Raw genomic sequence first — 118,272 nt, 5'->3', positions numbered from 1 at the left:
TTGTCAGGAGGAGTATCAGTGATATCATGAGAAGGACATGTGGGATGCAATAAAATACATAGGAGAAGCCATCAATGGGAAATGCAATTTTTTACAACCTTACATCTAGTAAAGACCTTAGAGTCAACCCCCAAAAACATAGCTCATGGCAGGACTCCATAGGTGGTCAGAGAAGGAAAAGATCAGAGATGGTTTCTGACTAAGGATAAAGGCAGGCTTCATAGAGGAAGGAGTGCTTGTGTTTTATCCTGATTGGGCAGGACTTCAATTCATTTATTCATTGAGTGCCTACTTGGTGTATGGATGGTAGCATACTAAGTGGAGAACATAATAGAAAAATCTACTTCCAAAACCCAAAGCTGAAGGTGATCTCTAGAGAGGGGATCAGGACTTCCTCAGTAGTCAACTGCTCGTTAACACTCTTGCCTCCCTCCATTCACTGTAATAGTCATTCTAGTTTTGCTGGAAGCTTACAATGCTGCAGAGATCATGAATCATACTGTCCTGGCTTTCTTTAGTCTCTGCTCCAACAGATAGCAGGACCATGGGAGACATATGATTAGGGAGTTTTCAGGCCATGCCAGAAACAGTTTTGTATCACTAAGGAAAAAAATTATGTAAAATATACTGAATTGAATGAAATAGTCTATTTGCAGATCATTGAGTTGCCATTTTTTTAAATCTTCAAAGAAATCAAATTCCTTCTGATGTGTAAATTCAAATATTTAAAATATATAGAAGCAAATCCCCCTCCTTACAGCAATCCCCCCGCTTAGTCCATGTCTGTGAGTCATTCATAAAGCTCTTCTCAAAATCCCCCTGTCCATTCTGTACCCTCCTACTATGCTTCTTAATTTCTGCACCATTTCCTTCCCTCCCCTCCCCCCCTCCCATGTGACCTCCCCCAACATGTTCCCCATACCTATGATTCAATTTCCACTCTAGTTGTCTGCTTAGTTTGCCTTTTTTTCCATTCCCTTGCTACTGTTGTTGATAGCTGTGATACTGTTTTCATTTTCATGTTCATAGTTTTGATCTTTTTCTTAAGTAAGTCCCTTTAACATTTCATATAATAATGGTTTGGTGTTGATGAACTCCTTCAGCTTTACCTTGTCTGGGAAGCGCTTTCCCTGCCTTCCCGTTCTGAATGATTGCTTTGTTGGATAGAGTAATCTTGGTGTAGGTCCTTGCTTTTCATCACTTAGAATATTTCCTGCCAGTCCCTTCTTGCAAAGTTTCTTCTGAGAAATCAGCTGACAGTCTTTTTTTTTTAATTCTTTACTTTTTTAAAGTATATTTTATTGATTATGTTGTTACAGTAGTTCCAATTTTTTCCCCTTTGTTCCCCTCTGTCCAGTAACCCCCTTCCCTTCAGCAATCCCTCTCCCCTTAGTTCATGTCCATGGGTCATACATATAAGTTCTTTGGCTTCACCCCTTCCTGTATTATTCTTACCACCTCCCTATTTTGTACCAACCAATTATGCTTCTTAGTCCCTGCACCATTTCCCCATTATGCCTCCTCCCCACTCCCAGCTGATAACCTTCCAAATGATCCTCATACCTATGATTCTGTTCCTATTCTGGTTTGCTTAGTTGGATTTTGTTTTTATTTTTTAGATTCAGTTGTTGGTAGTTGTGAGTTTGTTATCATTTAGTGTTAATAGTTTTGATCTTCTTTTTCTGAAGTGAGTCCCTTTGACATTTCGTATAATAATGGCTTGGTGTTAATGAACTCCTTTAGCTTCACCTTGTCTGGGAAGCACTTTATCTGCCCTTCCATTCCAAATAATAGCTTTGCTGGATATAGTAATCCTGGTTGCAGGTTGCCTTTCATCACATTGAATACTGCTTGCCACTCCCTTCCTGCCTAGAAAGTGTCCTCTGAGAAATCAGCTGATAGTCCTATAGGCACTCTCCTGTAGGCAATTCTCTGCCTCTCTCTTGCTGCCCCCAGGACTCTGTCTTTATCTTTCACCTTTGGCATCTCAGTCATGATGCATCCTGGTGTGGTCCCCTCTGGGTCCAGCTTGCCTGAAACCCTCCGTGCTTCTTGAACTGTATGTCCATCTCCTTCACAAAATTTGGGAAGTTTTCCTCATTTTTTTCAATTCTTGCTTCCTCATTCTGCACTGGTTGACTGTTTCTTTCGTCTTTATATTCCAAATAATTTATTTGAACCCTGGTTTCTTACCCTTCACCATTGGTTTTGTGTGGATTTTCCTTTGTTTTACTTAGCATAGCTTTCACTTCTTCTCTTATGCATTTGCCATACTCAAGCATATCTGTCAAGCCTGTGAGCACCTTTATCACCAGTGTTTTAAATTCTTTATCTGTTAGGTTGTCTATCTCCACATCTGTGAGGTTGGCTATTTCCTTGTCTCCCACTGGAACCTTGATCTGTTTTCCCTTTGGGGCCATACTTCTCTGTCTTCTCATTCTGACAGGCTCCTGTGTTTGTTTGCCTCCATGTTCCAGGTAGAGCTGTCGCTCCCATTACGTTGTAAAGGGCAGAGCCTTAGGGATTTGTCAGTACAGGGTGACCTGTTTCACCACGTTGTGGTGCTGTATCATGGGGGAGGGTTCCAAGAGGGAGCAATGCCACCAGCCCAGCACTCGCCCCTTTTCCAGGCACTTCTCCCACTTCTGCACCGGACTGGCGCCCTTCTAGCTGCTGCTCTGGCTGTCGTTCCCAGAGTGGGTGGGTCTGCGGACGTTTTACGACCATGGGGGCCCTTTAAACAAGCGGACTCTGCTGAGACCAGCAGTTTCTGCCTCTACCCCAACTGCCACTAGTCTGCACAGTCAGAAGCAATGAGGCTTGATTTTCCCTAGGCTGGGACTGTGAGCTGCTCCAGTGGGGAATGGTCCCCAGATGTCCCTCCTGACTTTTTAAAATGTGAGACTGCGCTTTCTGCTGGCCCGCCACTGCTGCCACCACACTGCGTCCTCTCCGCCCTAGCACTGCTCCTCCTACTTGTCTGGATGAATATTTTTTCTTTATATCTTTAAAAGTTTGCTGGACTTCCATGTAGTTTGATTTTCTGGAACTTCTGGTTGTTTCTAGTTTTGAGGCAGTTATATTCCTTCTTAGCTGTGGAGGGAGATGCAGCGTGTCTGTCTACACCTCCATCTTGGCCGGAAGTCAACTGACAGTCTTGTAGGGACCCCTTTGTAGGTAATTCTCCTCTTCTTTCTTGATACTATTAAGATCCTCTCTTTATCATTAACCTTTGGCATTTTGATTATGATGTGTCTTAGTGTAGTCCTCCCTGGGTCCATTTTGTTTGGGACTCTCTGTGCTTCATGGACCCATATCTCCATTTTCTCCCCCAAATTAAGGAAGTTTTCCTTCATTATTTTTTCACATAAGTTTTCAATTTCTTGCTCTCCCTCTTCACCTTCTGGAACCCCTATGATTTGGATGTTGGCACATTTATAGCTGTCCCAGAGGTTTGTAAGCCTCTCCTCATTTTTTAAAATTCTCATTTCCTTCTTCTGTACTGGTTGACTGTTTATTTCTTCCTTAGTCCAATTTGTGGATTTGAACCCTGGTTTTCTTTCCTTCACCTCTTGTTTCATATGGATTTTCCTTCATTTCAGCCAGGACAGCCTTCATTCTTTCCCTGTCCTGTTTAATCTTTGCTGTCAAGTCTGTGAGCATCTTTATCACCAATGTCTTAAACTGTGCATCTGTTAAGCTCTCTATCTCCTCATCCATTAAGCATGTTATCTGCTCGTTTCTCAGTTGTGTCACTGGGAACTTGATCTGCCCCTGTTCTCTGTCTCCTCATCATGACAGCTTTCTATGTTTGCATCTGTGATCTAGGTGGGGCTGTCACACCTCTTACCTTATAGGGAGTGGAGCCTTAGGTAATTGTTAGTGCTGGCGACCAACTGTTTCACTGCATTTTGGCAATGTATGTGGCAGAGGGGGTCGGAGAGGTAAAAGTGCTGGTTGCCACCGCTTTTCCAAGCACTTCTCCCCCTTCCTGTACTAAGCAAGCTGCCTTCTCTTCTAAACTGGCAGCTTCTTCTTCTGCCCCAACCCCCACTTGCTTTCACAGTCAGAAGCAATGCGGATCTATTTTCCCTGGCTCTGAAACTACAAGCTACATGGTCTGGTTTGGGGCTGGGATCACTTCTCAGGCTTAAACTCTATGACTGTGTTTTTTGCCATGGCCACTGCTAGCCCAGCCTGCCTGCCACTCTCCCACAAGCTCTGCCACCTCTAGCCACGCACCTGCCAAACACCACCCCTGCAGCTGCTGCTCTGCTCCTTTTTTTCTCAGTCCCAGCTCTGCCCCTCCTACCTTTCTGGCTGATTATTTCTTCTTTATTTCTTTGCTGAACTTCCCTGTATTTTCAATTTTCTGGGTTTTTTTTAGTTTTGAACTGGTTGTAAATTTCTTCTTAGTTGTGAGGAGACACAGCGTGTGTATTTAAGCTTCCATCTTGGCCAGAAGTCCTCCTTTTTCTGTTTTAATTCACTCTTTCTTATTCTTTTTCTCTTCTTCTCCATGTGATTCCATATGGATAGAGAGCCAAAGATTTTACCTGGTGACCAGGGAGTGCAAAGAAAAATCTAAGTGAAATTTATAGCAATTAATAATTGGACCAAAGAAACTAAAAATCTTACAGTCATGACTGTGAATTTTAAAATCCTATCAGTTATTCTGTCTCTGAGCTAATGAAACCCTCAGTGATACTAGAGCATTGTTTTGTTGTTGTTGTTGTTGTTGTTTTTAACAGCTCCAAGTCTTATATTTTATTGCAGAACACCAATAGGATATGCCCCAGATTTACGCATCAGCAGTTCAGCAAAAAAGTGTTTACTGTTTTTAAACCCCTACACATATAGAATAACTGGCTTTGAGAATTTAGTGTAAATTCTAAGTCTCTTCTCTGATAATGAAAAATTGATCATAATTCATCTGTGATTACTTTTCTCACATATATGATTAGCTTATAACTTTAGGCTTATCTTCAAAGTAGATCATCAAATACTTTCACATTTAAAAACTCTGTAATTTTAATTCTGATAGAGGATCAAGGCCTGGTTATTTGAAAACATAGAGATGAGGAGACTTCCAGCCAAGATGGAGGCCTAAACTGACACCCTCCATCTCCCTCCACAACTAAGAAGGAATACAACTACCACAAAACTAAAAACAACCAGGAGTTCCAGATAACAAATGGAAGTCCAATGTAAGAAGTTATAAAGAAGTGGTGCTTGTCTGCACAGGTAGGAGGGGTGAAGCTGGGGGCACAGAGGTCAAGCGGTGCTGGTGGTGGCAGCAGCGGTGATGGCAGCAGGACAGCGGTAGGCACAGACACCTGTATTTGAGGGGAGGTGAGAAGTGCCTGGGGAGCACCCCCAGCTGCAGACCAGACCCGTCAGTTTGCAATTTCAACACCGGGGAAGGCAGACCCCCATTGCTTTGGACTGTGAGGCCTGGAGGGGGTGGGGATGGAGGAGGGGGCTCCCGGTCTCACAGTGGAGAGTGAATGGCAGGAATCCATCTTGTACCCTCACCCCCACAGAAAATGCCACAGTGTGGTGAGAAGTGTCACCCAGTTGTGATGAGAGCACACGGCTCTGCCCCCTATAGCGTAGGAGGTGTGACAGCCCCACCCAAGAAACAAAAGTAAACACAAAACTGTCAGGATGGCACAGATCATGATAGAGATCCCTGTGACACAGCTGACCAGACACCAAGTTTCTAATCTAATGAAGCAGCAGATAGGAAATCTTTCTGAGGCACAGTTCAGAGCTTTGCTTATAAAAATGCTTACAAACCTAACAGCAGATCTTAAACAAGTCAGGGAAGAAATGAAGGCTAGTCCTGCTGAAATGAACAAAAACATATACGAAACTAGTGGTGAGGTCAAAAACACCAGGGATCAAATCAACAAATCGGAACATAGGGAAGGAACAAACAGTCAACCAGTGCAGAAAGAGGAAACAAGAAGTGAGGAATATGAGGAGAGGCTCAGAAACTTATTGGACAGCTATAAGCTGGCCAACATCTGAATCATAGGGCTGCCAGAAGATGAAGAAGAAGAATTAGAAATTGAAAAATTATGTAAAAAAATGACGAAGCAGAACTTCCCTAACTTGGGGAAAGAAATAGACTTACAGGTCCAGGAAGCACACAGAGTTCCAGATAAACTGGACCCAGGGAGAACCACTCCAAGACCCATTATCATCAAATTGTCAAAAATTAAAGATAAAGAGAGAACCTTAAAAGCAGCAAGAGAGAAGAAGAGAATTATGTACAAAGGGGTCCCAATTCGACTATCAGCTGATTTCTCAAAGGAGACTCTGCAGGCAAGAAGGAACTGGCAAGAAATACTCAAAATAATGAAAAGCAAAAACCTACAACCACCATTACTCTATCCAGCGAAGCTGTCATTCAGAAAAGAAGGAAAGAAAAGGTGCTTCCAGGACAAAGTAAACTGAAGGAGTTCATTAGAACCAAACCACTATTATATAGATATTAAAGGGACTTGTTTAGAAGAAGGAGGATCAAAACTATGAACGTTAAAATGAAAACTGTATCAAAACAACCAACAACAGAAGCTAGGAAATCGAAACAAAGGCAAACTAAGTAGGCAGCGAGAGGGGAAAAAGAATTATAGGTATGGGGAACATATTGGGGAGAGGTCAGTGGGGAGAGGGAAGAGGGGAAAGGGAGGGAGATGGTACAGGAATTAAGAAGCATAGTAGGAGGGAGTGGAGTAGATAGGAAGATGTTGAGAAGAACTATATGCACATCCAATGGACTAAGGGGTGGGGAACAAATAGAGAGTAGGGGGTCACTGGGTGGAGGGGAACAAAGGGAAAAGAAATTGGGGCAACTGTAATAGCATAAACAATAAAACATATTTAAATAAATAAATCGTCGTCGGCAGCCGTCCGTCTCGAGAGACGATGGTGTAGCTTCTTAAGAGTCTATCTGCACCGCAGAGAATGGCTGTGCAGTCCGACTCGGGAGTGACACGGTATCTGTCTCCTCCCGTGTTGAATCAACATAAATAAATAAATATAATATGCACTGTAGATTTGATTTTGCAATGGTATCAAGTAGTCTCCAGAGACTACTTTTCAAAATTTTAATTTTTAAATACACTGTTGACCAAGAACCTTATATCCAGCAAAAATAAGTTTCAAAAATGAAGACAATATGAAGACATTTCCAAATAAAGAAAATCTGGAGGAACTGTTGTTAGTGGACTTACCTCATAAAAAATACCAAATTAAGTTCTTCTGGCCAAAACCAATTAACCCCAAGTAACTCAAATAAAGATAACTATACATTTATAAAATATGATATAAATACTTATTTCTACTCCTGGAATATACTCAAGAGAAGTGAAAACATATGCTCACACAAAAATTTGTATATAAATATTCATAGCAGTATCAGTAATAGCCAAAAAGTGCTCACAACCCCAAAATGTCCATCAACTAATTAATGGATATATATAATAAAATTTATTTGGAAATTAAAAGAAACAAAGCACTAATACATGCTACTTCTGAGCTCAAAACACACCAGTACAGGGGCACCCCCGTCCTCAGAGTTTTGGTTCACTATCCATGGGCTGGAAAACAGAAGTACAAGGGTTTCCTGTCCCCAGGTCTGAGCTTCAGCTGCTCAGAGTTCCTCCTTAGTTTTCTAAGTGTTAATACATCTACCCTATTCCTTCTTTTATCTAAGTAATAGTAGTGTTTCTTCTTCTTGCAGTCATTACTCTGTGATACCTGAAAGTTGTCTGTTTACCTTTCCAGTTATATGAAATTCTCTGTGTTCAGTGGTTTCTGCCTCCTGACTAGACTTAACTCACTTGCCTCCTATGAAGTTGTCTCATCTTGCCAAAAATATCAAACCAAAACCTAGTGGAGGTATACAACATTCCTGGTTGAAGTTCTCTTAAAATACTGAATATGAATCTAATCAAGCTTCTAGATACCAATTTATGGGAAATAAAAGAAGGAGAAGAATATGTAATTCATACCACTCATACCACAGGAATGTAAACAGCAAAAACCAGACTATAAAGAAAATTACAGAAGTGACTCCATTTCCTAATGTCAAAAACAACAAATTGCCAAGGAAAACAAAAACTTTACAAGTATACTTCTATAGGACAATCCAGGAAATGTTCATGTTCACCGACTAGATAACTGATGTTATTAAAGAATTATTGTGTTTCTTTAGATATATGACAGTAAAAGTACAAACTAGCCATCGAAGAGAATAACCCTCTGGGAGACAGATATTGATCCCCCAAGCTATGACCTCGTCTACAGAAATTGTTAGTGTGTTATGTTATGTTACATAATAAGGGGGATTAAAGTTGCACATGGAATTATGGTTGCTAATCAGCTGACCTTAACAGAGGAAAATTACCCTGGATTATACAGATGGGACTAATATAATCACAAGGATCTTATTAGTGAAAGTGGAAAGCATCAAAGGAGAATTAGAAAAAGGAAAGAAAGCAAAGGTTGGATGATGCAATTTCTGGCTTTAGTGATGGAAAGGGGCCACCAGGCAAGAAAAGGGGACAATATCTGCAAACTGGACAAGTCAAGAAACTACATTCTCCACTAGAGCCTCTAGGAGGAATGAAGACATGCTGACATTTTGATGTTAACCCCATGAGACTTATTTTAGACTTATGACCTTTTCAAAAGATGTGGAATAACATTTGAGTTGTTTTAAACCACTAAATTTGTGGTAATTTGTTATAGCTGCAATAGGAAACTATTGTACTTACTAAACATCCGAAGGGGCAAAAAGGGATTGGGAGAGGAGTTGGGATAATAAAAGAAAAAATCAATCTTAGAATCAAATTACATTATTGTGCAGCACTCTCCATTATATAACTAACTTTGTTTCCACAACGTTCTCCCATCTAACTAGAATATCCTTGAGGTCAGGAACTGAGGGTCACTACTGTTATATCCTCAAAGCCTTACCATAGTACTTTGTACTTCAATAAATGTTTATTGAAAGAGGGCAGGAGGGATGGAATTAAAAAGACAGAGAACACAAAATTTAGTCAGACTCAAAAGAATATAGTTCTAAAAAACAGGGCATAGTACTTTTTTGTGGTATCTAATGCAATAAATTCACTTTTACTATGTACTAGCATTCTATGCACACACAAACACATACATACTCACACTAGAAAATGCATGGTATGTAAGGTGTCAAAACATTTTTAAACTTGACTCGCTATATCTGAACTAGATCTTGAGCTGGCAAGATATACCAAAATGCTGAATGATAACATTTAAGGCTAATACAGATAATATCTTTAACACAACTTGATACAAAGCAGATGGGATTCTGGAGACAATGTATAACCAATCTAATGTTAACAAAATGCATTATTTTTCAAATAATGTCCCAATAAGCCAAATGATGTATTTTAAGATAAATACAGTTAATATCATTTTAAAATATTTTTTATTTTTTTAATTATAATTGATATCAATATTACATTAGTTCAGGTATACACCCCAGTGGTTACACATTATATAACTTACTAAGTGATCTTCCATTAAATTTTGTACCCATCTGTCACTATACATAGTTATCAAAATATTATTGACTGTATTCCCTATGCTGTGCTTTACATCTTTGTGACTATTCTGTAACTATCAATTTGTACTTCTTAAGCCCTTCACCTTTTTTACCATATCCCCAACCTTCCTCCCCTCTGGTAACTATCAAAATAGTCTCTGCATCTATGAGTCTGTTTCTCTTCTGTTTATTCATTTATTTTGTTTTTCAGATTTAATTGTTCATAAGTATGTATTTATTGCCATTTATTGTTCTTTTTTATTATAATGCTTGCTGTTTCCTAGATCTCATTTTATACTTTTTACTTTTTTTAAGATTCTCTTTATTTATTATTAAAGAGCAGAAAAAGAAGGAAAGAAGAAAGAGGAAGAGAAACACCAATGTGCAAGAGAAACATCAATCGGTTGCCTCTTGCATGCCCCTAACTGGGAACCCGGCCCACAACCCAGGCATGTGCCTCAACCAGAAATCAAACTGGTGACCTTTTGGTTCACAGGTTGGCACTCAATCCACTGAGCCACACCTGCCAGGGCTATTGTTCTTATTTCTTATCTTTTTCCTTCTTCTTAAAGAAGGCTTTATAAGATTTATTGCAAGACTGGTTTGATAGTGATGAACTCCTCTAGCTTTTCCTTGTCTGAGAAGCTCTTTATATGTCCTTCAATTCCAAATGATAGCTTTACTGGGTAAAGTAACATTAGTTGTAGGTCCTTGCTTTTCATCACTTTGAATATTTCTTGACAATCACTTCTGGCCTGCAAAACTTCTGTTGAGAAATCGCCTGACAGTCCTATGGGAGCTCTCTTCTAAGTAACTAATTGCTTTTCTCTTGCTGCTTTTAAGATTCTCTCTTTGTCTTTAACCTTTTGACTTTAATTATGATGTGTTTTAGTGTTGGCCTCTTTGGGTTCATCTTGTTTGGGACTCTGTGCTTCTTGGACTTGTATGTCTATTTCCTTCACCAAGATAGGGAAATTTTTGGTCATAATTTTTTTAAGTAGGGTTACAATTTATTGCTCTCTCTTTTCTCCTTCTGTCATCTCCATGATGCAAATATTGGCATGCTTGAAGTTGTCCGAGAAACTCCTTATACTATCCTCATTATTTTTTCTGCCATGATTGTTTTTTGCTTCCTTATATTCCAAATTGCTGTTTTGACTCTTGACTTCATCTACTCTACTGTTGATTCCCTGTAGTATATTCTTTATTTCTTTCTCTTTTTTGTGTCCTTTTTTATACTGTTTATCTAATCTCCCCCTAAGTTCATTGAGCATCCTTATAACTAGTGTTTTTGTAACAGAACCCCTGGGCTGCTCCGATTGAAACAGAACCCATGGGCTGTTTAGTTAGGGGCCCGATTGCCCGCCGCCAGAATCATAACTCTGAATACCAGAGTTTGGTGAAAAGGAAAAGAATTGTTTATTTACACAAAGTCCTGCCTCCCCCTCCCAGACCTGGCCAGTCTTAGGAAAGTCAGAAACACCGTTTCCCTACTTCCTAGGCACAGTTCAGCTTTACCAGTAGCTGCCAATCACTCAGTTCTGATTGGGGAGGTCCTTTCTGTGCTGTGGTGCCCTCCAGCTCTCAATGCAGGGCCACCTGGATTCTCAGCCTCCTTGCAAACTGCCTTCTTCCTGCAAACCGCATGGATCTCCTCTCCTTCTCCAAGCAGCCTGGCAAGAGCCTCTTCTTAAAGCCGCCTGGAGACCCCTGCTCCAAGCCAGATGGAGGGAGCCCACAAGAGCCAGAGAGTGAGGGCGTGAGGGCCAGAGAGAGCCTGAGAGAGAGCCTCCTAGAGCCAGAGTCAGCCCAAAATGTCCGCAGCTGCTTCTCTCTTCCTCCCTGCCTCCTCTCTCCCCCTGCATCCTCTCGCGCAGTGGGTGTTGCAAACAGTTCTGACCATTCACAGAACCCTACGTAGCTCTGTCTGCTTCTTCCCTACCAGCCCACAGTCCAAGATCCCTCCCATCTTCCTGAGTCTTGGAAGTAAAGCGGATCTTTGCAACAATGTATCCAGCCACTAGCTCCAAGCATGCAAGGGCATCCTGAAAGCTGCTTCCTGCTGCCTATCTCCCAGCCAAAAACTCTGGGGTTTGTTTTTGGACTCCCCTGTTTCTGTAACATTTTGGCCTCTGTATCTAGTAGATTGCTTGTCTCCATTATGTTTTGTTTTTTCTGGAGTTTTGTCCTGTTCTTTCATTTGGGACATGTTTCTTTGTCTCCTCATTTTGGCACCCTTCCAGTATTTGTTTCTATGTGTTATGTAGAGCTGCTACATCTCCCAGGCTTGGTAGAGTGGCCTTATTTAGTAAATGTCCTGTAGGATTCAGTGGCACAGCCTCCTGATTCACCTGAGCTGGATACTCCAAGTGTGCCCCTCCATGTGAACTGTCTACACCTTCATTTTGCAGTTGAGCAGTGATTACAGTTGGTACATCAATGGGAAGAATTTACCCTCAGGCTTATCAGCTGCAAGGACTGGCTGTGACCACCATGGAGGATCAGCTATGCAGAGACCTACTCCATGGAGCAGGATTTACTTCAGTGACTCACTGGTGCCCACTGAGTCCACCTCTTAAGTGTGTCCATTGTGGAAGAGGTTTGGTGGTGCTTCTACATGGTCTAAAGCTGTCCACCAGGTGCACTGGTTCTTGGGCCTCCCAGGACATGCAGGCTAAAGTCAGCTGCTGTCTGTGCTCTGCCAGAAACTACCCAACATGAGCTACAAGGCTATCTGCAGATGGCAGCTACCTGTACTGCACTTGGAGGGGCCCAGGAGAGACCAAGCTGTGAACCAAGGTCAGCTACCACTAATACCAGTTCTGGGGCCACTTAGTGAGAAGTATGGGACACCAGCACACCAAGGCCAGATGTTGCTGTTTGAGAGATTTTAGGAAAGCCTGAGGCATTAGCCAAGATAGGGCATTCATATGGAAAAACCATTGCACCATGGCCAGGTAGCTCACTTGGTTAAAGTGTCATCCCAACACACCAAGGTTTCAGGTTTGATCCCCATTCAGGGAACATACAAGAATCAATCAATAAATGTATAAATAAGGGGAACAACAAATTGATATTTCTCTCTCTCTAAAAATCAACAAAAATAAGCTTTTTAAAAGCCACTGTAAACAGCATGGGTAGGACTGCATTTTGGATGGAGTGGGATCTCAGGTATTCACCAGGATGAGGAAAACAATGATAGCCAGGTTGATGAAGACTGAAATATGGAGCTGACTGTCAGCTCTGTAGACAGAGGGCTTAGCAAAGGAGCAATGGCCTTTGCCAGCACTTCTGTCTGAGAGAATGCTGACCCCCCACCCCAGCTTTCACCCTATGCCAGACAATTCAGTTCCTCCCTGTGTGTCCCTGGTGCTTTTCAAGCTACTGCCCTAGTGCTGAAACTCAAAGGGAGTGAGTCCCCATAAGTATAGGAAGTCTATTCATTGACCTTTTAAGAGGAACTGCCTAGAACTCCAGAAACCCTCTCTTTCAATCAGCCACAATCCCTGCTGGGTTTTACAGCCAGAAGTTATGGGAACTTACCTTCCTGGCACTCGAACCCTGGGTTGTAGGGCCTGGTGTGGAACTAGGACCACTCATTCCTCAGGGAGACCTCTAATGCTGAGATATCCTTCCCTATTTTTACCTGCCATACATGGGTGTGGGACCAGCCAGCTCCACATCTCCACCCCTCCTACCAGTATCAATGTGGCTTCTTCTTTAAATCTATAGTTTTACAACTTCCATTCAGCTAGATTTCAGGTGGTTCTGAATGATGGCTGTTCTGTAGTTTAGTTGTAATGTTGATGTGGTTGTGCTGCCATTTACCTATGCTGCCATCTTGACTGGACAGATAATATTTTTAAGAAAACATAGAGCGTGTTGAGATTATAGAAGTGACAGTTGAATACCAGAGAACTGATCAAGTTAAAACAGACTTAGAAATTTGCCTGCCACACAGACATAATTGATGACAAATAATTACCCAACATAATTAAGTGAAATATGCTTCAACATGTTGAACTATAATTGAAAATATATCTTGTAAGATTTGACAACTGGAAAAAACCACAACACAAACTTACTGCCAGAATACCAGAGTAACAGTCTCTATTTTTTGTTACTGTCTTAGGGTTAGGTTTGGTTCAAGGTCCATGAGAAAATATTTTAAATACAGAAAACAGGTACAGTCAACAAAACAAACAAGAAAATGACTTGAAGCCTTGCAGTGTGTTCAGGAAAACTTAGTGTAGGTGATCCTTTGGCTAAAGAAACTAAGTCAGAGCCAGAATCACTAAGTACACTAATTACAATAACAGCAAGTCAAACCATAGCCTATAAATAAGCTTCTTAGACAGTTGCTTTGTAATGACATTCATTTCTACTACACAGTATGACCTTTGAGGGATTGGAAGTAGAAATTCTTAAATATCTGAATATACAAATACAATTCTGAAGACTTTAACTGAAGAAGTATCTTCACACAAAGAAATACTAACCAACAACAAGTGGCTGACATTGGACATGCAGAAATGTGAGGCTTGGCTGGCGGAAGCCAAGAGCCAGCCAGGTTCTAGGCAACCAGGGGTCAGCCTGGGCCAGCACACTTCCAAGACAGGGAAGCAGCAACAATGGATCACAGATCCACAGGAGATCTTGGAAGAGCCTTCCTTGAGGAAGGTGAGGACATACCCATCTACATGGAGCTCAGTGACGACTTTGAGGAGGAGCCTGTCTCCCCCATAAGTCACTGTGTGGCCGTCTTCCACTTGGAAGAGTCCAGGGAGGGCATATGTCCAGAGCCCAGGGCAAGACCTGGTTTCATTGAAGAGAAGTCAGATGAAGAGGGAACAGGGAGTTAAGGGCTAAGTACCCACCTCCTACCTCTTTGAGTGAAGAGGGAGTATATTGGCTGCTGCTCCTGGACCTGCACACTTTATTTCTGCCTCCATGGCTTCTACTGAGACCTGTGTAACCTGCTGTCCGTCTGTCCCCACCCGACTTCTCAGCCAAATGGACCCACTGTGCCTTCCACCATCAATGTACATAGTCATGTTTCAACCTCTTCTGACTCTTAGCTAGGGCTGTTTTGTTTTATAGTTTTAAAAATTATATTTAAAAAACCATACAGTATTCCCAGAGCCCAGAAATTTTACAAGATGTTGAGGCATGCGGGAGGCAGGAAGACAGGCCAGGGAGAAAGTGCAGTTGAAGAGGCAGGGCTCAGGGCTGTGGGTACCGCCAACACCACTTCGGTCAGAAGACTCCACTGTTATCTGTTTCATGAATTAGGATTCCATGTAAGAGTCTGTTTGAAGAAGGCATTTCCTTACTTTAAAAAGACAGAAAGACCAAAGATCACTGATCTAAAGAAAGGATGCTTTTGTTACAGAAGTAGAGGCAATAAGAAATTTGCAATTAGTGATGTTAAGGAAGAAAACTAACTCCAGAGCTTTGCCTGCACTTCCCCATTGATTGAATTCCAGTCCCTCTCAGGCATCTGGTACCTGCTGCTTACTAGAATATCCTCTCCCCATTTTACACCATCCAATAACACACAGATCACACAAACTTAACTACTGTATATTTCAGAAACACCTAGTATGCTATCTCAGTGTGTGCATGGTTGCTAGATTTACATGGTCTCTTTTAGCTTCCTATGCTCAGTAATAATAAAAAGTGGGGGTTGAGCCCTGGCTGGTGTGGCTCAGTGCCTTGAGTGCTGGCCTGCAAATTGAAAGGTCATTGGTTCAATTCCCAGTTAGGGCACCTGCCTGGTTTGCAAGCCAGGTCCCCAGTTGGGGGCATGTGAGAGGCAACCAACTCATGTATCTCTCACACACTGACCTTTCTCTCTTTCTCTTTCTCCCTCCCTTCCCCTCTCTCTAAAAGTAAATAAATAAAATCATGAAAAAAGGGTGCATGTTGACAAGCTAAGACCTCCTGTATTATTGTAACTTGTAGAAACTAGCTCAGCTTCTCCTGGTCACTAACAGACCAAACTACAGTAACTCCAACTTCCTATCAATTGTCTGGCTTTCTCTATGGACTATGCCCCCTAAACATTTATTTCAATCTAACAACTGTGTCTCCTAATTCTGGCCTTGAATGCATCCCAGAATATGTGTTAAACTTTGCCCATCATTCCATGGTCATGCGCTCGGTCTTTCCTTCTTTCCTTGAATGTTTCTTTTCTAATCCCCTTTCATACCATAAGCATAATGCAACTTTTCTAATGTCTGCACCAGGTTCCATCTCCTGCGGATGAGACATGTCCAATCATCAGCTTTACCCCCTGCATCATCTATTTTGCTTTGTGCCAACATCATTTCTCAACTCAGCAGTCTTCACAAGTCCAAGAAAAATTGTATTCACACTGAAAACATTAGTTAGCAATAGAAATTTTTCTGAAGATTTCACAGGAGTAATGGAGGAAAAAGATCAAGCCCATACTGAAAAATAAACGACTTTAAAATTCTTCATTAAACAGTTCTATTTCCAAACTTCAATCCTCCCACCAGGCCACCCGAGGGTACTTTTTCTCCACCCTCCCCTTCCCAGGGCCTAACGTAACATCAGTGATTCATGTTTTATCTTCCTGAATTCCTGCCCCCAACCTCAAATTCCTCCCCACTTTATCATCTGGAGAAAGTTATCCTTGCTTCATCTCCATTTTCTACCTTCAGACATAATCTTCACAATATTTAACAAACAAAGAACTTTCTGGAGCCCAGAAAAAACCTTCCCTGTCCTCTATAAACAGTGGGGATTATAAATTACTTTTTACCTGGCCGGGTGGCTCAGTTGGATTGAGCATTGTCTGGATACACTAAGGTTGCAGGTTCGATCCCCAGTCAGGGCACATACAAGAAAACAACCAATGAGTGCATAAATAAGTGGAACAATAAATCTCTCTCTCTCTCTCTCTCTCTCTCTCTCTCTCTCTCTCTCTCTCTCTCTCTCTAAAAAAAAAGAAAATCAATAAATTACTTTTTAAAAGTCAGCCTTTGGGATAGGATATAGCTTTGAATTCCAATATGATATTTTTAGGGACATGATATGAATACTGAGACATCTAAATCCCATGTAACATTAAGTTACAATTAATGGATTTGTACTATATCAAATATATAAATGTTTTCTTATTGAAGATAAACTTATTACAACTACCTGCAGGGAATTCCTGACAAATTCCCACTATCAAAAAAAATTGTTAACTGCACAGTTAGATAGAATTTTAGAGACAATATATTACCAACTAATACCCCACTATTATGTCTTTTTCTTCAAAAAACACTCAATGATTTCCATTATATAAGTAATAATGACACATCAGAACTGTTTCATTGTCACAGAGCATTGAAAAAAGCCCAAGACATTACAGAATGACTGTATTGCTGTACTTTCAGGCAAGTTGTCACTTGAATGGCCCAAACAGATATCAATTGCTTTTCCAGACATCCCAAGGATGAGGTTCCATAGTATCCCTCAGTGTCCCCAACAGTCACTGCTTTAGCTCTATTGTCATTAGAGTAAATAGTCTTGTGCCCTCTCTTAGAGAAAGTCTGGCTTCTGGGAGTGCCCAGTGATGTTGACAAGCCATGTTTAGCTACAGATATAGAAGCATCCCCAGGCTTTGAATGTGTTAGACTTTGTGTTGGAGTAATGAGTAACTAGACAGGGCCATCATCACCAGAGATTGATATTGAAAGTGTAAAAATAAAATAATATGAAAAGATGCTCAATGTCACTAATCATCAAAGAAATGCAAATTAAAACCACAATGAGATATCACCTCGCACCTGTCAGAAAGGCTATCAGCAATAAGTCAACAAACAAGTGCTGGTGAGGATGTGGAAAAGGGGGAACTCTTCTGCACTGTTGGTGGGAATGCAGACTGGTGCAGACACTGTGGAAAGCAGTATGGAGATACCTCAAAAAACTAAAAATGGAACTGCCTTATGACCCAGCAATTTCACTTGTGGGAGTTTATCCAAAGGAACCCACAACACTAATTCAAAAATATATATATGCACCCCTATGTTCATTGCAGCATTATTTAAAGTTGCCAACATTTGGAAGTAGCCCAAGTGTCCATCCATAGATGAGCGGATAAAACAACTATGGGACATTTACACAATGAAGTACTACTTGGCCATAAAAAAGGATAAAATTTTACCTTTTGTGATAGCATGGGTGGACCTGGAAAATATTATGCTACATGCAATAAGCCAGTCAGAGAAAGACAAATACCTTATGATTTCACTCATATATGGAATATAATGAACAAACTGGACTAATAAACAAAATAGAGACAGACTCATAGATACAGAGCAGACTGACAGACCTGGAGGTGATGGGTGGAGGGATCAAGCAAAAATTTTAAGAACTCATGGACACTGACAACAGTGAGGTGATTGCAGGGGCAAGGGGGGAGAGGTGTGGGGAAAGGTGGAAGAGAGTATAAGGGAATAAATTGTAATGAAAAAATACATTTTAAAAATCATAAGCATCAAATGCTAGTAACAACTTAATTACTTTCTCAAAGGAGAATCAATCAGGACCATCGGAAAGTAAGTGATATATTATAATAATTCAGCAAGAACTTTAATATATCAGATGCTAAAAATATTTAGTAGACATTCTCAACCTCTGCCCATTGCCCTCTGAAGTTAAAATTAAAATATGTGCCCAAGTCCTTTATATGGCATCAGGGACTCATTTGCAAATGATTACCAATAAACAGATTCCTTTTCTGAAAAGCTGAACTTCAGGCACAACTTATAGAAAATATACATGACATATACATCAGGTTGCTAGAATTGTAAGCATTCTTAACAGCTTAACTATCACACAGGACAATACACTGGCAAATTAAATTACAAATAATGAAAGCCAGGATTGGACTGACCTCATACTATGGAACATTATGGTCAGTGTATTAATGTCAGTCCTCAAATACAAGGTCAGAAGTGCATCCTTCTTGGTGTTTCAAAAGATGGATCTGCATGTGGCTTTGATTTTTGGCTCAAACAGGTCCCAGGCATGGGTTTATATGCCTGTGTTTAAAGCTTTAACATGAGATGCAGTTTTTCTATCAGAGAGAACTGATTGGGGGGCTCAATAAACTAATAAACAAAATAGAACCAGAGGCATGGAAACATGGAACAGAGTGAAAGTGACCAAAGGGGAGTAGGGGGTGGGGGATAATGGTGGAAAGAAGGGGAAGGGACTAGACAAAGAACATGTATGAATGACCCATGGACATGAAAAACAGTGTGGAAACCAACTGTGGGAGCTGGAAGTGGGATGGGTGGAAGAGGGCAAATGGTTAAAAATTGGGACAACTGTAATAGAATAACAATTTTTTTTAATGGGGAAAAAAAGAAAAAAGATCTGTGTTCTGATGTGAGTATTCATCATAGTTCATGAAGTAGTGCCTGAGTCCCAGGGACAAGGGCTGAGAGAGAGAAAGCAAAGAGCAGCATGACCCTCAAGTCCCCATTGGCCAGAGAGCCCTTGTAGAACTGTCCTGCCAAGTGTAAGAACTAGGTATGCGGGCCAGCGTGGGACTCAATCATGGGGGCACTGGTGGAGGATGACTTTGGAGGCTACCCAGGGTGGGGACCAAGGCCACGGCGGCACAAGTAGGGGGGGCCTCCCTCCACTTCACAGGCAGGGAGGCCTGGGTCCTGAGAGTGGCAAATTACTGGGACAAGTCTGGGAAATACTGTTCCCACCACCAAGACAGCTAAGGGAAACACTCAGGCATGCGAGTCCAGTCCCTCTCGAGAAGAACTGGAGCTCAGACTGCCAGGTGATCCTCAGCACCGAGGGAGGAGAGACGTCTTTATGCTTTGGCTACTGTCAGTATTTGTGTGGGATCCTGAAGTGTTGTGCAGAAGGGGGAAAAAATGAGGTCACAGAAAAAGAATAAAGAATAAAGAAAAGGCAGAGAAGAGTAAAGGAAGGAGGGAAGAAGGTAGAGTGAAGCTGAGTGAGCGTTGCCATCAATGAAAGTGAGGTCGAGGCCCTGGTTGCTGTGGCTCAGTGGATTGAGTGTTGGCCTGCGAGCCCAGTGTCGCTGGTTCAATTCCCAGCTAGGGCACATTACTAGGTTGCATGTCAGGTCCCCAGTTGGGGTCGCGAGTGAGAAGCAACCATACAGAGATATTTCTCTCCTTCTCTTTCTCCTTTCCCCTCTCTCTAATAGTAAAAAATAAGTAAACAAACAAACAAATAAATAAATAAATTATTAAAAAAATAAGAAAAAGAAAGTGAGGTCGAGGCTTGTGAGAAAAAATGGGAAGTCAAAATTTAGGACTACATTCCTTAGCACAGGACTCCTAGCCTCATTTCAAAAATGGTTTTAAAACATAAGAATTGAATCTCTTAAGTTCTATTCTTGTGGTATTTCTTTTCTTTCTCAGACCCAGACTGCCTCCCATCTCCTCTGCTTATGCCTTATGGCACAAACCAGGAAAAATACTCACTTTCCTCTATTGTAGTCACTGCTTATCCATAGTGGATATGTTCCAAGACCCCTAGAGGTTGCCTGAAACCACAATAATACTGAACCATTTTTATACTACGTTTTTTCCTATACATACACACCTTTTCGCTTAGAGAAAGTACCTTCTGGCCTCTCTTTGGCACATCTGAATTGCCAGCATCACTACTCTTGTGTTTTGAGTCATTACTAAGTAAAATAAGGGTGACTTGAACAGAAGCACTGTGATACCATGGCAGTCGATCTCATAACTGAGAAGTCTGCCTGCCAAGCTGTTGAATGCCCCACCCACTTCTATGAATGCTGGAGTCACTTTAATTAGTTCTAAAACACCTCAAAATGTAATTAGTTCTGTGCTATTTCTTTATGTGTACTGTATCTAGTTCCAAAGGATTTAAAGTCCAAAAATATATACAATGAAACAAGATAATATATAGGAACTGAGTTTATAGAAACATAATGGTAGAAAGATAAAAATAAAGCCATAGCCCTGGCTGATGTGGCTCAGTGGGTTTGATTCCTATTCAGGGCACATGCGTAGGTGCGGGCCAGATCCCCAGTTCAGGGTGTGTAAGATGCAGCCATTTCTCTCGCACATTGATATTTCTCTCCTTCTCTTTCTCTTTCCTTTCCCTTCTCTCTAAAAATAAATAAATAAAATCTTTAAAAATAATAAAGCTATAGATGAAATTATTATGTAAAACTCATGCCAAAAAAAATATGTACACTTGCTTGTGGTGGCCTGAATAATTGGCTCTTAGCTTTCTATCAGCCAGTGTAAAATAATACACAAAATTGACTGAATTCTCAGTATCTAAAATCTGAGAGAAATGTCTCCTATGGATAGGCCTTTATTTAGTACCCTATATTTTCACCAATATTTTTATAGTATACACAAGAGTATTCACAAGGTAATTTTTAATATTCCTATGGCATTTTGTATAAACTGTTGTTCAGTAAAGGAACTTTTATGTAGGAGAGCAAAGACAACATGGTTTAGGTTTGATGCAGAAAAAAATGAGTGGTTCTCGAAAATGAGCTGCATAGATCTCAAGCACACCTCCATGAAGACTGCTTCAGAGTGCCCTGGGATCAGAGGAACCCTTCTTGACAAGTAGTTAGAAGTGGCAGGATTCTGTGTTGCCATTTAAAGGCTGCCACACATGCTTCTGGAGTCAGCTGAGAGAGGTGTAAGGTTAACGGGTTCTTATATGAGCTGAGACACCGAGAAAAGGTCCCCTGTAGAAAAGAAGGCCACTGTTGCACTGAGGCGAGCTGGGAGTACAGGAAGCACAAACAAGACTTTCTCCTCCAATACATAGAAAAATGAGCAGGTGAGTCCCAAAGCTCTGTTACTTGAAATATGGATATCAGGGTGCTAAATGGTGATGAAAAAATAAATAAACAAACAGACATGGAAACAATCATTGTTGTATGAAAAATTACCAAAATCTCAGCCTCCCCCTGCCAAAAAACATGCTCCTTGAGGCACCTACTGAACACCCAACTTTAAGTAGTGTTATAACTTACTGAATGCCCCCAAGATAATTGATTCAATTGGCCCTAATGATTGGCTGAATTTATCTGCTTTTCAGATCTATTAGCTATCTGCCAACTATAGGTTGGGGGAGGGGTCTATTAAAAATTAAATTTTTGGTTTCTGAAGTCCTTCTTTCTGGACATACTTGCAAAGAAAGGTCAGTTGTCAGTTAAGGCCACTCCTTCATTGAACTTAAAACATGTGATTGGCTTATAATAAAAATGCTTCTATTAATCTTCAGGGACTAAGAATGGGAGTTTTATTGAGTCCTTTTCAATTTAGGTATATTCAACTGAAAAGTAAGCATTTTGCTTCTATCCAAACTTTGAAAAACTATAGGCCCTTTTCAAACCCAATAAAAAGTACATAGTTTTATTAAAGGAGCATATTAACAACTCAAATGTAAAAATTTCACAGTAATATAATAGATCCCATTAGAAGGTGATGATCAGATAATGTGTTTTGACCCTGAAAGAAAACAAAAGACTAGACTAGTTCCACAGGCACAAGGGGCTGTCTATTTATTTGAAACAGCTTTGGCTGACAGGAATATTTCTTCCTCAGCAAAGAGCTCAGGGCTATGCCAATCTGATTAGACCACCCTCTCCTCAATTTCATCAAGTCAGTTGCTCAGAGTCAGAGACTTGAGGACCCTTATGTGGGGTTTAATATTTAAACTATAAACCCACTAAACTGTCTGGGGATAATTTATGTCAGCTTTCCAGTATTTGGCCCATTTCACCCACTGTCTGTCTTTATCTATGCAAAACAAGAGAGATTCCTATTTATTTTAAATGTCTTAAATACAAGGTCCTGGGAAGATGTAAAATAGAAAAGACAGGAACTGGCCGTCTAACTGGGTTTTGTATCTAAAACAGTTTCATTCTGGTATCAATCCTGGAGCCAAATTTCTATTCAATCCCTACAGCCCTACCATCACCTCAGTATCATTTATTATAGGACTATTAGAGCCAGATATTTTGGATGATGAAACTGTTTCCATAATAAATAATTTCAACATCATTTCTGGTTTATGGCTTAGGAGAAGGAAATCATATCATTTAGTTCCACTCCTGAATGTCCAAGTATTGTAAATATAATCCTACTCTTGCCAGTAAAGGCATTAAGGAGAGAAAAATGCAGGCCCTTTTCCAGGCTCCCAAATAGGAAAATTATTTCTCAAAAAAAAAAAAAAAAATCAAGAACAAAGCCACCAAAATGGTCCAAAAATACTGGAGACATGGTGACAAAATAGAAAACAGTATTATTCCTTAGAAAAAGTGAATCACAGAACTATAAACATTGAGTAATACTTTAAAACTGCTACTGTAAAATGTGTCTTACAAGGTGAAACAATAATATAAGCTGAAAATATGAATTAAATCTGGACATGTAATCAACACTTGATTTTTTTTATAAAGTCATTTTAGATGAAGACTTTTAAAAATTATAACTTCCAACTCATACTGCAGTTAAGAATTCATGACAGTGAAAGAGAGGCCAACGTCAACCATCACTGCCAGAGTCCAGATTGATGTTTAAAACCCAAGACTCTAATACTCCTTCTCTGATACATCCCATGTTGAAGAAATAAGTGTCGAGAGAGCAGAAGACCTTTCAACTAGATAGAACACTGTGTTAGAATGAGAATTAAGGGAGTTTGATTCTGACATGACCCCATCAAATCCCAAACCTCATTTTGCTGATAGAGATCAGAAGAAAAAGCAAAAAGGTTGAATCTACACTTGTGTGCCAGTAAAAATTCCATTGCAAGTTGTACAGAGAGAACAACTGACATTTGGGAATGTATAGGGAACGTGTCTGAAATACCAAATAGAAGTCTGCAAGATTAAATTTATACTTCTTGCAGGTATGTAAGCAACAACAAAAAAAAGAGTGAAAACTCACTGTTAGGAAATCCTTTGTTCCTATGAGCTGCATATCCCATCCTGAGCTACCATGGTTGTTAAAGGGGAATATACAGCATAAATACCCAGAGGAGGCAAGGTCCTGACAGCCGAGGTCTATTGTTTTCATGAAGACCTTAGTCTTGTGGGTGATTGTTCAAAGGACAATCTCCAAACAGGAGGAACATGAAGTACAAAAGGATCCTGAACTTTATGAATCATTTTGTAAACTAAATCACATTCCTTTTAGTGGGTTCTTAGGTCTTGTTTATTAAATGTTTGAAGACTATTCTAAAAACTTTCCATTTTGCAAAACTGGTAACTCAAGAGGAATAGAAAATTGACTTCTATACAGATTTCTCTTGTGGTTTTATTGGGTCCTGAAATCTGTGTCAAAGTTGAATAAATAATTTTACAGGTGAAACCTGTTAGGATATCTGGTAGTTAGCATGAGCTAAGTAATTAGCCAAAAGAAATAAATAGTTGCCAAGGTTTATTGTGGAAATATTTCATTTAACATCCAGCAAAGACTTTGCTGCACATTTATTATTCACTGGACACTGGAGAGCTCCTGCCCTCAGAAGCCTGGGAGCTACTGGGTTTCTGAGGACAGGAGCTAGTTTGAAGACAAATAATAATCATATTCAGTGGCATCTACAGGCAATGTTGTCTGCCTCTTGTAATCAACTCGGTCTTGTCTCCTGTGAACAAAGGTTAGGGAACAAATGCAGTTAAATAGGGATGTCCTAGAAATGACAACCAGAAATAGACTTATCATGGTTTCCATAAATAAAACTGAGGACACTGAGAGCAAGGTGCTGAATCTGTAGTTTCCCAGGAAAAGGGTGAAAATATGTACTTCGGTCCTTTGCACAGCCCAATTACCAATCAATATCGTGCCAGATCGGGGGATTATAATAAGGGCTTAGATCTGCTCTGTCCACTGTGGCTGATGTCCAATGTGCACTTGAAATGTGACTATTGAGCAAATTGAGGTATAATTTAAATGTAAAATATGTATCAGATTTCAAAGGCAATATGAAAAAAATATATAAATCATCTCAATAATTTCTTTATGTTAATTATATGTTGAAATAATATTTTAGATATATTGGTTAAATAAAATATGTTATTCAATGGGGAGAGGTAGAAGAAGGTAAAGGGGAGATAAGTGGTGATGTAAGGAGAGTTGTCTTGGGGTGGTAAACACACAACACAATATACAAATGAAGTATTGTAAAAGTGTATATACCTGAAACTTATAATTTTATTAACCCATGTCACCCCAATAATCAGTTAAAAATAATAAAGATATAAAATTTATCATTTAAATTAATTTTACTTGTTTCTTCATACTTTTAATGTGGCCACTAACAATTTACTAATTACACATAAATTTCATTATATTTTTATCAAACCTGGGAAAACTGGGTTCAAATCCACATATTAGTTGTGTGACCTAGAGCAAGTTATTTAACCTTCCTAACCACTTGCCATCTACAATGGTGGGGAAACCTCAAAGGGTTGTTTTGGGGATGAAGTTGCATGAAGGAATATTTCAGAAAATATTTTCAAAACCATCTCAGCTATGCAATGACCATATTTTTTTTCACCTCACTGTTAGCCATCACTTTAAAGAACCACGTGACCTAAATCAACCCAACATCTTTGCACAGGAAATGGAATTTACCATTCCCATTTGGATCATTATTTCCAACCTTCCCTATTTGTTCAAAACCTGCTCAGTCTTCAAGACCTAGTGCAAATATATTTCCTCTAACAACTTCCCTGACTTTCCTATCCAATTAATTACTCTCAATACTGTCTATCTAACATTTATTTAACAAGGTTTTTTTTGAGCACCTACTACATGCCAGCTCTGTTGTAGACTAAGCAGATAGAGCAGTGAGCAAAATAATATTTCTGCCCCAATGGTGCATGCATTCTTGTGGAAAAGACAGACAAGAAACAAAAACATACATAGCATCATGTCTGCTAAGAGAAGTTTAGGGAAAAAACAAAGTGGTTAAGGGAATAGAAAAGAACAACATCAGGGAACACTATTTTAGATAGTGTGACCCAAGACAGCCTTTCTGGGAAGTTGGCACTTGAGCCAAAGCATAGGATGTCCCATGTAACACACTTGATATAAGGACAGACACTGGGAAGGAGCTCCTTGTGCCCTGACACTCTCATTCTGAGAGTTATGCAGGTAGCAATCTCCTTGGACACTGGCTGGAAACGCCCTGGAAAGCAACTGAGCAAATGTCTGTAGTTGTCCTACTCTGCAATCTTCTGGAGGAAATAACAGAGGAAGCTATAAAAATATCTCAGCTTCAAAGAACTGCTTTGTGGCTTAACATGACATTATCCTGGCTTTACCAAAAGTAAAGGACTGACTAGAGTTTTTGGGGTCCCTTGTCCCTTGACATACCTATGTCAGTATATTTTTTAAGTGTTAGAAGTGATAGATGAGTTTTTATAACTTAGTTCCATTGTTGCCTGAAAGTTACAATCTTGCCTGAAAAATAGATTTCAGTGAGAAGGACTTGGATTTCCCTTCATTAACCACAGCAGGGACATGTTAGAAATCATAAACTTCAGAGTTGGACACAGAGCATCTGAGCATCCCATAACCACCCAGCCACGTTCCAAAGTCTGGGTCAGTCTGTAAAAAAACTGAATTCAGTAGGTTCATTACACTGTCTTTTATATATTCTTTATGTTTCTGACCAAAAAAGATAAAGAGTATTTAATTTAATATTTAAATTAAACTAAATATATAGCATATATCATATGTAAAAGATACTATATAGAGTATATAATATTTTTACTTAATATAGTTTTTAAGTCTGATCTACAGTTCTATTCCCATCTCAATTATTAAGTCCAAGAAGAAGGCAGAGAAGGAGAAGAAGAAAAGATAAAGCTGTGGATATCTCAGATGGTAAAGGGTGAGACATAATTTGCTTCATTCCCAAGTAGAAAGAACTCTGGAGTGTTTAACTATAGTTGTATGGTGTACAGAGGTCAGCAGTGTCCATTTTTACCAATTTCTTATTGTACCGATTTCTTAAGTCCAGCCTCGTTTATAACTTTCCACAGTGGAATATTACTGATGGCTTCTGTTTGTTTTCTTTCCATTAGTTGCAGCTGTTTTCTACTGTTATTTATCTTATTACTGTAAATATTCAAGTAATTAACACACTGATTTATTTTGTCTTGATGTCATGGAATAATGTTACTAAGGGTACAAATTTTTAAGTCAAACAAATACGTGGACCTTTTGAAAATGAATCACACTAGATAGCCTTGTTTTCAGATTCTCCTGAAGTCAGCTAACAGGGATTCTGGGGACCATACACTCTTGGCCGAAAAAAAAAAAAAAAATGTGATAGCCAACAATGACCTACATCAACTATTCACCCTTTGAAACCATTTGCCTCAGTCAGCTCATTTTTCTCAGGACACCTCCAATGAGATGAATGTGTTCATACTCATATTTCAGCCAGTTAGAAAGGCTAAAAAGGTATGACCCTGAAAAATACATTGACCAGAGTTCTCTACTATCAGATCACAAGAGGAAGATGTTTTATTATTGTTCATAAAATGCTTTTGATCTTAGCTGAGACTAGGTTGCTAAGCCAGCCAGACTTCAGCATTCAAAAAACCTACTCTGCACAACAAATCTAAACTCACAATGGTCCTTATTAAGGACCAGTAAGTTAAATTGAGTATTTGGAGACCAATTTTTTAAAAATAAGGACCATCTGTTCAGAGCAATGAGTATTTTACCCATTGTGCAGCTCTCCCTGTCACAACTCTGCCCAAGTAAACTGGCCAAATCCCTACAGTCCATTCCAGAACTTCACTGGTAACATTGGTATAAAGGAAGAGTAAATCTGAATGACATGATGATTTGTAAATAACACTTCCTTAACTGCCATCAAGAATTTTTTTTTAAAGCACTATTGGCTAACCAGGTATAGTCTGGAAAAAAGCACTGATCACTTTTAATGCCAAGTTGATGTCTAGTATATTCAAACACTCTCAGGAGTCAGAAGGCTGAATCCTCATCACAGTTTTGTCATTTATTCTGTGTGGACTTGTATAAGTCAGCTGACCTTTTCATTCCTCTATCTTTTCATCTTAAACACAAGGGGCGTATGCTAATGGTTTCCATATCCTTTCTAGCTCCAAAATTCTAATTTTACATTTCTAAAGCATTCAAAATAACATGGTTTCACAACATAAATGAATCTTGCTAAACTGATTCCAACATGATTTTAAGTGACTTGTGTAAGTAGGTTAAACAGCCCCGCATTAGGAGCTCTGAATCATGTTCTCCCTATTAACTTTCTCATAAATAGCACAGAAGTCCGTTGCAACCCAGTTTTGCCTACAATGTCACAAAACCTAAATTTGTTGAATTTAAACTGGTGAGGTGTGAGTGTGTGTTAGATTAAAACCTAATGTCAATTAATCGTGCATGTTCTGTCCTGAATCATTGTCTCTTTCTCCACACAGGCTGCCCAGGAAATTGTAAATTGCCCACAGCTTCCACAGATATTCACAACTCCTAGAAGTCTAACTCCAAACAATTTCTCCCCAGAGCTCAAAACTTAAATTTATTCATCATAGTCACCACTCACTGCATGCTTCTAAGTTTGGTGCTGAGCTGTCTCTACCTTGACAACACCCCTGCAGGGTGGATATTGTTATTTCCATTGTGTAGAGGAGGAAATTGAGTCTCAGAGAGGTCACCTCGCTGATCAAAGTCACATAGCTGATCATTTTCAGAGCCATAATTCTAATCCAGGTCTTGCTATCTTAGAAATCCAGGCCCTTTGACTATTCCACAAGAGTGAACAATATACATAAAAATGTGGATAGTAAATCATGATCGTTGCTCTGGATGAAAGTTTTCTTCTTGGCACAGAGACAGGAAGATTGGGAGGAAAGCCACCAGCGTAGTGAGGACAAGGTCTGGAATCTGAGGTTGAGAGCAGGGGTGGGTGAAGTTGAAAAACTGAATGTGGGCCAGAGCAGGAATAGCTTCATGGGCCAGGACAGAGAACACAGGCTTCTGTAAGACCACGTGCATCATTGAAGGGTTTCAAGAGGGAGTGGGAAATGATGTCTATTGTCAGTTTCATATTTTATGGGGAATGTTCTGGAAATAAATTTATGAATAGTTTAGAAGGAAATGAAAAGAGATCAGAAGTAGGAAGATCATTGAGGAAACCATTGGAATAGCCTAGGTAAGAAGAGATTCAGACCTGAACTAGGACAGTTACAGAGGGAAGAAGAAAAAAGGATGCAGAACTTGGCACACAATTAAATTGGAGAAGTGGATGCGGATGAGGTTATGTCAAACCCAGAGCCACTCTGATTTGTCTTTACCTTGCGACCTAGCAGAGCATGCCCCCATCACATACATATTGCAAAGCCTGCCACCTCAATGAAGAAAGTCGCTGCTCTAGATTTTACCAGACCCAAAACAGCAAGAACAGAATGTCTAGATCATATTGAGTTACTTACCTCTGTGCCTGTCCTCTATTCTTAAGAGGAGAGAGAGTCCACATTACATGATTCTTATCATTGAATGTCTGTGTCTTCAGACTAGGGGAAGAAAAGAAATGGAGCTAATCCTTGAAGAATACAGAAAATGTATAACTGAAAACACTCTTGAAGTGTCCTATTGCATAAGTAAATCCATGACTTCATAAAAGAGAGGCTTTTATCTCTATGAAAATGATGAAACAGCTTAGGTTTCTGTGAGCTCAGGCCTATCTAACTCCAGAGCCTGACCTCAGCTTCCATCTTCATCTCCACCTTCACATGCCAAACAAATGTAGCTCAAACTCAATATTCATACATTTCTCACCATCTGAGTTCAAACAACCTCCGCCTCTCACCTGGCCCCTTATAGTCTTCTCCTAACCCATTTCACAGAAATACCCTGGCATCTGCCCCCATACCCTCTCAACACAGCAGCCCTAAAACCCAGGTTGGATCATCTCACTCTTCTGTTCAAAACTGCCCAATGGCTCCATAATCAAAATCCTCCTGATGGCAGTAAGACTGCATTTCCCAACAGCTCATGGTCAGTGACCTCATCTCCTTCGATTGCCTTCATCTCACCCAGCTCCACTGGCCTCCTCCCCACTCCTCAGATCCACCAGACACTCTAACTCAACACCTTCACACTGTTTTCTTCCTCTGCCTAGAGACTCAGTCCCTCATCTCCTTCAGGTTTTATTCAAAAGCCTCCTCCACAGTAAGTCATACCTTAAACCACCTTATTGAAAATTGCAACTGTCCCCTACCCTGCCTCATACATAGATGACCTCCCCAACACAATTACACTGCATTATTTTGCTGGAAGCATTATTACACTCTCTGACATACGCTTATGAGTTTAAACATGTCCCCAAAACACATGTTAAAGTTCTAATCCCCAGTACCTGTGAATGTAACTTTTTTGGAAAAAGGGTCTTTGCAGATGGCCCAGTTCATATCAGGTCATTAGGGTTGGCCTTAATTCAATATGGCCAGCATCCTTACTAAATGGGAGAATTTGGACACAGAGACATGGGAAGAATGCCATGTGAAGATGAAGGCAGAAATCAGAACAATGCTTCTACAAGACAACAAACACCAGAAGATAGGGGAGAGGCCTGCAACAGACTATCCCTCAAGGACCTCAGAAGGAACCAACCCTGCTGGCACCTGATCTTGGACTTCTGGTCTCCAGAACTGAGAGACAATACACTCCTGTTGTCCAAGCCACCCGCTTTGCGGAATTTTGTTATAGCAGCCCTAGCAAACTAATATGCACACTATATAATCAGCCTGTTTTTTGTATTTATCTGTTTTCACCCCCAAAGGTAAGCTCCACAGGAATAGGGATTTGGTCCTCTTCGCTGTTCTGTCTCCAACATCAAATGAATGAATCAACAGTTTTGCTCCAATCCACTCTTCGAGTCTCTTCTCTCACCTCTCTTTAACACAAAACCTTTCAACTTTCACCCCAAATACCACAGTCTTTGATACCTTCTTAACTTTGCTGATGTTGCTTCCTCTGCCCCGAATGCCCACCTGCCCCTTCTCTACCTGTTAACATCTCTTTATCAGGTAAGACACATTCATGCCATCCCTTCAGTGATGAATTCCCTCTACTCCCCTCTTCTGTTTTATTATTCATGTGGTTGTGCCTGTCTGCCTGTAAACCATCACCCCTTTGAGTTCTAGAATCATGTCCTATTAATCTTCCTATCCCCAGAACCTGGCCCGGTGTCTGGCACTTGGGAGGTGCTGAGTAAATGTTTGCTGGATTGAATTAAATCTGGATCCTGCAGTTTTTGCTCTTGCTGCCCTTCCCTACACTGCTAGCCACAGCAGAGTGCAAGAGGATTAGAAAAACTTCACAGAGCAGAACTCAGATTAGAGCATTGGAGCCTCTCTGCAGACTCTTTTTCTTCACGCAATCTCGTGAGAGTTTCTTAAATTGGAACAGCTGGTGATGTTGTACTCAAACCACTCAGCTAAGCCCTAGGAGACATTTGCCAGAATTCACAGCAACACAAACAGCTCAATCAAAGGAGATGTGCGAATACTCCTTTTAATAAACTAGAGCAAGTGTTCTACTGGGAAAAAAAAAAAAGTACGTCCTCTGAGACAGCCTTTCCCAGGTTGCTGGACAAGAATATACTGGCTTTGATTCCAGGTAATGGTCTCATCTGTTTTCCTTTCTGCCCCTAATTTTTTTCCAATGATGGGTATTCTAAAGGCCGTGTGTCTCCGCCCAGCTTTGTAGGAAGGATGAATTTGAGCCAGCTCCAAAAGTGAAGGGTGTGTTGAGTATGGCCAACATTCATTTAGTAGATCTGAATCCTCACATGGATAGGATCTGAAAAGGCCAAAATAGACTCAGCCTGCCAGAAATTCTAACTGAATGGCACCAGAGTATTGGGCTTGCATTCTAAGGAATCACTATTAATTCTCAGAAGGTTCTCTGCCCCCCTCTGTTTGTTCTCAAAGGTATTATTCCTTCGTCTTGTTGTCATTATGGCAGAGTGGGCCCTACAAAATGCAGGAAATGACAAATAACACTATTTCTAACCTCACTCTTTGTAGGTAATGTCCTGATTAAGTTAGCTTAAATTCTTAAGAATAACTGATTTCATAACTCTAATTACTATGTGCATTTGACAGTAACCCATTTTCAAATATACCATTAATTGTGTTCATGTGGGTCATTCAGTCATGAGCACAAACTAAAATCCTATTCAGTTCCAAGCACTCTGCCTTTCTTAAATGCATCAAAAAAGAGGAGACTTATTTTTTTTTTTTTTTTTTACATTATGGCACAACATTGATTAAACAATAACTTACTCAGTACCTATATTATTTTCAGCAAAAATAGTAAATGTGATTTTAACTGAAGAATCACTCTCAAATTTTTAACAATGTAATTCACTCCTACTTAGTTCTCTTGAATTCTTTATGGACAATGTTTTGATAATTCTTTATACATTGGCCCCATATAACACTTAGAGGAGTTATTATTATTATTATTATTAGCCTTCATCCAGTGAGACTGGTGATTCTTAACATTTTGGTGATCACATTCACCTTTCAGATCAAAGAAAGCCAGGTACCCTGTCTCCAGAAAAAAATCACATGCTTCACACACAATCTTACATATAATTTTAGAAAGTGTAAAAAGTTAACAGACCCTCTAAAGCAAGAGTCAGTAAACTTTTTCTTGGTAAAGACCAGATGGTAAAAATTTTAGGCTTTGTAGGTCAAGAGGCAAAATCAAAGATATTATCTAGATACTTATATAACAAGAAAGAAAACAAATTCCTGCAATTTTTAATTGATAAAATTCAAAATATGATTGAGTACAATTTTTGCAATATAGGTCTGTTCATGAGAAGAATGGAATTTGTCAGGGGGAGAGGAGGACAATATTTTACTTAATTGTGGTTCAAAGTTAATATTTTCTATCATCAAATCGATTGAAAATGTTCATCTGTAAAAAGTCAGGCAGTGGGCTGCATTTGACCAGCAGGTCATAGTTTGGTAATTCCTACTCTAAAACACACCCAGAGAAAGAGACCATGTCTAGACTTTTTCAGGGAGGACGTGCCGGACTGTGTATCGATGAAGCCAGGTTCAGCAAAATGAGAGATGTTACTCAGCTTTGTAGAAAGGACAAACTGGAGCTAGCTCCAGAATTAAAGAGTGTGTTGGGTGTGGCCAACAATCATGTAGAAAATCTGAATCCTCACATGGATGGGATCTAAAAAGCCATGTTCTCAGTACGCCAAATACATAAGAAGTGAAGGCTATGCTAAATGAAACAAAGAAAAATTCACACAAACCCAATGGTGAATGGAAGGAAACAAGGGTTCAAATCAATGATTTGGAACATAAGGAAGAAAAAAACAGCAACCAGAACAGAATGAGGAAACAAGAATTGAAAAAAATGAGGAGAGGTTTAGAAACCTCTAGGACAACTTTAAACATACCAACATCTGAATCATAGGGGTACCAGAAGGAGAAGAGGAAAAGCAAGAAATGGAAAGCTTATGTGAAAAAATAAGGAAGGAAAACTCCCTAAATTTGGTGAAGGAAACAGACATACAAGTCCAGGAAGCACAGAGAGTCCCAAACAAGCTAGATTCAAAAAGGACCACACCAAGACACATCATCATTAAAATGCCAAAGGTGAAAGATAAAGAGAGAATCTTAAAAACAGCAAGAGAAAAGCAGAGAGTTACCTAAAAAGCGGTGCCTATAAGACTATCAGCTGATTTTTCAAAAGAAACTTTGCAGACAAGAAGGGACTGGCAAGAAGTACTCAAAGCGATGAAAAGCAAGGACCTACAACCAAGATTACTCTATCCAGCAAAGCTATCATTTAAAATGGAAGGGCAGATGAAGTGCTTCCCAGATAAGGTAAAGCTAAAGGAGTTCATCATCACCAAGCCATTATTATATGAAATGTCAAAGGGACTTACTTAAAAAATAGAAGATCAAAACTATGAACATTAAAATGACAACAAGCTCACAACTATCAACAACTGAATTTAAAAAATAAAAACAAAATTCAACTAAGCAAACCAGAATAGGAACAGAATCATAGATACCGGAATCATTTGGAGGGTTACCAGCTGGGAGAGGGAAGGAGGAGAAATGGGGAAATGGTGCAGAGATTAAGAAGCATAAATGGTGGTACAAAACAGACAGGGGGAAGTTAAGAAAACTATAGGAAAGGATGAAGGCAAAGAACTATATGCACGACCCATGGACATGAACTAAAGGAGGGTGGGATTGCTGGAGGGAAGGGGGGGGGTACTTGGAAGAGAGAAGCAAAGGGAAAAATAATTGAGACTACTGTAACAACATAATCAATACAATATACTTATTAAAAAAAAAGCCATGTTCTCCATGGCTCTTGATTCTGGTTACAGGCAACAAGCTCCCACACCTGGAGCAAGCAAGAATTCCAAGTGCAATGCTCCCTCCCGTGGCCAGGCTAGCTGGCCGCTGAATTCGGGCCACATTCCTGCTGCTCTGAGCAGCAACCAAGAACACAGTATACTAAATTCTATTAACCTACATTCTGTGACCTCAATAAAACTTTCTCAACAATCAGCAAGAATAACAGTGCATGTGAAAAGAAAGTAAAAAGCACATCCATGGATAAAGCCTTTTAATGAGTAAAATTATTTTCTTAATCTGCAGTTATCTTTCAATCAATACTCACTTCCAGAAATTTAAAAAAAACACCATCTTGCAAATGTAAAGGAGCTTGGAATATAAATCATAATAAATTAACCGAGAGGCAGTGTTCAACAAAAATGATTATGCAGAAATTTTAGCCTTGTCCTCACACAGTAAATCTTTTTCTACTAAAAACATCCATAGTAACAGTCAATCACAAGAGAAATGTAATTCTCTATAATATTTCCAGGTCTATAATGTCTGAAAAGCTTATGCCACTAAGAAGAGCCATAGAAGCATTTCATTGTCGGATAGGACCCATCATTTCAATAATGGTATAAATAAATAAACACAGCTCCCTGGACTGTCTGGCCTCATAATTTGTGGCAAACTTGATACAAGTTCTCCACCTAGTGGATGTTCTGAAAAATGTGTAATGAAATAAAAATGGCATGTGCACATGTATAATACAGAGATGCAGAGAGAAAAGAGGCAGCATTCTGCATGTCAGTCAGTGACATAGCTGATGTTCACTTTTGTTTTCTATTTTTCCTCTTCCTTTCACATCTCTTCCTGTCTTGGGCCAGGGTTCCCAGGAATGTCTCAAAGATAGATATGTATTTGCAATAGGACATTAATTGAGAGGTGCTCTCAGGAAAGACACTGTGAGGGAGTGAAGGAGGCAGCATTAGTGGTGGTGGAGGGGCAGGGATTGAACTGTGACACAAGTTCCACACAGTGCAATGTGCTCCACCTGCCCCTGAGAGGCCGTTTGTGGGGTGGTGCCATACAGGGCTCAGCACTGGTCTTGGTCGGACACTTGCAGTGCAGTAGCCTTGGCGAGTGGGGGGCCCGCTGATGAGCTCACACACACTGTCACCAATTCTGCTGCCATGGCTCCTCCATCTGCTGACCCATGTGGCCAGGACCGGGTGGGCACTGATGAGGCGGGTTGACTTCAGGTGAGTGAGCCGTCCCGTACTTGTTTGTGGCTCCTGTCTGGAAGGCTCTCACAGGAGAAACAAGCCCTGCACACTTGGTGCCCATCCACCTGCTTCTTCCCCAGACCTGCTTCTCCCTGATGGGCCAGTCTCTCTCCTTGTAGGACCCTGATTACCAGTTAAACCAGCTGCCCCTGCTCAGGAATCCATGTGCCTCGGGCGATTCTCCTTACTCACTAAGTGGGTGATTAGATGCACACCCAACTCACTGACCCTTAGGTTTCCCTTCACCTCTGTCTTTGAAGGCCAGCCTGGCTGACTTTCAGCAGTCCAGACTTAGCTCATACCTTATTCCAAGCTGACCCATCCATGAACTATGCTTAGCCTTTCTTCTCCCCTTCAGGTGGTCAGAAGGGACCCCTGCCCACAGCATCCAGCTTTGGATATGAGCTAGTGGAGGGGCCAATACATCAGTGATGAATGAAATGGGGGGTCTGAAATCCCACTTTTTGTACCTCAAATTGCTTCTAGTATGATCACCCAATGTGAGCTAATGAAACAGGAAAGACAATAAGAATAAGAAGACCAGGAGACTAAAGAAACAATGTAAAGAAAGGAACAGCTACATTGAAGGATGCATCTGAGGATGTAAAAGGACAAGCAGAAAAATCAAACACCTTCTTTATTTGCCTTCCATGCTGTCTGACTTCCACCTGACTCTTCTCAGATGTCTTTGGTTCCTCTCATTTCCTGGACCTCGAAGTGTTGCAGTGTGATGACCCAGAGCCCAGTGCCTGGACCACTTCTCTCTCCTTTCCACACTCGGGCTTTCACTCAGTCTCATAGCTGAGCATCCTTTCTATGTTCTGAGTCCAGACCGAAGTCTCCAGCCCCGATCTCCCCTGTCCATGAATCTGGTATGTCTCACTGCCTGTGTGCCTGAATCTGGATGACAAGAAGCCATTGCCACATCTGGAGCTCTACAACTTAGCTGTCCACAGCTAAGTTTCTGACACTCCAGTCTTCCTCATTTCAGTCAACGTCAACTTTCTTTTTTCCAGTGGTTCAGGTCAAAAACTTGGAAGGCATCCTTGACTCCTCTTTTCCTCTCACCCCCCACATCTGATTTGGAAGCAAATCCTGTCCATGATATCTTAAAACCGTATTCAGAATCCAACCATTTCCCACCATTTCTGCAGCAACCACTGTACATCAAACAATCATCATTCCCATCTCACTACCGTGTTTGAACAGATCTTGTCTCTGCCTTCATCGCTTCCACCTGTTCTCTCTGGCCTGTTCATTTCTTGATCAACACAAGCAAGGCCTTCACGCTTGCCCTCCCCACTGGAGTGCTCTGCCCCCGAAGTCTGCATGCTTCCCTCTCTCACCACTTTCAGGTCTTTATTCAAATGTTGCCATTTTGGAAAGGTGGATCTTAAATTATGAATCTTGAAATGAGATCATCTTGGATTACTTGGTGGGCCCTAAATCCAGTAACGAGTTTCCTTATAAGAGAAAGAAGACACAGACACCCAGAACTGGGAAAGGCGATGTGAAGGTAAATCACTAATTGATATAAAATTTATTTATCATATGTATTGACTCTACCCAATTAATCTATGACCTATAAGAAGGCAGAGGTTTTTTTATATCAGTTTTGTTCACTGCTATATTCCCAGAGTCCCTGGCTGGTTTGGCTCAGTGGATTGAGCGTCGGCCTGCGAGCTAAGTGTCGCTGGTTCGATCTTCCAGTCAGGGCACATCAGAGAAGGAAAACTCTGACCCCAAAAAACCTCCGCTGCCTTGCGGCATACCTCTTCAGGGGAAAGGCTAAGGGAGTAAACCCCGACAGAAAATCCGGAACCGGAGTCCCTAAGGCGGTTTGACGTTGTAGTCAACACCGGCAACTCCTGCGGCGCACCTGAAGCCAAGCTGTATCGACTCCGTCTTTCCCTTGGACCCTTCAGCTGCGAAGAGAGGGAGGGTCTGCTGCATGGGCAACAGCAGACCCTCCATATCACTCTGCCCAGGCTCTGTAGCTTCAGCTTCACTGGAGAGGACACTCCAGCGTCATCGTAAGATGTCGATTCAACACGGGAGGAGACAGATACCGTGTCACTCCCGAGTCGGACTGCACAGCCATTCTCGGCGGTGCAGATAGACTTTTTTTTTTTTCTTTTTTTTAAGTATATTTTATTGATTATATTGTTACAATAGTCCCAATTTTTTCCCCTTTGCTCCCCTCCACCCAGCACCCCCCTTCCCCGACAATACCCTCCCCAAGTCCATGCCCATGGCTCACCCTTTCATATATTCTTCTTCTTTTTTTAAAAATAATTAATTAATTAGTTAAATATTTTAACAATAAAAAATAACAATCCCTCCCTCTCAGACTTAAGACCCTTTACAATCTTATAAAGGGCAATGGACGAAGGTCTCGAGCTCCTCTAGCTGCTTCAAGCTGGACATGGTCGTCGTCCTACCTACCCCTTGGGTCAAGACATCCCTAATAAGAGTGGGAGTGTGGAGGGGAGGGTGGACTTCCCACAAGGGGAAGGATTGTGCAGACTCCAGGTTGGTTGGCTGTCTCTGGACAACGGCATGCTTGGTTTAACAGGCTGGCATCCTTGTTGTATTCCGGGGGCAACAGGGTTAAAGGACATCATTCAATCCGTAACCACTAGATGACAAAAGACAGGTATTAATTTTTCAATGTCCCACATTAGGGAAAAGAAGGGTTTCTTTGGAGGAAGGTATGCCAGGTACATCTCACCTGTCCAAAACCCTTTTGCCCATTATACTTAGTTTGGACTGAGGGAAATATTTTAGGTTTCCCCCCTCTCAGGCCTCTGGGCTCTTTCTGTCCAAGCCATTAGGATAGAAAAGAGAAACCAGTTTTAAAGTGAAGCCCACAGACCACCCCGTTCTTCACCAACCCAGCCACTTAGTTCAGCCAAACCATTGAGTCTCAGGAGGCAGCAATGCAGACAGGATTAAGTGAGGCCTATACGTACAGACAATCACTCAGGTAATGAGATCGTAGGCTTATGCCCTTTGAAAACAGAAAACACATGTTAATTTATGTAACATAACCCACATACAAGTCTCTAAATCTGTAGGACTGTCTTATCGGAAAGACATCCAGTTGCAAGGCATTTAACATTCTTCTTGACTGTAAATTAAACATCTTTGATAATGCCACAGACATAGTTTAACTTTCAAATGAAAACAAATTTTAAATGAAAAGAAACTTCAAAGACGGTTAGCTGCACTACTTAATAGTCTACCACTGGGCATTGTGATCTTCCTTGAATCGTGATTTTTCTCCCTAAGATTACCCTCCTTGTCATTAAAGGGACTGCATTAAGTTCATTTTTAATTTATCCTGTTCATTTGCATAAACACAACAAGAGCAGCAAATGATCACTTATGATCTTTAGTTCTGCTTTGCTGGAACTTACGCAAGGAACATTTAGGGTGACCTTCAGTCTGCCCTTCAGGGCACAGAAGTTGAGCCACATACCTGGCATTCAGCCTTGCCTGTAAACACCTGTCTTTTCCAGGTCCTCCTGGTTTTCCATTGTGCCTTAAGGTCCCTTCTAGCCATCTTTCAGGAAAACAACCTTCGTTCCCTCCCTGGAAAGATTGCTATGGACCGCTCATCCATCCAAGGTACCAGGCCTTTTATCTCGTGGACTTTTATTACCTTTGAAAGTCAGTCCCAGTTGCTCAGGGCTTTTTGGTAACAACCAAAGCCCAAGCATGTCTCCTTTAGGCATGACATTCCAGTCAAAGTCTTAGTCAAAAAATCGTTATTAACAACTGGTCTTATTAGTTTTATGCAAAGAAACTTAGGTCATTACTTACTTCTTTAGAATGCCAAATTCTGGAGGGATCAGATAGGGAGAAAATATATACAGTGTGAAGGAAAATCCTTGTCCTTCTAATATTCACTGAACTTGTATTTCTATTCTTTATATTTTTATTTTCCCCCGACCCTAAAAATTTTTCTGTTTGTTTTTCCATTACACTTGTCTCACTTTTTTCCCCCTCTTGCTTCTCTGCACCCTGTCCCTCCCTTCTCCCACATTCAGTCCCCACCCAGTTGTCCATGTCCATGGGTCATTTATACATGCTCTTTGACTAGACCCTTCCCCTTCTCACCACTTCTCTTCCTCCCATCTCCCCCTTTGTTACTGTTAGTTTATTCCTCGTTTACATACCTCTGGTTCAATTTTGCTCATTTGTTTGTGTTGTTCATTAGTTTCCTTTAATAGGTGATAGCATAAGGTAATTTTCTTTTGTTGCCTGGCTTATTTCGCTAAGCATAATTCTCTCTAGTTCCAATCATGTTGTTGCAAATGGTAGAAGTTCCTTCTTTCTTTCAGTACTTATTCATTGTCATTTTCCCCCTTTGTACTCGTGTTCCTCTCTGTCTCTCTCTGTTTCTTCATCTTCTTAAAGCAGACCCTTTAGCATCTCTTGCAATACTGGTTTGGTGGAGATGTATTCTTTCAGCCTTCTTTTGTCTTGGAAACTCCTTATTTCACCTTCCATTTTGAATGAGAGCCTTGCTGGGTAGAGTATTCTTGGTTGTAGGCCTTTGTTTTTCATTACTTGGAATATATTTTGCCATTCCCTTCTGGCTTGTAGTGTTTCTGCTGAGAAATCTGATGATAGCCATATTGGAGCTCCCTTGTATGTTATTAGTTGTTTCTCTCTTGCTGTTTTTAGGATTCTCTCTGTCTTTGAATGTTGGCATTTTAATTATGATGTGTCTTGAAGTGGGCCTGTTGGGGTTCATCTTCATTGGGACCCTCTGTGCTTCCTGGACTTGCATGATTCTTTCTCTCTTCATGTTAGGGAAGTTTTCTGTCATTAGTTTTTCAAAGAGGTTTTCTATTCCTTGCTCTTCTTCTTCTCCTTCTGGAATTCCTATGATACGGATATTATTACGTTTCATGTTGTCCTGCAGCTGTCTTAGAGCCTCTTCAGTCTTATTCAGCCTTTTTTCATTTTGTTGCACTGTCTGTGAGTTTTTGTCTACATTGTCCTCCAGCTCGCTGATCCGATCTTCTGCTTCCTCTAGCCTGTTTTTAATTCCTTCTACTGTGTTCTTCAATTCAGAGATCGTATTCTTCATTTCCTCCTGGCTCTTATTGATAGCTTCCATGTCCTTTTTGATGCTGGTATAATTCTCAGTAAGTTCCTTATAGTTCTTCTGGAGTTCACTGTAGTTTTTCTGGAGTTCTTTGTAGTTTCCGCTGAGCTCATTGAGCTTCTCCATAATACATGCTTTCAATTCCATATCTGATAGTTGGCTCCCCTCTATTTCATTTAGCACTCTTTCTGGGGACTCTACCTTTCCTTTCGATGGGGGGTTGTTTCTCTGTCTCCCCATTTTTGTGACTCCTATTGTTTGTTGGTGCTTCTTAGAATGATCTGCACTTCCTAGATCTGCCCCTGGTGGCATCAGGTCCTGTACCAGTCTGGGCCTAGGCAGCCTGTTGGAGACTTCCAGGGATCTACTGCCTTTGTCTGTCTCCTTTAGTTGATAATCTATTCAATCTGTGATTAGCCATCAGGCTTAAGGACCGTGGGTGTGGCAGCTTAATTCCTGTAGGCAGGGCCTTCGCTTCCCCTCAGGCTGACGCCACTTGGCTGGGAATGGTCTGCCTGCAGTGTGGGGATGAGTCAGCACTGGGACCCGGCCGGCCGCTTCCCCAGCTCTCCCCTCAAAGCCACCACACCAAACTCTCCCCAAGCATCTCCAGTCCTCTCTGTCTTCCCTCTGCTTGTGCCCAGGGTAAGTGGGGGCCAAAATATTTTTGTATGTGATCCGCTTAAGAGCTCTTTTTCTCCAGCTGTTTCTCTCCGGCTAGCAAGAAACCCTGTGGCTTTTCGCTTTTCTCAGCTGGATACTATTTTACTTTCCACTCTGTTGCTGTAGGCTGGGGAGCCCGGCTGGGGGTTTAGACCCTGCCCTTCTCAGGGGGAATCCCCGGCTGCTGAGCTGTTTCTCAGTCCCTTCAGCTGCCACTCGTGTGAGCCCAGCCAGCCCTTCTGCGTCTCCGCACTCCCTACCGGTCACGTTGTGATGTAGCGGCCTTTTTTGTCTCTCCGTGGTTATAAGACTTCTCTCCAGCTGGTGTTCGGTTGGTTATTCCAGATGATTTCTCCAAAATTATGTTGTAAATCCAGACTAGTTCTGGGAGGAAGTTAGTGTAGCTTCCACTTACTCCTCTGCCATCTTGTTTCTCCGCAGATAGACTCTTAAGAAGCTACACCATCGTCTCTCAAGACGGACGGCTGCCGACGACGATATTCCCAGAATATTGCCTAGTGTCAGTTGGTGTTCAATAAATATCTATTGATTAGAATAACAAATAGATGGTTAAATGAATGAATGATAGGTCTCCTAATGTTGTACCTGTGTGAATAGCAGAATGATGAATCTATTGATAAAAACAGGGAGTAAAGGAAAGAAAACATATAATTAGAATTGAGAAGGGGTAGCTAGATAAGCTTGACTTAGGGTTTGTTTCAGTCGGATGTGACATAACTACACATAGAAATGTATACTCTCTCATTAATTTAGGATTTACTTATCCAGCCAGCTCTAAAAGAATTTTGGAAAACTTACACTATTACTTTAATAAGATAATTAATAAGACATAATAGGACAAAAACATTGTGACATTGAAGACACAGAACTGATGTTTGGGTGAAATTTGTGTTGAAAATACTGGATTAATGTTTAAATTTTAAATATAATGCCTTCAAAATCCTATTTTAACAGCAGACTCTCTTGTACCAGATATTTTATTATATGAAACCAAATTGATTTCTTAGTTAACTGAGGAATTGATTTCACCTCCAATATCCTTCCCTTTCTATGTACTGAGGCAATACTAGTGATCAGGAAAGCAGCCAGGGATAAGGGAAAAGCGATAACTCTAGACAACTTCAGAGATCCAGAGTAGAAGCTGAAATCGCTGAGCTCCCAGCAGCACTGGCGTGGGAGTGCATGTCCTCCCGAAGGGATGACCACTGCCTGAACCTCACTGAGGAGGCGTCGGACAGGCAAGGCAACCCTAGAAGACACGGGGCCCTGTGTAAGGTAGGAGCACTGTCCCCAGCCTGGCCTCCCTGTGTCCTGCACCCTTTCTGCTCCCCATTTAATGGGGCACTTCCACTGATGATATTTTCCAAAATAATTTTTCACTATGCTCTTCTTGCTTGTTGAACAAAGGAAATAAGGAAGGAAGAAAAAGGAAAGGGACGGAAAGGGAATGAAGGAAGGGAGGGAGGGAGAAAGAAAGGGAAAAAAAGGAAGGAAGGAAGAGAGCTACTCATAATACTTCATAGATATTAAAAGTAGAATAAATCTCACCTCACCTTCATACACATTCATTTGAAATTTTTATAACATCTTTCAAATGATAAAATCTAGGTGAGAAAGATACATAGGAAGTCAGGGTTTTTTTATTTTGCTACATTTGAAGAGCCTCAGTGATGTCCTTGCAGAGGTCATAGGGCCCAAGTGGTTAAACACTGTGTCAGGCCCCAGCCAGTGTGGCTCAGTTGGTTGGCATGTCATCCCATAAACTAATCAATGTTTCTCTCTCACATCGACATTCCTCTCCCTCTCTCTCCATCCCTTCCCCTCTCTCTAAAATTTTAATTTTAATTTTAATTAAAAAAAAAAAAAAACTTTTGCCAGCACCGTCTCACAGACACCTGTCGTGTGGCCACATGCACAGCTCAGAACAACCGCATCTTGGCGGCAGCAGGAGATGGACCAGGAACCTTTCTCACTTGGTGCCGTCAGTGTTTTTGAAAACATCAAAGTTGAGAGACTTCCGGCCAAGATGGAGGCCTAAACAAACACGCTGCATCTCCCTCCACAACTAAAAAGGAATACAACTACCTCAAAACTAGAGACAACCAGAAGTTCCAGAAAACTGAGTTGCATGAAAGTCCAACAAACAAAGATATAAAGAAGAAATACTCATCCAGAGAGGTAGGAGGCGTGGAGCCGGGACGAAGAGGACACAGTGTGGTGGTGGCAGCAGTGGTGGCAGCAGCGGTGGCAGCGGCAGGCCAGCAGAAAGCGCAGTCACATGTTTTTAAAAGTAGGGAGGGACACCTGGGGAGCACTCCCAGCACTAGCACCAGCACCAGCACCAGCACCAGACCAGACTACGTAGCTCACCGTCCCAGCTCCAGGGAAAATAAAGCTTTATTGCTTTTGACTGTGCAAACCACTGGGCATTGGGGTGGAGGAAGAAACTGCTGGTCTCTCAGCAGAGTCTGCTTGTTTAAAGAGCCCCCGCAGTCCTAGAACATCAGCAGACCCACCCACTCTGGGAACGACAGCCAGGGCAACAACTAGAGAGGCGCCAGTCCCATGCGAAAGGGGGAAAAGTGCCTGGAAAAGAGGCGAGTGCTGAGCAAGCAGCATTGTTCCCTCTATGACCCCTCCCCCACACACAGCGCCACAACGTGGTGAGATGGGTCGCCGTACTGATGAATACCTAAGGTTCCTCCCCTTACAATGTAACAGGAGCAACAGCTCTACCTAAGACAAAGAGGCAAACAAACACAGGAGCCTGTCAAGATAAGGAGACAGAGAAGTATGGCACAAAAGGGGAACAGATCAAGGTTCCAGTGGAAGAACTAAGTGAGAAGATAGCTAACCTAACAAACGAGGAGATAGCCAACCTAACAGATGCAGACTTCAAAACACTGGTGATAAAGATGCTCACAGACGACAGATATGCTTAAGTATGGCAAACACATAAGGGAAGAAGTGAAGGCTATGCTAAATGAAACTAAGAAAAATCCACACAAAACCAATGGTGAAGGGAAAGAAAATGGGGTTCAAATCAATAATTTGGAACATAAGGAAGAAATAAACAGCTAACCAGTACAGAATGAAGAAACAAGAATTGAAAAAAATGAAGAGAAGCTTAGGAACCTCTGGGACAACTTTGAACATGCCAACATCCAAACCATAAGGGTGCCAGAAGGAGAAGAGAAAGAGCAAGAAATTGAAAACTTATGTGAAAAAATAAGGAAGGAAAACTTCCTAAATTTGGCAAAGGAAATAGACATACAAGTCCAGGAAGCACAGAGAGTCCCAAACAAGCTAGACCCAAAAAGGACCACACCAAGACACATCATTAAAGTTCCAAAGGTGAAAGATAAAGAGAGAATCTTAAAAACAGCAAGAGAAAAGCAGAGTGTTACCTACAAAGCAGTGCCTATAAGACTATCAGCTGATTTCTCAAAAGAAACTTTGCAGGCAGGAAGGGACTGGCAAGTATTTCAAATGATGAAAATCAATGACTTACAACCAAGATTAGTCTATCCAGCAAAGCTATCATTTAGAATGGAAGGGCAGTTGAAGCGCTTCCCATATAAGGTAAAGCTAAAGGAGTTCATCATCACCAAGCCATTATTATATGAAATGTCAAAGGGACTTACTTAAGAAAAAAAAAATCAAAATTATGAACACTAAAATGACAATAAGCTCACAACTATCAACAACTGAATCTAAAAAACAAAAACAAAATCCAACTAAGCAAACCAGAATAGGAACAGAATCATAGATGTGGGGATCATTTGGAGGGTTATCAGCTGGGTTAGGGGGTGAATGGGGAAATGGTGCAGGGATTAAAAAGCATAATTGGTTGGTACAAAACAGACAGGGGGAAGTTAAGAATAATATAGGAAAGGGTGAAGCCAAAGAACTTATATGTATGACCCATGAACATGAGCTAAGGGGTGGGGTGGGACTGCTTGAGGGAAGGGGGGGTACTGGGCAGAGGGGAGCAAAGGGGGGAAAATGGGGCTACTGTAACAACATAATCAATAAAATATACTTAAAAAATATATATCAAAGTTGAAAACGCCTCATAAAATCTGAGAAAATATTTGCTTCATGGATGAAATCTGTATTTGGTATTGTTTTTTAAATGGGCACTGAATGATGAGACAAAGCCGATTTTCTTGCAATATCTGATATTTACTTTATATCTCAATAGTCTGACACATAATAAAGTCATTTTCTTTTTTTCTTTCTTTCTTTCTTTTCTCTTCTGAGCTCATTTTAATTCCAAAGTTAAAACAAACTGAAAAACTTCAGTTATTCTAAAATATCATATTTTTCACCATAACTATTAGATTGCATTTGTGTATGTCGCATGGCTTTAGGCTACTTTGCTGTTATTGACATCTCCTTTATGAAAAAGATGTCTGGATTGTGGAAGGGCTTACTGTGGAAGAGAGGTGACTTTGACTTTTGACATTACAAAACATTTATAGCTAAAAGTAGTCAGTGTAGACAGCTGCTGTACCTGTACCCCATTGAAAAGACAGGAAGAACTACTTTATCATACAATCAACCACAGACTGGATGAGAAATAAGGTCCTCTTAGGTTTGGATTGTAAGGATAATTCTTCCACTGAAAGCAGATAGATAGATAGATAGATAGATAAAGATATAGATATATAGCTATGTAGAGATATGTATAATTTAATATATGGAAAATAATATGATAATTAATAAATAATAATACAAGAATAAACTCTGTGTTTCACATACTCACAACTCTAAACCTACTTTTGCCCCATCCTGTATACGAGGTCTGTTCAGAAAAAGCTCAGCCATTGTTAATATAACCAGAATGGTTTGTGCGACATTGATGTAAACTGGCAACCAAGGAGAGTGGACTAGAATGTGTGTGTGTGAACAATGACAATTTCACTGTACTAATCAGCGGGGCCAGTAGACGCAGCTGAGTGAGCATGTGTACTGTGTGGCCATTGCATTCAAAATGGCTGAGCAAGAAGAGCAACGACTCTGCATCAAAATTTGCATTAAGCTTGAACATTCCTCTGTGCAAACTTCAAATGATTCAGAAGGCTTTCGGGGATGATGCAATGCGTGCAGCACAAAGTGTGGCACAGCCCTGGCTGGTGTGGCTCAGTGGATTGAATGCCAGCCTGCAAACCAAAAGGTTACTGGTTTGATTCCCAGTGAGGGCACATGCCTGGGTTGCAGGTCAGGTCCCCAGCTGGGGGTGTGCGAGAGGCAACTGATTGATGTACAGGTATCCCCCGTATAACATGGTACTTCTATAACATGGTTTCACTCTAACATGATATGACCGCAGAAGATATCCAAGAATTGCTGATAGAAAAAGAAACTGATGAAGCAATTTTGGTAGAAATGACATCTAGAATGTGCCAAAATAACTTAGGGGATAATAGCACTGATGAAAATGAAGAGGTTAAACAGTTTACTCTAAAAAGCATAAAGAAAGTTACTCTAGACTTAGCCAAACAGTTAGAGAGTCATATTTCTAAAATGAAGATCCTTGCACTAGAAGGAGCACAAACTTTAAGAGAGAACTTCAAAAGTGCTTAGCACTGTATAATGAAATTTATAAATATCTCTCAGCTTAAACGCAAGCAATCTAAAATAATAGATTTTTTATGAAAAGTAGAGCATAAAAATCAAGATATTGCTGAAGAAATTTCAGAGAATGAGGATATCTTGTCAAAAAAAATGCATTTGGTTAATGGAGCTTAGTAGTGATGACGAAAAAAACATTACTTAATTCATATTAATATGTAATACTTTTGATGAAAATTGCTTTAATAAAGATATTTTGATTATAAAAATATAATAGTATGTTTTTTTAATTTTTGGAAACCAACTCCCCTTTTTGTACTAGTTCTTTGTTTTGTACGACACAGATTTGCATAAAATAACATTTGTTAGGAACCTAAGAACTATGTTATATGGGGGTTAACTGTATCTCTCACACATTGATGTTTCTCTTCCTCTCTGTCTCCCCCTTTCCCCTGTCTATGAAAAGTAAAATAAATAAAATCTTTTTTAAAAAGTGTGGCACAAGCACTTCAAAGATGGTCAAGAATGTGTTGAAAATTATCTACATTCTGGAAGGTCTGCAACAAGCAGAGCACCTGAGAATGTTGAACATGTATGGACTACAATCAACAAAGATCAATGACTGACAGTCCAAGACCTAGAAGTTGATCTGGGGATTCCAAAAACTACTGAGTCCAAAATTTTGATGCAGGAGATTCAGGAAAATATGACAAGACAGCTGATGGTGATGCTAAACAAAGGATTTTGCAGTGTTTTGAACAATGGAAGACATGGTGAGAGAACTGTGTGAGGTCTGAAGGTGCCTGTTTTGAAGGGGACTGAGGCGTCATTGTCCTAAATACAACGTTTCTTGTGTCTTGTATCTTCTTCAATAAATGCCTCTGTGTTTCATATGATGTGGCTGGTTACCTTCCGGGCAGAGAGGGTCTGTTAGCTACCTGCTTTTATGAATATATATATTTAATAGGCCTGGCTGGTGTGGCTCAGTGGATTGAGCACCAGCCTGCAAACCAAAGGGTTATTGTTTCAATTCCCAGTCAGGGCACATGCCTGGGTTGTGGGCCAGGTCCCCGACTGGGGACATGTGAGCGGAAACCACACATTGATGTTTCTCTCCCTCTCTTTCTCTCTCCCTTCCCCTCTCTCTAAAAATAAATAAAATCTTATAAAATAATAATAAAATAAATCAGACTTCTCAGGCCATATTTTAAAAATAAATTGTAATTTTATTATTATATATCTTCTCCACATACACAGGTCTGAATTTTGACAATTTTGCTCTAATAAAAATTATGCTTTCAACCCACTGGAAAGCAAGCCTATGTGTGGATAAACCAACACATCTTTATTGAGCAGGGGTTACATGCAAGCATTGAGGCAGACACACTCACAACTCTCCAATGCTAGTGCTCAGGTGCTCACATTGGGATTAATCTGGACCTGCAACCTTGTACTTCTTCCTTCAGGGCATTTGCTAAATTACACTGATTCACACAACAGTGCTAATGGGTGATAATTAATGTGTTTTCCCTGCAGGGAATTTGTGTTGTTTACAATTAGTGGATCTCTGATTGGCAGAACAGGAATCTTCCAGCTGTATGGGCAGTCTAGAAGTGATCTCATGGGCCAGAACACCTCCAGTCACCTGCGGGTTTTCCTCCTGACTTCAATACCAAGTCTGACAAGATCAGTACTGACCACCCTGAGAGCCGTAGATCACGAGCAAATTGGATAAGAGGTCAACCATAAAGTGTCTGCCTTTCTTTCTGCTTAAGTTGTGGATTTAGAGCTTGGAATTAGACTGATATGGAATCAATTACTAAATCTTAAATCTGTGCCATCATACAAGTTTTTAATATCTCTAAATCCTCGTTCTCTCATTTGTAAATTGTGATAATGCTGACAAGGGTTTTGTTAGAATTCAGAGTAATGATGTTAAGATCTCAGCACAGAGTCTAGAACACAGAAAGTGTTCAGTAAATGGTGGCTATTATCATTTCATTTTATGAGTTGAAACTAATTAGTTCTTGAGTCATAACATGTTAGACTAGAGGGAACTTCAAGCTTCCCAAATCCCATCACGATTCACCAGCACTCAGCCAAGCAGTTGTCTTTGCAGGACGTCTTCCAAGATACTCAACATCTGACATAAAACCTTTCGTGGGGACTGTTTCCAATAAAGGGGAGGAGATAGGAAAGTGGTGTGAAGGCAACCTGCTAAAATGAGTTGTAAGAAAATAGATCCTGATTTTTCTTGCAAGCCTGCTTTTCTGAGCACAGAACATTGCAAGTCATTCTACTGGAACAGAACAGAAACTCCAATCTAAGGTGACACTTTCTGAAAGGCACTTTGAAAACAACCTCCCTCCCAAATCTCTTATAAGCCACAGCTGTTAAAATCCAGAGGTACCCAGTCAGGTATTAGAGATTTCTTTCCAACACAACTAATAAACGAGAGGCTGCTATGAAAACCTCAGCAGGCATCGCTTAAGCCTTGGAGTTGTGCTGTGACATTCAGCTGGTTCCTGGCACCGACAGAGATTATCATTGAAGCATTGAATGTTATGCCAAGAACTTACAATCTTGCCACCTGCATTCTGGCTGGGAATGACAAACCTGCCAGGAAAAGTCAGTGCAGCCTTTGCGAGTCCTTCCGCAGTGTCAGAGGCTGGAGGACATAATCAGATAGCTTCACCTCCCGCCTGCCACTCGACCTTGGTCATGAGCCATTGTTCTCCCTGAACCTCGGTGTTCACCTGCCAAGTAGTGACGATCATGATCACCTGCCTGCCTCACCTAATTGTTCAGAGCTTTAATGAATTTCATTTTCATAAAGTGTTGTTATATCCTTGGTAGGACATTGCTACCCAATGTAAGGAAAAAGCTATTATCATTATTGCCCTCAGAGCTAGAAGATATTTTTCAGGATTACTTGCTAATAAAGTGGTAGTATCTAATATGTATATAATGCTTTTCATCACACACACTTCAAATTTTGTGATTTTGAAATATGAATTTATTGTAGCCGTTGTTTCTTTGAAGGGCAATGTGTTTCAGTGGAACCAGTTACAGTAAAATGTTACTCCAAAGATCCTCAGTACAGATGGCCAGAGTCAGCCTCTGATTTTCAGTTCATTAAACAGTCTCCCTTTGACCAACAGGCCTCTCATTGTAAGCGGCCAGGGCCTCAGCTGATGTCAAAAGCGCCATTCTATCCCGGTTGAATTGTTCTCCTAAAGCATGCCCACACGCATTCTGCAGCAGATAGGGACAGGGTTAGCCCTGCAGATGTCACTGCCGCTGCCACTGTCACTTTTCCCAATTTTGGATATCTTTCCAGACTTGCACAAAGCTCGATTCAGAGTTTGCCTTTGACCGATGCACACTTGGCCTGCAGATGGACAGAGAAGAGGAAAAGGCTCCCCAGTGTTTCTCCACACTGCCTGGGAAAGCCTGGAAATTCCTGCCTTAGTTACCAGCTTCCACTCAGGCTAGAGAACAATCAGAGAGTTGCCAATGGCTTCATTCACTCCACCGAACTGGGTTAATGAGAATCTGTGAGTGAAACCATCAATGCACAAAAGTCAGGAAATCCAAGACTGCCATTCCCACAGCCCACGGAGGCCTTGCACACACAGGTGACTCTGTGGCCCTGCCTAGGCCCTGATCTGCAATCCTTGCCAGAGAACAGGGCCAAAGTGGAAGCTATCCTGGGAGGCCACCCACTGAGGGGGATTTGGTCAAGGAAAAAACAGCCTCTACATTCATTATATTGCAATTCAATTCTAAAATTGTTCATTTATTTTTAAGTCATCTACTTACTAAAGTATCATATATTGACTAAAAAGTATATATGGTAAATGAGCTACACAACAAATTTTTACATTCAGTCAAGAATGTGAGCATTGCCAATATCCCAGAAGCTCTTGATACTCCTCCTCCAAGTCTCTAATATGAAGATAAATCTGATTATAAAAATTAACAAAGGAATATGGTGTAAATAGACTCTCAGGCTCTAAAAGAGATTAGAAATCTTATTTGTCCTGAAATTGAGTTGGTCTTCTGGGAACACTGGCTGATGTTCCCATCACTAGAGCTTCTACCCAGCAGAGCAGGATAAAGGATATGGTTACTATGAAACATTCTGCAGGTCCTGTCTTCAGAGACCCAGTGTCCTTTCTTTTAGGCAGAAACATATACACAGAACAGCCCTGACCAGTGTGGCTCAGTTGGTTGAGCATCATCCTGCAAAGTGAAAGACCACCAGTTCAATTCTCACTCAGGGCACTTGCCTGGGTTGCAGTTTCAGTCTCCAGTTGGGGCACGTCAAGAGGCAAATCATAGATGTTTCTTTCTCACATTGATATTCCTCTCCCTCTTTCTCCCCCCATTCCCCCTCTCTGAAAATAAATCAATAAATAATAAAAAGACTCCACAAATCTTTCAGTGAAAACTTACTAATAAAGACATTTTTAAAAAAAGGAAAAAGAAACACACAGAACAGATGTTCCTAAACAAGGACACACCTGACAAGCTTTGTGGAGGAGAATGAGTCCTGGCCCCACCCCGCCCAGGCTGCTGAGTCAGAGCTTCTGGACATCAACTCTGACCACCTAAACCTCAGAAATTTTCCAAGGAGATTGTGAGGTGTAGCCCTGGGTGAGAACACCTCTCTCAAACTGTTATTTGTTTTCCTCTTTCATTAGACAAATACCCTGAGTCCCTTCCCTCAGACGAGAAAAGGAAGAAGTCCAGGAAGACACAGGAAGGGATGCTGAGGGGGCTCAGGTGTCTCCACTTTCTGATTTTATCTGGGCTGGTTCTGCCTAATCAGATGCTGAATGGCTGCAAATACCTACAGAGCCAAACTCCCAGGCTCTGCCTCCCCGGTCCTCACTAGATCACTTCCTTTTGTATGTAACTCCAGGCATGTATCTAAAATGTTCTCTTGCCTCTCATCCACACAGCAAATTCCTATACATTCTACAAGAGCTGGAGTCCATGCACATGTCCTGACTTCATTCTTTCTCTGTGCCCCTAACACCCCGTGAATGGCCCCTTACCACTCTTACTACACTGTGCTATAACCACACTTTGTGATGCCTGCCCCACTAAGTGGACTGAGACTTTCCCCTTTCCACCTCTGCTGGGCCTTGCTGAATAAGTAATAGATGGATGGATGGATGCATGGATTATTGAAAATGCTTTGTAAAGTGCAAACTGTTCTGTTCCCATTCGTTCCATAACTATCAGACAGAAATGGCTGCCTGGAACTGAAACCTCCCTTTTTACCTAGACTCCCATCCTTGTCACGTTTCAAGAAGATAGTCAATTCTTTGCCATTTCAACAGCAACTAGAAACTCAACACTCTCACTGTAATTGCTAGTAAATTTTCATGTTTTTTAGCATCATTATTCTCTCATAGTCATCTACAAAGTCACACATTCTAATGGGCCTTCTGCCTCTCTCTCTTTTTAACCCCACAAAACAAACATGGAGCAAATAGAGCCCCTTGGAAATAACGACTGGAAAGTGTGCCTGAGGACTGAGGACTGCCACCTAGTAAACTATGGCATTAAGATCAATTCCTTGTCTACATTGCCATTCGGCATGTGGCTCATTCCTGCCAGGGGTATACACACAGCAATTGGCTTCTTGGGAAGAATAAACTACAACCAACCACGGCAGTAATGGTAAGCGGAGCATTCTGGCACAGTGTTGTTCCACAGGAGCTGAGAGCTTCCTCTATGGAGGACATATTTTGGAATCAGTCCTAGCATAGGAGACATCTCCTGCATTCCAAGAGCACCACATGGCAGAAGCATAGTCAAAACAGGCATTGGAGTATGTGAAGCAAGTGGAATAAAAATTGTAAAGGTTAGAGGAAGAGACAATTGAACGGTTGTTGATAGGGGGTGAGGAAGCCAGTGCGGGATCCATAAACTAAGAAAGCATGTCAACAGCATCATTAAGGAGGTATCAGAATTTTATAATGTTACTGTAGAATTCCAGAACTGGACAGAATAGAAGAGACCATGCACAACAAACTCATTATCTTATACATGAGACAACTGATTTACCAAGACCAACAGTGAACAACTTTTATATCAGAGTCAACCATGGTATCTACTGATATAGCTCAATTTAAATGTTATCAAAAGACCCATCTATCTCAAAGTATTCCCACCTGGTGTTTGTTATGGTGTTTCATATATTTCCACCATTTTTTTTCATTCTTTATGTAAAGTTACTGTGTCCCCAGAAAAGGCACAATAAAAACAAGTCTGTTTTCAAAATGAGGGGCAATGTACAACTAAAAGCCTATACTTGAAAAGTGTCAAAGACATGAAAGGCAAAAAGAAGAAGAAGAAAGAAGGAGGAGGGGGAGGAGGGTGGGGAAGGAAAGGAGGAAGGAAGGAAGGAAGCTGAGGAATTTGTTTTAGATGAAAGAGACTAAAGACACCAGACAACTTGTGGGACCTTGGGTTGGATCCTGGACCAGAAAAGAATTTTCTTTTCCTATAAAGCACATCAGTGAAACAGCTGGCAAAATTTGAACAAGGTCTACAGATTAGATGTTAGTGTATTAATGTTTATTTCCTGATTTTGATCATTGAACTCTGGTTCTGTAAGAGAATGTCCTTTTTTTCAGAAATCACACACTGAAGTATTTAGGGATAAAGAAGCATGTATCACACGTGTTAAAATCATCCTCATGAATCTCAGCAGGCATGTTACAAGTATCTGCAAAGGATAGTATAACCCAACAGGAGGCGCTGGAGAACCCAGGTAATACAGTGGCTACCAGCCGGCCTGGATTCCCCCTTCACAATGGTAACCGCGGTATAGAGCAAGCTGCTTAACATCTCCACTGACCATTGTTTCTTCATCTGATGTTGCTAAGAAAAATACTAGCAGTCTACTCTTACTGAAACCTTGATCTGTTCCAGGCACTGTTTCAAGCTTATGTGCGTTAACAATAACCTATTATAAATGAGAAGACTGAGTCATAGAGAGTAAAGAAATGTGCTCAAGATCACACAGCTGCATAAGTGTTGGCCAAAATTGAACTGCTACCTTATTTCCATTGTCTTATCCACTGGTGTTTCTATGAAACTTAAGTGAAATGTGTCATGCACTAATTTAGTGCCTGTGCCATGGGAAATGAAATGCTTCAAGAAAGCTTGGGTAATCACCGTATCAACCTCATCACCACCCTCAAAGATACCCTGCTGCAGAGTATACCCTGCATTTGCTGGATTCGAAGTCATCCGTTCTTAGGTGCCCTTTTTTACTAAATCTTTTGTACAGTTTCATCAAATATAATAATGTAATCTATAAGCTAACCACCAGATACCTCAGAAGAGCTAAGGAAAAAGTACAGTAACATAAGCGAATTTTATTTCTATAACAATTGATAACTTTGTACCGTGGTTCTAGAAATATTGGCTGTATGATTCATTTAGACTTGAGGACATTTTTCATACTATTTGGATTCCTTCCATAGGACACCATGGAGCCAAGGGGAAAAAAGATTTATATTCAATAATAACTGTGATGTACATATTTCGGGAGCCCTGGCTGGTTTAGCTCAGTGGATTGAGCGTCGGCCTGCGAGCTAAGTGTCGCTGGTTCGATCTTCCAGTCAGGGTACATCAGAGAAGGAAAACTCTGACTCCAAAAAACCTCCGCTGCCTTGCGGCATACCTCTTCAGGGGAAAGGCTAAGGGAGTAAACCCCGACAGAAAATCCGGAGCCGAAGTCCCTAAGGCGGTTTGACGTTGTAGTCAACACCGGCAACTCCTGCGGCGCACCTGAACCCAAGCTGTATCGACTCCGTCTTTCCCTTGGACCCTTCAGCTGCGAAGAGAGGGGGGGTCTGCTGCATGGGCAACAGCAGACCCTCCATATTACCCTGCCCAGGCTCTGTAGCTTCAGCGTCATCGCAAGATGTCGATTCAACACGGGAGGAGACAGATACCATGTCACTCCCGAGTCGGACTGCACAGCCATTCTTGGCGGTGCAGATAGACTCTGAAGAAGCTACACCATCGTCTCTCGAGACGGACGGCTGCCGACGACGATATTTCGGGTATGTAATTGGGCTTTTCTCCAGAAATTATATCAAGATATTTTGTGTGTGTGTGTCTAATATATGACACTGAATGCTATTCAAAGTAGATGCTGCTTTACAAGTCACTTTCCTATTTGTTTATTTGTTTGAAGATGTTTTAGTTCCTTATAGGGTGGCCTTTCGTGGTGTTTATAGGTTGGTATTAATACTGCCCTAAATTCAAAAGGAGACTTTTAAAAATTGATTTTAGAGAAAGAGGGAGAGAAACTTTGATTTTTTTGTTCTGCTTATTTATGCATTCATTGGTTGATTCTTGTCTGTGCCCTGACTGAGGATCTAACCTGCAACCTTGGCATATCAGGATGATGCTCTAATCAACTGAGGTACCTGGCCAGGGCATAAGGAGACTATTTTAGACTGCTAGGGCTGCCATAACGAAGAACCACAGACTGGGTAACTTCAACAACATAAATTTATTTCTTCCCAGTTGTGGAGACTGGAAGTCTGAGATGAAGGCGTCAGCAGGGTTGGTTTCTTCTGCGGCCTCTCTCCTTGGCTTGCAGATGGGCAGCTTCTTGCTGTGTCCTCACATGGTCTTCCCTCCATACATGTCTGTCCTAATCTCCTCTTCTTACAAAGACACCATCATATTGGATTAGGAACCACCCTAATGACCTCACTTTCACTTAATTACCTCTTTAAAGGTTCTACACCCAAATAATTTTTTAAAAAGTTTTTCTTAATGAAGGCCCTATATCCAAATAAAGCCACATTCTCAGGTACAGGCAGGGTAGAACTTCAACATATGGATTTGGGGGGGTGGGGGGGACAATTTAGCCCTAACAGAGACTTAGAGAGGGGGAAAGAGAGAATCCATATAAAGGCCCCTTTGATTTAAGACATAAATATTTCTTGAAGCCCACTGTTTGTGAAACACTATGAGTCTAGCTTCTGATGCTGTCTGTCTCTTCAGTATCAGTCTCTCCAGGAACTAACCCAATGGAGCTTCCATCCCAGCAAAGTTCCAGACCCTGCTTTTGCATCTCCATTAACCCCTTCTTGATATCCCACTCAGCAGACTCAGTACCTTTTTCAGTGTGATTCTCAGTGCCCAGGAATCCAGAACTCTGATGCATAGCATGCTGGCACCAGCACTGGATTCAACACTCAGTCACTATGGCTGTGTGACTTGGAAATAATCCATTCTCTTAATAGCTGATTTAATTTTAGTACTCTATTTACTGCAAACGTTGAATTTTGCCTTCAGGCCTGACAACTTCCAGAAACATTTGAAATGCCTAACAGAGTACACAGCTGAGTAAAAATGTTCCTAGTGTGCTGTGACGGGAATGAGAAAAAGTAGAGAGTGTGAAGCCACTAATCCTAGATTAAAGCTCTCCTGGTCGACCCCAGATCTCCCTGCCCCACATCTGACTTCTGATTTATGACCCAGCAACCTATGATCCTGAGTCTGCTGCTTATTCTGCAGAGGATTTCAACCTCGGTCTCATTTTCCTTGTCAGTAAAATAGCAATTAAAAATATATCATTCTCTTCCCCTCAAACTACTGTAAAAGGTTAAGAAAATGAGAAGAAGCTAAACAACAACAAAAAAAATCTTGGTGAAATTCAAAATGAATTCAATAAATGTAACTTTAATTCTTAACTGTCAAAACCAATTTAAATTCATTAATTTGTTATTTTTATTCTGGCATAGTTTATGCTCGTTACAAGATAAAGACTGAATGGCTCCCACAGTAAAATTTCTGTCTTCAATCCCCAAAGAAAAATTATATCTATGGTTTTATCGCCCTTAATCTGTCTTTGATTCTTCATAGCTTGAGACTTCCATGTTGTACAATAGAAGAAATGAGTACATAATTATTTTACACACTGGGAGCTGACTGCAGTACAACATATGACCACCAGGAGGCAGCATAGACCAGATGCTGCTTCAGACTTCACTAGGCTTTCCCGGTGGCGGTTCCAGATAACAGGTGTAGGTAAAGATACCAGGCACAGGCATCAATACACAATATACAGGCATCAGAGCCGCCCAAATTTATGTTGGCGCTAAACTCAGTTTTCCAGGCTCTGCTCTTTCTAAAGTATCAGAATGCAGAAACAGCAGGGACTGTCTTTGGGATAGAGAGAGGGAGGCGGAAACACCTGGGGCAGCTGCAGGGGAAAAAAAAAAAAAAAATCTAGACCCAGTCAGTAGAGAACAGGTCAAGTGGGACTTAAGAAAGTTTATTAGTAAAGAGCCAACAAGAATTTCATATTTACATTAGTTTGTATTCTCAAAGTGTTTTATCCTCACTCGTTCATTATTAGCTAATAATTCTCGACCATCAGTCATGTTATAGTTGAAAGAAGGAAACACGAGAAATCAGCACTTTACAGTAAGAATAAAAGCAGATGCCAATCTGCTTTGTACCCTACTTGTTGTTAAGTGTCCATAAACAAATAACCTCCTAGTGGAACAAACAAAACCCCAAACTGGAACCACGACACAAGTGGAACCACATAGACATGGTGTTACAACAGAAACAGGAACTTCGCATGCCTCCCCACTTGTGGGGGCATCAGAACCCCGCTGAATTTGTGTGGTAACCAGCATAACATGTCCTGTCAACCACAGATGGGGCCAGGCCACCAGGAGCTCAGGGAACTAAGGAAGCATCCTATGGACAGATATGTGGTGACAAGGTCAGAGGAGCCACAGCGTGTTCCCACCATGGACTTCCCATTCATCCCTGTGATGGATGCTCCTGAGCCTGCCTTGAAATCCTGTCTGTGAGCTAATTGTGGGGATGACCTGCGGCCGGCCGTTGTGCAGGAGTGGGTAAGCGGATCGGATTGGTAGGTGAGAGCTGGCTATTCACAGGAAGGCAGGCTTTCATGCGACTGGAACAGAAAGTTTGGCCGAAACTCAACACCTCTTAGAAGTACAGATTAGCCAAAAGGAAGAAAGGAGACGCCATTGTGGAAGTTTTCAAGAAGGAAACAAAGATGCCTGTGTTTTGTATTGCTCAGCTGCCTCAAGAAAATGTCCATTTGTTTTCTTTACACTCCTTTTACATTTTAAGTGGAATCTAGTGAATGTGTCTTTTTAGTGTTCCCAATTTCACCATTTTCACTACACCTCATGTTGCCATTTTAATGAAGCATCATTTTTCCAGAGGGTGTGGGAACAGAACTTATTTAATGACCTCTCAGAGCAAACACTGCAGTCTTCAAATATTTTCCTGAATTAAACCCCCTACCCCACAACTCACTTCCTTTTTAAAATGCCAGTTTGCCAACTACTGCAAACCAATAAACAGGGCTTTCCTTTACTCTCAAGCGACAGGGTTCCTGTTGAGTCTCACAGCCAGGGGAGTCCGTGAGAAAGCCAGGACTCCAGCCATTGGCTGTGACCTGGGAGGGCTCAGAGGCACAGCAGTGGTCCCCTTGGAATTGTGACACCATGTGCCTCACTCTCCTGCCACACACAGAGACCTGGGGTGACCTTGGAGATTATCTAGTCCAACCTCTCACTTTGCAAATGGGGAAACTGAGACCAGCAAGAGGCATGCAGAGGACACACAGGTGTCACGGATAGAAGGGGACAAGCAAGACTGGCCTTGTGTGGTTCCCCACCCCCTTCCTCAGCATCGCCTAGGACAGTTGTGCAAAGTGAATATTCCTGAGCTTCTTCCAAAACCTACTGTACTGGCTTTATTGGGGGTGGGGGGGATGGAAATGGCATTTCATCCCACTACCATGGCTGTGATACATACTAAATTCCAGGAAGGACTAGGAATAGTAGAAGGAACAGGCTTGGAGGAAGACAGATCTAGGTTTGAATCCCATCTCTGCTGCTTACAAGCACTGCACATCTCTCAACTCCATTAACTCCCCTGTAATTGAGTACAATGCTACATGGGCCGATGCACAGTGGCACACTCAGGCCTCAGGGTCTGGCACTGGAATACACTCCGTCAGTGTAACCAGTACCTGGATGTTGCTGGATTTGAGGCCCAGAATCCCTATATATGTACTGTATAAGGTTGGGCACATTGCTTGTCTCCACTGAGCCTCCAATTTCTTATCTGTAAGTGAAGACAATCACAGTACCTCCTCCCAGGGATGTTGTGAAGGTTGATTATCATAGTGTAGCAATATGGTACCATCATGAAACAAAACAACCCCAGGTCTTTCAAATAAGACAGAATTCAGACAGGGATTTGATTCTACAGGAGATGGTAGAGCTAAGGAGCCAAACAGAATAAAGAGGCCACATAGACATTAGCTACTGAAAGGACAAAGGAAGGAGGTAGTTGTAAAGGAGTCAGGGTGACTAGAGATCCAGGCAAGATGGAAGTGTAGGCAGACATGGCTTACCTCTTCACAGAACCATATCAACATGACAACTAAAATATAGAACCATCAGCCAGAACAGTCAGAAATCGAGTTGAATGGAAGTCTCACAACTACAAAATTTTAAAAACCACATCTGTTGAGACAAGAAGGAGGGGTGCAGATGCAGACTGGGCTGGTCCTACACCCACATGTGGTCAATAAAAATTCAGGAGGGATATCTCAGGAGCAAGGAGTCCCAGCCCTTCAACAGGCACCCCAGCCCAGGGTTCCAGTGCCAGGAAGATTAGTCCCCAGAACTTCTGGCTAAAAGCCCAGCAGGGGTTGAGTCAGTGGAAGAAACTGCTGGAGCCCCAAGCAGTTCCTCTTAAAGAACCCACACACAGACTCAACTACTCAGACTCACTCTGTCTGAGCTCCAGCACTGGGGTAGCAACTTGAAAGGTACCAGTGGCATAAAGGGAGAAAGTGAAGTGTCTGGCATCAAGATAAGAGCTGAGGACAGCCTTCTCCCAAGACAGAAAGGCAAGCCATTGTCTCTTTTCTGAACCCCCCTACACACACAGAGCCACAGAACTGGCAGTCTGGTGCCATATCTGAGACTCCATCAACTTGGCTAACACTCTTTGACCTTCCTTGGAGATCCCCAAAGACTCTACCCCACCCAAATCACAGGCCCACCCAAGCTGCTTTTTCATGAGTGGCTGGTCTTGGCTCATGCTTCACAACTTCCTAAATCTTCTTAAACAAGCAAAAGCTGGCCTCAGTGAGCCCCAGGTCCTGAACTACCAGCAGACCACTTAGATTTACAGCTTGGCTTCACCTGGGAATCTCCAAGCCCAGCACAAGTAGCAGCCATCTCAAAGTGCTTTACAGCTCAGGCAGAGTGCCCTGGGCAAAACACAGGTGAGTGCTGACCTGAGCCTGCACCACTCAGGAAACCCCAGTGCTAGTGCACCCAGTGAACAGTTACAAACCACATAGGAGCACCACCACCCTGCCCCTGCACAGCTGCCTCTCCAAGAGAGGGCGGAGATTAGTCAGTAGTCACAGCCAGCCCTTGTGGCTGATTGGCCTGGGTAAATCCCTCCTGATGGGGACTCAAATGTTGGAAAATTTTAGTTTCAGGTTAACAACTAAAAAGCTTAGTAATCAATGTATGTAAAAAGCTCTTGTTTCAGGAACCAGAGGTATGACCCACGTTGATTCCAGGAAACCACAAGCAGATCCACCTTTGTGTCTCAGGAGGACTACAAGCAATCAAGACAGTATCTGAGCCATTGTACTCCAAGATTAGGCACCACCACCCAGGACACAAACACCACTGCCCAGGGCGCAAGAGCCACCGCCCAAGACACAGGTGAAAGAATGCTGAAGCTTTTATCCTATTAACCCTTTCCCTGAGTTCCAAACCCCTTATCTATACTTTTCTTCTCTTTATAAAAAGGGCCCGTTTATAATGGAATTGAAGACAGCCTGTTAGGGTATGAACCCTCTGTCTTCTCAGATCACCAACCATCTGAATAAAGTGCCCATGAAGATTCAATCCCTGTCTCTGCTCATTGGGTCTGGTAGATGACAGGCAGCACTAACACCAGCTTTTCCAGTTTCACTCCCATTGACCTGCCAACAGTAACCAAGGCTCAACTATAAGAGGCGGGTGTATTCAGTCCCCATGAAGGATGCACCTCAAGTACCAAGTTTGGGTGAGAGGGGAGGCTGTTCCATTGAACCCTACAGGACACCTGCTACATCAGACCATACTGCCAAGACACGGAGTCAAAGCAGCTCTACCTAATACACAGAAACAAACACAGGGGGGCTGCCAAATTAAGAAGGCAAAGAAATATGGCCCAAATGAAAGAACAGAACACAGTCCCAGGGGAGAGGGGAACTAAATGAAATGAAAATAGCCAACCTATCAAATGAAGAGTTCAAAACACTGGTGATCAGGATGTTCATAGAAATGATTCAGTATGGCCAAAAAATGAAGGAAGAAATGAAGGTTATACAAAGTGAAATTTTAAAAAAATATACAGGGAACCAACAGTGATGGGAAGGAAGCTGGGATTCAAATCAATGATCTGGAACAAAAGGAGGAAATAAATGTTCACCTGGAACAGAAAGAAGAAACAAGAATTGAAAAAAAAACATGAGGATAGGATTAGGAATCTCTGGGAGAACTATAAAAGTACTAACATCCGAACCATAGCAGTGCCAGAAGGAAAAGAGGGAGAGCAAGAAATCAAAAACTTATGTAAAAAAATAATGAAGGAAAATTTCCCAAATTTGGAGAAGGAAATAGACATACAAGTCCAGGAAGCACAGAGAGTCCCAAACAATTTGGACCCAAAGAAGACCACATCAAGACGTATAATTAAAATGCCAACAGTTAAAGATAAAGAGAGAATTTTTAAAGCAGCAAGAGAAAAGCAGAGAGTTATCTACAAAGGAGTTCCTATAAGACTGTCAGCTAATTTCTCAAAAGAAACTTTACAGACAAGAAGGGACTGGCAAGAAGTATTCAAAGTGATGAAAAGCAAGGACCTACAACCAAGATTACTCTATCCAGCAAAGCTATCATTTAGAATAGAAGGGCAGATAAAGTGCTTCCCAGACAAGGTAAAGCTAAAAGAGTTTATCATCACCAGCCATTATTATATGAAATGTTAAAGGGACTTATTTAAGACAAAGAAGATCAAAACTATGAACATTAAAATGACAACAAACTCACAACTATCAACGACTGAATCTAAAAATTAAAAACAAAAACAAACTAAGCAAACAACCAGAACAGGAACAGAATCATAGGTATGGGGATCACTTTGAGTGTATCAGCTGGGAAAGGGAAGGGGGAGAAATGGTGCAGGGATTAAGAAGCATAATTGGTAGGAACAAAATAAACAGGGCAATGATAAGAATAGTATAGGAAAGGATGATGCCAAAGAACTTATATGCATGACCGATGAACATCAACTAAGTGGACGATTTCTGGAGGGAAGGGGGATACTGAGCAGAGTGGGAAAAAGGGGGAAAAATGGGACAACTGTAACAGCATAATCAATAAAATACAGTTTTTAAAAAAAGGAGTCAGGGTGACTAGAAGGAGCTAGGACTGTCCATAGTTAGGCAGGAGGGTTATGGCCACAGAGAAGGACTAGCTGCAGTTGGATTCGGAGACACCAAATAAGGCAGATGGGAAGAGGGAGAAGGTCTCAGCTTCCCTACTCCCACCCCCTGCAGCTTCCTCTGCTGCCGGGGCCTCTCCTGACCCAGGAGAGATAGAAGTTAGACGACAGGGTAACCTGGGAAGAGTACAGTCAGCCCTCTGTATCCATGGTATTGCACCTGTGGATTCAACCAATTGCAGATCAAAAATATTTGGGGGGGGAAATTTCAGAAAATTTCAAACAGGAAAACTTGAATTTGCCACATGCCAAGCACTACACTGAATCCATGTGAATGAAGTGACATGTAGCCACAACCTTCTGTAGTCTGTATGCAAATGTAGGTTATATGCAAACACTAAGCCATTTTATATAAAGGACTTGAGCATCTGCAGATTTTGGTATCCTGGGTGCGGGGGGCGGGGGAGGGAGGGATCCTACAACCAATCCCCTGTGAATACCAAAGGATGACTATATTTTCTGGAGATGAAAAGCAGAGAAAATGATGAGTGGACATGGGGCCTGAGAGTGAATAAGCAAATGCCTAGCACAAACACAGCACAAATCTCCCTCCCGGGAGCACTCCCATGCATTTCTTCCCTCTCAGGCAGGCATATCCTAAACTCTAAGGGTTCCCACAAGACTTGCAACCAGGGGAGCAATGGGCAGTGGCAGCTCACCCCAAGCTAACCCCTTGAACCTGTCTCCAAGAGCCCCTTCTCTCTGACTTCCCAGTGAGCTAAGGCAGCCCTGCTTAGGCTCTCTCCTGTTGCTTCTTCTATCCTAAGCCCTTCCTTGTTTTACTGTCCCCAGCTTTAATAAACCTATTCTCTGAATTAATTCGTCGTCGGCAGCCGTCCGTCTCGAGAGATGATGGTGTAGCTTCTTAAGAGTCTATCTGCACCGCCGAGAATGGTTGTGCAGTCCGACTCGGGAGTGACACGGTATCTGTCTCCTCCCGTGTTGAATCGACATCTTGCGATGATGCTGGAGTGTCCTCTCCAGTGAAGCTGAAGCTACAGAGCCTGGGCAGGGTGATATGGAGGGTCTGCTGTTGCCCATGCAGCAGACCCCCCCTCTCTTCGCAGCTGAAGGATCCAAGGGAAAGACAGAGTCAATACAGCTTGGCTTCAGGTGCGCCTCAGGAGTTGCCGGTGTTGACTACAACGTCAAACCGCCTTAGGGACTCCGGCTCCGGATTTTCTGTCGGGGTTTACTCCCTTAGCCTTTCCCCTGAAGAGGTATGCCGCAAGGCAGCGGAGGTTTTTTGGAGTCAGAGTTTTCCTTCTCTGATGTGCCCTGACTGGAAGATCGAACCAGCGACACTTAGCTCGCAGGCCGACGCTCAATCCACTGAGCCAAACCAGCCAGGGCTAAATGAGTTCATAGACATGAAAATATTTTATACACTTAAAAGTCATATACAAATACAGGATATGTTTGTATTCTCAAAAAGAGGACATTTTGAAAAATACAGCTATCAGCTTCACTATGACCTAAATTCAATACAATTACTTTTTTCCCATTAATTTTTCAAATTCATTTCCTTTTCAGGAACTCAGATAGAACACTATTTGAGCAAGTACTATTGCATACATAGTTCAGTACTGTCAAAGTGATGTTCTAGCTAAAGCTCACATGAAAACATCTTAACAAATGTGATGACAACCTGTTTTGTAGAAGAAAATTCTTATGTATCTTCACAATCCTCGACTGTCCAGTTTTTGCTGTCTCTCTCTGTAGGGGCACATCCCAGCTCGGTGGAAACTCTGTCCCAGAAATGTTTCAGGATCAGGGATGAGGGGAAATGAGTTGACTCAGGCACTGATTTCTGTGTGGAAGGAAGAGAGGGAGCAGTTCTCTCTAGAGGAGAAAAACCCTGAACTCTCTTTCTCATGCCTTTTATTGGGAAAGGTATATATGGGAGCGTACATTCAGGATACGTAAATCACCAATCAGCTTCAAAAGCTTGGCTTACTTTACTATCAACAACTACTGATTATAGATAACAATGCAAAGAGCACAGTGAACATTCTAGATCAGAGTTCAGTGAACATTCTGGTGTCAGATGACTACCAAGTGCAAGATTTCATATGTTTTCCAGGTTTTGATCTCGGACATTTTATTTACGTTAAGCAACTGATAAGAAAAGCAGAGCAAGCTTCAAAGCATAGTACACATTCTTTAAGTCCATTTCCTATGGGAACCCTTCGAGTAGTTATCGGGTCATGCCTGCCTTCTAGCCTTCCCAGTTCTCCAGTCAAGACTTACAAGGCCTGGCTTGTGGCGAAGCTACAGTTCCCAATACCACACAAAGTGATCTCCTACATCTCTCCACTGATTAGATTGATCAAACAGTATATGTAATACAAATGATTATTTGACTAATCTCTTTGTGCACTTTACATGCATCATTATCATTTATTACATAATAATAATTAGTTATTACTATTTCATTTTCTCAACTAGGAAATCAGGGATACTTAGCATGGTCAATTAACTTGCTCAAGGTCCTTCAGCTTGGCACCAGCAAAGCCAAGATTTGCTCTCAAGTCTGGGTCAGTTTAAAGGTGGTTGCACCCCTCTGTGTTCCTACACCATTCGCCTTTGGAAACTGGTCACTGAAGAAAATGATTCTATCATCAACTGGAGTGAAAAGAGCACCAAACTAATAATAAGAAGATCTAAATTCTAGACAGCCTGTATCTAGCCAGTGCTATGTTCTCATCTACAAAATGAAAGACTTTGTTAGAAGATGAACTTTAACAGTGGAACATTCGGTAAGTTTCATAAATTCCTGATTACTTAACAGACCTCTGATAACTAAAATGTCACTGTTCTGGCATGAGATTTATGCACAGTTGGCTATATTTGATATCCTTAAAATGAAAATCTGTTCACTTCTGCTCTTTTGGTTCCTTGCTTGCTTATTTGATTAGTCCAAACCATTGTGGTAGGCATTGTAAAATATTCTGAAATTTACTCTTCTTAACATACTTTTAAAAACCTTTAAAATGTTCCCCAAAGTACTGCATTATATGTTCAGGCACATTTTACTTTGTTGGTTTTAACAAAGATTGTCTCAGTTATAACCACACTGCCAGCATGCCCTCGAGTGTCATCCATCACGTAGCAGCTGGCAGGGCTGGTTCAGGGCTGGTGAGCCAGGCTAAAGGACAGGAACCAGGACCAGGCACACAGCATAGTCAGGGTGGCCCATGAGAGGAGAAAAGTGGTAGGCAGAGCATGAGGACAGCCCCCCAAACACAGCTGCACTGGAACATGCAGAGACTCAAGTAGCTCCACAGTTTGGAATGGGTTCCCATGCAGCTTTTAAAGGAGTGAAACCAAGCCTCAGATGTGTATGGCTTGACATTTGCCAAAAAAGAACAATGAAACCAACTGTCTGGATGGGAAATTCTGAGAGAGGGCAATGAGATGCCAGTGATAGAAGGTATTAGGAGCTGGACAAAGTGACCAAACCCCTCATTTTCCCTGGACCACAGTGTAGAGAGCCAAAGGGGGTAACAATGAGGGATTACTCTCCAAGAACATGAAAAAGGTTTATCCCCAAAGAGCTAAACCAGTGAGTTTACACATAATGTAAGAGGTTTGTGATGTGGTTACTCTAGGAAACTGTTGAGATATATTCAGAACAACCCAAAATCCCAATCAAGGGGACCCAAGAATCACCACAGCAAGGCCAACTTAGAGTGTGATCGTAATTAGGAAAGCAGAAAGTCAGTCAACTACATTGAACCCTGTCAGGAGAAAGACTGACCTTCAAACAACAGTCCTATTCCACACAGAACAGGTGTACTTGAAGATCCAGACAGAGGTCATACTCGCACAAGTTCTGATGAAGGGAGGGGGTGGAGTGCCTACAGACCCTAGCAATACAATCAATAAACTTGAACATATATGGCTGCTGAAACCCAATGTGATTAATTATCTGATTCTATAGTCTACATTATTCTTACAAAGTAACCCACAATATTTATGTTATCTTATTATTTGATTCTGATTCTATATTCACCAGGAAAATTCCTGATTATACTTTTACTTCCCAAGGACAGCTGCCAAGAGAAAGATAATGTGCTCATCATACTGGCCTTAATATATCAGTCAAAGGGATGCTCAGAGTTCTCAATGCAAAATAATACTGGCACTTTGATTTATACATCAGTCTCTTATTGCCTGGGTTAATGGGAGTCTGCACCTTAAAAGCTGGATCCATAACAAGTATGCTTAAAATGTTAAATATCTGAAGCTTCAAAGCTGACAACTTGACCCAGTATTGATAGTGTGGAATCTACAGAAAGTAAATGCCAATTTAGGAGACATGTGGAGATTGACAAAACGAACCTTCTTTAATAATATCCCAACATTGCCAAATGCCACCATTCAAATTTAAATAACAGTATTGGGTGTGCAGTTTCTAGAAGAGAGGGCTAACTTCCTGCCTTTCTTGACACAGTGCCCAGAGCTGCTGGCTCATGGGGAAGCTCTTAGAAATTTGCTCATGGTCCATGTCCTACGTCCCCAACAGGCTGTCTTAGTCTGTTTGGGCTGCGATAACAAAAAGCACCATAAACTAGGTGCCTTGTAAATAACAAACATTTATTTCTCACAATTCTGGAGGCTGGAAATCTGAGATCAGACTTGGTCAGGTTCTGGAAAGGCCCGCTTCTGGGTTGCAGACAGTACTTTCTACCTGTGGTCTCACATGGCTGGAGCAAGGAACAACTTTGGGACCTCTTATCAGGGCACTAATCCCATCATGTGACTCCAGCCTCAGGACCTAATCACCTCCCAAATTCTCACCTGCTAATACCATCATTTGCCCTGGCTGGTTTGGCTCAGTGGATTGAGCGTCGGCCTGCGAGCTAAGTGTCGCTGGTTCGATCTTCCAGTCAGGGCACATCAGAGAAGGAAAACTCTGATTCCAAAAAACCTCCGCTGCCTTGCGGCATACCTCTTCAGGGGAAAGGCTAAGGGAGTAAACCCCGACAGAAAATCCGGAGCCGGAGTCCCTAAGGCGGTTTGACGTTGTAGTCAACACCGGCAACTCCTGCGGCGCACTGAAGCCAAGCTGTATTGACTTCGTCTTTCCCTTGGACCCTTCAGCTGCGAAGAGAGGGGGGGCCTGCTGCATGGGCAACAGCAGACCCTCCATATCACCCTGCCCAGGCTCTGTAGCTTCAGCTTCACTGGAGAGGACACTCCAGCGTCATCGCAAGATGTCGATTCAACACGGGAGGAGACAGATACTGTGTCACTTCCGAGTCGGACTGCACAGCCATTCTCGGCGGTGCAAATAGACTCTTAAGAAGCTACACCATCGTCTCTCGAGACGGACGGCTGCCGACCGACTATTGGGTGTGCATGTGCCAGTTTACCTCAAATGTTTCACATAAAACAGTTTGAACCCTGCACAGCTGGAGGAATTACTGTTCTGGGCCAGATCTGTGTTGCAGGAAAGGATTAAAGGTGCTTGAACTGTAAATAAATTCAGTAAGATTGGGCATTAAATTGCAAATTGCTACCGTTTAGATATTGTGAGTCACAGCAATCAGCACAGTTGTCTATGTCCCTCCAACTACATTTCCTTCAGAGTCTCCCTTACACACTTCTGAGACATTTCTTAGCAATTCAAATTGTGTGTACCAAAAATTAGATAACACTCTGGCCATAAACAAATAACTCACAGTATTTGTATTAGAATGGTGACATCCTATAAGTAAAAATATAGGAGATATTATAACTAAAGAGACAATCAAATTTGACTGATATAAATGTTTCAAATTTCTGTGACTGTATCTATCAATATTTAAATTGTGAAGACAAACAATAGATTAGAAAAATATTTGCACCACTATGTCAATAAAGGAAGAAAACATTTTATTTTTAAGTATCGAAACTTTCTAATAAATAAATGAAAATGAAGAGAAAAATTATATTATGTACCAATCAAAAGTAAAATAGAATACCTAGCAAAAATTAAGCACAGGTGGGAGGAAAATAAGATTCTTACATGCTGCTGATAACAGCATATATTTATACAACTCTCCTTGATTTCATTATACATCAAGAGTAATTAAATCATTTAAATGCTTTTACAATTAGTCTGACTTTAAGGATTTATCCTAAGGAAAAAATTTTAAAAAGGAAAAAGCTACATGCATTAACATAACATAATCATACATAATAGAAAAATATGAAAACAACCTTAATTGCCAGCAAGGAAGAAACATTCAGGCTGATTATGAAACACAACTTAGTAGAATGTGGTGCATTCAAGTTAAAATTCTAATGTTTAAGTCTGTATAATATTTGGGGGAAATGTTTCATATGTGCTAAACAAAGGTCTGAGTATCTGATTTTAAATGTGTCACAACTACAGCTGTGGCTATATGTGAGCATGTGACCAGAGTCTGGGAAAGAAAAGGAAACAAGAAAGTTCTGTGATACATTTGAATCTCAATTCTATCACTTGCTGGCTGCAAGACACCAGCATGTTATTTAATGCCTCTATATCTCATATTTCCAGTCTATAAAATGGGATAATAATTGTTACTTAGTAAGGTCAGTATACAGAATAAGTATGTTGTTTCTTGTAAAAATGCTTTTAAAACTGTATTTTGTGAAGAACACAACATATGTGCTATATAAATGTTCACTGTTAGTCATTAGATTACTCTCCCATCATATTTTACCATAGCCTTTACAACAAATAACATTTAGAAAGGACATTTTTAAAAATTCCCTCCCTAATGTTTATACATTGTTGTTAAACCTTTTTTTATTTCTATTAAGAATATTTTATAGTATCCTCAAGAACATTTCAGTTTAATGCACATATATTATGCACCTGCTATGTGCCCAGCAATGTGTCCCTGCCCTCATGGAGTTTACAGTCAGTTAAAACATAAGGAATCACACAGGCCTAACAGTCCTGATGTCATCAGCTTTGTACACCACCCTCCTATCCCAAGTGACAAATACCATTCCATTATTTTATTTTTTCCACTGTTAATGCACCCAAAATATTTTTTTTTGTATATTATATTTATATAAGTAATTTTAAGGTTTATAAAGTGTGCCTCTATGTTGAATAGGCTTCTATTCTTACTAGATTTGAACAAGTGTAGTGGCTTAATACCCTGTCATATTTAACAACTGCCATTCTACCCATGTGTCATTTAGGTGTTAACACATTTTTTTTAAAGGGTGATTTCAAAACATGTTTAGATCCCAATATTTTTAGTATCTTGTCTTTTGAAATCAACATGGACTCCTCATTCTTTTTTTAATGATATAAATACTTTAATTTTTTTATCTTTTCAATTGAATTTATCAGGGTGACATCAGTTAATAAAATTATATAGGTTTCAAATGTACAATTCTATAATACATTGGCCATATACAGTATTATGTGTTCACCACCCCAAGTTAGACTCTTCCCTCTATAATGATACAGTGTATTCCCATTTGTTTCCATATTTTCAATCATTCAACAAAGGTTTATTGAGTATGAATTATGTACCAGACATGCACAGTACTAGACACTGGCAATAAAGACAGTTTCTGCTCCAAGACTTGTTCAGTCTCCAGGGAGAAACCCTGATCACAATGCCAAGAGTAAGAGTTATAACAAAATTGTGTCCAGGGGCTATGGAGGAAGGAGTAGGAGTCCAAGGGAAAGTCTTCAGACTGATTCTGAAAAGAGACAGGGCTGATATGAAAGAGTTCCAAAGAAGAAGGCATTTGAAGTCAGCCTTGAAGGACAGTGGATGATAACAAGGCAGACAAAGCTGGAAGGGCCTTCCAGGGAGAGAACACAGCCTAAGCAAAGGTTAATAAAGCAGAGCAGAGCAGAGCAAGCCCTCAAACACTTAGGTTGAATGGAACAAAGCAAGGGTGAAGGGTATCAGGTGCTAGATAAAGTAAAAGATTCCTTGTAAATCATAGTAAAGACCTAGAGATTTATCTTTATGAGGGAGAGAAAGCCATAAAAACTGACCAGGTTATGGATTTTCAGATTTGCATTACAAAAGATCCACCTGATGATAAGTGCAAGAAGGGAGAGACAGCAAAAATACACCAGCCAAGAGGTTTGAGAAGTCGTAAATGAATAAATTAAGAGGCCCTGAACTAAGACAGTGACAATGGAGACAATTAGATAGTGGATATATTTAAGGCAATATGGAAGACTAAACAAACTCAAAAAGAAAAACCACAACCTAAATACCACATAAAACAAAGCAATTGCTTAAGTATATGAAAGAGTTCACTAGAAAGTAAAGAACTACATCTTAGTAAAGACTAGAAAAATCTTCTCACTAAACAGATGATAAGGAAGGCAGTCTATCTTGACCAAAAGTCTGAGGGTAAAGCCCTTCCCTGAGAACTTGAAATGATCAGCCTGCCCTCACCTGAGTTTGTAGTTAAAATGTACAGCATTCAAGGGTTCTGGAACATCAAACTTAAAAAAGTAACATACAATATGGAACAAGCCCTATGATGAGTTAAAAAAGGGGCAGATACAAAACAATACTGATAAGACTACCATTAATGTAAGAATTAGTAATACACCGTGTAATATATCCCATTTATGTACAAAACCTCTGTGGATAATATGGATGTGTCCCAGGCACAGTCTTTGATCCTCATCTTCTCTCCAGTGATACTCTATTGGTGATGTCACCAAGTCAAGACTTGAAGAACCATCTATAAGTTGATCATTCCCAAATTTATATCTCTAGCCCACATTTCTCTCCCAAATTCAAGATGTGAGTTTCAATGATCAACTCAAAATCCCTGCTTAGATGACCAAGAAACATATAAAACCCCAAATTTTCTCCTTACATCCCCTCAGTTCTCCTTCCCCATTTTCATTGACTATAAATCTGTCCTTCCAGTTACTCAGTCCTAAAACCTTGGAGGCGTTCCTGACTTCACTCTTGTTCTCCCATCTATTCATCAGTAAAGCCTGTTGGGTCATCTCCAAGATGTAAATAGAATCCCTCTGCCTTACACCTCCTCAGCAGCCACCAGCCTGGTCAAAGCTTTCATCATAAAAATACTTGGCTTACCGCACCAACTTCTAGCAGCTTTCCCTGCTTCTACTTTTGCTCCCCTGACTACATACACACACATCCTAATTTAAATTCAGAATCCAGAGTGGTCCTTTACAAATGGAAGATCACGTTGTTACCGGACCCCTTTAGTGCCAGGGCTGGCCCTGCCCCACATAGTCTGGGAACTTTCACCTCCAGCTTTGTGACTTGTACAGGAAAAACTTCAAGACACAAGACCAGGTGAAAGTGTTCACTCAAGCTTAGGTCAGTGAGGCAAAAGGAGGCCCTTGGAGACAGGATCAGGGGGTGAACCCAGAGTGAGCTGCCGCTGCCCACTGCTCCCCTGGGTGCAAGCCTCATGGGGACCCTTCGAGCTTAAGATAGAAGAAGCAAAGTATGCCCCTGAGGAAAGGGGTGAGGGCACAGGTGTGCTCAAAGCAGAGCACAAGCTGTTGGCCTTTGTCCTGAGGGTCTCATCTATTTTCTAAAGGCAGTAATTTTAGTGGAGGTCCCAGAGGAGGATCTCAACAGAATATTCATTAGATTTATACATGGACCATTTACCATGCTGATGTATCAGAATGAGTGTATAGTGGGGTCAGGGGCCAGTCTCTGGTTATTTTCACCTCTATCTCAGATTAGTTTGGCTCTAATTAGTTTTTTGTTATCTGTCTCCCTGAGTAAGGTGTTTAAACCACATGCGCTTAAATGTCTTTGATTAGGGAGGATAGAGTCTTATAATTTATCACCTGACTGTTAATTGCTCAGCTGTTTGTCTCCGTTTCTTTGTTCCATTTGCCAGGGAATATTCCTGGTTTCTTACTAACCTGCCTCCAAGTCACTTCTATGCCCCCAATCCTGCAATGGTTCCCCAGTTACCCAAAACAAAAGCCAGAATGTCAGCACCACAGGCCACAGAAGTGCACCAAAGAGACCCTGGGAGTGGATGCTGGCGTGCACCGCAGGTTGAGTGACCTGAACTGGAACACAGGTCACCAATCCACTGTGCCACTACACAGGTCTCTAGCCTCAACAGAGGGAAGATTTACAGTCTCAGCTGTAGCAAGTCCTTTCCTGAGTGGCTTTCTGGCAGGAAGACAAGAGCCCTATAGAAAATAGGGGTTGATGTCAGTAAGAGAATTGAACTTATTCAGGATTTTGAAATGCCTACTATTTGTACCACTATTAAAGTTTCAAAAAATGGACAATGTACTTTAGCAGCTGGAACATATAAACCTCAGGTTCGATGCTATGACACCTATCAATTATCCTTGAAGATGGAAAGGTGTTTCAATTCAGAAGTTGTCACCTTTGAAACACTGTCTGATGATTATTCAAAACTTGTCTCCTTACATGATAGATATGTTGAATTCCATTCAGAATCAGGTTTTTACTACAAAACCAGAATACCAAAGTTTGGGAGAGATTTTTCTTACCATTATCCATCCTGTAATTTATACTTTGTTTGCACATGCTATGAAGTTTATAGATTGAACTTAAAACAAGGACGGTACCTACCTCCTCTACAAAGTTATTCTGCGGAGAATAATGTCTGTCACATAAATTCAGCGCATGGTTTGTTTGCCACAGGAACAGCAGAGGGACGAGTGGAGTGCTGGGATCCAAGAACACAAAACACAGTTGGCCTATTAGACTGCACGCATTAAGTAGTGTCACGGCAGATTCAGAGATCAATAGTTTGCCAACTCTCTCTGCTTTGAAATTTAATGTTGCCTTGACCATGGCAGCTGGAACATCCAGAGGGCAGGTTTCATTATATGATCTCCCATCTGAAAAGCCATTGCTAGTTAACTGTCACCCACATGGGCTACCTAATATGTAAGTTCATTTCCAAGATTCTTCAGATTTGACTTTGTCTGCAGACTTTCAAATTATCGAAATGTGGAATAAGAACTCAGAAAAAATATTTACTTCCTTGGAGCCAGAACATGACATTAATGATGTTCTGCCTCTACCCCAACTCAGGTATGCTTCTTATCACCAATGAAACCCCCAAGGTGAACACCTATTACATTTCAGTTTGGGGGCCTGCCCCAGGTGGTGTTCCTTCTTAGGCACCTTGACAGGATTAGAAGAGAATCCAGAAAGCATGGTTTATAACAATTACAAGTTTGTCACCAAGAAAGACCTTGCAAATTTAAGGCTCTCACATCTCATTTGATCACCTCTTCTCTGAGCATACATGCATTGATTTTTTATGAATATAAGACTATCACAGGGTGAAATTGATAGTAAATCCACTTGCTTATGAAGCATATAGGATAAGATCCAACAGAAGATAGAAGAAGCATCTTCAGAGAGTCCACTTAGAGAAGCTGCAAAAAGTTAACAAAGAGCTGGCACTTAAGTTAATTGAGGAGGAGAAGAAGCAAAAACCTACATGGAAAAACAAAGTTAAGAGCCTTCCTAATATTCTTACCAACGAGCAATTTAAAGTTATATCTGAGAACGCTGACTTCCAAGTAAATGAAGAGAGTGAAGAATTCAGGCTTTTGAATCCACTCATTTCAAAAATTACTGAAAAAAGGAAGAAGAAACTAAACTAAGACTCCTTGAGCAACAAAGACATCATGAAAAAGAAGAGGAGGAAGGACCATAAGGAAAACCAAGTGATGCAGAAATGTTCTCATGAGAGTTCAGGTGATGAAAAAGGCTGGGTCGAAGAGATCAGGAATCAGAGCAGACTTCTCCTGCACAGAAAAGAGTGAAGCGGCAGGAACGCACTGGGAGGACCAGCAGCATGATCCTCAAGCCCCAGTTTTATGAGATCAAACCAGGTAAAGAATTCAGGAGATTCAAAGATTCTGCCACCAAGCAGAAGCTGATGAACAAAAGCCTGGAAGATGGGTTGAAATTTGAAGCAAGAAAAAATGGGACTGAGCGTATCAGACACCACAGTTGGCAGCAAACAACTGACGTTCACATGAAAGAGGTCCGAACAGCAGAAGAAGCAACAGCAGGCGGAGAAAGTGCACCCGCAGGGAAGGAAAGCGCTCCTTCCTCAGCGGGTCACCTGAAGTCCAGACACAGGAGAGAACGGCCGTTTCTCTGAGTCTGGAAGTGATCCCCACGCGTGATTCGAGGCGGAAGAACCTCACCTCCCCCGAGTTAATCACCATTCGAGTGTATTAAACACAGACACCCGGAGCACATTTAAAAGATCTGTGCAGGTGCTGGGGTCGCTTTGCTGATCTCAGAGGAAGGCTGTTTGGGAGACTGGCTTGCGCTCACGGAGGCTCCACCTTTGGGACCATAGCAGGGGAAGGTTATCACAGCACCAACTGGCTGGCTGCAGAGACTGCAAGTCTGGAAGGGCAGCTGCAAGGATGCAGAGGTGAGAGGTGATGCTGATGGCCGATCAAGTCCTCCACTGGAAAGAGCCTACTTTTCACCTGCCATCATGGGTGTGGTTTCTTTGGTGTTTCTGACCATCTACTATCTAGATACATCTGTTCTGTCCCGTGTTTCCTGTTTTGGTATGTTTCTGTGCCTAGCTGACTACCTTGTTCCCATTCTAGAGCCTAGAATTTTTGGCTCTAAAAAAATGGACCACTAAGCAGCAGCAAAGAGTTCATGAAATTTTCAGCAGTCTAGTAAAAACTCCACGCAGAGCTGTGGGCTGGTTGAAATGCCTCATCACACTCAGGGAAAAAAAGCCAAAAACATACTTCATGATCATAATCATTTCTCTTGCTGCGGTTGCTTGGGTGGGACAGCAGGTCCACAACCTTCTTCTCACCTACCTGATAGTGACGCTCTTACTGTTGCCTCCTGAACTAAACCAACATGGAATCATTTCAAAGTACACTGGAAAGGCTAAAGGGGAGATGAATAAGTTTCTTAAGCAAAAAGAAAAGAAAAATGAGTAGTGCATCTCCTTTATTCACTGTGATTAATGGTGTATGCATTGATTGTCCTTGAGAACAGTTTCTATTATCTGGATATGAAAGTGTCACAGAAATAGCTCTTTGCAATCACTCCTTTTGCCCTTAATTACCAGAAATTCAGACTTGCCACATAAGGCTTTGTACATAGTAGCTTCATGTTGAGTGTATCTGGGTGCATTCTCATCAGTTGGCCTTATATGGACAACTCATTCATGAATACAGCTTCTTTGGATTTTTCTCACCCAGAGTTAATTGAATTCTTACTTGTAGGCAACTTCCTTTAAAACATCGTGGCGAATTTCACCCTTCAGTACAGTTAATTTAGATAATTGTTTGAGTTGTTCTTTGCTTTTTAGCTCAATACTTCCACAGTCTGCTTAAAAAACAGCCTGGCCTCATTAACATAGAGACCAAATTTACCACTTCCAATGAAGAGGCCAATGAAGATTCACTCCTCATTCTACTTCTATGCCATAAGAGAAGAATCCTCATGGAGTAAAATGAAACTAATTACATGCCCTAGTATATGTTAGTTTTTCTCTTGTGCAAACTGAGAGACTTGTAGAAAATATCTATTCTTCCTCTGAAATAAGGAATCTGACAGGCTTAGACCTCTTGCCCCCTTGCACTTAGTCTTCAAGTTAGGAGGTCCTTAAAGGTTTTTTAATAGCATGCTTCTAAAAGCTTGGATTTAGGATTTTAGCATACTTTTAAAAAAGATTTTATTAATTTTTTTAGAGAGAAAGGAAGGAAGCGAGAAAGAGAGGGAGAGAAACATCAATGTGAGAGAGAAACATTGATTGGATGCCTCTCACACATCCCCAACTGGAGGCCTGGCCAGAAACCCAGGCATGTGCCCCTCCCAAGAATCGAACCAGCAACCCTTTAGTTCACATGCCAGCACTCAATCCACTGAGCCACACACACTAGCCAGGGGAAGGATTTTAGCATTCTTTTAATTTCAGATTTTCAGCTGTCTAAAACTAAAGTAAGTAAGAGATGAAGACTCAAGCCTATGACTTTTACTCCAAAGACAGCTAATCAAGTACAAAAGTCTTCTATATTTCACCAAGATTCAGTAGAAAATAATCTTATCCTACTAATTTTTCAATTTTCATTTTATGGTAATATTGGCTGCTTTGGTCTCCATAGATTTGGCCTAGGAAGTGGTGACTGTGCTGGCATCTGACTTTTGTCCTAGATATTTTTCTGAAGAATACAAGGGCTGTTGGTGAGAGCATACGTGGGGAGATGATAGATGGCGTTGGGTCTATAGAGATTTTGTAACTCTTGGAGAGCATCTTAAGTCATTCTCCCCCTCAGTAGTTAGAAGTTTAGAGTAGTTTAAATCTGTGGAATGAACCTCTAAGGGCTGAAAATGTGACATATTTGGGAACAGTTCTTAATCTCTAATTAGCTGCAATAAAAGTTTGTGAATGTATTGCACTGACGCTGTAAAACCTGAACTTTGTGGTATGTCTGTCCCTAAATAAGTATTGTTTTCTCTCCTTCAATATTGTATAAAGAGTGACACCCATGTAGCATGTTTGATTTTTTAATGTTTCATATGAAAACCACAAGCTACCTTAATTTACATGTTTCCTCATTGTAAATAAGCCTATCTTCTTATCTAGATTTTTTTTGTATACATGTTTTGCCAATTTAACTACCTTTGTGGTTTTAATCCCGCATTATTATTTCTTCCACACTGTTTTGTGAAAAGAGGAAAAATAAGAGCTGGAATCCCTAAAAATAAATAAATAAATAAAAGTTCTGTGTCAGTTCTTGACACATTTTCAAGAGGTTAAGATTTGGCAACTTGTCCCTGTGCCTTCTGGGTCAGAGTGCTGTCCCCAGGGTGTTTTTTGCCAGTGTTCGCTCCCCATAAACATCGCCTTTTTCCCTAGTTTTAATTAAGCAGACCAGGTGGTTGTTTCTTAATACTGTGAAATGTGTACCGTGAAATGGGAGGTTCTTTTGTCCTGAAAACGAAGGTTGATAATGTTCCAAGAACTTTCTCATGCGATGCTGCTGTTCACAAGTGAACCACCCAGGCCCACTTGTGTCTTAGCTACTGCGCAGCCTCGGTCATGTTTCTGTTTCTAAGTGTGCTGGTAGGTTTGTTGGAGATGTTTTAGAAAATATTTTTATACCAAGAGAATATAAATGAATGGTAATAACCTAAAATAAGAAATGAAAGCTACTGGGTATTCTTTTATACTTGACACAGATGAAATATAGATTTTTGTTGTTGTTGTCTGTTAAGTGCAATAGGAGATAAACTGGCTGGAGAAAATATTTATAAAAATAAATGCTTTCATCTGAACAGCAAGCAAACACACACACACTCACACACAAAGTAAAAGCCAAAGTACTTACAATGACCTATTAGAGCCTGTCTCATTTGTGCCCTATACTTTTTTGCTCTCCTACTGCTCCGCATTCCTGCACTTTACTCCAGCATACTAGGCTCCCTGCTATTCCTAGAACATGCCAGGCATGTTTCTACCTTATATTCCCTTTGGTCAATGTTCCCTTGATTTGGAACCTGCATCTCTCAGTTATTCACTTGCTAATTTCCTTGTCTTTTTAAATATTTGATAAAATCTCAGGAAAGAGGCTTATCATGAGCCTATCATTTAATACTGTATACAGCCACTCCTTGTAGAAGAACTCTTGATCCTTCTGAGACTGCTTTACTTGTCCCATTTCCCATATCACTCTCAACTTCAAAGATATTGTACAATTTACTTATTTGGTGCGTTTATTTCTTGTCTGTCTTCCTCTACCACCCACACTCACATACACACGTACACACTCATAGAAGGTAAGTTTGCTGGAGGAAGGAATCTTAGCGTGTTTTGCCACTGATATATCTCATGCTTCTAACACAATGTCTGGCCCATAGCAGACACTCCGTATTTGTTAAATCTCCATGAATGAATGGAAGAAACAAGAAGAAACCATCAATAGTAGTTATATCTAGAAAAGTGAACTGGATGAATGGAGTAGAAATGGGAAAAACGTGTTATATTCACGTTTCTGCCCCTCTAATGTTATAACTTGTGTTAACTATTCAAAACTACTAATAAAAGAGCCCTGGCTGGTGTGGCTCAGTGGACTGAGCACCGGCCTGTGAACTGAAAGTTCACCAGTTTGATTTCCAGCCAGGGAACATGCCAGGGTTGTGAGCCAGGTCCCTGGTTGGGGGCTTGTGAGAGGCAACCAACTCATGTTTACTTTGCACATCACATTTCTCTCCCTCTCTTTTGACCTCTCTTCCCCTCTCTCTGAAAATAAATAAAATCTTTTAAAAATGAAAAAAATATTAACAAAAGAATAAAACAAATAAAATATAAAATGTAGTCCTAAGCTGATGAGACCACCCCTTGGGGCCCTAGTATAAGTAAATAGAAAACTATTCTGATGAATCACTCAGTCCAGGCCTCGCAGCATTCCCACATATAAAGGCCTGCTGAAGATGAGCTTGCAATTCAGAATTGCAGAACACATGAACAAAGTCCACCATGAACGCTGAGACAGTACACACAGCAACTGTTGGGACTAAACAGCCCACATGAACTTCAGATAATAAAAAAATCAGATAGAAACCACTTAAAAATGCATAGGTGTGTATACATAGATACATTGAATAGATATATAGACATTAGATATAGACATATCTATATCTGTGAGATTATAAGTACAAAATAATTAAAAACATAAGAGTAAAATAAAATGAAATATTTTAAAGGTTAAAAATTAAAACTTATAGAAATGAAAAATACTGAAATTTATTGAAATTCCAAACACTTAATGGATACAGTAAACAGAAGATTTTCACTTTTTTTAGGTGCTCTGGAAAATTCTGAGGAAAAAATCCACAATGCAGCATAGAATGATAAGGGATTAGAAAATATAAAAATTTCAAAAGAAGAGAACACAAAACATGGGAGGAGAGAAAGATATTCAAATAAATAATGGTTGATAATTATCCAAATTAATGAAAGAAAACAATTTTTAAAAATGTAACAATTCCTGCCCTGACTAGTGTGGCTCAGAGGATTGAGTGCCAGCCTGAGAACCAAAGGGTCACCAGTTAGATTTCCAGTCAGAGCACGTGCCTGGGTTGTGGGCCAGGTCTGCAGTTGGTGGTGCACAAGAGGCAACCACATATTGATGTTTCTCTCCCTCCCTTCCCCTCTCTCTAAAAATAAATTAATTTAAAAAAAAATAATAATAATAAATAAAAATGCAACAATTCCTAAGCAAGATAAGTAAAACTAAATCCATTTCTAGATACATGAGAGTTAAACTGTAGATCACCAACAGAAAAAAATTTCTAAAGCAAACAATAAGTAAATATAGATTACCAGCAAAGGATTAACAATTAAACCAACAGCAGATTTCTCTTCAACAATAACAGAAGGTAGGCGGGACAGGGGAGAGAAATGGGGGGAAAATGGAAGAACTGTAATAGAAAAACAATTTTAAAAGAATAACAGAAGACAGAAGACTGTTGAATACTTATTTTCAAAAGGCTAAGAAAAAAAAACAATAATATACTCAATTCTAATCCAAGAATTAGGGTGAAATTAAAGACACTTTCAGAAAAGGGAAGTATCTTAGTTAGTTCAGGCTGCTATAACAAAATACCATATGCTGGGTGTCTTAAACAGAAGGCATTTATTTCTCACAGTTCTGGAGACAGTAAAGTCCAAGATCGAGGTGCCAATTTGTGAAGCTCCTGCAAGAGCCCACTTTCTGTCTTACAGATGACTGCCTTTTCACTGTGTCCACACTTGGAGAGGTGGGGGTAGGGGAGGGGGAAAGTGAGCTCTGCTCTCCATTCCTTTTTAAAAAATTTATTTTAATTGTAGTTTTTTCCATTACCATTCATTTCCCTTGTATCCTTTTCCAACTCCTGTTACCCACCCCCATACCCACCACAATCACCACAGTATTGTTAGGGATAAAGAAGCAAGCCAGTGACTCTCAAACCAGTAGGAGATAATTAACAGAAGAATCATGGAAAAGGGGGAAGGAAATGACATTCCGAAGCTCCTCACATGTCTCTGGATCAAAAGGAGGAAGATTGTTATCACCAAACACAGAGATTTGGGAAGATGTAGCTAGATAACTTTGCAAATAAATTGCTGATAGACCTATAACTAGATTACCCTTAGTTAATCACACCCTGAGTTAAGTAGTTATTCGTGTTAGATTGTGAACCCGTAATGGAGAAACAAAGGAGGAGAGGAGGGGGAGCTAATCGCGTTAGGGAGGGGAGGGAGGGGGAGCTAATCGCATTAGTATAAACCAGTTTTCTTTGTCTACTTTGTGCGCACATGTTCCTGGCTGGCGGTGCACCTGACTCTGTAGACTCATGAATAAACGCCTCGCTTTGCTGCTGAAATCCTGTGTCCCAGTAATTATTTGTGAACGTTTTTCACAGTATTGTCAATGTCCATGAGTCTTTTTTCTTTTTTGCTCAATCCCTCCACTTCCTATCTCTTCCTTTTTTTATAAAGATACTAATCACATCATGGGGCCCCACCTTCATGACTTCATTTAAACCTAATCACCTCCCAGAGGCCCCACCTTCAAATACCATCACACTGGGGGATTAGGGCTTCAAGATATAAATTTTAGGAAAACACAAACATTTAGTCCATAACACAGACAAAATTAACACTAATAAATAATTAAAGAAAACATTAGTAACAGATATATTCAGGAAATTGAAAGCAAAATAAAAATAGAAAAGAAATGATAAGTAAAAAATTTCATAGACGATATATAGGAGGTAATTCCTACTGGCCCTTTTGGCCAGCCAGGAGTCTCTACTCTCCCTTTCCCCTTTTCCACCTTTCCCCCTTTTCTTGCTTCTACAGGCCCTCAAGGTGGACCAGGAGCTTCCCTCTTACCTCTAAACCTTTTCCCTCCCTAAAAAAAAAAAAAAATTTCATAGACATGTAAGTAAATCTAAACCAAACATTGATTGTCTAATACATTAACAACAAATAACAAAAGTTAAAAATAGATGGAGCTCACCAGCTGACAATAATAACAAGCAAAAATTGGAGTTAAAGCATTCCCAGAACCTTGTATTGTTTAGCAGCTGGCATGTAGGGTTATTAAGTAACATTAGATTTTATTAAGTATCCATGTTCAAATATGAGCTAGTAAAAGAAAGAAAATAGAATTCTTCAAAACCAATTGATGGAGACAAATGGAATAAAGAAACCTCTATCAGAAAAAAAGAAAATCAGAAGAAAGGAAAAGGACAGAATAAGGTAGAATGAAATTCTTTTTAAAGGAGCAACATGTTTTTTATGTATTTTTCAGTTGAAGTTTACATATTGTACAAAAAAATTAAAATTAAATTCCATCAGTTCTAACATGCTTATTTTTAGAGAGCATGATATAATGAATTCATGTGTAATATTTCCTGGCTTCAACAATAATCTGATTTTGCCATTGTTTTCATCTAATTCCCCAAACATTTTTAAAAATTTGCCAAATTGTTTTAAAGCAAACACAGGCATCATATTACTTTATCTGTCAATATTCCAGAATAGAACACCAATAACACTAACAGACAAGGACTTTTTAAAACATAAGCCATATCATTAGTTAAAGTAACAGTAGTATTCAATTTTCCCTAAATGCCTTAAAACTTTTTTCAGAGAGTTGGTTTGTTCAAATCAGGACCTAAAAAGGTGCACACATTACATTCTATTGATGTCTTTTATATCTCTATACCTATCACAGTTCCCCCATTCTTTCTGTTGTTATTTTTATTGCCATTTGTTTGTTGGAGAAACCTATAGGATTTCTTATTTTCTGGATTTAGCTAATTGCATTCATGTGGTATCAATTAACATGTATTTCATATGAGCTCTAGTTAGATCTAAAGGTTTAACCAGATTTAGAGTAAATGGTTTTTATTCTTTTCTTTTCCCAAAAATACTTCATAGGTGCAGAGAAGGAAAACTCTGACTCCAAAAAACCTCCGCTGCCTTGCGGCATACCTCTTCAGGGGAAAGGCTAAGGGAGTAAACCCCGACAGAAAATCCGGAGCCGGAGTCCCTAAGGCGGTTTGACGTTGTAGTCAACACCGGCAACTCCTGCGGCGCACCTGAAACCAAGCTGTATTGACTCCATCTTTCCCTTGGACCCTTCGGCTGCGAAGAGAGGGGGGGTCTGCTGCATGGGCAACAGCAGACCCTCCATATCACCCTGCCCAGGCTCTGTAGCTTCAGCTTCACTGGAGAGGACACTCCAGCGTCATCGTAAGATGTCGATTCAACACGGGAGGAGACAGATACCGTGTCACTCCCGAGTCGGACTGCACAACCATTCTCGGCGGTGCAGATAGACTCTTAAGAAGCTACACCATCGTCTCTCGAGACGGACGGCTGCCGACGACGACTTCATAGGTGATACGGTCTACTTTTTGCTTCATCTCATCAAAAGGCACATAATGTCTGCCCTGACCAGTGTGGCTCAGCTGGTTGGGCGTCGTCCCACAAAATGAAAGGTCGCCAATTAATTCCTGGTCAGGGTACATGCCTGGGTTGCCGGTTCAGTCCCCAGTCAGAGCACCTACGGAAAGCAGTCAATCTATGTTTTTCTCCCTCTCTCTCTCCCTGCCTTTTCCTCGGATCGCTTTTCAATTTTTTTTTTTTTGGTTGAAGTTTAAATATTGTACAAAAAAAATTTTTTAATTAAATGAGAGAAGCATCGATGGGTTGCCTCTTCTACACCTCGTACTGAAATGCAACCCAGGCATGTGGCCTGATGGGATATCTAACCAGAGACCTTTCCTTTTTCAGGAAAACACTCGTTAACTGAGCCACACCAGTCAAAGCATAAAATCTCAAAAAAAAAAAAAAAAAAGCGTATATGATGTCTATTGTCCCACTTTTTTTTTAAGTCAGGGAGAGCATGAACACAGTCCCCTACTACTCCAAATTATGCAGTCAAGTTTCCCACATTTGGGGAAATTTCAGGGGTCAGCACACCCATAGTGCAATGGAGATAAGCCTTCCCTTGGGAAAACCACCTTCATGATCATTGTATCTCCCTGCCAGGTAAATATCTGATTGTTTCTTTTTGTAAACAGTTTATTTATTTATTTTCTTAGAGGGAGAAGAGGGGAGAGAGAAAGAGAGTGAGAGAAACATCAATGTGTGGTTGCCTTCTCTCATGCCCCCACCTGGCCCACAACCCAAGCATGTGCCCCAACTGGGAATCGAACTGGTGACCCTTTGGTTTGCAGGCCAGTGTTCAATCCACTGAGCCACATCAACCAGGGCTGATTGTTCCACTTTTAAAGAAGTAAAAATTGATCTTTGGGTCAGGTGATGATAGTCTGATTCATCCTTTGTAAAATTTCCAATCAGTTGAACACATAATTGTGTTAATAGCCATTGATGAGCAATGCTTAAATCCATTATTTTATTAGTAAAGCAATTTGGGGGCAGGGACTTATATGATTTCCCTATGTGAGTTAGCTGGGGTTCTTCCATGAAGAACTCTTTTTCAACAATTTGCTTTCCGTGAAATATATGTAACACAGGAAAGACAATATAAAAGATTAATATGCTATTATTCATCCATTTTTAAAATAACAAGTTGGTGCCCTAGTATGTTCCAAAAATGATAAATAATTTTTACTTTTAATTTCATATTAAACTTATAAATTTATCTATTTGATGCATACCAATTTATTGAAGACATTATTATTTTTAACTCTCGAGTCCCATCTTTGGCTAGTTTGCCATGTGCTTTTAATAATACAGCAGTAGTCTTTGAATGTTTCCTTGCTTTCTGGCAAAGCAGAATGTCCTAGGCTTATATAGTGTTTTTCTTGCTCCAGACCTGGAATCAGTAATTTCTCAAAGGAGCTCTGGTTTCTCTTATTGTGAAATGGTATTTAGAGAATTCAGACAGGACACCAGAGATGCTCATTGCTGCTGGATTGCCATTGCTTCTAGAGCTTTCAGTGAACAAGAGCTAAGAAATATGAATATTTTTAGAAATAAAATACTTAACTATTATTTCATATTGATATTCCCAATTTATTTTAAAGATTATAGGGATTTATTTAAATTCTTTTATATTTATATTCTAGTTTTCTTGTATGTACTATAAACCTTGGTTCTTAATGAATGTCACCATAATTACTTAAGTTTTACATACATACATACTCATATATATAAAATATATAATATTCATGTCTATACTTTTAAAATAATGCCACCAATGATATTACTAAAAATAAGATTAATGAATTTATTTTAAAAAACTGTTTTGTGCTTCTTTTTGCCTTTAAGATATATCCCATTCAAGATATAGAGTCAAAATACTATTATTTAAAGTTACTTAAGGTATTTTTTTTTCTATGTAGTTATACTAACAACTTGGTATCTGCCCTGGCTGGTTTAGCTCAGTGGATTGAGCGTCGGCCTGCGAGCTAAGTGTCGCTGGTTCGATCTTCCAGTCAGGGTACATCAGAGAAGGAAAACTTAGACTCCAAAAAACCTCCGCTGCCTTGCGGCATACCTCTTCAGGGGAAAGGCTAAGGGAGTAAACCCCGACAGAAAATCCGGAGCCGGAGTCCCTAAGGCGGTTTGACGTTGTAGTCAACACCGGCAACTCCTGCGGTGCACCTGAACCCAAGCTGTATTGACTCCGTCTTTCCCTTGGACCCTTCAGCTGCGAAGAGAGGGGGGGTCTGCTGCATGGGCAACAGCAGACCCTCCATATTACCCTGCCCAGGCTCTGTAGCTTCAGCGTCATCGCATGATGTCGATTCAACACGGGAGGAGACAGATACCATGTCACTCCCGAGTCGGACTGCACAGCCATTCTCGGCGGTGCAGACAGACTCTTAAGAAGCTACACCATCGTCTCTCGAGACGGACGGCTGCCGCCGCCGGTATCAGTTAGGGTTATTTGTTTCTACTTGTTATTAATTTTTAGGTGGTTCTTCTTTTGTTTTTTACTTAACTTTTTAATGTAAAAAACTTGCATGATTCCATGGGCAAACCACTAAATGAAATATATTTAATACAGATACAGATAAAGTTGTAGATATTGATATAAATGCAGGTCTCTTCCATATTATTATCTTAAGCTTTATATAACTCCATTAGTTAGATGTATCAGAGTGAATCAACAAGGACACTATTGATGAACACTTTGTTTGCTTTCAGTATTTTGCTATTGCAAATCGTACTTTAATTAATATGGCCTATTTGTCATTTTGTAAATCTTTGCTAATACTTTTTTTTAGGTTAAATTCCTACTGGTGGCATAACTGGAGTAAATCAATCTGTAATTGGTCTTGAAATTACCAAGTTTCTCATCACAGGGATTTTGCCATTCTGTACTCTCCCCAGAATATATAAGAGTACTTATTTCTTCATAGCTTTCCCAGGAGATACACTGTCGAACTTCTGGACCACTGCCAACATAAGGAGTGTAAAATGGATAATTTTTTTAGTCATATTTCAAAATTCATTTTTCACATTTGATGTCCCTGATAACAGAATGTGTCTTACAATTGCAGACATTAAATAGTTACAGTTGGAAGCATATTCTTTCTTTTTTAGCAGTACATGAAGTCGTGATGTATTTACAGTTCATGGTATTTTATACTCAATTAAATATGTTATATCACTAATTTCAATCAATATAAATGGACTAAACGGTTCAAGTAAAAGGCAAAGATTTTCTGACTGAGTACTTTTTTTTAATCCTGCTATACTCATATGTCATTTAAAAGACTTAACACATTAGCCTGAAAGCTTGATAGTAAAATGATGAAAAAGGGTCAAATACTAACCATATAAAATATATAGTAGAGCTATATTTTAATATCAGGCCAAACAAAATTTAAGGAAGAAAGCATCCCTAAGGAAAAAGGGCATTCCTATGTAAGGATATAAAATCAAAAAATCAAAATTCTAAACGTGTATGCCCTAATAACATTACCTCAAAATACAAAAAGGATAATGAGACTTCTGGTCAAAATGGAGGCATAGGTAAACACAGCTAGCCCACTCGAACAACCACACAAAATTACAACTAAACTATAGAATAACCATCACTCAGAACTGTCAGAAATCGAGTTGAATGGAAGTTTGACAATTATGTAATTAAAGAAACCACATCCATCTAGACTAGAAGGTTGGGCAGAGACACGGAATGGGCTAGTCCCACATCCACAAGTGGAAAATGAAAATTTGAGAGGGATATCTCAGGACTGTAGAGTCCCTGCCCCCTACCAGGACCCCAGCCCAGGATTCCATTGCCAGGGAGATAAGTCCTCATCAATTCTGACTGCCAAACCCAGTGGGGCTTGAGTCAGGGGAAGAAACTTCTGGAATGCCAAGCAGTTCCTCTTGAAGAACCCATACACGGACTTACTCAGACTCACTCCCTCTGAGCTCCCGCACTGGGGTAGCATTTTGAAAGACATCGGTGATACGCAGGAAACAACTGAAGTGTCTGGCATAAAAGCAAGAGCCGGGGGACAGCTTTCTCCCACAAAGAAAGGAGGGCAGAGGCCACTGTTCCTTTTCTGAACCCTCCTCCAAGAGAGGCACAGAGCAGGAGGGCAGGTGCTATATCTGAGACTCCATCAACCTGGCTAACAGTGTTTGCCCCAACCTGGAGATCCCCTGAGATTCCATCCCACCCAACGTGTGGGCCCACAGAGCTGTTAACAGTCACTTTTTCACATGCATGGTTGGTTTTGCCTCATGCTTCACAACTTCCTAAACTCTCTCAAACAAGCGACAGCCTACCTCAGTGAGCCCCTGGCCCCCATACCTCTTGCTAAGTGGCCCCAGGACTGGCACTAGCAGCAGCCAGTCTTGTTTTACAGTTTGGCTTTGCCTGAGAATCTCCATGCCTGGCACAACTAGCAGCCATTTCAATTGCTTTAAGCTCATTCAGAGTGGCCCCTAGCAGAATACAGATAGGGACTGACCTTCTCCTGCATCACCTGGGTACCCAAGAGCCTGTGCACCCAGTGGAAAGCTATAGACAACAATGGAGCATCACCACCCTGCCCCTGCACAGCTGATCCTCCACAGAGGGTGGAGGTTGGTGGTTAGTGTTCACAACCAGTCTTTGCAGCTGACTCGCCTGGGTAAATCCCTCCCATTTACCCATCAATGGCAATCAAGGTTCAACTGCAAGAGGAGGGTGTACTCAGCCCACATGAAGAGCACAAGTCAAGTGCCCAGCTTGGATGATAGGGGAGGCTGTGCCACTGGACCCTGGAGGACACTTACTACATTAGGCCACACTACCAAGACAAGGAGTCAAAACAGTTCTACCTAATACATAGAAACAAACACAGGGAAGCTGCCAAAATGAAGAGACAAAGAAACATGGCCCAAAATGAAAGAACAGATCAAGACTCCAGAAAAAGAGCCAAACAAAATGGAGATAAGCAATTTTTAAGATGCAGAGTTCAAAACACTGGTTATAAGGACACTCAAGGAACTTAGCGGGGACCTCAACAGCATAAAAAAGTTTCAGTCAGAAATGAACAAAGAACAATTTACAGAGAAACAGAAGTAGAGAGGATGAAGCTGAGAATCAAATCAATAATTTGGAACATAAGGAAGCAAAAAACAACAAATCAGAACAACAGGAAGATGAAAGAATCCAAAAAAATGAGGATAGTATAAGCAGCCTCTGAGACTACTTCAAGAGGTCCAACATTTGCATTATAGGGTGCCAGAAGGAGAAGAGAAAGAGCAAGAAATTGAAAATCTATTTAAAAGAATAATGAAAGAAAACTTCCCTAATTTGGTGAAAGAAATAGACATACAAGTCCAGGAACCACAGAGATGGATACAAAGAGCCCCATTCCAAGACACATCATAATTAAAATGCCAAAGGTTAAAGATAAAGAGAGACTCTTAAATGAAGCAAGGGAAAAGCAGTTAGTTACCTATAGGGGAGTTCCCATTAGACTATCAGGTGATGTCTCAAAAGAAACTTTGCAGGCTAGAAGGGATTGGCAAGAAATATTCGAAGTCATGAAAAGCATGGTCTTACAGCCAAGATTGCTCTACCCAGCAAATGGCAAATAAAGAGCTTCCCAAACAAGAAAAAACTAAAGTAGTTCATCATCAAACCATTATTATATGAAATGTTAAAGGGACTTATTTAAGAAAAAGAAGATCAAAACTATGAACAATAAAATGGCGAAAAATACAAATCTATCAACTATTGAATCTAAAGAACAAACTAAGTAAACAAGAAGAACAGAGACAGAATCACGGTTATGAAGAGCATTTTGATGGTTGCCAGATGGGAGGGAGGTGTGGGTGAATGAGTGAAGAGGTGAGGGGATTAAGAAGTACAAATAGGTAGTTACAGAAGAGCCATGGGGATGTAAAGTACAGTATAGGAAATGGAGTAGCCAAAGAACCTATATGCATGACCCATGGACATGAACAATGGTGTGGAGATTGCCTGAGGTAGTGGGGGGTGCTAGGCAGAGGGAGACAAAAGAGGAAAAATTGGGACAACTCTAATAGCATAATCAATAAAATATAATTTAAAATATATGTGTATATAAAGAAAAACTGACAATGTTATAAGGAGTAATTGAACAACTGAATGTCAAACAGGGAATCAGTAACTCATTTCTCCCATTAATTGATAGCTCAAACAGATAAAATATTAACAAAGACACAGACTTCAAGAAGATTATTAATAGCTTGATATAATTAAAATATACAGTAACCCACTCCCTACACCTTCCGGCAAATTAGTATATATACATTCTTCTCAAGCTCATATGGGTCATTTCTGAAAATGGACCATACACTAGGAAATAAAGTAAGTCTTGGCAAATAACAAAAAATTAGTGTTATACAAGTGCAATTTGTATATTCTCAATGTAATTAGAATAGAAATCAGTAACTATGAATATCTTTTTTACAAAGCCCATCTATTTGAAAATTGAAAGGCTATTAATGCAACTTATAACATTAACAACATAAAGAAGGAAAACCACATGATCATCTAAACAGATGCAGAAAAGACATTTCAAACACTCATAAGTTATAATAAATCATGAAGAGGCAGAAGCATTCTCCTTCCACCAACAAGAGAACCATGCCCAATATCATTTCATCTATTTCACATCGTACTGGATACACTAGCCTATACTGTAACACCACAAACAAAACTATTATTACCTGAAAATAATGTAGCTGACTGTTTAGAAAAATCCAACAATATCTACAGATAAACCCCCAGAAATAATAAAAACATTCAACAAGTTTTCTGATTTTAAGGTCAGTGTACAAAAAGCAATTATTGCTCATTATCTGCAATAATTAATTTAAAATGTTATTTTTTTAAATACACACTATTTATAAAAAAACAAAAACAAAATAAAAAAGCCCTGTAAGGTATTCAGGAATTAATCTAACAAAAGATATAAAAGATCTTTATAGGGAAATCATAAAATGTTATTTAAAAACTCAAAAGAGCTCTGGTTGGTGTGGTTCAGTTGATTGTAGCATCATCCCCTAGACCAAAAGTCATGGGTTCAAGTTCTGGTCAGGGCATGTACCCAGGTTGTGGGTTCAATCTCCAGTAGGGGTGTGTTCAACAAGGCAACCATTCAGTGTTTCAGTTTCTCTCTCCCTCTCTCCCTCTCTCTCTCCTCCCCCTTCCTTCCTCTCTCTCTAAAAACAATGTAAAAAATGTCCTTGGGTGAAGATAAAAAAGACATAGATGATCTCTTCCAAAAGATCAACAAAAATGAAGTATATCTGGGGATTGAAAATTAAATTATGAAAACCAATAATAATAATTTTTAAAACCCCAAAGAAAACAAAACAAATAGAAAAATGTAGTATGGTCATCAGTGAAAAGGTTAAATATAAGGATTTCAGTTGTCCCCAACATAATATATAAATTTAGCTTATTATGATAAAAATCTTAAAATATAACAGGGTATGATTTGATGTTTGAATCTAAAATTCATATGCAAGAGTAAAGGAACACAAGTAGCTAAAAGAATTGAAAGAAAATAAAGAAGAGGAATTACCATGTCAGTTGTCAGAACTTATTTGAAAACTATAATAATCAATTAAAATTATCAATAGTTAGTGAGTGCTTACCATGGATTTGGAACTTAAGATAGAATAAGCAAAGTACAGGCCTCAGGAAAGGGATGGGAGTGCAGGTGTGCTCAAAGCAGAGCACAAGATATTGGCCTTTGTCCTGAGGGTCTCATCTACTTTCTATAGGCAGGGATCTTAGTGGACATCCCAGGGGAAGACCTCCACAGAATATTCATTAGATTTACAAGTGGGTCTTTTAATATGCTGATGTATCAAAATGAGTGTATAGTAGGGTCAAGGGTCAGTCTCTGGTTAGTTTCAGAGGATTTAAGGAACTACTCAAGATCACCTGTCATTTCAGTTGTATAAGGCAAACTAATAAATGGAACAAAACAGATTTCTCAGAAATATCTATATATTTATATAAATATGCATACACAACATATACATGTATATATTTGTGTGTATATTCAATATATTATACTGGAGATAGATATATAAATATATATATATATATTCTATATAACAGAGAATGCCTTACTGATCAGTAAGGATAATATAGACAATTCAACAAGTTAATGAGAAAATTGTTATCCCTATGGAAAACATACAATTAAATCATGACATCATTCATAAAAATGAGTTCAAAGTGAGGAGCAAAATTGTGAAATGTTTAGAAGAAAACAGAATATATATTTATGGCATCAAAATAGTAAGCAATTTCTTTGAAAAAATATAAACATCAAAATTACCAAACAATTGGATAAAGTTAGCTAATAATTAGAAATAAAAATGTCCTCTACCCAAAGATTACACCAGTAAAATAAAGAAAAGACAGAAATTGACAAAAAATCAACATCCATAATATAGAGACAAAACCTACCAATCATATTTTAAAAATAAATAATTCTTGCATTATAGGAGGAAATACAAATGGCTAAAACACATATTAAAATATACATACAATTTACGAGTATTTAGAACATTGCAAATAAAAACAACTACATAATATTTCATACTCATCAAATTGGCAAAAATTAATGTCTGAAAAATACCAGATTTTGATGAAAATTTTGAGCAATAGGAAGTTTCATGGGCTACTGGAAAAAGTAAATCAGTACATCCATTGATTTTGGAGAACAATTTGGTAATATCTAGTCTAGTTGGAGATGCCCATTCCCCATGATCCAGCATTTTCCAATTAAATATAACTGCATATGGGACAGCTAAACATGTGCAGAATGTGTCAAAAGTGTTTATTTAAAAATTTTTTTCTTGATCTAGGCCAGTGTGGCTCAGTTTGTTAGAGCATTGTCTTGTAACAAGAAGGTGAGGGTTCGATGTCCCATCAAGGCGTGTACTATCCCCAGTCTGGGCACGCTCTGGAGGCAAACAATTGGCGCTTCTCTCTCGCACCAATGTTTTGCTCTCTCCCTTCCTTTCTCTCTAAAAGCAATGAAAAAATGTCTTTAAGTGAGCATAAAAAATGTATTTTTTTAATTGGAAGCAATCTAAAATCCCATCAACAGGAGAATGGACAAATACTGTGATGCAGTGAAAATCAAAATTCTAGAACCAAATCTATCAAATAGATACATCACAAAACCTAACAATGAATTTTTTTAAAGCCATCTATGAAAGGTATTTTCATCTATCTCATCCATTCCCTTCGCTCCATCTCTAGAAACTTCCATATTTCCCCGGACCTCCAAATTTTCTTAGCAACCCCATCTGACAGAAAGGGAACCTGATGCTGGTAAGTCATAGAGTTGGGAAATGTTAGAACCAACATGCAAACACTGGCTTTCTGATTATAAATCTCACCTTTTCCCCACCAACTCATGAAAATCCTGCATTTCAATTCCATATTTTTAGAAGCTAAAAACTGCAGGGCTATGGGAGTATGTGAAACATTTTGAATCATAGTTCAGAGAAAACAATGTGGAAAAGTTTAACTGGAGTGATTCTCAGTTACCAGTTTGGAGACAGGAAGTAATAGGACAAATGCAGAAATCTGTACATGTGGTCCCAAAATATATTAGAGATTTGGCAAGATTGCAATTGTTTAACTAAGAAGCAAGGAATAAGTAAAAACAGCTTATTTTTTGCTGTCACAGATGACCACTAAAGTAATATGCAATTAATCACAAGCCATTTCTTATGCAAATATTATTTCAATGTGAATCATTTCCATAAGTGCAACTGTGAAATCCTTCAGAAAAGTGATACAGAGCACAATTCAACTGTTGCAAGTATGCTTTACTCTCTAGATGTTTCATAAATGAAAATGGAATTTTCAAATATAGTTTCTCATTGACTTGAATTACACATTTGAAAATAATTTTCTATTTTTTTTTAATTTTTATTTATTTATTTTTTCTAGAGAGAGGAGAAGGGGGGGGAGATAAACATCAATGTGTGGTTGCCTCTCTACCCTGGCTGGTTTGGCTCAGTGGATTGAGCATCGGCCTGCGAGCTAAGTGTCGCTGGTTCGATCTTCCAGTCAGGGCACATCAGAGAAGGAAAACTCTGACTCCAAAAAACCTCCGCTGCCCTGCGGCATACCTCTTCAGGGGAAAGGCTAAGGGAGTAAACCCCGACAGAAAATCCGGAGCCGGAGTCCCTAAGGCGGTTTGACGTTGTAGTCAACACCGGCAACTCCTGCGGCGCACCTGAAACCAAGCTGTATTGACTCCGTCTTTCCCTTGGACCCTTCAGCTGCGAAGAGAGGGGGGGTCTGCTGCATGGGCAACAGCAGACCCTCCATATTACCCTGCCCAGGCTCTGTAGCTTCAGCTTCACTGGAGAGGACACTCCAGCGTCATCACAAGATGTCGATTCAACACGGGAGGAGACAGATACCGTGTCACTCCCGAGTCAGACTGCACAGCCATTCTCGGCAGTGCAGATAGACTCTTAAGAAGCTACACCATCGTCTCTCGAGACGGACGGCTGCTGACGACGGACGGTTGTCTCTCACATGCCCCCAATGTGGGGGACCTGGCCCACAACCCAGGCATGTGCCCTGACTGGGAATTGAATCGGCAACCCTTTGGTTCACAGTGCAGCACTCAATCCACTGAGCCACACCAACCAGGGCTACTTTTCCTTTTTTTAAAGTAACATACATATTTTCAGTTACAGACTGTGTTACAATATGAATAGCACTATTTATCACTATATACAAAGGAACACAGCCTGACTCATTTTATAATTAAAGCCAAGAAACATCACAAGGCACTTTGTAATTGTGTCTATTCTATTATGGTGATTAAATGTAAAAGTCACATTAGCTGAGTGACTTCAAGTTACTTAAACTCTTTAAGCCTTGATTTCCTTAACTGTAAAATGGAGTTAATATCTACTTAATGGCATGATTGTGATTATAATATGAAATGATAGATGCAAGATTATTTATCCAATAAGTGCTCAGTAACAAGAAATAGGAGGAAGAGTAGCAGTGGCAGTAATTGTAGTAGTAACACAGCAGTAATAGTAGCATAACAGAAATAATTTATTTAAATGGTTACCTAATATTATAGCCATCCCTACGCTTGAGATCTATGGGATCAACCTGGAACAACAAGAATAACTCAGAATTCCTCCTCCACAGCCAGTCTTTGTGCTTCGCTATCCCACCATCGGAATCTGGGGCACCACTAGTGAAAGGTGAGACCCTGAGCTCATGAGCAATGAGAGGAATGTTGAGGATTCTCTTGAGAGGAAGTGTTGAGAAGGAATGCAAGGGGTGGGATGAGAGAACAAGGTGAAGATTTGGGCCATTCAAGGGGTAAAGGCAGAGTGAGAAACCCCTGTGGTGGGGTAAACAAAAGACTTTCAAAAACAAAATTTCTAATTTGTTTTTGTGCTGAATTTGGCCAAGCGGTAGGCACAGACCCCTTATGACAACCCCTAAATGCTGCAGAAAGTTAAGTTCATGACTAAATTAATTTTTTGTGAGTTTTTGTAGCAATTAAGGAAAGGGCAGTTTTTACAGGGATGGCAGGCATAAACCCAAGAGCCAGCGTCAGAGATCTTGAGGTAAACTTTGAACTTCTGCAGGATGTGGAATCTGGAGTTCATCCTAACTAGATCTCAGCAGAAGGGAGACAAAGCTGACATCTGTTAGACATTTGCTACCTAAATTCTTTTTACTCCACATTCATCACCATCACCACAAAATCTAAATCCCCCTGGTTAACTATTCACTGTTCCAATTCACTGGTCCAAAGTCCGTGGGTCTGACACTTTGAAAGACCAAACTCAAAACATCAGAATTTGGAGTAAGAAAAGGTTTAATGATAAAGAAGGCACCAACCGAGAATATGGGAAACATAATGGTGCTTCAAATCCAGCTTCAGAAGGTAGAGTTCAGCCTTCTTTCATGTCAAGGAAAGGGAAAATGGGAAGAGCAAGAGGTGACGGACAACCACAGACATCAGGGTATCAGCAGGGGTCTGAGGAAGAAATCACTAAATCTCTTTGTTCCTGATAGGTTGACTCCAGCTGATCTGAGCCTGGTCTGTGGCTCCTGTAAACCTTTGAAAAACAATCATTATTTTTGTACATATTTCCCCCTATCTTCTGAAGAGGAACCTTCCAGCAAGGGGCTGTATTTGTAAAAACTCAAGCCACAACAGAATTCCTCTTATAATTAGCATATCTATCTATATGCAAGAACACAGCAGGTTTGAACAAGACGGAGTCAGAGAGAATGAGCATTTCACTCTGTTACAAGACCTCAATTTTTAAGTTACTAAAGGTCTTTCCTGACCCTCCTATGTCCAGGTTAGGTGTCACTGCTTGGCTCTAAAATAGCACCCCAACACTTCCCATCATAGCACTTTTCATCATTATAATATGTGATTCATTGACTCCTTCCCCACCCCCCACAATAAACTTTAAACTCTATGAAGATAAGAACAATGTCTTTGTTCTTGTGTACACCATTCTATTCCTAACACAGAGCATTACACTCAGTAGGAACTCAGTAAGTCTTCTTTAAAAGAGATAGTTGAAGAGGGAAGAAGGGAGAGAGGGATGTAGAAAGGGAGATGGTGACCAAAGGATGACACACTCACCTTTTCTATAAAGGACAGCCAGCCCAGTTTGCTTGGCCACGGCAGCTGAGAACCTGAAATCCAAATGCTGACCCAAAGCAAAATTTGTTCATGACACTCTCTCATTCTTTGTCCAGGACTAATCTTTCAGAGTCACAGCCACTGGGAATGAAACAGAGTGCAGAGTGAGAGGTCCCCCAAAAAGACATGTTCCCCTGCAGCCTATGGTTGGTGGGGGAGGGAGAAAGCAGATGCTGTGGCTTAAGATATTTTGCATAACTATGACAAGTTGATAGGTAGTTAATAGCTGGGCTACTGCCTGGGGCAAAAAGGCCTGGGTGACTCTGAAAGCATTCAATGACTCCTGAACTGTCCAGAGGAGCTTCTTTAGGGTCTGCATGAGAGGCAGGGAGGCGGAGGCCCCTGCGTCACTGAGCCACTCTTGCTCTGACTAAAGATGGCAGCCAAGAGGAGGTAGAAGGTACAGGAAACTGTCACAGGTAGCTCATAGTCAGAGGAGCCAAGTAGGGAGTCACAATGAAAGCTCCAGGTCATAATTTAAAATAAGGGCAGGCAGCCATGGGAGAGAGCCATGATGTTGCAGCTAGGCAGTTTGTGGGAGAGTTGGTCCGCCATGGGAGAGATGGCAGCCATGCCGAGCTGTAGTGAGGAATGGGCAGCCATGGGGGAGAGAACGGCATGCTGCTGCTCTGATTGTGCCCGCTCTAGCTGACTCCAAAGCCACCAAGGACTCTGCCTTGCAAGATGCTGACCTGCAGCCTCACAGACCTGGTCTTTATCTGGACTCTTGGGACTCAGGACATATGGAGAGTCCACTCTCTTGGGACTTGTGCCTTTCCTGGAGTCCACCATGATCCACTGCAACATACGTCTTTTCCTGGATTATTACATGGAGGCTGAGTACAATGTACACCAGATCCTGAAGGAGAGAGCTGCTGAGAGAGGATGGCAACTTTGAAACCCACAAGTGTACCTTTCAGAGGGACTGGAGAACTATTTGCGCAGCTGCCTTAAGATAAAAATATGGGAAACTATTGGGCTTTTTTTTTTTTTTTTTTTGCTTATAGCCTGGTGGGGAACAAGGGAAGTGCTGGGTTTCGTGGGAGAACAGTACTCCGAGCTGGAGTGCTCCCAGCCCCCCACCACACATCCCCTGAGGTTTCACCCATGTAAATAAAAACCTGTTTTTCTCAACACTAATTGTTGGGTCACGAACCAAAGTGCCACGTACACAGGCCCCGCATTGCTTGGTTACAGGAGGAAAAGTTGCAGGGGGCTGTCCCTGGTTTCTAAGGAATGTGCAATCAAACCTCAATTCTCAAACACCTCCCATCTTGAACAATTCAGTTTTCAACCCAACTTGTTCATGGAAAAAATGTCTCAGTTGTCGAACAAAACTTTGGTTCTGGACCTTGTTACAAATGCTCACAATAAAACACCGGGACACAGGACTTCAGCAGCAAAGCGAGGTGTTTATCCACTAGTCTACAGAGTCAGGTGCACAGTCAGCCAGGGGCATGCGCACGCAAAGTAGACAAGTTTTATTTTAATGCAATTAGCTCCCCCTCCCTAACTCAATTAGCTCTCCCTCCCCTCTCCTTCTCCCCCATTTCTCCATTACTGGTTAATCCGAGTTCACAATCTAACATGATTAACTACTTAACTAAGGGTGTGATTAATTAAGGGTAATCTAGTTATAGGTCTCTCTCCAACTTATTTGCAGTTATCTAGCTACATCTTCCCATTTCTCTGTTTGGTGATGACAATCTTCCTCCAGTTGTGAGAAATGCTCACAATAAAAACCAGGACACAGGACTTGAGCAGCAAAGCAAGGCATTCATTCACAAGTCTGCAGAGTTGGGTGCACCCTCAGCCAGGAGAATGTGCGCCCCAAGTAGATGAAGAAAACTGGTTTTATAGTAATGTGATTAGCTCCCCCTCCCCTCTCCTTCTCCCCATTTCTCCATTACTTGTTACTCTGGAGTTACAATCTAACGGATTATCTAAATGCCCCTATCGTGATTTGTAAATATGTTACTACTGTCAACTCCTTTCTCTCAATTTCCCTTTGTCTGGTGATGACTATCTTTCCCCCTTCAGGATGCCCCTTTTGCGATTTGTAAATATGTTACTATTGTCAACTCCCTTCTCCCATTTTCCCTTTGTCTGGTGATTACTATCTTTCCCCTTTCAGGATGTCCCTTAAGACCCTCTAATTACATTTGTCCTTTGTTACTAATGGTTTTCTACTGGTTTGGGAGTCACTATGTCCTTGTTTCTTACAATTCTCCCTGTCTTCTCTTGGGAAATTGACTACTCAAACCATTTATCCCTTTAAATGTAAGGAGGATTTCTCGACTTTCTTCCTCATAGTTAGGATTCCCTTTGTGAGAAACGCTCACAATAAAAACTGGGACACAGCACTTGAGCAGTAAAATGAGGCCTTTATTCACGAGTCTGCAGAGCCGGGCACGGGCACACCCTCACAGCCAGGAGAATGTGCGCGCCAAGTAGACAAAGGAAACTGGTTTTATAGTCTTAGCTTCCCCACCCTGAAACTGCCACCCTAAAGTGATTATTTTCTCCACCCTAAAATTGCCACCCTAAAGTGATTATCTTCTTTGCCCTAAAGTGAGAGTGATTAGCTTCCCCGCCCTAATGCAATTAGCTCCCCCTCCCCTCTCCTTCTCCCCATTTCTCCATTACTGGTTACTCCGGAGTTACAATCTAACACGGTTATCTAATTGCCCCTTCTGTGGTTTGTAGATATGCCAGCGCTGTCAGCTCCCTTCTCAGAGATCCTCTAATTACATTTGCCCTTTGTTACTAATGACTTTTTACTGGTTTGGGAGTCACTATGTCCTTGTTTCTAACACCTTTGGCCTCTAGGAGGAGGAGACTATGAAAAGTTGCTGGCATTTGTTCAGTTAGTGCAGTCTCAATTAGTCACTGACCTAAACCTCTGAGGCAGGGGATAATACAACATCCTAAAGCTGTGAGGATGCCTGCTACCACTACGAGGGATACAAGAGCTGATGAGATCATTCCTTTCCAGTTGCCAAACCAATTTTCTAACCATCCTGTTATGGGATTGTCAATACCTGAGTTTTCCACTAGCTCATTTGCTAAGGTAGTTAGTCCCTGCAAAGCCTTAGTGATAGATCCACCAGGGGCTGTATTATTAGGGATAAAGGTGCAACACTGCCCCCCGAGCATTACACATACACCTCCCTTTTCTGCCAACATCATATCCAGTGCCATCCTGTTCTCCCAAGCCACTCAATTGGTGGCATCTAATTGTTGAGCAATTCCTTCTATAGCATTCCTAGTATAATTGATAAACCTCTGCTGGTTATAATAAATATAATTTATCCAATCAACATTTTTATTAATGGTCGACCACCAGAAGAGCACTGACTCAAACCCTGCTGCTATCTGATTTCTAGCTTTAAACTCATCTGGAACTCCTCTAGTGACCCCAATGGCATCAATATAGATATGAGGATTGAAGGATCCACTAGGCGCCATTGACCTCTTTTTCCTAGCAGGAGCAGTCTGGATCGGTTTTGGAAATGCTAGGGTAAGTGGGATAGCCAATTGAACCAGGGCACATGTTCCACTCCACCTATCAGGTAGGATTTTCCAGAGACTCCTCTGCCCACAATACCACCAGACATCTGCTCTGGGGACTCGAAGGGGAATGTAGTTGCCTGCCCTGCTGTGAAGGTGGCTCACATTTCTGATATGAGTGCATGTTAGGAGTTCTCCCACAAGGGTACCAGAATTCGCTTCCCACCTAGAGAGACAAGAAGAGTAATTCATGGGCCCCACTGAGTATGAAGGGAGGGATTGAGTCCCATTACTCCTTATAGAGGGAAAATGGAGAGACAAGCTTCTGCAAGTCTCATTTCCCCTGCATTCTCATCCTGGTAGAGAGCGAGCATACAGGCCATTCCTGAAGGGTCAGAGTCCCAGCCTAGTGGAAATGGTACGACCTGGGCCTGGGGTCTCCCTGTGGTAAAGGCATAACAGTTGCTTTTATTCAGGGATTTAATGGTAAATTTGACCCATTCTACCCAAGCATTTGCATCCCCGTACCCAGTCTCTATCTCTAAGGTTTGTCTGAGATCTAATACCTCGAAAACTTTTACCTTGGCTGGATCATTCTGGGGTCTTTTCTGAGGTGTTTCTGAGGTCTGGCTGGGGCAAGTTAGATTTTCTAGGGAAGGAGGAGTTGTCACTAAGTGAAGACCTAGCCACCCTACTGGATCTATGCCAGATACATCCACTCCTAAGCCATAAACTCTGGTAACCACATGGGGTTCCTGCCTTAAGGCCTGTGGCTGGTTAAGTGTTAGAAGAAGAGGGTTGCACTGGAGAGGCTGGCAGTTTGGGGGAGGAGCTCCTTTGCTTAAAGTTATTTTAGGCAGAAGCAGTTTTACTTGCTCAGGGGGAGTGGCCGTTTGCCCACCGGATTTTGTTGTCCACCAGATATCTTCCCAGGTAGGACACAGGCCTAAATATGTAAGGATTCCATTATTTTCTAGATAGGGACAGAGATATTTCTCCTGAGATGACAGCCAGCATTGATAAGTAAGGTCTCCACAAGCCAAACTTGGCATGCATCAAACTTCAGAGTTTGAGGATTTGTACTTTCAGTTACATTAATAATTAGGGTTATTGACCTGATCCAGCCCAGAGTGCCCTGGAAGGAGACTGTTATCCAGCAGAGCATTATAAAGGACCCCCACCCCCACCTAGGGGGCATGACTTTTTCCTGAGACTTTACTTCAGAGGGTCCCTTCCCTGCTCTGAGGTTACTTCCCACTTAGCCTCTGCCTTTTCTTCTAGGGGTCCCTTTAGTGTAATGAGTCCACCCCTTTTCAGCAGTTCTCATGGCAGTCTTAGTGGTCAGGAGCACCTGGAATGGTCCTTCCCACGTGGGCTGAAGTTTTTCTTCTTTCTAGGACTTGATCAGGACCTCATTGCCAGGCTGGAAGCAGTGAACTGGGAACTCGAGCAATGGGGTCTGGACAAGGAGATCTTTCACTTTGAGAGAGGCAAGGGTAGATGAAATAGCCAATATATATTTCTTTAAGAACTGATCTTTGGTTTCAAGGGTGGATAGCTCAGTCCTCTTTCCTAGGTAAGGGAGCCCATATAGGAACGCGTAGGGTAATATCCCAATAGCCTTCCTAGGAGCTGTCCTGATCCTGAGGAGAGCCAATGGAAGACACTTGCTCCATGGTAACTTGGTCTCCAAGATCAATTTAGTTAGTTGTTTCTTTAGGGTTTGGTTCATGTGTTCTACTCGGCCTGAGGAAGGAGGTTGCCAGGGGGTAAGATATTCCCATTTGATGTCTAGACAATTCATACGCCCTTTAGCACTTGGGAGGTAAAATGATTCCCATTATCTGAGTCAATATTTTCAACTAAGTCAAATCTGGGGATAATTTGTTCAAGGATTATTTTAACCACCTTGCTTGCTATGGCTGATGGAAATGGAAAGGCTTCTACCCACTCGGAGAAATGATCTACTATAACTAAGAGAAATTTTTGATGACCCACCTTTGGCATTTCAGTAAAATCAACCTGAATGCTCTGGAAGGGCCTGAGTCCTGGTGGCCTTCCCCAAGTCTGTACCTTTTGTACTGCTTGTTTGTTTACCTTCTGGCATATGAGGCATCCATGGCAGATCTGCTTAGCTATAGAGTTAATTCCAAATCCCCCATATTGTCCGAGGACTGTGTCACAGAGGGCCTGAGGTCCCCAAAGGCTGCCTTGATGCAGTGTTATCATAATTTCCCTGAGGACCTGCTTATTCAAGCATCTCTCTCCCATCTGGGAGTTTCCACTTCCCCGTTGCATCTTTCCAGGCTCCTATCTGAGTTAATCTCCTTATTTCCTCCAAGGAAAAGGTAGGAGCTATTGACATGGGGGGGGGGGGGCACAGAACCAGGTAGAGGACTTTACTTTCTCCCTCTTAATGCAGCCTGCTTTGCTGCATTATCAGCCAGCCTATTTCCTCTAGCTTCATATGATCTCCCAGTCTGATGTCCATTGATGTGGACTATAGCAACTTCTGCAGGGAGTAGGAGGCCATCCAGGACCGACTTGACTAGTTTTTCATGTACTAGTTCTTTCCCCCTGCTACTTATTAGTCCTCGTTCTAGTCAAATTTTTCCGAAGGTATGGGCTACCCCGTAGGCATACTTAGAGTCTGTATAGATGGTTCCTTTCTGGTCCTTTAGTAATTTCAATGCCTGCCATAAAGCATAGAGTTCACATGTCTGTGCAGACCAATTATTAGGCAGCCTCCCTCCCTCAGAAAGTGCTTGAGAATCCCCATCAATAATGGCATATCCATTATGCCTTTTCCTATTGATTACTCAGAAGAGCCATCAATGAAAAGGGACTGTCCACCCTGTAAGGGCTTTTCTCTCAAATCTGGTCTGACCTTAGTCTGGTATTCTATGACATCAAGGCAGTTATGCTCTAAAGCCTCCTGAGTCCTCTCTTCTTCTGCCCAAAGGAAGCTAGCAGGGTTCAAATTTGGCCTTTGAGAGAGAGAAAAATCATCCTTTTCTAGGAGGACAGCCTCATACTTAAGAATTCTGGAGTTGGTTAACCACTGCCCTGCCTTCTGGTTTTGAATTGTTCTGACTTGATGAGAGGAGGTTACAGTGAGAGGCCCCCCAAAGGTTAATTTCTGATTTCTTCTACTAACAAAGCTGTAGCAGCCACCATCTGGATGCATTCTGGCCACCCTCGAGAAACTGTATCAAGGAGTTTGGAGAGTTAGGCAATAGGTTGTTTCTTTCCAGCCCACTCCTGAAGCAGAACCCCAAGTGCCATGCCCTGATCCACCTTGACAAAGAGGTGGAGAGGTTTCTCTAAGGAAGGAAGGCCTAAAACTGGGGAGGTTACTAGAGCTTGTTTTAGGTCATTAACCATATTTATCCCCTCAGTAGTCCACTGAAGAGGATCTGGTTCTTGTTCTAACAGTTTTGAATACAATAGTCTGGTTTTCAGAGCATATGACTCTATCCAGAGCCTGCAATACCCTGTTAGCCCTAAAAAATTTCCTTAATTTTTGCTTAGTCCGAGGTAGGGGGAGAGTAGTAATAGCGGCTATCCTCTTAGGGGTAATTTTTCTCTTTCCTGCACTTATTAGATGGCCTAAATATTTTATCTTTTGTTCTGCAAATTGCAGTTTCTCCTTAGACACACGCAATCCCTTCTGACCTAGAATTTTAGAAGAGAAATAGTAGAGCCTCACATCCTCTGGATCTAGACAAGAATACTTTCTCATCTGGTCCCTGAACCTCTGTAGGAACACAGATGGAGCCTCATCTCTTTCTTGCTGTATTTTGAATGCCTTGGAGACATTCTGTGTTCAGGGGAATGGACTTCTTGATTCCCCTGACAAGGAGATTCCTAAAGTCTCTCCTCTGGGCCCTATCCTCCTGCCTATTATTATCCCATTTAGGATCCATATTGGGAAACTTTTGTTTGGCTGGGACAATTCCCTGACCAGGAGGATGCTTGCTTTTCCATATTATTATAGTAGCCCATCTGATTATTCCTCTTCCTTTCCCACTGAAGAGGATGTCTAGAATGGACATTAGTTCCATCCATGTGTAACAGCACTCTTTATTAATATATAGGCATGTCCCCCCTGCTGAAGCAGTGAGTAGGTTGAGGACCCTCCAGTTACAACCTTAGAGGTGGTGTTGATTGGCAGCCAAGCCGCTACCACTGCCGCTTGTACCAGTTTTAAGAAAAGCGGCCTGAGTTTTAAAAGTGTCACTTTTTTTTTTCCTCCTCTCTGTGGTGGATAGGCTGACATCCTGCTGGTTCTGTAACCTGTAGCAAGTTAATAATCCTATGGTTCTCAGGACCTACTTAGCTTTTTAGGGGATTAGATGGCTGCTTGGTTAGCAAACCTAACATTGCCCCTCCTTGCAGCTCTAGCAGGAAGTATTCAGATGCAAATTGAATTGCTAGAAGTTACCTGGGGTGGAAAGAAACGCTGCAAGCAGTTTCTTTGAGGAAATTCTCAAGGTCCTGTTTGTATTGCTTTAATTCCTTTCTTAATTTAGAGTAAATTTCTGCTGTTGCTCTGCTGATTGAGCATCTGTTAGGTGTCCCTGGCCTGATCCATCTGTACTGTCTGTCCTGGTGCCTCTGCCCAGTTGGCCGCCGGCTGGCCAGGGCTATAAGGCAGTGGGAGACAGGACAGAAGGTCCCAGGTTTTATCTTCTTTCTCTTTTACAGGGAAGAGACCTGCAGATCTGCTGGTCGGTGATGATCAGCAGAGAGTATATTCCCTCTCTTGCTTAAAAGCTGATGCCTGGCCCTGGCTGCTGTGGCTCAGTGGATTGAGTATTGGCCTGCGAACCAAGTGTCGCTGGTTTGATTCCCAGTCAGGGCACATGACCAGGTTGCACCAGTGAGAGGCAACCACACAGTGATGTTTCTCCTCCCCTCTTTTTCCTTTCCCCTCTCTCCAAAAAGAAACAAATAAACAATTTTTAAAAAGCTGATGCCTGATCACTCACATATAAGACCAGGGCTTGACAAACCCAACAATCATCAGACCCAAATTGGGGCCAGAAGACAGATTTCCCCTTAATGGGTTCCTTTGGCCAAAGGAGACAACAATATTGTACCATTGTCTGTTTTTCCTTACTTTCTGGTGGTGGATATTAGAAAATGTGGCCCTGGAAATTAAACTGATAATCTAAGGGCGTTGGATTGCCAGAAAAAGAAAAGGGAAAAGAAAAAGAAATTAAAAACTCAGGCCTAGTGAAGAAGGGCCCACAATTCTCAGTTTCTGAAGCAGTCCCAAAGCCCAAGTATTTGCACCAACAGAAAATAGATTGCTTTGAAGATACCTCATTTTATCAAGTACCTCTCCTCAAAGGCACCAGACAAGGGCAATTCAGCATCAAAACCCGAGACAGCCAGATCAACTCCCTCCACTGCCAGTAGTGAGATGACCAATTAATACACATGAGAATCTGGGATTCTGTAATTTAGCAACAGTAGAAGTCATGAGCTCTGAACTTATTACGGATGGTGGCTCTTCTTCTTTCTGTTTTCTAAGTGGGAGGTTCTTATTGAGGTTATTCCAATTTTTCCTCAACCATTTTGGACCAGATGTGTAAGAAGTGTCTATCTTTAAATAGTCCATGGGTTGCAAGATAGTGAAATATCACATTTAGTCGATAAGAATGGAATTCTCCCAGAAATATTGTGCATAATTCTAAATAATATCTTCATAAGCCCTGGCTGGTGTGACTCAGCAGATTGAGTGCTGGCCTGCAAACTGAACGGCCACCGGTTCAATTCCCAGTCAGGGCACATGCCTGAGTTGTGGGCCAGGTCCCCAGTTGGGGGCATGTGAGAGGCAGCTGCACATTGATGTTTCTCTACCTCTCTTTCTCCCTCCCTTCCCCTCTTTCTAAAAATAAATAAATAACATCTTTTTAAAAAAACACTTTTGAATGCAGTGGCAGAACATGACTTTGGGGTATCTTACAGTAAGAAGAGATGTATACTGTATACAAATTATATTTGTATGATACAGTTAGATCATCTTAGGTGGGGAATCTTTAAATGCATGAGAAAAAAAAAAGGTGTCTCTTTCTATGTGGCAGGAAAGGGATCTTGTAGTATACCCAGCTCTAACCCATTTACACAGCCCTGAAAATGCCCTACCTGCACCCTAATCCCATTGCAATCCACATGGCCAGAGCAGCAGGACTCCCGACAGCCATTTTATACAATGGGACTGCTTTTCCACACCATTCTTGCTTGTACCAAGAATGTATACCTGTCCCAAACTGAGCCACTACACCCCTTCTCAGAAGAAACTGGATATGCAATCAAAAGATTTCTACTTCAATGTGGCTCCCTCCTAAATAGAGAAAACAAACCCCCAGGATTTGACTGTGACCATGCTTTCCAATATAGGGAATAAGCAGCGCTGGAAACCAGTCTACAGAAAGAGGAGTGAACAAGCATGTGAAGGCCAACACAGAGACCTGCAATGGACTTCCATTCCTTGATTCCTGTTCAAGCCAAAGGATTTTATGAGAGGGTCCCTTACCTTTGTTACAGAATGGGGGTGTCCAAAAATCCCCAGAGCCTGTGGGTTGGGGGATGGGGAAAGGAGACAGCTTTTAAGATGCCTTCACATGCCTGTGGCTGGTGGCTAGTGTCTTTGTTACACAAATGGCTTTGATACTTCCAAGGCCCCAAGAAGATGGGAGGGGTTTTTGGACCATGGAATGGTACAGAAAGAGCACACAGAGCCTGTACTAGGTTCTATGAATGGTCAGAACTGGTTACCACACCCAGTTCATCAAAGGTGCAGTCAGGGGTTTAAAAAGTAGATAGCAGACATTTTTAGGGAAGGTGAGAGTACTCCATGTGGTTTTGAGAAGGGAGAATACCATGCAGCTTTGAAAGGGCAAAGTGTAAGAAACAAGGACATAGTGACTCCCAAACCAGTAGAAAGTCATTAGTAACAAAGGGCAAATGTAATTAGAGGATCTCTGAGAAGGGAGTTGACAATATTAGCATATTTACAACTCACAACAAGGGCATTTAGATGATTGCATTAGATTGTAGCTCCGGAGTAACCAATAATGGAGAAACAGGGGAGAAGGAAAGGGGTGGGGGAGCTAATCAATTTCACTTTAGAGTGGGAATTTCACTTTAGGGTGGGGCACTTTACTATAAAACCAGCTTTGTCTACTTTGCACGCACATTCTCCTGGCTGAGGGTGCGCCTGACTCTGCAGACTCATGAATAAACGTCTTGCTTTGCTGCTCAAGTCCTGTGTCCCAGTATTTATTGTGAGCATTTCTTACAAAAGGGAGAACCATGCGTGATCCAGTGCAACATGGCACATGTTTTTTCCTGGACTGTTATACGGAGGCTGATGACATCATATCCCAGATCCTGAAGGAGACAGCTGATAGATAAGGGGTGGGGAACTTCTGGGCATGTTTTTGACTTCTAGCCTTTTGGGGAGCAAGGGAAGTGCTGGGTCCCATGGGAGAACAGGGCTCTGAGCTGAAGTACTCACTGCCCTCCCCAAGTTGGAATACTGTAAATAAAGACCTGTTTTCCTCAACACTAGTAGTTGGGTTTTACACCAAGGTGCCATGTGAAAGAACCCTCTTTCACTCTGTAACACTTTTAAAACAAAATCCCCCCCTTCTGCTTAAGTTACCTCAAATTAGTTTCTGTTATTTGTAACCAGTGGAGTCCCAGGTATTAAAGAGATTCATCCCAGGACATTCCTTTTCTGCATAGATGACCTCCATTTCAAGACTTTTCTACCTACAGGAATGATTGAGTAATTGTAAACGCAGGCTGACAAGAGACTGAATGAGCACATGTATCATTAATTAGATCCTGATCTCTCCCTAACTGTCTTTATCTCAATCTATTTCTGTCATGGAATTATAAATTTCTCACGTAATCACACTGTAAAATTGGGTCTCAGTTTTCCCCCAAACTATCTTCATTAGTGCTGACATAAGAAATAGATGAGGCCTGATTGGATAACTCAATTGGTTAGAGCATAATCTCCACATGCCAAGGTTGTGGGTTTGATCACCAGTAAGGGAACATACAAGAATCAACCAATGAATGCATAAATAAGTGGAACTGTCACAGAGAAAGGGGGGTTCTTTCACGTGACGCCTTGGTGTAAAACCCAACTACTAGTGTTGAGGAAAACAGGTTTTTATTTATAATATTCCAAGCTGGGGAGGTCAGTGAGCACTTCAGCTCAGAGCCCTGTTCTCCCATGGGACCCAGCACTTCCCTTGCTCCCCAAAAGGCTAGAAGCCAAAAACATGCCAGAAGTTCCCCATCCCTTATCTGTCAGCACTCTCCTCGGGATCTGGAATACAATGTCATCAGCCTCTGTATAACAGTCCGGGAAAACATGTGCCATGTTGCACTGGATCATGTATGGTTCTCCCTTTTCCCTTACAAACCTGCATGGAGTTCTCCTCTGCCCTCACTGAAAACCACGTGGATCTCCTCTTCTCTTCTCAAAACCGCATTGAGATTCTAGCTAAAATGTCTGCTGCCTATTTTTAAATCCCTGACTGCGTCTTGTGATGCAGTGGGCATGGTAACCAGTCCTGACCATTCACAGAACCTTGTGTAGGCTCTGTATGCTCTTTCTGCACCATTCCATGGTCAAAACCCCTCCCATTTTCTTGGGGTCTTGGAAGAACCAAAGCCATTTGCATAACTGAGAAACTAAGCTACTAGCCATAGTCATGCAAAGGCATCTTATAAGCTGTTCCCTTTACTCCATTCCCCAACCCGCAGGCTCTGAGGATTTTTGGAGACCTCACTCTGTAACAGAACAACAACAAATCTCTCTCTCTCTCTCCGTCCTTCTCTCTAAAATCAATTTAAAAAATAAAATATATGGGTGATATTTTGATGGCCAGGAATAGACACCTTGAGTTCCATGCAGCTATGCACCTTGGTCAGCTCTTCACTGAGGTTCTGAGCAAGTCTGCCTGCTTCAGAATTTTAGGAACTAGGAAGATGGCGGAGGAGTGAGGGAGGCTGTGCTTTCTAGCTCCCGAGACCCATCTGTAGTTTGAACTAATTGCAGACAGAACACCTCAGTTAACATCTGGACACTGGCAGGAGTTGAGCCTTGGCACTGCTGGATCAGAGAAGACCATCTGAGAGCGACCTGTTTGGTGAGGATAGCAGAGGAGAAAGGACAAGATGGGATTTCTGACTGGGTTGGCTCCCTGAGCTGTGGCTAGAAGTACACAAAGGCTTTTTGGTGACCACAGGCTTCCCCAGAGAGGAATCAGAAGGAGAGCGGATCTCTGCTCGCTCAGTACCAGGTGGCAACTGGTACTGAGAGGCAAGAAATAGCGTACTGCTGTGTATGTAAGAAAAAGTTTTTCCTTTTTATTTTTCTCTTGTATTCTGCGGAGAGGGGAGGAGAGGTTAGGGGTGGGATGAGATTCTTGAGGAGTGCAGGTGCAGAAGTGTACTCGCCCACTCCCCAACCCTCCCCCTGAGTCGCTCGAGCACGCACAGGGAGGTGTCCCCGTCCGCTGGCCCAGGTGCGCAACCAAGTCGCTGTCCGCCATGTCCAGGTGCCCCTTGGGACCGCCCCAACAGGCATAAAATCAAAGCGCCAGTGGACAGACACAGACACCCACCTCCACTGTGCACAAGTGGCTGGGGCCCCGCCCCAAGGGGCGAAAAACCAACTACCCAGGCACCGCTCAGCAGGCATGAGACCAGGGCGCAGGCTACCGTGCACGCACGTGTGTGTGCATGCGCACAAGCACCCCGGCCAGCTCCAACAGATGCCAAATGAACACGCCAGCCACTGAGCTTGGGTGTCACCCGGGCGCGCGACCCAGAAGGTGCGAGGCTAGCACACCTAACGCCGCATGCAAGCGCACACTGCTGCCACCACGCTCAGGAACTTCTGGCCCGCCTCAGTAGGCGCCAAACCAATTTCGCCAGACACCGCGCCCAGGTGCCACCCGGACATGCCCCAGTGGGTGTGAAACCAATGTACCACCCACTCCAGTAGGCCCACAACAATCCCACCCACAGGCGAGTAGAAGCCTCCCCTTCCACCAGAACAGGAGAACAACCAGTCTGCCTTGGACTCACCCACCTCAGTGCGCAACGGTTCAACCTGCCCTGGCCTTGATGAGGGAAGGCACTCGCCTATGGTTGAGGACAAAGGACAGTGAAATGAACTAGAGGCACCCTGTAATAAGTTTTGGGTGCTGGCCCTTGAGAAAGAGCTGGGAGAGCAGCGGACTAGGTCCCAGTACAGAAGCATCCCAAGTGCTATGGGAGAAATCACTTAAGCAGACTGGTCCCCTCTAAGTGACGTCAACTGGAGACAGCAGCTCAACAACTGTATATAAGAAGTTCACACTATAAAGGCATAAAATAAAACCAGATCAATCTAAGAAGCAGAAACAAGATCAGTGTTCAAAATGGGGAGGCGGAATAACAACCCCACCAAACAGAAGCAACACCACACCAAAAAGAAAGGAGGAATTCCCAGAAGGAAGGATAGATGACATAGAGGTGAGCAAGCTATCAGACATGGAATTCAAAACAATAGTAATGAGGAAAGTCAATGAACTCGACAAACTCAAAGAAAATTATAACGATCTCCAGGGGAGCTATAAAGAGCTCTAGGGAAGCTATAAGGAGCTTACTGAAAACTACACCAGCATAAAAAAAGACATAGAAACTATCAACAAGAACCAGGAAAAAAATGAAGAATACAATTTTTGAATTAAAGAACTCAGTAGAATCAATCAAAAGCAGGCTAAATGAAGCAGAGGACTGTATCAGTGAGTTAGAGGGCAACGTAGAAAAAAATTCCCAAACAATACAACAAAATGAAAAAAGACTGAAAAGGAGTGAAGCGGCTTTAAGAGAACTGCAGGACAACATGATTAGAAACAACATTTGAATAATAGGGATAAAAGAAGGAGAAGAAGAAATATAAGGGATAAAAAGCCTGATTGAAAAAGACATGATAGAAAAATTTTCTAACTTGATGAGAGAAAAAGTCGTGCAAGTCCAGGAAGCACAGAGGGTCCCAATGAAAATGAATCCAAAAGGGCCTACTCCAAGGCACATCATAATTAAAATGGCAACATTCAAAGATAAAGAGAGAATCCTAAAAGCAGTAGGAGAGAAACAGCAAATACAAGGGGGCTCTGATAAGGCTATCAACTGATTTCTCAACGGAAACACTACAAGCCAGAAGGGAATGGCAAAAAATATTCCAAGCAATGAAAAACAAAGGCCTACAACCAAGAATACTTTACCCAGCAAGGCTCTCCTTCAAAATGGAAGGTGAAATAAGGAGTTTGCCAGACAAAGGAAGACTAAAAGAATACATCTCCACCAAACCAGCTTTGCAAGAGATGCTAAAGGGAATGCCGTAAGAAAAACAAGAAAAGAGAGAAGGAGAGGAACACAGGAACAAAGGGAAATAAATAAATGCCTGTCAATAATAACCTTAAATGTAAATGGATTAAATGCTCCAATCAAAAGACATAGGGTATCAGGTTGGATACGAAAACATGACCCACATATATGCTGTCTACAAGAGACACACCTCAAAACAAAAGATCTACACAGACTGAAAGTAAAGGAATGGAGGGAAGTATTCCAAGCAAATGGACGTGAAAAAAAAGCTGGGGTAACGATACTTCACAGCAAAAGCCATAAAAAAAGACAAAGAAGGACATTTCATAATACTTAAGGGAACAATCCATCAAGAAGATATAACCCTCATAAACATATATGCACCCAACATAGGTGCACCAAAATATGTAAGGAAAATATTGGCAGACTACAAAAAATATATCAACAGCAGCACACTCATAGTACAGGACTTTAATACCCCATTGTCAACAATGGACAGATCTTTGAAGCAAAGAAACACCAAGGATATTGAGGCATTGAATAACACTCTAGACAAAATGGATTTAATTGATGTATTTAGAACTTTTCACCCCAGAGAAACAAAATATACATTCTTTTCAAATGCACATGGAACATTTTCAAAGATAGACCACATGGTAGGACACAAAACAAGCCTCAATAAATTAAAGAAAATTGAAATTATATCAAGTTTCCTCTCAGATTACAGTGCCCTGAACCTAGAAATCAACCTCAAGGAAAAAACTCAAAAACATTCAAACTTATGGAGAATGAATAAAATGCTATTAAATAATGAATGGGTTAACAATGACATCAAGGAAGAAATCAAAAAATTTCTGGAAACAAATGATAATGAACACACAACAGCTCAAAACATATGGGATACAGCAAAGGCAGTCCTGAGAAGAAAGTTCATAGCAATACAGGCCTACCTAAAAAGGATAGAACAATCCCAAATAAAAAGTCTAATCCTACAGCTACAAGAACTAGAACAACAACAACAAACAAAGCCCAGAATGAGTAGAAGGAAGGAAATCATCAAAATCAGAGCAGAATTAAATGACGTAGAGACTAAACAAATAATTCAAAAGATCAACAAAAGTAGGAGCTTGTTCTTTGAAAAGATAAACAAAATTGACAAGCCTTTAGCTAGGCTCATCAAGAAAAAAAGAGAGAGAACCCACATAAACAAAATCAGAAATGAAAAAGGAAGTATCAGAACCGATATCACAGAAATACAAAGGATTGTAAGAAATTACTACAAACAACTGTATGGGAAGAAACTTGACAACCTAGATGAAATGGACAAATTTCTAGAAACATAATCTTTCAAAACTAAATCAAGAAGAAGCAAAGACTAGAATAGTAGTCAGTAGGGGGGAGGCGGGAGGGAGAGAAGGGGGATAAGTAAGGGAAGGGTCTAGTCAAGGAACGTATATGAATGACTCATGGACATGGACAACGGGGAGGGATATAATTGTGGGAGAAGGGATGGGCTGGGAGGGGGGAGCAATGGGGGAAAAATGGGACAACTGTAATTGAATAACAAAAAAATAAAATTAAATAAATAAATAAATAAATAAAGTTGGTTGGAAAAAAAAAAAAGAAGAAGAAGCAGAAAGCCTGAACAGACCAATAACAAAGAGCGAAATTGAAACAGTAATAAAAAAACTCCCGGCCCACAAAAGCCCTGGACCGGATGGCTTCACAGGCGAATTTTACAAAACATTTAGGGAAGAACTAACACCTACCTTTCTCAAACTATTCCAAAAAATCCAATAAGAAGGAAAACTCCCAAACTCTTTCTACGAAACCAGTATTACCCTAATTCCAAAACCAAGTCAAGACACAACAAAGAAAGAAAACTACAGGCCAATATCACTGATGAACATAGGTGCTAAAATCCTCAACAGAATATTGGCAAACAGGATCCAGCAACACATTAAAAAGATCATACACCACGATCAAGTGAGATTCATTGAGAGATGCAAGGATGGTTTAATATTTGCAAATCAATAAATGTAATGCACCACGTAAACAAAAGGAAAGACAAAAACCACATGATCATATCAATAGATGCTGAAAAGGCATTTGATAAAGTACAACAACCATTTATGATGAAAACACTCAGCAAACTGGGAATAGAGGGAGGATACCTCAACATAATAAAGGTCATATATGAGAAACCTGAAGCTAACATCATACTCAATGGACAAAAACTGAAAGCATTCCCCCTGAGATCAGGAACAAGACAAGGATGTCCACTCTCTCCACTCCTGTTCAACATAGTCTTGGAAGTTCTAGCCACAGCAATCAGACAAGAAAAAGAAATAAAAGGCATCCAAATTGGAAAAGAAGAAGTAAAACTGTCACTTTTTGCAGATGACATGATAGTATACATAGAAAACCCTATAGACTCCACCAAAAAACTACTTGACCTAATAAGTGAATTTGGCAAAACAGCAAGGTACAAAGTCAATATTAAGAAATCAAAGGCATTTCTATACACAAACAATAAAATATCAGAGATAGAAGCTAGAAAAAAAATCCCATTTACTATAGCAACAAGAAAAATGAAGTGCCTAGGAATAAATTTAACCAAAGAGATAAAAGGCCTGTACTCTGAAAACTACATAACCCTGAAGAAAGAAATTAAGGAAGATACAAATAAATGGAAGCATATACCATTGTCATGGATGGGAAGAATCAACATCATTAAAATGTACATACTACCCAAAGCAATTTATAGATTCAATGCAATCCTTATTAAAACACCAGCAATGTATTTCACAGACCTAGAACAAGTACTTCAAAAATTTATATGGAACCAAAAAAGAGCCTGAATAACCACAGCAATCTTGAGACAGAAGAACGCAATAGAGGGACCCACAATACCTGATATCAAACTATACTACAAGGTCACTGTAATCAGAACAGCCTGGTACTGGCATAAGAACAGACATATAGATCAATGGAACAGAACAGAGATCCCATAAATAAACCCAGGCCGCTATGGTCAACTAATATTTTATAAAGGGGGAAGCAACATAAAATGGAATGAGAAGAGCCTCTTCAACAAATGATGCTGGGACAGCTGGACAGGGATATGCAAAAAAATAAAACTAGATCACCAACTTACACCACACATGAGAATAAACTCAAGATGGATCAAAGACTTAAATGTAAGATGTGACACCATAAAAATCCTAGAGGAAAACATAGGCAGGAAAATTTCAGATATCCCACGTAACAATATTTTCACTGATACATCTCCTAAGGCAAGGGAAATAAAGGAAAAAATAAACAAATGGGTCTACATCAAACTAAAGAGTTTTTGCTCAACAAAAGAAAACATCAGCAAGATGAAAAGGAAACCAACCATATGGGAAAACATATTTGCCAATGATACCTCAGATAAGGGATTGATCTCCAAAATATATAAAGAACTTACACATTTCAACACAAAGAAGACCGACAGCCCAATTAAAAAATGGTCACAGGACATGAACAAACACTTCTCCAAGGAGGATATACAGAGGGTCCAGAGGCATATGAAAAAATGCTCAACATCACTAGCCATCAGAGAGATGCAAATAAAAACCACAATGAGATACCACTTCACACCAATCAGAATGGCCATCATCAACAAATCAACAAACAACTTGTGCTGGTGAGGATGTGGAGAAACGGGAACCCTATTGCACTGTTGGTGGGAATGCAGACTGGTGCAGCCACTATGGAAAACAGTATGAAATTTCCTCAAAAAAACTAAAAATGGAACTGCCTTTTGAACCAGCGATTCCACTACTAGGATTATACCCAAAGAATCCTGAAACCCCAATTAAAAAGAACTTATGCACCCCTATGTTCATAGCAATGTTGTTTATAATAGCCAAGTGCTGGAAACAACCCAAGTGCCCATCTGTAGATGAGTGTATTAAAAAGCTGTGGTACATTTACACAATGGAATACTATGCAGGAGAGAGAAAGAAGGAACTCCTTCCATTCGCGACAACGTGGATGGAACTAGAGAGAATTATGCTTAGCGAAATAAACCAGGCAATGAAAGAAAAATACTACATGTTATCACCCAATACAGGAGATTAATGAACAACACAAACAAATGAACAAAATTGAACAAGGAACAGAGTAACAGTTATCAGGTGGGAGGGGGGAAGGAAGAAAGGGGGTAAGTAGGGGAAGGGTTTAGCAAAGGAACTAATATAAATAACTCATGAACATGGACAACGGGGTTGGGATGGACCGTGGGAGAAGGGGTGGGCTGGGTGGGGGAGAGCAATGAGGGAAAAAGTGGGACAATTGTAACAGAAAAACAATAAAAAAAAATAAAAAAATAAAAAAGAATTTTAGGAACTACACTTGTACACCAGAGAAAGCAGTCCAGGAAATTCTTCCCGGGACTCTTGAAGATGTAATGTGTGAAGCAGCATGCAACACAGAAACCCAGAGCAGTTCTGAGAGTATGGGTGAAGAAGGAAAAATCAGATGTCTTCAAAAACATGAAAAGCAAAGAGATGCTCTTATTTCTTGACTTGATAGACGTCCCATTTTACCAGGCTCCAGAGCAAAATAAGATGACTGAAAGGGAAAATTACTACAACTGCCTGGAATCTGGGAAGACTTGTACCTACAGGAAGGATTCAGTCTCTCAGGAGTGTAACCTGAGAAGGACTTGAAGAGGAAATCTATCACGTGTGTAAGGGGTCTTTTTTTTTTTCTTCCATCCTTAGAGTGATGAAACCAATTCAAATAAGAAAAATGTGATTCCCATGACGAGTCTGATGAGGTCAGCATGTGTCTACCACTCAAAGTTGCAGAAAATGTTCTTGATCTTTATCAAGTGATGGCATAAACATTTGTATAGAATCTGTATGTTTCCTTCTTTCACTAATTTTAATTTAGTAATTGTGTATCAGAGAAACTAGTGAAGTTTAATTATTGAAGTACAGAGCATTTTAAAAATAATTTTTATTAGGTTATCATGAATTTGAGGAATTGATGGAGTATAAATGTCGAAGTGTTAAGTAAGAACCATTCTGGGTCCAAGGTAAAAATAAAACAAAGAAGTATGAATCAAAATTAATGTACACAATTAAAATTAGATTTGTTTTTAAGTATTGCTTATATATATCACAATACTGAAATTGAAATACAAATGTGCATGGACATTCAAAATTATTTCCATCTACTTACCTGATAAATGCTCAATTGCTATGTTAAATTCAATCGATTATTTCTAGATCATCTAGTGACAGTTTAATTGTCCTTGTGTAGCTTTGGTTTTTGAGTGCAAACACTATACTCATTTTTCCACACATAGTACACTTTTAGCATATGGTACAGTGCATGATTTACTAGAAAGCTGCTTGCAAAGGAAGTCTGCAGAATGAAGAATTCTCAGATGTCTGTAAGGATTCTCCTGCTCCGGCTGTTAAAACATATTTTACAGATTTAAAATATATTTATGGAACCAGGTCTTCTGACTTTTCATCATCTATGACTGGATTTCTCAGTGTGCCAAGTATTTTTTATGTTGCTCATTTTAGTAAACCTTTTTGGATCCCCTGAGTGCTCAATACAATGACACCCTGCCCATCTGTTCTTTGGTCTTTCTGCTCTATAGTCCCCTGCTATGTTACCAAGGCAACGCTACCTGCTACAACATCATAACAAATGGTTATTCCTTCACTAGACTCTTGATATCAGATGCAATTCTTGGTTTTCAAAACTATAGTGTTTTATCTTTAGGGCTATCTAGGAGATACGTGCCCAGTGGGGCTGGAAACATTCTCAGGGCTCATCTCCCCACTTTCCCTTAGCCAAGAGCTTCTTTCCGCAGTTAGAAAGTCAATACCATCCCATCTTTAACCCTAGCAGACTCAATCGCCCACAAAAACATCTAAAATTGCCTCAGATAGAAAACCACTGGGAGGAATGGCATATTTCACAGAACTGAACAAGTACTCCAAAAATTTATATGGAACCACAGAATACCCTGAATAGCAACAGCAATCTTGAGAAAGAAGAACAAAATTGGAGGAATCATATTAACTGATATCAAACTATACCACAAGGCCATAGTAACCAAAACAGATATATAGATCAATGGAACAGAATAGAGTCCAGAAAGAAACCCATGCCTTTATGGTCAATTAATATTTCACGAGGGAGGCAATAACCCACAATAGGGTAAATATAGTCTATTCAATAAATGGTGTTAGGAAAACTGGACAGATATGTGCAAAAAAATGGAAATAGACCACTCTAATTACACCATACACAAGAAAAACTCAAAAGAGATTAAAGACTTAAATGTTAAATTTTAAGCCATAAAAACCCTAGAAGAAAACATAGGCAGTAAAATCTCAGACACCTCTCATAGCAATATTTCTTCTGATACATCTCCCTGGGTAAGGGAAAGAAAAGAAAAAATAAACAAATGGGACTACATCAAACTAAAAGATCTTTGCACAGCAAAGGAAACCATCAACAAAATATTCCAGGAATATCCCAGGCTGCATGTTAACAAAACAACCTCTAGATTCTGCCCTTCCCTGATTCTTATTCAGTAACTGTAGAGTGTTATCTAGACTTCTTTTCCACAAGCTCCTGGGTAGATATACAACAGGGCTTAGGGAAAATGACCTACATTTTCTAATTCAGGGAACACAGAATCAGATAGTTAGACAATAATTTTGTGTACATAGGACTTCAGTTACCTGCATCAGCATTGCTGGGATATTTGATTGAAAATGCATATTCCTGGGCCCCACCTACTAAATCAGAATCTGAGCATAGGGCCCAGATGGTTGTACAGTAGTCCCTCTCTATATCGTGGTTCACTTATCATGGCCGCACTGTATCACAGAATTTTAAAAAATATATTTAATTATTTATCGTGGATTTTTTGCTATATCGCGAGATTTTGCAGTACTGTATATGTATGTTGTTAAAGTCACGTAAGCTTAAGAGTGTAGAATATGTTTAAGAACATAAGTAGTGTTTATAAAAGTGTGGAAAAGGTTAATAAGGGACTGGGAATGGTTTATAAGTGTGTGGGAAGGGTTTGTAAAGCCTTAAAATATATATAAATACTAAAATAAATGTAAGGTTTCTACTTCATGGATTTTCACCTATCACAGGGGGTTCTAGAATGTAATACCCGCGATAAGTGAGGGAATACTGTATTTTAACAAGCATGCCAAGGCCACTGTGATGACTGTGGAGAAACCAACCAGACCTGGGTTTGGATCTGCCACCTAAGTAGCATTAGCACATTAAAAAAAAAACTCTGTATCTGTTTTATCTGTAAAAATGAGGGCGATAATATCTACCTTATAAAGGGATCGTTTGTATGAAATAAACAGAAGCCATGCATTTTGGACTGTTTCTGATTTAGGCTACAGGAGATATTTAATAGAGTTAGGCAAAAACACCATCTAGTCTAGCCATTATTTCTGAATGATAATGGAGTCTTTTTTAAGAACAACCAAGCGAGTACCTTCTTCCAACCAAAAGTCATGTTATAAATCTCCTTCACAATTCGAGAGACAGAGCAGAGGGCCACAGAAGTGAGGATATCATTTCAATCACTTCAAGACTCTATTGATCCACAAAATATTTTTGTATTTTATAAAAACTTGGATACATTTATAATCCCAGAAGGGAGCAAGTTAAAGAACTGCCTTGCAGAAGGTGTTTGGACATGCTTTCTTCCTCTCTGCACTCTACCAGCAGGATATTTCCTGAAAGGGAGAACACTTCTCTCTACCTGACTCTCATTTCCTGGTTCAACTTAAAGATCTTCCTCC

At 40.9% G+C, this 118,272-nt stretch overlaps 1 non-coding gene and 3 pseudogenes across 1 annotated transcript; 2 read left to right on the top strand and 2 right to left on the bottom strand.

Moving 5' to 3' along the window:
* The first annotated feature begins 14,122 nt into the window (after nt 1–14,122).
* Nucleotides 14,123–74,414, top strand: LOC150004371 (nucleolar protein 10-like; annotated as a pseudogene).
* A 227-nt stretch (nt 74,415–74,641) lies between these two features.
* Nucleotides 74,642–75,231, top strand: LOC150004370 (ADP-ribosylation factor-like protein 6-interacting protein 1 pseudogene; annotated as a pseudogene).
* A 7,957-nt stretch (nt 75,232–83,188) lies between these two features.
* Nucleotides 83,189–83,353, bottom strand: LOC150004369 (U1 spliceosomal RNA). Its single transcript, XR_016512581.1, has one exon. It is a non-coding gene; the product is annotated as a U1 spliceosomal RNA (small nuclear RNA).
* Nucleotides 83,354–108,896: 25,543 nt separating this feature from the next.
* Nucleotides 108,897–118,272, bottom strand: part of LOC150004368 (large ribosomal subunit protein uL15 pseudogene) — a 21,289-nt pseudogene continuing 11,913 nt past the window's right edge.

The sequence above is a fragment of the Furipterus horrens genome, unplaced genomic scaffold, assembly GCF_987537825.1.
Source record: "Furipterus horrens unplaced genomic scaffold, mFurHor1.1.pri manual_scaffold_7, whole genome shotgun sequence".
Classification (NCBI taxonomy): Eukaryota; Metazoa; Chordata; class Mammalia; order Chiroptera; family Furipteridae; genus Furipterus; species Furipterus horrens.
This window is presented reverse-complemented; position numbering and strand designations above follow the sequence as displayed.